Source organism: Lepeophtheirus salmonis, chromosome Z (genome assembly GCF_016086655.4).
Source record: "Lepeophtheirus salmonis chromosome Z, UVic_Lsal_1.4, whole genome shotgun sequence".
Lineage (NCBI taxonomy): Eukaryota > Metazoa > Arthropoda > Copepoda > Siphonostomatoida > Caligidae > Lepeophtheirus > Lepeophtheirus salmonis.
The window spans coordinates 19,800,151-19,944,329 of record NC_092584.1 but is presented as its reverse complement, the minus strand read 5'-3'; the positions used below and the strand labels follow the sequence as shown (position 1 = coordinate 19,944,329).

The following is a 144,179-nucleotide window of genomic DNA, read 5'->3' as shown; positions in this document are numbered from 1 at the left end:
AGATGAGTGGTGAGACATCCATGACTAGTGATGGATGGGAGACGGATATGAATGATTTTCTTATGTTTATACCTTGGGAAATAGAAAAGGAAAAAGAAAAGTATTGCCGGGATTTACTTCTACTTCCCATGACATAAATATTATCCACCGATCGGGACTCCATTTGTACTCATTATTAAGATTTATGAGTATCCATAAGTACAATATATCATTTATATCCGTCTCCCGTCTATCACTAGTTAACACTCATATCTAGTGCCAACTGCCCAGACCGCCCTCCACAGATCTACACGAAAATTACTAAGTACATATTTTAGAAACCTCTTCATAGTAGGAATATAATGTCCCAGTAGGAATTTGGCAGGAATGAAATTACTCTGAATGAAAAGAATGAGATTGAAATTGCCAATCACATTGTAATTTATGGATACATAGGATTGTATATTTTAATTAAATTTCCAATTATATTATGATAAATAGGTATATGTCATATAGGTAAAATAATGAGCATTCATTTACCGAGAAATATTTTATATTAATTATATTCATTAATGAATATTAGCAAAACAGAGTAGTATGTGGTTCGAATCCTTACCGTTGTAGTAATTTAAATAAATTAAATAACAAACAAATACAACAACGATTCTAATGGAATAAGTGCACTTATAGAACTCGAATCTTTGGAGTTGTATATCTAGAACTGTGAATAATTAATACCTCCATTAAATATCAAGGTCATTCATAAAAAACATAAAGAGTGACTTTTAAGTTACTACAACTTTTTGCACTTATATTTCTAATATGAATATGAATATGTAACTTCGTTTATAATAATGATATTAAGTGGTATTTATCAAAGAATATAAATATTAGAGCTCTATATCTTAATTTGATAGAATTTGTTATTAGGAAAGAGAATTTGACTATAAATTCATTAATTTTGTGGGACTAATATTCAGTTAAACTCCTTTCTAATTGGTTAATTCCATTAGTTGATTAATTTATTGAATAAATGTATATACATACATATTTAATAAGTCAAGAACCAGCTTCCAAAAAATGTAATTCAAACTTCATTTATGTAATAATAATCATCTAACTTGATTAATTAGGATAAGTATATTTGTGGGTAACTTTTTTTTGGCCAATTGTCTCAAATAGCAATTTACTGAAATATACATTCCGTAAATTTTACTTTGGAAAAAATGTCTTCGGTTAATTGTCCTAGAATCGGAAAAATCACTTCCCTCTTTCCATTACGAGGAAAGTTCATCCGTAGGAAAATCAATCGCCAACAATATATATATTTCGACTATTTCCGAATGGAAAAAATCAACTAGGATCTAGTATCTAATTCTACTTTTTAATGCAAAGATTTAATCATTCAATAACTTACTCATTATCCTACTTAATAAGGTCCTAATTTATATAAGAATTTATGATTAACGAAGCATTCTATTTAATCCTTAACCCCTGATTGCAAAAATAAATGCTATATAGCTTTAAAATATTTTGATTTTCAGTAAATGGAATATATATGTATTGCTTATTTATTTATCACGTGACGATTACTTTGTGACGATTGTCTCAAATTATCTAATCTTTTCTTTGATATTTTTTAAATATTTTTTGAACTTGTACAAGGAAATTATACAACACACTCTTTGACCTTATCTAATAATTATATTATATTAGATAAAATATGTTTTGTCCATGGGATGAACTTGCTTCAGGATAACCTTTCCTGGCGATGAACTTCTCTTCCCAGTAACTCTTATTTATTCGGTTCAAGCCTAGTCTTAGGATTGGTCGCTAAGACCGTCTGTTTTAATGATTATCAGTACATTTTTTTATATTTGTTAGGCCTGATTTGTACCCATTACCTTCTTTAATTTTTTTTATAAAAATAAAGCATGAATTGCATTACATTTAAGACACATAATTAAATAAATCTCGATTTGTGCATTTCACATATTTATAAAATTGTAGAAGGTTACGACGACTGGAGTGTAGTCATAATTTCCCAATTTATATTGAAGCCCTGTTAGTGTGATCGGGTCTCAATATCAATTGAGCGAGTAAGTTTGCTTGATCTTCATTAAAAATACTTATATTCATTTTTTGATTCATAGATATGTATTTAGTTAGTATTTTCAACGAAATTGCTTTTGGAAAAATTGGTGATAGAGGTAGATTTTCCATACCCGAAAAAACCCGCGTGATATATCGAGTTGACCTTAATCTATAGATACTATTGCTCCGTAATGTGTAAATACACAATATTGATATTGATTAAGCATATCAGTAAGGGTATAGAAAATATGAACTTAACAAGAACGATATCTTTTTCTATTTGGTAATTGGAGGACAGTTTATTCTTTCATTCTTTAGGACAGTGTTTCTCAAATGGGGGTACGGGTATCCCTTGGGGTACTTGAGGAACTCCAAGGGGTAGTTGAGATTTTAAAAGAGCATTTTGCAAGTAGTGCATAACTAAGGGGTTTCCGCAGGGGATGAACTGGAGGGGCTGTAGCCCCACACCAAATTGAGGAATTTTATGTTTTTTCAGTAGATGATGTAATATTTGTGAGTTTTTTTTTTTTCACAAAATTTAATATTTTAAATAAATAATAAGTATTTTTTAAATTGATAGCATCTTAATTTTTATTTTATTTTATTTTAAGGAAAAAAACAGAATCATAACTCTGATTTGGTTTTGTATTTTGAAATGTTATTACAAAATTTGTCCAAACACCAACAATAACATAAAGTTAAGACTTAGGGTCTAATGACTCCTGTTCAACGTTCACACGAAACCTTTTTCGACCGATGTGGAGAAAGGTTTCTTGTATTTAATTTTTTTGTGAATAGCTTTGGATTGTTAAGCTTTGTTTCCGAAAAAAAATTTTTTTGTGAACAGTTATGTATTTTGATTTTTTTCCAAAATAACATAAATTTTTGACTAAAAACATGGCATTTGAATTTTTTTTTGTTGGAATAGCTAAGAATTTTCTAATTTTTTTGACCTGTGGATTTTGATTTATTTTTTTCCAAAACATTTAATTTTTTCAAAAAAATTTCTGAAAATTTTAATTTTTGGATTTATTTTTTTCTTAAAATCTTAATACTACTACTCTCTCCAAAATATAATCTTGCAGCTCCCCTTGGCATAGAATCTAAAAATGCTTTGTGCTGGGCAGGGGGTATTTGGGCTAAATTAATATTTTAAAAGTAGTACAAAATTATGTTGGAGTTTGGTCTGGAACGGCTTGAGACCATGGATTTTTTTGTTGTATCGAATTAGTTTGGCCCAACAAAAAACTCGGTCTGGACTGGTTTCATATAAAAATTTGGTCTAGATCAGTTCAAAGGAAAAAATCGGTCTTATCCGGTAGCTAAAAAAAGGAGGGTAAAAAACCCTATAATTAATGCGAATGCCCTCAAGGACGACCTTGATATTATTCCCGGCGAGTACAGGATCCCTGCAGCCATAAATATAGACCTTTTCAAGGACAACCTGCTTCTTTGTTGAAGGGTAATTTCCCCACCCTCAACGTCGTTGTTCAGCTAGAGTAGGGCACTCGTTCGCTTCCTCATTCAGATCTTTTTGACAAAAACATCAGTTTATGGGACAAGAGAATATGGCCACCAGGCAGACCGAGTACCACTCCCATATACTTTACTTTCTGGCTGCAAAATTAGATTTCAATGTTCTTTAAAATACTGATTAATTTAACACTTGGGCATATACATATTAATTAAGCAAAGTTTGTCTATACAGGCTTCATTTTTGATTGTGTGCTTAATATTTTAGAACTATATCACTAATTAATCTAAGAAAGAACTTAATCGTACCGTACTAAACGAATAAATAAATAATATAACCGAGTCGGTTCAGTACGTTGACCAAATACAGCTGCTCAAAAGAAAGAATCGTTTGTATCCATGAACAGCACTAACATAAAGACGACATTTTAGTTTTCTTGAACTATTTGTTCTGCATTTCATTACAAATTTTAATAATCACTCTACAAATTAAGCAAATATCAATCCAGTCTCACTTTTTACTAAACAAAATCAACGTAGCTCATGGACAACGCACTCGGGTGAAATTATTCTCTTGAACTCAGTGTGTGTAGGTTCGTGCCCAAGTGATTCCTAGAGAAAGAAATATACTTTATTTATATTGGCTCCACAAAAGTTTTCTAGTTTAGTTGGAGTAATTGAAATACTCTAATTGTAAAAGTGGTGTACTCATACTTAATCAGTGCAACTTTCTAACCACTTCAAGGAACATTACAAAAAATACTGTTGTTTATTTGAAAAATCAATAGTAAGTACAACCCTCTGAAAATGTTTAATTCAAGATAGTGGAAGGGGCACTTGTTAGATCAAGTGTTTTTTTAAAATATACTAAAAAAAGAGCCAAATGTATTTGAATATCTAAATCTTATAAAAACAAATACTTTTCCAAAAAAATACATAAACCATTAAATATGCTATAAAATATTATCGATATTGTGTATTAATATTATTTTTTTTAATGCCTTTTAATTAAAAAACTTTTAATTAACAGTTTTGCAAAAAAAAAAAAAGTAACAATAATTCTTTATTACTTGAATAGAAAACAGGATAAATTCCATATTATGAATTTGGTGCATTAAAATAAACACAATCTAGAATAAAAATTAACAAAAGGAGAAAATCTCAATTTATTACAGGGAATTATGATCAAATTGACGATTTTTCAAAAATTTCTAAATTGTCACTCCGGTCCCATTGATTTATTCAAAAATTGGCTTGAATTGTAAATATGAATGTTCAGAAAGAGCTCATTTGACGTGCCCTTCTACAGAATCAGCCACTTCAACACAATTTGTCTGAGACGTGTCAAGGACACAAGTTTTGTGTCCAGCACGGTCACTTTGCTCGTCCCCAACTTCTCAGACATGGAGATAAAGTCTTTATCGATCATGATCTGAACTTTGTAGATGAATTTGCTTGTCTGGACTTTCCTGGTCTACTTTTTTTTTGTGAGGGATGATGGATTTGGGATCATCAGTCTCAAGAAGAACCTTACAAATATATTGCACTGTCCGGATTGCGACAACTGCCATATTTGAGATCCCCTTACTTGAAAGCTCTATGTTGTAGACATACATCCTCCTCACGGTGCAACACCGTTTCTCCTCTGTAAATAAAATCTTCTTCAAATCTAGAGCAGCTTTCACAATGATGGTAGCTGTCGCCAACTTCATTAAAGTTTGTCGATACAACAATGCTAATATTTAATAGACATTTTGAAGTATATTATGGCCATTCTATTCAAATTTGTGCAATAATTGTGGATACTCCAGATTTTTATCTAGGGTTTAAAGCCTTTATCTGACTTAAGGGACCTACATATATTGGACAAAACATGGCCTTTTAAATAAAATCTATCAATTTATCTTTCTTTTATTGTAGGAATACATTTTGGCAACTTTAATTGCAATTTTCGACACACCCAAAGAGTTTATAAGAGTTACTTGTCTATAGAAATAGATGATAATTCGTCAAAGAAAACACACTTAGTTCTCTTCCAATGTTTCCAAAAATCATTCTAACTTTTTTTTTTTGTTGTTGTTGACGTTCATATATATGAAAGAGGGTTTTAACACAAAAAAAAGTTGTGAAACATAATACATCAATAGAGACAAATCCGGATAAAAGAAACTGCTTGTTTCTTTTCCGGATTTTTTCTTACCTAAGGAGAATCCCTTTTATTGGGGTTGTTTTATTGTGAGTCGTTGTACCTTTTTACAATTAAGTAAATAAGTATAAAAGAAGCTAATAATAATTAGTATTCAAGTCATTAAATACTTTCTTGCATGTGAAATGTAATTACAAATCCATTTTACCTTTACTTAAAGAAGGAATAAAAATACAATTGTAATCTAATGTTATGTAAAAGAAAGGGGATTGTAAGTTTGTATTCTTTTATATTAATTCCAATTCCAACTCCTGAATTAAAAAAAAAAAAATAGTATTAAATTTAAAAATGATAAAAACAAAAAACTTCACTCATAGTATGTTTTTAAGCTGAATGTTATAAGTAGTCTTTATTGTTTTGGTAAAGCCCAGCCTTAGATAGGACCCTATAAACTACCAAATAAAAGATAGAAAAACTCCTTTGTAAGGACCTCAAATACATAGGAACCTACACAGTAAAATATGAGACTAATATTTTTGAAAAGGTATGTTAAAATCAATCACCGTTAAAGTAGTTTTTGCATGATTTTTTTTGCTTCAAATAAAATAAAAAATAAGTAATTTAAGGCATTTAATAGTAAAAACTTGTTGATTGGCTTTACAGGAAACCAATTTATAAACATTCAAAAGGTAAAATTATACATACATTTGTACAGAAACATAAATGCAACTATTATATAAGAACATAAATATGATCCCCGTCAACACAAAAACAAGCTAAAAGAATATTTTCAGCTTAAAATTGAGTGGATTACATTTGTACTCTTAGATAAGTTGTAATTTAATTCTATCAATAAATTATTTTATGTAACCCTCTGAAGAACCCACAAATTTCCCTCCAAGTAGACAAAATTCCTTGACACAGTAAAAAAAAGGAGAAAGTGATAGATTTCTTTTGAATGAAGCCATATTAAGGCCAATATACGTCAATCAAATAAAATAAATAATAGCTTAAAAACTTGGGTATCATCATTTATCCATCGAATTTGAGTTTTTAATTGAATCAAAAATGGAGGTAAAAATGTATTTCAATCAACAAATTATTCTGAGTAATCTCTAGTGCAGTGGTTTTTAAATGAGGGTACGCTTACCCCTTGGATATTTAGAGGTATTTCAAGGGGTATTTGAGATTTTGAAAGAAAATATTTAACGAGTTGTACATCACTGAAACTAAAAATCATTTCCACTGGTTGGGGACTACTTAGCTGAATAAACTTTTGAAAAGTGGTACATCACTTTCTCTAGAGGACGCACAAATGCCTCCCAAAGTAGCAAAAATTGACCGTTTCAATTAAATAACGAGAAATGGATAGGTTTGATTTGAACTTGGCCAATATAAATCTCTTAAATCAAGTGGAGGTTCTAAATTATAGCTAAAAGTCTTAGGTATCATAAATCATGCCACAAATTTGAATAATAAGTCTATAATTGACTCAAATATGGCGATGATATTTTGATTTCTATGGTTATATTAAAAATAAAAAAAATTACTTTGGGATTTTCTCTTTTTGTTGATTTTTGTTCAAAAATACCCTACATTGACTCGTACTAACTTTCTTTTATCAATATTATTGGTACTATTTTTCTTATTTTAAGAAATTTATTCAGTATATTTCTCTTTCAATAAGAGTATTAGTGTTGAGACTCGGTTCAAGACCGAAATTTTTTTCCGTCTCGGTCTTAAGTGATTTTTTTACATACCTATTATGACCGTGATCTTAAACCATAGACCCAAAATTTGTCATTTTAAATAGCGGATTGATTTTTTCGGTCTCAATCTATAGAGGGAATTTCATCCCAATCTTGATTCTTGTGTTGTACAAATATGATTTATACAACACTTACAGTGTTGGCTGGCCACCTAAACAATACTCGTAATAAGAGTTAATTTTCTCTTGAATATAGGAAGGTTTAGAGATTATTTTTTCCACTCCGGTTTAGCCATTATTTGTGTATTATAAAACTTAAAAAAACATTTTGTTATCTCAGATCTTGTAGATGTTGAAGTTGAGGTGGCGAGGATTATGAACATTGTGAAGTTCTCAAGGAGCCTAGTTTTAAAGGTGGCCAAGGTGAAGAATGACGTAGAATACCTACCCGGGAAAGAGAAAGTTGAGGTCCCAATCCAGAGTTCCTGTACAGCTGGCGGGACCCTCACCTCCTAATCGATGAACTACCACGCTTCCGACTTATTCGTGTCGGCTAGGACAATCAGAATTTCCGTGAATGGTAACTTGTGATTTTCTTCATACATGATGACACCACGCTACCTTCTGATAGAGATTATGAAGGCCAGGAGGCTTGAAAGTCCAGGTTTTGCTCCCCAACCCTGCAGAACTTCATTTGACGTAACAGTAGGTCAAGGTTTCAATTTTGAAAGATGAATGACGTCATGCAGAGTTCATCAATAGAGGCGGTTTAATCTGAATTTGAAATGAGTTTTTTGTAAGACAGAGCTTTTTAAAAGGACCAAATTAGTTTGGACATCTAAATACCATACTGGTTAGACACCGGTGTAGGATTTTCAGACTGACACTAACCCTAGTATGTCTCTTATGTAGCTATACTGATAGGTAAATATAAAAAATAACCTTTCCTCATTCTTTCCCGTGTTTTTATGTTTTTGTATAAACCAGGTACAAATTGACTGTCTTACTATAATATATGTATTCTAGTTATAAATTAACAAAATTAGGCTGTTCCGGGTTTGTGACAATACTATTTCCCCCCATACATAAATACCTTATCTGTTGAGGATAATCAATCAACTAATTTTGAAAAGTTTAAGGGTTCTTATGACATTTTCGGCGTAGTACATGCCACTTAAATTTGAAGAAAAGAGATCAATATTACTGTTGAACTAAGCCTTTTTAAATCAAATAAGCTTTTCTTAATGACAATTTAATTATTCATAGTGTTTAAAATAAGTTTCTTTGTCGTAAATGTTATTGATAAATTCAGGGAAGTTTCCTTTACAAACAAAACACTTACAATATGGTGGAATTTTAAACTTTTAAATTACGTTTTCTCTAGATTGGAGAATCGCTGAACAAATATCAGCATATATTTAAAATCAAAATACAATTTTTATGTGTATAATATACTGTTTTGAAGTGCATTAATATAATATGACAAACATTATTATAACCTATAAAAAACATTCATAAAGTTTTTATCTATAGATACCCTGTGGAGCAAAGATACAGAATATCATTAAAGAATTTTGATCTTTCATTTCTGAAAAGGATAAAAAAACAACAACATCATATTACTTTTTTTTTCCCATAGAACAATTTTAGAAGAAAAAAACAACTGTTGAAGCACTTTTTATATGTTAAACAAAATGACTATCAATGTCATATAATGCAAAGTAACATAAAAAGTATTTTTAGTATCTATATTTACTAAATAAAGAGTGTTTTTTAACTTTTTCCATTATTTAATATAACATTGTAGGACAATGTAATTTTGCAAACAAGTGGTAATCGTCATTCGAAAAAAGTTAAAGATCAAACAAGTCTATGGAACATATACAAATATTAAAATTACTCAAAAAATTCAAATCGAAATCTCTAGAAAAGCAGAATTTTAATATATAATCAAAAAGATTTTTTGTAAAAGTATACATTTTGTTGACTTATGCATTGTTTATTTTACTTTGATATTAAAATAAAGGTGGTTTACTATATTTATAAAGTGTGTACACCCCATGTTTTATACACGGTTGTTCCTAGAGATGGAAATATACATTTGGACTTTAAAGAAGATTCCTAGGTAAGATGATGTAAATCTAATGCTATAATGTTTACTTATACTGACTCAGTGTAACTCTATCTGACCAATGAAGGGAGCAGTGGAAAAATAATTCTAAGATCTTTGCATATTATAATCTACAAATCTTTCTGTCAAAATATAGAGGTTCCGTAATTTAAAGTATTCCTTGCTTCAATTCAATTTATCATGTCATTTTCACTCCTACAAACATGAGAGATTAGAAACCACACAACCTCTTCACTTTGATCGGGGAATTGTTGAAGTTTGAAATTATAATTTTTTTTATTTTTTGAAATAAATTGTATATAGAATTTTACACGTTTTTATGGTAGATGTAGTAACCGTTTTTATTCTTCTGGAGTTCATGTATAAAATAATCAATTGTACTTAAAATTTGGGAGTAACACTGATGATTTATTGTTGAGGTTTTAGTATAAGTCCTGGTTGAATTGAGGATCCACATCGAAGTAAATCGGAATTGGGTTTACAAATTATGTTTCATTATGAGTGTCCTTCAAGTGTTTTTTCTTGAGTATCAAGTGACTATTAGTGCGTGCGCTCATACAAGACATACAATAACCCTTTGGATGTGTTGATGAGTTACTTTGTGGAAGTCCTTGTTTGACTCGGAGTACAATTGAACATCAACATAAGGGTACATACTGGCCTTTATGCCTGCTTAATATAGAGTGGGATGTACGTTTATTTCAATCATTTCATAGGTACTACCAGCTAATCCTCTGAAACGTCATGATAGCTAAGCTGTTGCTCTGGTCTCAAATATTCTTCAAATAGTCAAGATTGCCTCGCTCATTTTTGATATATGTAACCCAGCTTAAGTTGAACACCTAACAAGAAAAATATATTTTTTAATAGAATTTAGTATAAATTGATTTTTTTTTTTTGGTAGACCATTATAATACGTGAACTCTTTTCATGAACAGTACTGCATTAAATATGTATGTCCGGCTTTTAAAAATAAAAGACACCCAAAAGGAACGTGGTACCCCTTAGAATTGAATTTTTTTGTGGATTCGCTCCAAAATGATTGTGGTAAAAAGGTTGCAGACAAAGCCTTTGGGATAATATATGTGAGACAAAATTCCTGTGGTTAATATTATAGTGAAGAAACATCAATATATGTGCAAATTATACTGAGTAATTTCATTGCAAGAATGTTCTTTCGTGTTCAATTTCATTACCATTATATTACATTTCTAGGAGTCAAACTATTGAATCATATAAATAAAAAAAATCTACTGCAGCCGCTTCCAAAAATATCGGGGGTCCCTTCTAATATCCAAATATACACCTCCGTCTCAGGTTGTTCATGTAAAGTATTGTTTCCCAATGCAGTTTAAGCTTTTCGTCTCCACTTTTCAAAGCTTAAAAGATCCCTTACAATATGCTATAACACATCCAGGCCAACGCGTTGTTCATGCAAACTGCTGGGCTCTATTTCACCAAACACTGAATTTTTGGAAGGAGAACAGCTTATTTGTCATGTAATTTTATAAAATCATCTGGTAGTAGCTGCTATTCATGAAAATTTGGCCATTAAATTTTAGCCCAACCTTTTAAGCACTCTGGGTAAAAAAGAAATCCGGCCAACCTCCTATTATTTTTCACCCATGAATGCCTAATTTTTTAAATTTTTTTTCAAAGTAATAATAAGAAAATCCCAAATGTTGTGCTCATTAAAGTATTTTTCTCCTTAAAGAAAAAGTTATATAATATTTTAACTTTATAAAGTACAGTTTTAAGGTCATATTCAAGGTGAAAGGTCACAAAAAGGGTCCACTTCTTCTGAATTTTTATTATAGCGTGTGTACTAGGGTGCCCAAGTTTTAGAGTGACCTATTCATTTGATCTTCTGTTGTATTTTAATAAAAAAATTATGTTCGTAAAGTGTCAGTTTTTTACCTCTATATCTATTTGAAAATGACTTTTTTGACGACATTCCCTATTAGTCAAGGGATTCAGAAGCTTCAATTTCAAAGTTATGTTGCTGAGAGTCAGAAATTTGAATTTTAGAGTTATATTGTTGAATTTCAAAAGTTTCATTCAGAATATAATCCTTATTTTTTATTTTGAAGAAAAATCAATTCTAGTACAACGATCAAAACAACAATTGAATGAAAATATGTGTCAGAGACCACTCCTAAATTTTATTATAAGTGGCTAAAGTAATAGAAATTATTGTTAAGTGGAGTGCCAAAAACAATTTTACACATAGTTGGACAATGGATAATCAGGGAAGCTTTAAACAAAGTAAGAGAAGAAATAAAAAATTAATGTCGTAGAAAAATAAATCAATATTGCTGAAGTGTATCAAATACTATAGCGAGTATTGATGTAGCTATACTTATATAAATTCATTGGCCGCCGGAGTTTTTTTCTCTTCCCCAGAGTGCTTAAAAAATCCTGGGCTAAAAATTGAATTGGAATTTAATACACTCTTCCCCCCTACTCCAAGCAGACGTGAGCCAAAATAAATAAACATCATCCCATTCTGTATAAGTATAAAAAGGACTGAAATTACTCCATTGTCCATCCCCATCGAAGAGTCTTACAAAATATATTAGATTATATATTTAGATTTTGTCTCATCAAGAATTAAATAATAATCATAACATCATTAAAAATATTAATCTATTCAAATCAATGACCTTTAAAGTGTTTATACCAGATTTATTCCCCACGAGTTTCATACAATCAATGTGTTTTGTGTTGCTTTTAGTTCATACATGTGAAGTCCTTATACTTATTTTAAATTTGTAAGTTTCATGAACAACCCGGGTTTTATTATTATTAAAGACTTTTTTTTTTTAAATAAGGATGAAATAAAGAAACTGAGAATGTGTAGAAAGGAAAGGCAATTAAATGCATCTAATATATTGTAAGGAAGTAAGATTGTTGTTATAACTAGAACTGTGCAAAATATGTCATCCCTATATAATCAAATGCATAAAACCCGAAAATAAACGTGGTAATCCTGACAATTTGAATACGGTTTTGAAGGAGAGCTTCCATGACGCATCACTAAATCAGCTGCAAGCAGATGCAAGACGAAGGAAACAAACACAAATCCTGCTCTATACATTGAGTGGACATTAGGGGTGTCCGCAGGATTATATATTTTTTTCGGATTTTATTGTAAAAAAATTTAACTCTGCTACTATTCATTGTATAGACGCCAATTTTCCGAACAAATACATATATTAATACACAAACAGGACACTCTAATTTATGTATTTAGATCACTACAAAGAGTATATTGTACAAAAACCTCTAATGACTGAAAGCAACTCATTAGGAAAAAAGGTATACATTAATGCACTTAAATATATAATCCTATGTAATTTTGTATTAGATACTTTAACATATTTACATAACAATTATATGTAATAGGTCTCCCCCCTAAACAACAACAATCAAATACTTGTTTACTAGGAAATATCCCGATTTATTTGCATATAATGTAATTTCTGTTTTTATCCACTTTACTCCTCTATGCTTTCAAACAAAGTAGGGAAACGAAGGCCAAGTAATCAATATATTATGTATATTGAAGTGGTAGTATTTTTTTAGCGGATAAAAAATTAACAACTATCAGCATAAATGAATTCACCTTTTAACCAATTTAACAAGTTAAATTCTACAAACGAAGAAAAAATAGTTTGGCGAAAAGAAAATGCCAGAAAAAGATTGTTTTACCGTAAAAAGCGACATCTTACGTCGGGAAAATATAACTCTACGACCATATATATCCTCAAAATAAAAGTTACACTGATTTATTTCAAGCATTAACCTTCTCTTTGTATTTAATATGTTTATTGATGATTGTATTGCCCTCGTATTGCACAACATATTGTTTTATGATCACAAACGATACTTGGAAAGACAACAGCTTAGCTATTATGACGGAAAGGAAGGAATAAACACGAATCCCAATCCATATCTAGTAAAGTCACAGAGATGGATTACTCTGATGTTGATGCTCTATTTACTCTGAGTCTAAGAAGGATTTATGAGGTGTGGTGAAAAAATGATCCTCATACTTTGTTTTTGCTACCTAAATCAAGGTTTTTGTGAATGCCTTAAAATTGTTGCGGTCCAATACTAAAAAAATCCATAAAAATGAAATTAAAAAAAACAACAACAACTAGATCTTCCTAAGTGTCTTAGAATCTGAGAAAATGCGCATCTGAACGTAACCAATGAATATCAGTCCGCGCACTTTTGGAAGCTGGTAAGAAACCAACGGAGGAAAAGTTGTTCCCTTGTCTCCATACCAACAGCCCTCACATGAACGTGGTGTTCCTGCACGCACGACCTAAAAGGCCCTGAATTGGCTGGAGGAAAACTTGCCATTCTGGCCAAAGAACTCACCAGATACACCCATTAGACTTCTTCTTTTTTTTTTTTTTTTTTTTTTGGTGCACGTTGAGTCTAAGGCCTGTCAAGGACACTATCAACCAGCATTGGGATGCCATGTCTGAGGACTACATCTGCAATAGGTACTAGGTGGCTACCTAGAAACCATCATTGCTGCCAAGGGGTCTATATCGATGATTAGGGTAGTTATGACATCCTATTAGTTATTTACCTTTATTGACATAGTGGTTGCATCTTGATAAAGTTCTGGATTGAAAGTGTGAATATTTGGTCGCTGCACCCGGTACACTTACAACTAAGCTGATTAGTGTAAAAAAGAAACCGAAAGTTAATATGGCCACCTTAACAGTTTAAAAAATGCTGGTTATAGAAGCAGCTTAGCTGTTATGACGTTTTATGAAATTAGATGGATGCACTTTTGAGAAAAACTCAGTCCCACTTTGTATCAAAGTAAGTATACCTATAGGCAGGAATTACTCGTATATCGATCCTCAATTCCACCCTGAGTCCCCCAAGGATACCTACACTTATAACTTGGGTGGTAAATTATAAGCATTTTCGTTATGTGTAAAGAACAACAAACTGAAAATGGACAGACATGGTAGGGTTGTACTTTATACATAGATGTACTCTCTTTAAGAATAAAATAATAAAGATAACTCATTTATAAAATTAAAAAAACTGTTCGGGTTGCCAATAAAAAACCTCGAACTTTAAAATTGCTAAGGATTTACAGTCCAGCCCTACTTATAACTTCAAAACTAATCCTTACTCTTACTTTTTTTGTTTTTCATGAGCACACGCTAAGGATTTCTTGAAAAGTTTAGTACCCACTTCAAACTCCAATTTTTCTTAAATATATTTTTGCAATCAGATGATTATTCCCCGAAATGATTTCATTTATTTTTTCAATTTTAAATGAAAAACTTTGGTAATTTCTAAATTTATAAAAGTCCTATCTTCTGATCAGGATGTTCAATTTAAAAAAAACTAGTACTGTTAAAGTAAAAATATGTGAATATTTTTTTTGATTCCCAATGGGTTTTCAGGGGCGTCCACAGGATTATATTTATTTTTTGAGGGAGTTGTGGAATTTTATGTAAATAATTTGAAAAATGAAATTTTGTGGAAAAAATTTAAAAAAATACATTGCAAATATTACATTTTTTTCACAAAAAAAAGTATCAAATATTATATTTTTGTAAATAAATTTCAATTTTTTTTTTTTGAAAAACCTTTAACATATTAAATTCGCTACAATTTTTTTATGAATTTTCCATTAAAAAATCATTTTCCTTAATTGGTGAGGGGGCTAAATCCCCTCCATCCCAAACCCCCTTGGACGTCCCTGGTTTTTATATTAGCTCGTTGTGCGATCATAATCTTTTATTATGACCTTGAGTTTATATTCCTGCTTAGATTATATCTTATAATGGAACCCAAGGAATACAAATACTAATTACGGATTCATGATCAGCGTTTCAAAAACTTTTAAAAAGGAATATGGAGTTGAAAAAAAATTGATATAAAATTTAAAAAATGTTGGCATGTCTCATCTTCTGTATCTTGTTTAAAAATTAACTACATTATTTTATAATAAAGATGCATTTAAAAAAAATATATTTCGAACTATTGTTTTAAAATAATAAATATTATTTTAATTTATGAAATTCTAGAATTGTTCAAATAGCAAATAAATTGTATTTCTAAATAAAATAAAAAAATAAAAAAATATTAATGTTTATATTTAATGTATGAATTAATAATGCTTTTATTCGAAGATCCATGTAACATCATCCAAGGATCAAATTTAATACAACAAGCAAAATATATACTCCCATTAATGTTTGTTTTTGATGATGGATAAAAAAACCTTACCATTAATCAGACGTGCTTAAAATTAGTCATGGAAGAAGGGAGGAGCTTATCTCAGTTTATTTTGAGAAAAAAAAATTATAAGACTAACAAAATTATTTTTTATAAAAAATTAAGCATGCTTAGTTTCTAAATTGTGTGAAGCAAAAAAAATTTTTTGTACAAATTTGACAACAAGCTTTAAGTCAAGGCTATATGATGACAGCTGCGCTCATAAGGGATGTAGAAAAAAATTATTTGTCAATGAAAAGCTATGGATTTTTGAAATTTGTCTCCAAAATATAAAGAAGCTTTAGGGTCGTTCTACTACCTCTAAATATTTCTCGATTGTGCTCATTGTATTTTCTTTTTTCTATTAATAATTTAAAACATTGGGAAGACTCCTTTTTTAGAAAGAGCTTTAAGAAACCACTCTGATATTAGATAGACGCACTAACAGCAATATATTTCCCTCCTTACTTTCAGGTCAAAATCCATCCGAGGATGAAATAGAAGAAATGATTGATGACGCAGATGAGGATGGAAGTGGAAGTATTAACTTTCCTGAGTTTATTGCACTCATGCTAAAAAAGGCCCATGGTGGAGCTACAAAAGACGAAATAAAGCAAGCCTTCCGTGTATTTGATAAAGATGGAGACGGTTACTGTTCCACTTCGGATATCAAATTTGTTATGAGTCGTCTGGATGTGCATTTGACGGATGACGAACTCAATGAAATGGTTTTGGAAGCGGATATTGATGGGGATGGCCAAGTTTGCTTTGATGAGTTTTATAATATGATGACGGCTCAGTGAAACGGACTACTCAATTCTATATTTTTGCGAAACATATATTAAAATTTTACCAATATACCTTACATAGATAGCTTAATAAATATTTTATCTTTCGAATGCTCAAATTTTGATTATTAAGAGTTACTTTCCTTAATTTTCATCTATAATCTACAAGGATGTGGAGTAAAACGTGGATTGTTAGTTAATGCTTATTTTTTCATTAATATAGCAAGGGTTAGTGTTTATTATTTGACATTCTGGTTCAGCCATCTTTTGTGAGGGTAATCAACAAAACTCCACACTCAAATGTGGACTCACTGATAGTCATTATAGAGGCAATGGGGTACAAATTGTCTTCACCTTCAGGTGACATGTAAAGACTGTGATTTATACTGAAGGCGGTTATATTGAGGGATCAAATTTGCAAAGTACTTTTATAAAGGTTTTGTAGAAATGTTTTTTTTTCTTTTGTTATTGTTGAAAATATATAATTATAGAAGTATTCCTAATGGAAAATCTGGAGTCACCGTTTCACTGCCCAACAGTGTATATAGTTATTTCTATTCAAAATATGACTCTGAATCATAACTTTAGTTTCCGTCAATCTAAAATGGATGTGCCATTAAGGAAGTTAGAGGATTTCATTAAGTGATCATCACTTTGAGTATTCAGTGAATGATTTAATTTGATTGAGTTGAGTGAAACATTTGTTCCTTTGCAATAAATCTTACTATTAATCGTGAAAGAGTTTTTAAAAAGTTTCAACTTAAAATATATCTAGGAGTAAAAAAATGATATGCATGTAATTTGTACAGTCATTTTTGCGTAATAAAAAGAAGAAAAAGATGTAAGTACATTTTATATCAATAAAGCAAAGTTTATATGTCTGTTTGTGTGCCGGATGGGGACTCATTTTGAGTAACGAGCTCATTAAATAAGATACATAATGACTCATAATTGAGATGGGGATTAGAAAGGAGGGTGTGGTGTATAAAACACAACCAGTTAAAAATATGTATCTCCAAGGTTTTTTGTTCTATTTTATAAATATTAAAATTATATACTCATCGTGAAGGGGTCGTTTTATTGTTTCGATCCTGGTATCTCATTCCCTTATGAAGTATTGTAGTTTTCCTTTGACGAATCCTCCTCCCGAATTATCACATCTGTTGAGATGGATGATCAAGTTAAATGAATCAACCTTCAATTTCCTCCATTTTCCATTAACGAGGCATGATTTCATGAAATGGGAGAAAAATATGATGATAATGTTCACTATTTGCTTGTACACCCCATAAAAAGGGAATCCCTACAAAATAGAACAAAAATCCTTGCATATGCATATTTTTTAAATAAATCTTTTGTTATATTATACATTAAATATTTTTCTACATATAATATCAACCATCATATTTTTCATCACCATTTACTATGAATAAGTTATATGTGTCTAAAGAAAAGTGTCATTTTTCTGCCTAAAAATGAAAATATATGGAGTGCAAAACAAAATAGAGATTCAATAAAAACAATTTTACAAAAGTTGTATGGATCGTACTTTTTGATTTGTAATTTGATGATTTTTTTGCGGGTAAAAATGAATCTAAACGATAATAGTATAATCCAAGATATTTTTAGAATTCAGATGTCTAAGAGAAAAACTCAGATCAGTTTTGAAGTTTGTGCTCATCGATAAATTCGATTATTGTCTTCAACTCATTTTTACAAAATTTCGCCCCCTCCCCTCTAATTGTTCACCTATGTAATTGAATAGTAATAATAATAAATGTTTGTATTATAATATATTTTTTTCCAGATATGTGCAATGCTCTTAATATAGATAGGATATATCTAATTTGCCTTATTAAACATCGGACTATTTATTAAATACTCCAAGGACAGACAGTTACGGACCGGTTCCAAGGACAGGTGCCCCGAACCAACAGTCATAAGAACCATTAGGACCGGTCGTAAGACTGGACTTGACCGAATTAATATTTCATTCTTTAGGAGAAAACATCTAAGTATTGAATAGCTACTTGTGCTTATGCTTTTGAAAAAGGAGAGTAAGATTTGTTGGGGACTTATCTTTTATATTGTTAAAACAAAGTATATCTGTTAGTTGACACTTAATTACTATTGATAATGGGGGTTAGCACAATTAATATTTATTATACCTATGCACGCTCAAATTCAAAATTGTAATTGGGGCACAAGATAATTAATTAAAAGGGATTACCCTTCTTTAATTTAAACACACCAGCTTCAGGCAATATATATTTTTTACTTTGCACATATACAGTTATATTCAAATATTATTTCAAGGGCATACATTGCATTATGTAATGAGTAAAGAAAGGATCTATAAAATAAACTATGCAAATATATTTATTGTTCATTTACTATTTTTTAGTAAGAGTACATACTTATAAATTCATTTATAATAATGCTTACGTATATTATGATCGTAATTTAATATTAATTAAGGAGAACTCCCGAAAGAAAAACTCGATTTGTATGAAATTACAAAAAAAAAATGGCAAAAAACCTTTGTTTGTGACCATAATAACCTTGTTACTTGGAACTTGTCAATTACCCCAGTCTAGACCTTTTCTCCACGCTCCCCTTTTTTGTACATAAGTACAGCCCTATAAAAAGAAAATATTAAATTAAAATATATATTGTTCTTAAACAGTCTATCCGGACGGCAAATAAATAGGTAGCTCAGTGTGCCTTAGAGTACAATACAGTAATTTGTGTCTCAGACACAAACCCTCCCTAATAAGCTGACTAGCTATATTAATAGAGTAAAGTGTATCTGTATGAAAGAATATATAAAATTTGATTTAAGACATACCAATGTTGTCAATGAGGATCTTGCAGTTTTTTAGCATGTAGCATCGTGCGTGTAAAAAGGGTACACTGATATAGTACTTCTTGATGTATATTGTATAGAATATACATATTTTGACTTAAGAAATAGTAATGTAGACCTATTAACTAATGTATTGTGAGTGATTGTTCTTATAGCATCAAACGTGTATACAGGTTCGAATATATAGTATTATTTATTTTTTTGTATGATGTATTTTACCTGCATGCAGGTCACTCTAAAAACAATTTGAAAGAAAAAATAAAACCACAACACAATACATTTTCAAACTCAACAAAAATAAAGGCCGTACTCGACAAATTAAACATAAACATTAACTAATCCTTGAACTAATCGTCGTTTGTTTTTGTATTTTGTTGGTATGAAAATTGTTTTTATATGTTGAATAAAACTATATGGTATTGGAGTTTGAGTACTTCCTTAGTGTGTATAAAGTTATGAAAACTTTCGTAATAAAAACCATAATTTTATCTTAATGGAGACTCATGCAAATAACGAAAAGTGTCTTTGATAAATAATAACTCCATACACAAGGAAAATCATGAGAAATATTTTGATCCGTAAATCTCTTGTGCCTTCACATTCTGACAAAAAATGAACCAGTCTCTCTAAACAGGCCTTGCAGTAAAAATAATGTATTTCTTCTGTTCTCTTTCCATAAATACTTCCCGCCGTAAGCGTATTATTGACAACTCTATACTTAAACCAATAAACGCAATTATTAAATTTTCCATTCGATAGACTTTTAAGTGAGTTGGTGCTTCTTCCTTTTTCACCGAGCCTCTCTTGCAATTAATCTGTTGAATGTATTGCGTTGCAATATGTTTGTCAACTTGAAAGACGCGAACCGTACGATTTTTAATTACTTTTATATAGTCTAAAAAGATGTCTTTGGTACCTAATTTACGCTTCTATCATCGAGTATGCATAGAAGAAGCTCTTTTTATGTTAGTGAACGCTTTAGAGACTAAAGTACTCACTGCCTTATTAGTTATCACATCATATTAAAGAAAAATGCTCTAATTTTTAACATTATTATTCTTTAATTCTTGAGGAGAGAACACATATAAATTGATATAAGTATTGAGTAGATACATTTGAGTGTGCATATGAAAAAAAAGGGGATGAACACTAAGGCTCTGTTATGGAGTTATCTTCCATATTGTTTTTTAGCCGATTCCTTAATACTCCGGGCAATTCAATTCCAGGTATTCAATAAAATAGAATGGTGCTTTCATTTCAGTCTATTTTTACAAAAAAAAAAAAAAAAACTTCCACAATCGAAAGCAAACAGCAATTACTGTATTGAGTCGAGCCGAGTTCATAATTTTTCAAGTAAACACAACACTACTTTACTACGTGCGATTCTGTAAAATTTTGTATATAATTTACTCCTACTTTTTTTAATGACTAATGTTTCGGAAGGATAATAAATAATTACTAATCTATGCATAATATTCATCCATACAAAACTCTGTAGAACCCTACCACATTTGTATTAATATTTATTTTTACAATAATAATCTCTATATTTGTAGAAAGAAAACCAATAAAGTAATGATTTATATAAAACATAAGTGCCTCTACAAATATAGCCACAATTCAATTAAGTTAATCTTTCATTCATTTTTTCCTGCGGAACATCAATTCCAAAAACTATTTTTAAACGACAAGTTTTCAATAATTCTATTAAAATGTTACTATGCTTTACGAGTTTCTTTGAGAGCAAAAAGTGATGGGGCGAGTAATAAGGATTGGTCATTTAATCTTTTAATAATGTTTTTATTGGCTTAAAAACAGCTATAAAACACATTAGACACATAATAAGTGATGCAAATCCTGTGCATTTTGGCATGTTAAAAAAAAGCCTACCAATTTGAATATTTTTTTAAAAACAAACAATGACAAGAATTAATCTTATGTCGATCTTCAACTCGACTCTGGATTTACAATTATAATTCTACAACAAATCCTCAAGGTTACTTTTGGTCTTTTATGTGCACATACGAAGAATCTTCAATTAGGTTTTGAGTATAATATGAAAGGAAGTTCACTACTCCGGAATTATAAAATAATGACCACTAGGAAGGAAAATAAAACTTTTACTTTAGATTACCCATTCTAAAAAAATGGACTAACAAAAAAATAAATAATGATACGCACGATTTATACCACCAGACATTACTTACATATTTTAATAAATATCTATAATTAGTATTGTAATGATAAGCATTTTTTTACTTGCTAGAGATTTTTGAGGAGAGAACAATTAAGTTTAAAGTGTAGCAGTATGTGTGTGTTTTTATAAATGACGGATAATAACACTAATGAGGATATGTTAGGGAATTTTAAATCCAAGACTTTTTGGACTTAGATTATATTTCAATATAAAAAATTGATCCTAAAATATTGTGTTTCGTGTGTACATATATATCAAGTGGTCAATTACAATTTGAACGCTTACTTATTCACTCATTAATTAAGGTTGAGTTTTATAAATTAACCCCCTTAGAAAAACAAACAAACCATAACTTGAGTCCAATTAAAGAAAACGACACTTGAGCGTGACCAACGAATTTCCGCTCGCGCACTCCAACCAGTTGGGTGTCTCCAATGAGCAGCTTTGAAGATGTTAGCAAGTTCGAAACGTTATAGAGAAGGAAAGGCTAAGTAAAATAGGCAAAAAGGACCCGGAGGAGTAAAAGAAGAGAGTCAAGGCCAAGCCCTTCAAGAGAATGAGAGCCCTTGCAAGACTGTTCAGAGAGCTAAAGGATGGAGAGGCCACATTTGATACCAGCAATGAAAGAATCCCATCTTCTCCCTTGCAAGACTCTTTTGAACTCTTTCTTTTTACATTTTTGGCCCCTAAAGCCCTCATTCCAACAGCCACGACTACACTGTTTGCGTGCATGTTGAGAGGAAGGCCTGCATTGTCCGTCATTCAAACACCGATGCCCACAAAGCCATTGTTAGCCAGCACTGGAGAGCATAACAGAGGACTATTACCGCAGGGGGTGCCAGGCATTCCACCGCCTGGTGGAAGCCATCATTTCCACTAAGGGATTTACATTACTGATTAATAGGTCTACATAACCACTCTATTTATTTATACTATTGATTTTGTTGAAATTCTATTGTTAAACAATCAATGTTGAAGCTTAAAATCTAAAGATGCTTAGATTTTAATGGACCACTCGGTATGAATAAAAAAATATAAATTGGAAAATTTTCCATTTCTTGATTTTTGTTTAAGATAGTTTGTAACAAAATATAGAATAAAAGAAAAAATACAAATAACAATCTCACAAGATGTCAACATTCGAAAAGTCGACTGTCTTGTTAGATGCATGAACAAGACAAGATTTGTAATAAGGAAAAACGATTTTTATTTTTTCAATTTTTTTTTCCATTCTTTCTATAGATTAATTGTCTCATCTTCCTTATTCTAAGAAATGAGTGTCAAACATCCTTCCTTTATACATTTTTACAGTATATTAAAATTATAAAATGTATTTGGTGCGTCAACATAAAAAAATATTGAAAACAAATAAAAAATCAAGGAAATCCATCTTATTGTGGAGCGAGTCCACAGATGTCATACCTGCGAACTTCTTGCATATTAAAAGAATAAGAAAATGATGAAGCCGTAAGTTACAACGTTTTATAGACTCCGGATCCCGTTTTACATGGCGTTAGACGCCATGGAGCTATTCCAAGTGATTGCAAGAAAGTCATCGTAAGCCAAATTATGGGTTCTCCGGCTGATTTGGTTTGATAACGCTTCCTTCAATTAAGTTGTAAACCGTCAGAAGAGGTTCTGAAAAAATCAATAAAATTATTTTGCAGCCCTAACATGGACTCAAAATAAAAGGGGTCAACACTGGCCATCTTTTAATAATAAGGAAATAAATTGGATACGTAAAGCGTATGTACGCGAAGTGAAGGGAAGAATGTAATTGGCTGAGGAAGAGAAGACGCGAAGCGAAGCGGAAGGATCTCGACTTTTCCTAGTTGTTCGGTTAATTAGCAATTCGAATGGTGATGGGAAGGTCTCATTGCGTGGAAGAAGTTATTAATTTGGCTTTTATGAAGTATTCGGGGGGGGGGTTGAGTTCTCTCGGAGTCCATACGTTGACTGAGAGAGGAGGCGCCGGAGTAGATCATATCTAATTATGTAAGGCATTATTACTTTTTCTTATATCTAGCATGATCATGATAGTATAATCAATTTCAGAAATACTTTGCATGGGAGTCGTAATGTGCAAATTGTACTGCCGTTTTTCTTATAGGACATCGATGAACTCGGATAGAAGTTAATTCAATACATGATTGAATTTTTTTGATAGAAATTCAGGATAATTTGTTGAAGATTACAAATGTAATTCATATTCAATTTTGAGTACAGAATTTCACAAAAAAGTCATCTAGAAAAAATTAATTTTTTTAGAATTTTTTTTCAAAAATCCACAGTTGTTCACAAAAAATTAAATTTTTTGTTAAAAACTTTCAAAAATCGATTGTTTTTATCAAAAAATTACATATTTTGGAAGAAAAAAAATTAAAATCCACAGCTGATTACAAAAAAAAAAAAAAAATTGAAATAAATCTCAAAAATTAAATTTTTTTTTGTAAAGATCTTCAAAAATCTATACTTATTCACAGTTCAATTTTGTGGGGGAAAAAATGAAAAATTCAATTAAATTTCAAATGTTATATTAAAAACAAAAAAAATAGAATTTGAACAAGAATTATAATCTTAAATAATCAGCAAAACTACGACCACATGTGAACCTAGGGTTAATTTATATTTCAGTCCAACAATGAATCTGAGAATCACTGTCTTGAAGGAAACTACCACTTTTAAATTTGCCCGTCCGTAGTTGGTCATAGGGTAAAATTATATATTAACCGCACCTTTTTAGTAGGTTTAAAAAATGGAAATGGTAACTCTATCAATTTGAAGAATCTTTGGCAGGAGAATAACTTATATCTTATATTATTTTATTATATTAGCCAAAAGTAGCTGATTCTTTTTGATGTTCAACGAAGGCTTTTCAATAGTACTAAAGTTGTAAAAATATAACAATAAACGAGTGTTATACATTTTTGTAGTTGCAACCTAAACAGTGTCTCAAGATCGGCCCCATTTAAAAATCGATCTAGATAAGAGTTCGTGGTTCGATGGCTCCATACGCAATTTGGAGACTCCCCCCACCCCTTGGCTAAATTTCTTTCTCCCTAATAGTAGATATGGTACGCCTATTTTCTTTTTTGGAAATTTGTCCAGCATCACCGATTGGGCCCCACATAAAACTCTTCACGATTTAATCCGAACGCTATTCATTTCTCTCATTGGCATCCACTATTTTAATTTTTACCTACACCTTCTAGTATCTGCCTCTTACACAGAAATCCTACATGTGGGACACTCTTTCTCAAAGATAATAAAAGGAGATGCAACTATTATTTTAAATTAAGCATTTCCAAGTCTCCACGGATATTGGAAGTGAGAAAACGCCTCATTCCAACCGTTTTTGGATGCCGAACGAAATAAATTCCCTTCTTGAACTTGAACTCTTGATGAAGTTATGTGTAGTTCAAAATTTTGAAGATCTACCAACAATAACCACTAATGAAGTTAAATGGGTTTTATAAATTATATTTGGTCAACTCATGAATCAGAAATTGAGAATGAACTGCTCTATAGATTTAGACGGAAAAAATCTATTTATATATTGAGATAAAAAAAATTGTCCACAATTTGAAAAGGATCAAATTTTTGTATACAGTCTAAAATAGTCCTTTGTACCAAAATATGGGTCCAAATTGGTTTAAAAATCACTGAAATTTTCAACCGAGTTTTAACAATAATATCTATTTACCTTAAGTACTAACAATATTTTATATTGAGTAGGATTAGTTCACATAATCAAAATATATAAGACTATAAAATACAATCTTTAAAATAATTATCGAATACTTTTATAGGTTAGAAATTCCATAATTATTAATAAAATAAAATAGAAATATCAAAGCACACGAAGTACAAATAGATTGCTTCAACAAAATTATTTCATTTTGTATCAATTTTTTAACTGTTCTATTCAATTTGTAATCGTAAAAATCAATTAAAATGATAATAAAAGTACTTATATGAAAATAGGATATTGAGAAAAACAAATCCGCTTTCAATGATCCAGTCAAATGGGAAGTAAATAACACACTTTCAAAATGGTTCCAACAACAACAACAACATTGAATTACACAACAATGATAACAGCTTTAGACAATTAAGAAGGAAAAAAACACTATTCATATAGTACACTACAAAAGACATTTTGGATCATATTTTTTACAACTCTATCTATATTCATTATTTCGTTTGTTCTTTTGTGTGAGTAATTACGGATTTATACGGTTGTAACACATAAACATAGTTTTTTTAATGCAGAAAAATAAAGGGTTGTTATCTGATATCCCTGACAAATATTATCAAATATATAGTAATATTATTTATTGATAATAGCAATTAAAGTTTTATATTCCATCTTAGGATTGCTTTTCTTTTCGGGTTGTTTATTTATTTATGAGCAAAAAGGTAAGTTGGGTTGAAAAAAAAAAATAGTTTAACATTTAGAGTTTAGATTTTTACTTTATTTTCTATTTATTTATTTCGACCAGCTACGATAGTCAATGTCTAGAAAGGTCGATATAGGGTTATTATTTCTAAATATAAAAATCATCATTGTTAATACAAGTAATACCGGTTGGTCCATTTGTTTTTGAACCTTCATTAATCATTGAATTAATGAAGGTTGAGTGACGGAAATTAATTAATAAATGGATATGTTAAAGTACATACAACAAATTACACAATAAAACACACCTGAGCTCTCTAGTTACCTTACAAGTTGAGAAAGTGACACTTGAATGTGATCCACAATTTCCATTCAGGCACTCCGAGATGTTGGGTGTCTCTAGGACCACTATCTAGGCCGTTGACAAGTCGGAAACAAGGGATATGTGAAAAAGACCAAACTGGATCCAGGGGGGTTAAAGAAAACATTCCAGGCCATTCTTCACAGGGTTATGAGGGCCTATGCAAGATATTTTGGGGTTTCACACAAGACTGTCCAAAGAGCTATGAAAAAAGTGGGCGAAAAGAGCCTTATAAGGCTGTAGAGGCCACTTTTGACACAAAAAATAAAAGAATCAAAAGCTCTGATGACAACCCTCTCGAACTTTTGGGTACATCGAGATAAAGGCCTGCAGTGTCTGTTATCCAAACTACGACTCCCTCAATTAACTGTCAGCCAACACTGGGACGTCATGACGGTGGAATACATCAGCAGCAGGTACTTATACCGCCGCCGGAAGGCGATCATTCCATCGCCGTACATAAATATTAGGAGGACATAAAGTTTTTAGGATTTTACTACGAACGAAGGGTTAGGTTTTTTTAATCATCTTTCTATGATTCCTAATTTTATATTAGTTTCCTTATAATATTTAATACAAAATATATCAAAGAAAGATAAAAACGGTAACTACATTATTATTGGAGAGACGACTGGAAAATATCCTCGATATTTAACAAAAGATAAGTCCTCAAACCATTTACGCCAACCCCTACAAACCTAGCACTGAAAGTGGTTCCGTTATAGGCTTTCAATCTCCTCTCTATATATGAACAAATTTAAGAAGAAGAAAAAAAAGACTCTCTACTTCTTTTGTATGATGTTAGTTGAAACCTCTTTTGATCTACTCTCTATTATTGTCAAAAAGTGAACCCAATAATAAAAATGATGAATAATCTCGCCCACTTACTGACACCTCAGTCCCCTGATTTAAGGAAAAGTTGAAAACAATGTGGAAGCAAAACTTGTTCAATGTCTATGGCAAACCTACACATGTAGATCTACAGAAATCATCATTCTAGTTGCACTAAAGGAAATGATTGTGTGTTCAATGAACTCAATAGACGAAATATTTTTATTTTTATACCATTTTCCTTTCCTTTTCAAAAAAGATAGAAAAATCAATATTTTACAGGGCTTTGAAGGTAAATTGGGAATTTTTTATATTGTAATATCTTGGAGTTATGACTCACGCACTTCATACCCATGTAGATTATTTTATTCTACATTAACTAATCTACGCTACACTCAATTATGAAGGGAAAAAAAGGAAAATAATCTACTTGACAGAACTCCATGGGTATTTCATTCTTTAATTCCAGCTTTTTTCTAACTCGACGTTAATATATTATGATTATATAATCCTTCAAGTGGTATAAAAATAGTTAGAAGTGAACGTGTGAGTCATAAATCTAATAAATACGAAAATTCGTACGACAGTTCATAAGTTAATCTGTTTTCATAAATAATTTTTACAGTGTTTATGTAGTAAAATCAGATATTCTGAACCAGCTTAAAAAAAATCAAAAATACTAGGGCTTTTTTTTGTGGAAAAATTCTGTTAAGATTAGTCTCATTAAACCATCCGTTAGTGAACGTCCTTTTTTTGACTTGGTTAATGAACTTAGCTTAAATGTCACTACTAATGAATAATAAATTTTGATTTCTTGATACACTCAAAATTATTATAATAGTGACAGGATAATTAATGTGGAATCAGAGAGTCAGATGTTTCTTCTGAAATCGGGATCGGGAATATAATGCTTAATTTCAGTTACAATTATTATTTATTACTATTCTGTTACAAAAAAATAAGAAAAAAAAAGTACACCCTCACCAAAATAAATAATTTTGGCTTTTTACTGGAAAGTTTATTATATGAAATTTTATTTAATTTTTTTTTAATAACTATGTACTTTTTGAAATTTTTCTTCAGAAAATTTAATATTTGAATTTTTCTAAAATTTTATATTATGTTTCTAATTTCTTATATTTAAAAAAAAATTCAATTTGTAAACAATTGCGGATTTTGGAAATTTTTCTACTAAAAATTTAATTTATTGTATAAAGTTGTAAATTTTTGATTTTTTTTTAAAAGATGTTATATTAAAATTTTTTTTACCAAAAAAATAATAGTTGAAATTTTTTCTCTAAATAACTGCGGATTTTATAATTTTTTCTCCAAAAAATATAAGTTTTTGTTAAAAGCTATTGATTTTCAAAAAAAAAAAATATAATATCGAAAGTTTTTGCTAAAAATTTTTTATAAAATTTAATTTTTGAAATTATTTTGAGAGAAGCCGGGGATTTTTAGAATTGTTTTTGAATACTTGTAGAGTTTTGAAAAGAAAAAGAAAATCAAATTGTATATTTGAAATTTTGTCCAAAAAATTTTATACATCAAATTTTTTAAAAATTATAATTTTTGGATTTTTTATTTTCAATAAGGTTTAAAAGTTGATATTATATTTCTAGCAATACAATCACCTTAAATTGAAAAAAAGATAAATAAGGACTACTTGAATTGTCTTTATAGACGAGGACCCACCCCTCCTTCTACCATAGGGCATGATAGGCACAGAAGCAAAGAGATGATGCCCCTTCCTCGTCAGATTTGAACTCTCTTGACTTTTCTGTGTGGGGCACTTTGGAAAGAGAAACCAAGAAAACTTAACAAGTAATTGTGGGCTCACTGAAATCCGTCATAGTAGTTGTCTGGGAGGTTGGTAATCAACTCCTGCAAGCCCTTTCGGTGACATGGTCATATTGAGTGAAGAAGTTTGCCATGCCTTGTTTAACAAGTATTATAAAACTTTATATTTATTATGATTAAGAATATATATACAATAAAGTATTTCGAAAGCAAAAGTCTAAACACTTAATAATTCAATAATGAATGAAGGTTGAGTGATTGAAATTTCGATATTAAAGCAAAAACAATTAGTTACAAAACCTATAAAACACACATTTTTTATTTAGTTACTCAAAAGTTATTGTTCATTGCAGTTGTCAGGCTTGGGACTTTTAATAATGTCATTAATTGCATGTTTGTGGCTAGTAAAAATTAAGGAAGTATGTTTTTGAACAGCAACAAGTCTTCAAGAGTCCTTTTTTCTTCCTCGAATATCGAAGTGGATAAGTATCTTCTCCTTTTTTTTGTCATGTGAGATTCAAGATGTCAGATATTTCCCCAAAATAATAAATGTATTAGCTGATTTTTTTTTTTTTTTTTTTTTTTTTGCATATTTTAACTTCGAAAAAGCCAAAAAAAATTAAGACTGAAGCACATGAACTCATTACAAGAATGCGAATAATATCTTTCATAAAACCCTCAAATTTGATATACAAATTAAATTGTCAATTAACTGATATGATCAAACTATTTCAATCAATGGATATCCTGTAGAATTTTTTTAACAGTTTATAATAAGCTAGATACTATTGAAAACGATAGTTTAACGTTATTCAAATTTATAGAATTCATAAATGAGGTTGATAGCTTTTGATTCTTTCTTATATTTTCACTTTGATAATACAATTTTTAAAAGCTAAAATGTATATTTGAAAGTTTTTGTTGGCTGTGTTCTATAGTTATTGCATAAAAAATATTTGTTACTATTTGATTTTTACATTTTTTTTTATAAAATAAGATATAAGTTTGACTTTCTATATGTTATTTCGAATGTATTATACCTACATTGTCTTTAGTTATGAACAAAAATTTAACTTTTTGTTAAAGCCAAATAGCTTTTTGAAGCACAGTTCAAATCCAGTTTTTCTTCAAGTTCATATATAAAACACAAATTTTAATCTTCTTCCGGTGTTGAGCTTAATTATAGAAGTATTATGAAGATTGAAGAACGGAAATAAATCATTTTTTAATAAAATGTGTTTTGTAGATTTGTCCGAATATATTTTTTCAGTCCCAAAATCATTGTCATTGAAAAGAAGGGAACATATTCTTTTGAAAATAAACAAATTTTCCATTTGAAAATTATTGAAAAAATAGATGTATAAGGTTTAAAAAAATACATTTAAAAAATATTTGTATAATTTTTTAAATCCAATTAGTTGATTAAATATAATTTTTAATTATATTCATACAGGAAGTTATAGGGAGACCTCAGGTTTAGGGGGGGGGGGATTTATTCTATGTGCCCCTACGATCATTGCAACTGGTTTGGTTATATTTATATTCATGTATTAGTATTTACATTATTTTTTTTTAAATCGGAAAATATTCACATGTAAGACTTGAGCTCACTTCCTGTTTAAAAATTCAGATACAAGTATTTATTTAAATCACTTATCAATGTTTTTTATGAAGGACTACTAAAGATTGAACCTTCCTTAGTATTAATAGAAGAAGGTGTGCTTCTAAGGGCATCGTTCACTTTTAAAATTTATATTCATCCATATATATATAGTAATTAATGTCCAAGTCATCGAGAAAATGAGCCTTGAATGTGATCAAAAAAATTTCATTCGGGCACTCCAAACAGTTGGGCATTTCCAGGGCCAATGTTTCCAAAACATTACAGAGGAAGAAGGGGGATCTATCAAAAAGGGTAAATTGGACCAGGGGAGTTAAACAAAACATTCCAGAGAACTTTCCTCAAGTCCATTAGGGCCCAAACAAGAGATCTCGGGATTTCACATCATAATGTCCAGAGAGCTATAAAAAAAGTGGGTGGACAGAACCTTATAAGGAGGCTGAAGAGGCCATCTTTGACATCAACAATGAAATAAACCCATCTTCACCTTTCTAAGACTCTTTTGAACAAGTCTTTTATGTAGTTAGTAACTCTCTTTCGCCCCCCTACCCCCCATAGCCCTGAATCTAGCAGCACCTCGACTACACCTCCAGTGTCCGTAATCAAAACACCAAAGTCCTGCAAAGGAATGTATTCGCAGCGGGTGTCAGCCCTTCCGCCGCCACTTGTAAGCCATGATTGACATTAATGGGCGGATACAATAATGATAAAACGACACATATCTATTTATTGTATTAACTTTGTTCTAATTATATTTCTAATTAAGAAATAATATCTTGTTAAAGTTTAAAATTGAAAGTGATCAAATTTGTGACGACCATACGCACACACAATGTTGAAAATCGGGCATTTTGCAAAATGATCGTGGACAATGTGACACATGAATTTTAATACAGCTCTTTACATGGCAACTTGTATAAATACTGTTGGCGGACGGTAAGATTTTCATAGCCTAATTCTTAATCTTTTATTCTTCTCTAAAATTTCGAAATGTAACTTTACTCCGCACCACCATTATGGAAAGTGGAATAGAAAGGTTGTAACATTCTTGTTCATCTTTACAAATTTTGAATAATAATTGAATTAAACTATTCATCATTTTTATCTAAGAAATGATATGAAATTACTTAAGTATGTATATATATTAAATCAGTCAACCATTAAATTGATATCAGAACGTTTTGTATGTATCAGAATTTGTTTGTTTTGTTTTTTGTCTATTTTCATAAATAAGAGTGAACCAGGGATTTTGGAAGAGTGCCCTCTGAAATGTTGTTGTCGGAAAATGGCCTATAGAAAAAATTGCCATATGGGAAAAAACTGCCTGCAATTATACTATGCCGATCCTCAAATCTACTCTGACTGGAACAAGGAATTACACAATATAACTCCTCAAAACCCCTTATTTAAAAAGGTTGTATTTGATTAGATACAAGGAGTAAGGAAATTGAGACTATAGGCAAAAATTGCTTCAATCTCGATTTTCAAATCACCCTTCACCAAATCAACTTATAAATACCGAACAAACTCTGACTGTTAATCTTTCATGAGCACACTCACGACTAGTAATTCTTAGATGTTCCTTTAGATATTTCGAAAATGAAATTATAATGGCAACAGGTTTGAAAAAGAATAAACCTTTTTCAGATAGCCAAATAGCGCTTTACAAGACATATTTTATACACCCCTAGTAATATCCTACCTCCATTTGTAGTCTGTGTGTATCAAAAGTGATACCTCAAAAGTTTCAAAACTAATGATGTTTGCGTCTTTATACCAAAGGTCATTCAAAGTTAGATCTTAGGCCCAAAAATAATCAACATTGTAATATAACTACTAATATAAATAGATTTATTTTTTAAAATATTTGTATACTATATAAGATATATATATGCAGATGGGGGACTAACAACACCATTAACTCTGAGTATGTAATATATGTTATTTACCAAACAAGTATTCAGCTGATATTAAATATCAAATGAATGAATCCCAATAGGTTCATGCTTGATGACTACAAAAATGATTCCACCCTCTGCTGAGTTGGATAAACTGTTTTAGGCATAATTGATAAGACTTTTATGGTATATGATGAATATAACACTTCTTTGTTGTTGTTGTTGACAGACTTTGGTCTAAACATAGTTGTATAAAATATGTCCTGGAAAGTGGGATCATTTTTTTAGTTGGGAAAAAGGGCTTTAATTTTCTAAAGCTTCTATCATTATTATATAATTCTTGAGAAGGGAATATCTAAAAATGAACTAATAACGTCTCCTTGTGCTCACGACGGAGAAAGACGATGTAACAACTTGGATTTGCTCTGTGGTAGATATAAGTAGAAGTCAGGATTGTCAGGATGACCCCGATCCTTTTCGATTTCTTTTATTTTTACATACCAGCAAGGTATGTCTTATGCAATACTGTAGGTATATGATACTAACAGTCAAAGTGAAAAAATTGAATACGTTATTACCAATCTATTTATTCTAAGCCTCTAACCCCATAATTTAAAATAACAATTGAAGGAAATAATATTTTATTTTGGAGTATATTACTTCTCAATTCCAGTCTAATTGCCCTTACTAAATACGGAGTGGGATTCGTGTTTATTTTCTTTTTTTTACGGATACTTTCTGCAGCTCATTGAATACGATGTCATGACAGCTAACATTCTCGCATCTCAAACATTATTCAAATTGTTGATATCATTTCGGTTTCTTTTATTTTTACATACTGGCAGGACATGTTTTATGAATCACTCTGTATTACCATTTTCCTAGTACCCATTCTTGAGGAAAGAACACCTATAAGTAACCACTTGTGCGTGTGTTTTTGCTACATAAAGAGTTGGTTTTGTGTTGATATTTTTCTAGCTGCTCGAGACTAATATAGTGTCACGTCATGACAGCAAAGTTGATCTCCTCCCAAACACTACTCAGGTGTTTTAGGTGCCCTTTTCTACAACAATATTTATGAATATGGATAAACCCTTGCCCAAACGCCATATGTGAAATTTTAGTTATAATGTTTAATTAATATATTTTGTTCAACTATTATCTACATAAAAACAATTTTGGGGGTTAATACACAATATTATTAACTTGTATCTAACAATAAAATAGTATGAGTAATTACATAATTTGGTTGATTAAACTTAACAACAACAATATGGTGTACAAACGTTTGATCATCTCTGTTCTGAACCCATCCCATCCCTTCATACAAAGGAGTTTTAATAAACATTTTTTAAATCTGTACATATAAACATAACATTTGAATAACATCTTTGTGTGTGTGTGTTTTGTGGGAGATGATGAATTTGTAGAATACAAAAAAAATTAAAGAAAATAATTATTTGGAGTAGCACACTCATAAACAACAACACCTAAATTTCCATTTGATTTACTTAAAGCTACATACATAAATAGGTGTAGATGAGAGTAGAGAACTGTTTGTGCCCATGACTATTTTTTATAAGGTTAGCTAACATTAGAAATGGAGAGAAAACATTGAGCCTGACTAAAAGTTGAATTAAATCTTTTCTCGATTAAATGAATTTGATATACGATGTTTTTTTTATATATCTATAATTATGCATTTGAACACGTTGGCTACCAATACCGAATATATATTCATTATAACAATTCTTCAAGAAATGCCAAGTATAAGTTTTGACGTTTTATAGCAAATATTTTCATTTTTAGTATTGAGTTGTCATTAAATATACGTTTTCAAAAATGGATAAAGCAGCTAATTACATCCATCTATTGACAGTCAATCACCAAAGTTTCAGCCATTTTGGATAAAAAATATTGAATGACAGATCGTTATTCAATTTTCTCCATTTTCACAAAAACACTTGCATCAACTGACTCAAAGGACTGCGAGTCCAAAAGTGCTGAAATTTAAACTTTCACCAGAGGCTAAATAGAAGTAATTAGCGTTTATTTACAAGTGCTGTTATCTTCACGTAGAGGTCTAGGCTTTTTAGAGAACCCTCGTAAAGGATGAATGGAGTACTCGGCAAAAACATTTTTGTAGAATGGACATTTCACCGAAAAATGATATTCAATATATTGATTCTATATTTTCAATAAATTTTAAGTGACGACATCATAGAAGGGTATTGCTCATATTTGTCGTCTAAGTACACTAATTAATGTTCTTTTGTAGAAAAAAAATACTTTTTTTATTAATTATATTCATTAATGATCATTATATAAACACAACAAAGTGTTATGTATCCATGGATTGACGAACAAACATATTATCTGGCAAGAACAGCGACACTCCCTCAGAGTTGCCTGCTATTATGCCGGTCTGCCAATCCATGGTCTTTCTCCATATGAATAATATATAATGTCGAATGACAATTAATTTCTTAGAAATTCTTTCATTCGAATAGATGTTGTGTTTGTTTAATAATAGATTTATTTATAGTACTAAAAAAGTAAAAATTGAAACAATATTCGAACAACATGCCACTGTTAACAAATAATAATATTTAAGAAATATTAAAGTGTTTTTATGCAAAATAATATTCGTTAATTTACTTATAAGACATATATAAAGGATTTGAACAATATATATTATCATACTTTAATTTCAAATTGGATTAAAATATAGAATGGCTTTTATCAATATATTAAATGTCTTTTTTTGGTTAAATGTTCTAAATTGTCTTTTGGCAAAAGCAATTTTGGCAATTCTACTAAGAACCCTTAGAAGAATATCCACTAATTTGTTTTGACTCTAATAAAAAAATAATTTAATTAAATGTAAGTGGTCAAATTGACTCATTTGATGACATTTTTTTATTTTGTTTTTAAAAACTCGAAAGTAATAAAAAGCTTTGTGAATATTCCTTTTTAATACGATTATGTAGAATTATCTAGAAAGGCAGTCAATTATCAATCTTCTGTAGCCAACGTGTTTTTGATGAAAGCAATGAAGAGAAAAATAAATAAATTTATTCTTTTTTTTTTAATGGCATACATTGGCATTCAACAAAAAGTATTGATAATTTTTTTTTTTTTTTTTTGTAAAAAAGTTAAATAAGTTGATAAATAAATTAAATATCCAGGCTCCTGCAGAGTTATGGGTAAAAATATACAAATAAAAGAATAATAAAACCCAAAGTACAGCTCATGAGTTTGGAAGAAATCTATTAATTTTTGCTTTCATCGACGGCCGAAAAGTTGGTACTGAAATAAAAAATATGAATCAGCAATGTTTTAAACATAATAAAATGTTTTGTAAAAGTGTTTGAGACAAGAAAATTCGTCAAAATAAAATGATAAACATTTTTTTTCTTCTTATATCTACTTTGTACATATTGTAGTCCCGCCACATGCAAGAAAAGAACGACATTTTTTACTACGATAATTCCTTAAGAAATGAACAAATGGATAAAAATGTTTTTTTTTCAGAATAACTTATTTTTTTAATAAAGAACTGTCATAAATTTACTTTTTAATTCGTTTTTTTTTATAAAAAAACATTTTGTAACTTAGTTGATGAACTTGAATTCACAATTTTAGGGTTGAATGCTAAATTATTCCAATTTTTTATTCACTACATATAGAGTGTTTTGATGTGACGTCACCCTTTTTGAAGGGCTCAACATTCATGATTTAAAACAACAAAAACGCTTTTTTAATTAATATTAAGTAAGGTGCTAAACTATTAGACGTCAAAATGGGATCAAAAATAAAAGAACATCATCTTTAGCCTAGTTTTATTATATATCTTACACTAAATGCATAAAAAAATATGCTATTACATCGTAATACAATCTTATTTGTATATATATTAGGTAAAAATTAGCTTTACCAATTGAATGAATTGTCTCTAACTAACCTACTTTTTTCGTCCATAATCTATGGAAAAATAATAATAACTATAAAAATTTATAGTTTTAATACGTATTTTCAGAGCAAATTACTTTGATTGAATTAAATGCAGGTATAAAGTTTTTTATTGGAAATTGCCTATTTTATATGGTAAAAAAATTAACTTAGTGCCATTAAGTTGGTCTCTCCTTTAATATGACGTCAGTGATAACACACCTATATTTGACATCTTTATTACATAAAAAGAACAATTTTTAAATGAATAATTGATGGCACTTCATGATCAACAGTGATATTTGAATGAAATGCACTTTATATTACTGAATATCCATAAAATACATTTAGATTTGTACGTCAAGTTTTTTCATCTTCATCGATTATGGACAAAAAAAAAGCTGATTAATTAGAGAAAATTATTTTATTCCTTCATTGTATTAATTAATTTATTGTCTACCATATAGTAATAAGGTTGCATAACACTGTAAAATTACATATTTGTAATACATATTATGGTCTAATATGAAATCAAACCGGGCATTGGAGACATCATTTTTTGTTAGAAAATATGATTTAAGACCTTGTATGTGTTGATTTTATTGTACTAAATTATATTTATATTAAAACTGGGTTTTTGTGGCTCAAAAATCTTGACTGGTATATATATTTAACGTACATTTAAAATTCCTTCCCGGACATTCCTTTTCCACTTTAAAAAAGGGATATTTAATGACGCTCTACGGTTTATGTTAATTGAGGAGGGCGAGACCCGAGGGACTGTAAGGGATCATTTATAGATCTACTACGAGTCCCACACTGTTCCTATCAATGTAGTAAATCATTTTGTCCATTGTTGTGAAATTCAACTTAAAGTTGGCCAAGAAGAAACTGAGAGTTAATCATTCTAAATAAAGGAATGAAGGAGCCGATGCTTATTAGTTATTTCTGTAGATTTTAATTGGTAGAAGAGGAAATGAAGAGCAAAATTGATGATTAATAAGATTGAGTAGCCAGAGTAGTAGTGATAGATTGTGTTCAGTCTGGGTTCGGTCCAATTCAGTCTTGCATATCAGTCCTAAAATGATCAATTTAAGACGTCACTCAACTTTATTTCTTCGTTTTTAATTAGTTCTATTGCTGACAGTCCGAAGGACTGTCAGTCTTAAGGATCCGTTCTATGACTTTACTGGACCAAATAAATAACGACTGACACAACGCTAGTTATACACGATAGTATATAGCAGGAGAAGAACAATGACGGGATTTGACGGAATTTTCTCGTAGTTATGTATGTCTCCCAAAGTTCCAATAAATCAACGGATTTTCAACATTTCTACTTACTATTAATTATTTATAATGAAGGCATTTCTAATCCATAACCACCATAAATCACGTCCTTTTCTCATCCATCATCGCCAGTACCCACAACCCTGCCCTCCCTGTACAACGCTACACAAAAACTACAAACTAGCTTATAAATCTAAACCGTATGACACCACTAAATATCCTTTTTTAAAAGTGGGTATGAATTTACTGGAAATATTTCACCTAGCAACCCCCCTCTAAAATGGCCGACAACAACAAAGCTGACGTCACATTCAAACACTGTATAACCTATTATTACATCACCATCTTCTTAATGTCTTATGTAGGGATTAATCGACATACCCTTGCTAATTAGAATGAATCAATAACCCAAAAACTCAAATCGTAAAGTTAGTTTACTCATCCGTGGTGTGAACTATTGTCAAAGTATAGCAGAGAATAAAAGTAAGTTCCATTAGTTTTATGTGTCGCGTTGTTATTTTCTTGACATATTTCTAATATAGGCAAAATAAAAAATAATTTTTGACAAATCTTTTAATTTTTAGGGGAGATCAAAGTATTAGTAAGCTTATTCATAATTAAATTGAAAAGTGTACAATATAGGCTCGGCCAATACAGGTGGTTCAATGAATAATTTATAGTCGATAATGGACTATATGACCTTATTTACACTTTGAATATATGTAACTTCTTTTTCTTAGATCAATTATACTCACACTAAATGAGTTCTGCATCGTATCGGAGAATTTTTTTTGAATGTTTGATACTTTCACCTCCGATATTTCATATGATGCAATCAGAAAAAAGTAAAGAATTTATTGTTGCTCAATTTTTGTAGCCAGGTTGCTTAGTAACCAGAGCATTTTCAGTTGTATAAATATATAAATGAATGTTCTGTTATCACTTATTTACTTCTTAAATACAGTGCGAACAAAATTTGCCTCAATTTGCCGGGATCAAAGTGATTATTCCGTACTTTATAACTCTCACGAGTCAACCTTTTCGATCAAGTAAAGCGTTATTCAACAAGATGCAAATGGAAAGAAATAACCAATTTTGTCAAAGTTTGGGATCGGAAAATTACTATTTAACGATATCGGATCGGATTCAATATATAATTCTTTCGTTTAACAAAAAAGTACTTAGTAAAAGCACAAGTTGATTCGTTATAGAAAATAATTGCAACATGAATTACTTTCAAAATTTATTTTTAATAATATATACAGTTACCTCTTGTTCTGATTAAATTGTCTATTTTTAGAAAAGTTTAAAATATAGGAAGCCCTTAATATCATTAACCCTTGAAATATTTAAAAAAAAAAAAAACATACCAACGTGACACTCAAAATCAATGAAAAAGCAAATCATTAATCCTCATAATTCGGCGCTCAACCCATGACATTTGAGCTTTTCAACATTGCAAAAAAGAGACTATCATAAAAAAATCATGCACATTAACAAAATTATTTTTAGTTAATTAATCAACTTCTAGTTCTAATTAAATCAATCAATATTCTATAATCATGCACACAAACGCTCTGAAATTTAAATACAGCAATACTCCAAACAATCCAGGTAATATGTTCGGGCATATACTTAACTATATATTTGAGACTCTCAGGTACGGCCTGAACCATTACAAGTTCGTGTTAAAAAACGAACTAATTGGAGTCCTAATTCTAATTTGGGGTTAGATGGGTATAAATATAATTTTGAGTCTATTTCTTGAATATTTTTTTTTTGATCCTTACTTCTTCATTAACACTTGATAAACTAGTAATAATAATTATTTTTGAACAGTAGGATCATTATTATAAAGAGTTTCAGTCTCTGATTGGATACAGGACTTTAGTTTTTAGATAATAAAAACCAGTAATGATCAAAGAATCTTAAAGTTAAATTGATGTCTCTTCTGTTAAATTAGGTTTATGATTAAGGGCAAAGTGTTTAATTAATTGATCTACGGATTTCAAGATATATGTCATTTAAAGAATGATTTTTTTATCAAACAAAATATTCTTTAATTTGGTCCTTATTAAAAATAACATTGAATATTTTATATATACATATATATAAATATTGGTAATAATGTGGTACTTTAGGGTATGGGTAACCTTTGTTGAAGGCACACTAAATTTGAGTGTCCTCAAAGAATCAATAACTCAAGAATTGACCAATCTTGAGTATGCTATTAAGTTTGCAGTTTGTAACGATGCATTCAAACTGCCTATAATTACCCAGCATCCTTAAATGTGTCAATGAAAATGCTGGTTTAGATTAATAACAATCTACAAATATCCGTACTGATTGGTGTATTGCTATTAACTATATTTTTGAACGTTAAATGACCCTCAATTTAAAAAAAAATATATATCAATCTATATTTATGATCGTGCTCCCAATTAATATCAATAATAATTAATTATAAATATAATAATAATTATACAATGGACTAATTACACACTGTCTATTATTAATTTAATTATCTACAGTTAAGAAACTAATTTATAGTATAACTTTTAATAAATAGTTATCAATTCTAATCTAATTTTTATAAAATAAAAAGTTGTGAACTGTTCCATACTTATAATTGGAGAATACTTTTAGGTCACTACTATTTTGAAATGGAAATTTTATTACTCTAGTGATCTTTTGGTTTAAAAAAAAAAATTACATTTTTATTGTCATTACCGAGTAATAAAAGATCTTTTAAAAAAGATATCTAACTATGTTATAAAATGTATTATTTCGACAACAAGAAAAAAATATTAGACAAATATTTTTGTGTGGATTTTGTTACCCATATATTTTGAAATATTTTGTTTCTGTTGAAAACATAAGGGAATAAGAGAGATAGAAAAAAAAAGAAAGAGAAACAGAGTAATCATTTTTTATAGTGATTAGTTAAGTCAAATAAGAAAAGCGTTTAAAGAAATTGAGAAAAGAAAAAATAAAGTTATGCGGAAACGCAAGCAAATGATTTAAAAAAAAGGAAAAAAAAAATAAAGGCTAAAGCCCTGAACGAACAATATAAATTACTTAATGTTTTATTCTATGATATTATATATATTTTTGTGTGTGTGTGTGTTTAACAAAAAATCTAAAAGAGTGTTTCTTTAAATTGTAATATTATATGACTATATTTGAGGTCTTAAACGCGTTTTTCTGTATCTAGAGGGAGTTACGGAAGTAGTATTATAGAAAGAAGAGGCTGCACCCACCACTCCAGATCCTATGGATTGTAGAATAGATCCTGCAGTTTGCGATTGTCCTTGTGGGGAGTCGTAGGAAGAGCCTGGGCCCATGTTTGCGGGGTTTAGAATAGAATTAAAAGACTCTCTTCGAGAGCCGGGAAGGCCTCCACCAGAGGATCGTCGACTACTTGCACCCGAATGATAGCCTCCACCACCACCCATCATGATGTAGGAGGCTGAAACTGCGGAGCCTCGTGAGCTTCTACGTGATGAACAGGCCGAATTTGCAGAGCAATTCGGCATTGAACCCCCTAGTTGACGATTTAGCTGAAAAGAGAGGTAAAAATATAAAAATGGTGTTATTCAAAAAAGTGATCTCTATTTATTTATAAGGAAGATTGAGAGGGGAGGGGGGGATTTTGGGTTCTCTTTATGGTATATTGGATTTGAGAACAAAGCATCTTTTGTAGGAGTTGAGGAAAGCAAGTCTGAATAGCTTTATATATATTTGATGATAATCATTTTTTTTTTGACAATGAACAAGATTAATATTATATTATATGTTTATGAGTTGGTTGTTCATTCTCCTTTCCCGAAAGTACATATATATGGCAAGTCAACATGAAAACATTCGTGAACAAAAAAATGTAGCATATCCCAATTTATTGTTTTATAAATAAGGCAAAAATTTCATAAATATATTTAAGACAATTAGAGGCTTTGCAATCAAACGTATGGGATAACGTATGAGACCCGAGATTTTAAGTCATAGTTCTGAATCCTTATTAGAAAATAGACTCCGATGTGACTATTTTCAAATAAATTACTCAATATTTTATGTTGACAATTTGGTAAGACTGGTATACCAGTTTGTTTCGGACCGTTTTTATCCTCGGTGTGTTGATTTATAAATACTTATTGCACCTTTAATATTGCTATGATATCCCCCATAAAAAGAAGATAATGATTTTCAAAATGATAAAATGTATCCCAGTTGACAAAAACCCAGTGGAGGGATAATTTAGATACATTCTCCATTGTTTCCAAGTTAGTTTCACACTACTTCGAAACTATAGGTACATCTGTATCAAGTGAATAAATATTGTGACTGCTAATCAGTCATGTTGATTACCAGAAAATCTAGAGAAACACTTATTTTTACCAAACAAATCCTAAATTCATGAATAATAGTATTTTATCAACCTGTGTTAATTTTAGAAAAGTTAAATATATTTACTAATAATAATATTTGTACAGAAAAGAAATGAATAAAGAATACAATATCGAAAAAACTTGAAAAACTACATACATTAGTTCTATTTATAAAAAAACCATTTAAATATTATAGCGAACCGTGGGTGTATCGTACTATCCCAGTTCTACTACTTGGAGTTTATTTTGCAGAAACTCCAAAGGGTAAATAAGAATATGTTTTCTACAGAAATGGACGAATATTCCTGGAAAAATACAAATGTAATCAATAAGAAGAAAAAATATTCTAGCTTGATTTTGTGTTGACAGTACGCATATGTATTATATGTATATATATTTTTTGTATAGATTGCTCCTCAAAAGAATGAACGAATCAAAATTTACCAAGGTAGGTCAATTACTAACAAGCACAAATGTTTGACCCTCAAAGTATTTGTTCTATCTTCGGTTATAAATTTAATTATGACATACTTTATTTATTGATATTTTCATTAGTATTTTGAATCGTTGTCTAAATAGTATGCCAAGTTATATTTAATCAGCTGTTATTGTTCTTGTTCTACGACAATTGTGTCATTTTTGATATTATTTTGACTATTTATTTTGCTAAGTAACTGTGAACAAATTTTAGGAGCCATAGATATGTTAATGATCCCTAAAACCGTTTACTCTAACTCAAGGAACAGTGGAATCATTTTTACACCACCGATTTTTACTTGTTCATATCATAATTCATTCTTTTGAGATTCAAACATCATTATTTTTTTGTTGGTCAGAATATTTTTGAAACTTTGGTGGGATCATTTTAGATATCCACAATACGAGATGGAGGGTGCTGCGGTTCAAACTTTGCTCGCCACAAAGCGGGAGTCTAAAACCTGTAATAGCATTTAATTACAATTTTATTCCCGTTAGTTTTATTTCTAAGGTTTCATTAAGCCACCCAAGGACAGTTGAAACAAAAATAAACTAGCTTTCTACGTGTGTGATCTCCAATGGTCAGTTGTCCGTTGCCAAGACTGCAGAGATCGTTGGCATCTCCATTTGGACTGCTTACAACATTAAAAGTCCATTACAGCCCCTTACACCCAAGAAAAACAAACATTTCTGCAGGTAAAAAATGGCTTACTTCTGGCTTGCCTACCTGTGGACCTCCTTCAGTCCTGACCTGATCCCCTGTACTTTTCAGCTTAGAGCGTCTTGGAGAAGAATATATGCTACGCCTCTCATCCAGATTAGGATTCGCTCTGAGCTGCCATTAAGACAGTGTGGAACGCCATGGATACGGTCTTCATCGTCAATAGCTTCCAATCTGTTTGTCAACCTCTTGAGGCGCTTTTTGCTTGTGAAGGAGGACATACCGAATGAAAAATAATACTAAATATAATATCTAGATAATACACAAATTAGTTTTGAGTTGTATTTCCTTGATTCCAAAAAGTCACGTTTTCTTAAATTTAGTAATACTCCTGGAAGTTTTGGGTAGCCCCTCTGTGTATTTATTCTAGAAGCGGAGGACATACTGACTGAATTTCTTTAAGAAATGATCCTCACCTGACCTCAACTCCATTGATTACAACAGATGGGAGATTATTAAAGCTAAATGTGCTCTAAATTTAAGCATTCTCAAGGAAACAATAACTAAGCGATTAGTTAAACATTGAATAAAAGGAGGTCTTACGGAATGAGAGGACCTTACCCCTGGCCATACTGACTGAATCTCTTTAAACCATCATCCTTGCCTCACCTCAACCTCCTTGATAAATACATATTGGCGATTATTAAGGCTAAATGTGCACTAAATTAGAGTGTCCTCAAGGAACTGAGTAGTATAGGAAACTTAAGCAACCAAGCTATATTATTAAGCTCTAATCTTCAATTTGTGGCGGCTGAAGGATGTTGTTGAGTGTCTATAGGGCTTCATGTTAAGGACAATCTGATTTTCATACAGTATGTATTTCAAAATATCAAGTGTGTCTCATAATAAATATTTTAGAAATAAGTACAAAAATATTTCATTAATATAAAGGGTGTCATAGTTATATTTACACACGGTAAATGTTCTTCCAGCTATTTTTTCAAAGCCTCAATTTAGAGATAAACTTAAAGCAAAGTTACTCACCCAGTGGTACCTATGGATAATCAACGTGTAAGGATAAAGATATATATATTTGTACAGAGTTTTTAGAAATAATCCTTTAGACATGTTTTTAAAAAAAAAATTACAAAAAAAAATCAGGAATAATTTAATTTCTTATAAATAAGTATCTTTATACAATATTTGGTAAATTGACTGCGTGTCCACAAAATGACAGGAACTTCTTTGATATTATTGTTATGATCAATTTGACAGAGTATATTTAAAAATCAATCAGTAGGGATTTTAAAAAAATATCCAGATTTAAATTTATAAATAATTTATATAGAATGTGCAAATATGGATATTGTTGCCAACTTTGTTCGAATGTTAAATTTTCTCTTTTTTTTTTTTTTGGAAATTGTAGACAGCGTATGCAGAATGTTGAAATTCAACAATCGCAACCGCTTTCATTATTATGTGGATGGAATCTTCCTAAGTGAAGCGAAGTGACGGAACACAAATTATAAGTATATTATTGGAGTAGGTGGAAAGGGATTCGCACAATTGCCAATTTTAAGGATGTAGAGAGCATAAAAAACGTCTTAAATATGTCATCCCTCAGTTAACCACGGAATGACTTCGACATCAGTAAAAGTTTTAAATATCATATTTTTACAATTAAAACTAATTCAAATTTAAAAACGAGTTTTGTATCTTTTCTAACAAATAAGTTCTGTATCGAATTTAGAATTTTTTATTAAAATAATAATTTTGTCAAAATTGTCAAAAAATCAATAACCCCTGGGCTTAAACCCAGAAACAGGAATTATTGATTTGAGAGTCTCTTTCAAATTTTTCCCCCAAATTTTTTGGATTTTTGAAATTATTTCCAAAAAATGTAATATTGGAAATTTGTTTTTTTAAATTAAAATTTTAATTTTTGAGAATCACTTTAGATTTTTGAAATTTTTTTCAAAAAATATAATACAAATATATGTTTTTTTTCTCAAAAAAATTAAATTTGACATATCTTTCAAAGAAATTCCATAAGAAGCTATACTCCTAAATATAATTCTACGGACGCCCTTGAGGACACTATGCCTTTTTCACAATTGTGGACTATATATTTTGTTGCCATTAGTGGATAGCTACAAAACAACAAACAACGGCCTATCTGTGCATGTGCTCAAGTTCCTTGTGAAACAGCTGCACACTGTATAATTTGCGTCCCGTTGCTAAGCAAAGTTTGTTCATGGTTATTTAAAGGTTCAGATATTTGAAAGAGAAAATATGAAGAGAAAGTAAGATTTTAAACAATACCCAGAAATACACCAACATACAACTTAATAGCCTAGAACAATACCAATATATTACAATAATAAAGATTATGTAAGCGTTTATTTAAATCGACTTTAGAATGGACTTGATTTAATTTTGTGAATACGTAAAAAAATCGAATTACTCCACGATTTTGTAGAAAATTCAATCATGTAATTATTTTTTTTGCAATCTCTTAATTATATGCACACATAAATATTTGATACAAGCCTCATTTTACCTGCAAAACTTTGTACAAATGTCACAATTTAGAGTTTTTATTTATTTAAAAAGTAGGTTTAATTAAGTAAATGATTATTAGCAAAGTACATCTATATACAGTCAGTCTGTCGACTTAAAAACAATCGTACACAAAAATCAAGCAATTTATTCATTTAATTTATGTATAACATATAGCAAAAATCTAGTTAAGTTTGCCTATTGAGAATTTGTAGTGGGATTATTCGCCGCATGGAAAGTTTTCTCGAGAAAAACTTAAAAAAAAACTTATTATGAAATATTTAAAAAAAAAACATTTGTTGTTTTAGACGCCGAATTTCTTTGGTCAATGACAGGTGCTAAATTAATCATTTATTTGATTTTATAAGAAGCTTCAGGAAAGTATCTCAGAACTATTATGATCATATGTCATGGTTATGGGACACATTTTTAAAATTTATTTAGAATTATTTTCCCCATAGGCAGTACGTAGATAATCCTCTCAGATCAGTATTAGCATATAAAAATATATATAGCGATATTAAATTACATTGGAATACTTTCCTGGATGAGTTATTATACACCAAAGTTTATGCAATAGATTAAAACTTCTATTTCCTTTATCATAATAATATGGTCTTTCAAATAAAACCAATTAATTGATCAAACTACCATTATTGGGACAATCAATTTTGGCTTGTTTTTTTAGAATAATTTGTTGATAGAAATGAAGAATAATTTGTCAAAGAATGAAAATGTAATAAACACTCAATTTTAGGAAATATATTCAAACTTTGCTTTGGGTTAACGGCAAAATACATTAAGACGAATATATTTATATATTAAAAACTAAAAAAAATTTCCTCACGTAGAAATCAAAATTTTAATGTAAAGCACAGTTAACTAAAATAATTAGACCAATTATACAAGTAATTATCTAATTATTTTGTATTTGGTTTAATGATGAATTCAGAATTGATGATAAAGAGAGACTCCCGGCCTGTTATATAATAATGTGATCAAAAAAGTATTGATTTTTTTATTATGTACATAAATGATTGAATTATAAATTGTAATGGAAAGGGCTAGACTTTTGCAATTAATTTGTCTAGGATGGATTAGAGAAAAGTAAAAAAAGATTATGGGAAAAAATGTGTGATTCTTCTAAAGGTTGATTTATTTATTACTATTCAAATTAGAATGTAGGAGCATTTTTACATCAGCGAACGAAGTTAAAGGGGGTTATGTTTTTGTCTTTCGTAGGATTTAAGATTACAAATCCATTTTGCTATAACTTTCTAGTGAGTTTGTATACTTTAACAGTAAGAGATCAATAAATTTTGAGGGGCAAGGTCAAAGGTTACGCTCACAGAAAGAGTTATCTACCCAAAATTGACCATAACTTTTGATCAAATTCAGATATGTATATAACTTAAATTAGTTTCATATATTGTTGACGCTTAGAAAAAATGATTTGAGGCAGATTTTCGTGCTCAATAATGCTCTCAGATGCGTTTAAGATAAAAAATGATTTTGCTTTATCTTCTTGGTTATACCATTTGAAAATAAGTTTTAATTTCTGAAGGAATGACTTTCACTTTGGAATAGTCCCAGTACGGTGACAAAGATTAAAAACCTTGAAGTATGAAGGTATATATTTACTTTAATGATTTTTTTTAATATGTGGAATGTTAACATAAAAACAATCTTGAACAAAAGTAAAGAAAATGAGAAAGTCCATACTCGTTTATGGACTTAATATACTTCATAGCCATATTTGAGTAAGTTATAGAATTTGTATTCAAAATTGTGGGACAAGTTAAGATATCCAAGTGTTTTAGCTATTTTTTAAAAGGGTTATTTAATTAAAGATACTTATTAGTGTTGGGGTTCGGTCTGAAAATCCTAGACCGGTCTGGACATGTCTCCAAAGAAAAATTCGGTCTAGTTCGGTTCTACAAAAAATTGTTCTAGACCAGTTTTACAGATAAATTGCTTATAACATGACATCATATATTTTTTTCAATTAGAATGACGTTATATGAAGTTTAAAATAAGATTGCTCGGATTTTTCTTTTGACCCAACCGTCTTTTATACGTATTCAGTATTTGTTCTAGAACATATTGTTACTTTAGAGATCTTTTGAAAAAAAATGACTGACAGTTGATCTGGAAAAAAAAAAGATATCTCATTTTACATGAGACCAAAATTTTTTTGTTATAAATATAATGCAGAGTCAATTTTTAGGAAAATCATTCGAATTTGCTTCTATGTTGACAGTCCACAATTAGAAGTATACCTAGAACTTATATTAGATATGTATGGAGAAGCAACATGGCAATATGTACATGGGTAACACGTGTTTGACTATTTTAATAAAGCAATAATTTTGTCCTTAACACTATTTTTTGTAGCATAAAAATTAGACAATAATACATACATTGACAATTTAGTTATTACAAAATGAGAATATATATATATAAGACTCGTCAACACAAAAGCAAGCTAGGATTCGGAGGTTTTTTTTTGTTTGTTTTTAATTGAGACTTGAATACAATATTGTATTCGTTAACTTTTTGATTTTGCTTTTCCATAAATAACTTTATTAAATTTTTTTATTATTTATTAAATATTTATGGTTTGTCCAAAACCAAAGAATGATAATCATTATAATATTTTATTTGTATCACATTCTGGCTCCATTATTAATTTGTCATATAATTTTTGGGGGATTCCTGAATTATTTTTAAAAGTGAAAGAATGATTTATATTTTATTTTTGGGGTGGCTTAACATCCCAAAGAAGTATTTGTCTTAAGATATGAATGGACGATTTAAAAAAGAAAAAAACAATAGATGATCTTGCTTTCGTTGTCAAAACCTAAAAGGAAAGCAGATACCTGAATTAAAATGTTTCTTTTAAAAAATTAATAATTTTTTCTTTTCTTCAATGTTCCTTTATTTGGGAGATGGAGTTGCACTTATTAAAAGTATGAATAAGCAGTATGATATCGTCAATGAAGTATCTTTTCTTCTTTAAAAACGACTGTAAATAGACCACACGAGCATTGGACTCGAGATAATAGTGATCCCAAGCTAGTTGTCTAGAGAGATACGTCACCATTTATACCGTGTGGTCCATTAAAATATAAACACTTTTGAATTTTAAACTTAAACAAAATTCATACTATAAATAAATGTGTTTCTGAGCTCTCTTAATCCTAAATGTAGCACCCTTATTGGCAATAACAGCTTCCAGGGAGTAGCAGAAGTCCTGCCTTCCATTGTGGATGTATTTCTTTGTCATGGTCCCCATAAAAAGTCTAGCTGACACTAGCTTTGAAGGCCATTGCAGGCACCATTAAGGTGTATTCGAGGGATTTTGCATCAGGACTATAGGGGGAAAAGTTTTAAAAAAAAAAAAGTTCAAAAGAATTTAAAGAATCATCCAAAAGAGTCATGCATAGGGCAAATGGGTGTTCTTTTATTGGTTGTGCCCAAAGTGGCCTCTACACTCTCACAAAGCTCTGGCAACCCCTTTTTTGATAGCGCTCTAGACAGTCCGATGTGAAAATCTGAGATCTCTTGCAGCATGGGACCTCATGTCCTTTTTGACAGAGCCTTCCTCTTCTACAACATTTCGGACTGGCTGATGGTGTAGATGGTAGTCCTGGAGACGCCCAGGGGCAAGTAGTGGGCGATTAGAATTCTTCGATTACATTAAAGTGTAATTTTCTCGAATTGTATCTAAGCTAGAGAGCTCAGATTTGTTTTGTTTTGTAACCAATTATTTTAATATTTCGGACTATGAATTAATGGAATCACTTAATCTCCATTAATTATTGAATCAATAACTCTTCAGATTTCAAGGGACCACATAGTATTTTGTATTTTCTCTGAGTCTCTCGTCCAGAATGGTTTTTTGTTTTTTTCACGAGTACAGTGTTTTGATCAAAACACAATACACTAACTATTTGAAAGACTATTTGAAAGACTTTGTCAGAGTTAAATAATATATCATCAATAAAATGAATAGTCTCTAGACCATGGCCAACATAATTTGGTAGTTAAGCCCATGCAGTAAGCTTGAATAAGTTGAATGAGTAAGTTGAGCACCTATGACATATTTTAGAAGAAAAAAGTATATACTTTGTCATTTTTTATATTAATTTTGGTCCAGATTGCTTTTGTGTTAACGCACGACATATATATATATATTAATCTTAGATTTTTAAAGTGGAGCCTTTTGATATCTCACAACCAGGTATCCTATTCCAGTCATTGTTTGTTGTAGTTTAATGACTGCAAAAACTGTTCAAACTTATTTGAATGCAAGGATTGTTGACATTGCACACTGACTATGTTTATATTTTTATGAAATAAATTTAAATTCATTTAGGATATAGGCTCCACTTTAATATATATTATTACAAGAAATTATACATCAATTCTACTTAAATATTAGTGATCTTTTTGTCTAGATGCAGTTTGTACATTTTCTAATAACTCACCGTATTGTTTGAAATAAGTAGAAAAATCTACTCTCTTTTCTCGTTTCTAACTGGCACCTGTGTATAATTGTATCAAGTGTTAAAACAAATAAAGGTAACAATAAAAATCTACTTATTTTGGTATCCCTAAAATAATTATAAATATTGAATGGCTAAGACAAAAAAAATCAAACAACATTTATTAAGATTAAATCTTTAAATTAAAGTAGCAAAACGGGCCTGTTAGCTAGAGAAGATACATGGTCGTAGTGATATCCTTTTTCCAAACGCAAAATGTCATTTTTATGATACGTCACTCTGTCATTTTCACTTATTTCGTACAAGGCTAAAAAGTGTCTTACTTCAACGTAAAGATGGCATTACCTGTAAATAAAAGCAAGTCACATCTATCCAACATCTGTTGATAGTTACTCACAAAAGGTTGAGTCATTTTGTCCAATAAATTTGCAGCCGTTTCAGTGAGATATTGTGAGTATTTTTGTGAAAGAAAACTAAATCAAGTATCGATTTGTCAGTATTTATTTATTGTTCAAATGGTTGAAACAGCCCGTCACATCTATGTAGCATCTTTTCCCAGCTACTCACCAAATTTTCAGCCATTTTGAACAAAAAATATTTTATGCCTGCTCGATACTCGATTTCGTATCAAAAAACGAGAGTTACATAATAACTGCGCGTGGTAAATAGCTGAAACTTTAATGAGTAACTGTCAATAGATACTAAACACAATTGATTAGCTTTTATTTACGAGTGTTGTCATCTTCACGTTGAGATTTGAAACTTTTCAGAGCATCTTCTTATGTGGCTTTCATTCTCCTTCAAAGAGGTTATTTATGGAGACTGTGTAGTTAGTTATAGGGAGAATATTTAACGCTCCCAACGGACAAAAAAAAAGTGTTGCTACGGCCAGTACCTTGTAGCAATATTGATGACGTGGTCGTTGTTCCGCTACTTTGTTTTAAAGAATGAAATTTAAATTGATTGTATATTTTGAAAAAGGAGTGAAGAACTCGGAAAAAACAACGTGGTATTAAAAGGGTCGCAAAACTAAAATAAAAAAATTTAAGATTGATCTTACTTGAGCCGCAGTTGAAGGAGAAAGAAGAGCATTAGAGGAATAGCGTCGATTTGCTGCAAAAGCAGCTGAAGAATGTCTACGAATGGGAAATCCTATGGGTGTTCCCGGAGCAGATCCAGGCGAGCTTGCTGAAGAACCAAGGAGACCAGACATACGACGATGCCCAGGAGCTGTCAAAACATTATCGGACAGCCTCCGCTGGCCGAAAGCCGCTGAAACACGTAAGTAATTCGTGTTTTCCGGAGAGGAGCCACCTGAGCCGGATGAAGCCAAACTTCCTGCTATAAAAATATATGTTATGATTTGGATGAAGGTATTTGAGTTCATTGAATTTGTTTACTTTGTGAATTTTTTCTATAATAGAGATCTGAAGGGCCTTGAACAACGGATGGCCTTCGAATGATAAGGTTTGGAACTGACACATCAGATACACTATGTTGATAGCGAAGGCGTTGCCATTCTGGTAGTTTTGGAACATCGTCCAATTTGAGTTTATTCCTTTGGTGTCGATCAATAACATCAAACATTTCTTGAAGAACTTCATGTACAACCATGAAATGATCATATTGTAGCTGTGGATTGACCATTTGAGGTATAAGAATAGGTAAGACCTTTGTTGCTATTAGGTTCACTGAGAGTCCATACCTCTTCTCTGTTAACATCATTCGATAAATTTCTATTATTGAGTATAAAATATAATCATTAAGTTTTTTATAATTTGATAATTTTATCATATTAATAGATACAGCCAGTGGTCACTGGTCAGTGGGGAGAGTTTCTTTTTCTTGACAAAGTGTAACTCGGAAAAATATTCAAAATCAGAGAAAAGTTTTTGAAGTTTCCAGGATGTGAAAAAGAGCCATTCCTAATTTCATATACACTACGCCTCTAATTGCCTTATTAAAAAAATAATAACATAATATCCCCTGATATATGGAGTTTTTAACAAGAGAACGGGTTTTTTTTTGTGACCAACAATTTTGCTGTGAACATTTTCCCTGCTAGTAATTTCGTATTTAGGTATTTCTGATGTAACAGAAGGGCCACTGGGGCTCCCTCTATCCAATCAATTTGCAAAACTTACAAGATCTTTTGACCCTTCAATGCAAGGTGTAGCATTTATGCGACATACCCGAATGTTGGCTAATTATGTCGTAAGTTCTTGGTTTTTTCTTCATAAAATAATAACTACATATCAGTTTATCAAAAATGAAAGAGCCTCCTAATTTTCAGTCCTATTGAATAAATTGTTCCTCATTAATATCGTTGATCAATTATGAAGTCATTCAAAATTTAAAAAACTTAAATTTGTTTACCAAAAAGTCAAAATTCATGCATTGAAGGAATTGTAAGACCTCATTTGAAGAAATCAGGATTTTTGTCAAAAAATTCAATTTATGAAGTTGGACTCTTGCTGGCAACAAGTATTGAACAGAACAGACTTAACTTAACTTACTTGACTTAAATTGAGTGATTGTAACACTTTTTATAAATTATCGAAATAAAGCAAGCAATACGAAATTACTTTTTCCCCAACCTAGGTATATTAATTTCCAGTACTTTTTAGGGGGGGACCTAACTTGACAAGGTAGGGTCTGAGATCTAGTACAAAAAGGAAAGATTCACCGGTCTGGGACTAATGGGTTGGGACCATTTCTCTAAAGCAAACATTTGTATAATGCAGCAATTCAATGTATATGATTTTGGAGAGATTTACGGTCCCATTTATTCCAAATTTAAGTAATTTTTCCCACTGATTCGTAACACTGGCTAACAAACTACTGACTAGAAAATATGTACAGACCTAAAACACGAACAAGAACGTTCACATCGTGGAGTTTAACTTCCCATAAGAGAGGCAAAACCTCATCTATAATAGCAGAGCGCTCTAATTTGTCCAGTATTTTTGAGATACATGCCAAAACTGCCAACACGATTTTGACATCTCCACCATTCTGTTCATAGACAATCCGCGTTTTCGGTAATATATCATTTCGAATAATCTCGTCATCAAAATAATCCAACACAGAAGGCACAATACTTACGGCCGCCATTTGGATTTGTGACATTTTACTTTCAAGAGCATTAAATAATAAAGGTAAAATTAGCTCTTTCATGTCTTCATCAGACGTTTTCTCTAAGATTATAGGTAACTTTTCCAACATAGTGACAGATGCTTGAATACTTTTTGGGTTACAAAAGACAGGCCTAAATGTAAATGTTAAAGAATTCGATTAAAACAAATTCTCGTTTTGACGTCATGAGTGTGAATAAAAAAAAATATATATATTGTATAACATTTTATAAAAGATACTATTCATAAGGTGGTAAACGATTTTTATATAACTACTTGACTTCATTAAATAACGAGATGATGTAACGCTCTAAAGAAAGCGTTTTGCTTGAATATATTTTAAATATTACTATATTTGAGAATGATATTGCATAACTTTCTAAAAAATATCTCGATTCGTTTATGAATTGTTAAATAAATATTTACAAAGGACAGTGTGAGGTTATTTGGAAAAACATTTTGTAATATGTTTACAATGTCTTACAAAAACCACACAAGATAAGTTTTATGGATTTGATTGAAACCAAAAAAATTATCGTAGATTTGAGTGAGGATGTAAAAAGCGTTTTGCTTGAATATATTTTAAATATTACTATATTTGAGAATGATATTGCATAACTTTCTAAAAAATATCTCGATTCGTTTATGAATTGTTAAATAAATATTTACAAAGGACAGTGTGAGGTTATTTGGAAAAACATTTTGTAATATGTTTACAATGTCTTACAAAAACCACACCAGATAAGTTTTTATGGATTTGATTGAAACCAAAAAAATTATCGTAGATTTGAGTGAGGATGTAAAAATTATCACTTCATGATTTTTTTTTTTTTTGATTGAAGCATTTTAAAAATAAACCTGCCATCAAAAATTATTTGGTTTGTTATTATTATTGTTTTAACTTGCATCAAAAAAATTATTTTGGTTTTGCTCCAAAAATTATATACAGCAGCAAAGTTGGTCTATTCGTCTGTTTGCGCCTCATCTTTGAGTGTGCACTTAATTTATTAGAACTTTTGACTACCTTCAGCTACATAAGCTGATATTGTAACGAGCGTGTGTAGCTAAAGCTTCGTGCTTCATAATGGAAAAAGAAAAGAACATGAAAGTACGAGGGTTGTTTGAAAAGTACGTGCAAAGTCCAAGAGATTTACACTACCAGCGCGTATTGAGGTTTTGTTTAGTTTGTAGCATTTCTTGGAAGAACACACATCAACTTTCAGCCAGATTAGTATATTTCTTTTCGTTTGGCATTCGTTTGGATCAAGGAAATGGAGAGATATTCAAAAAATGGATGAAAAATAATTTTGTGTGTTGATTAAACATTACTTTAGGAAAGGTAAAAACCTCATTGTACTGATAAGAAGCTGGGTATAAGAACTCTGCACCTTTGATAAGATTAGTTTATAAGTGGTTTCAAAATATTAAGAGAGGTCATATGGTCAGCAGTGACGCTGAACGTTCTCGACGCCTTGTTGAGGGTACTACTCCAAAGATCATAGATAAAATCCATGATATTGTGATGGATGACAGAAAAGTGAAGGTACTTAAGGTTGCAAGTGCTGTGGGCATCTCCATATGGCCCACTATTTCCATTAACTTTTGGACCACAACTGCTGAGGTGTGAGCTAGTGCATTTTAATGATGGAAAATGACTTTATTTGAGGGTCAATCTTGGACGTTTTTCTTGCAGCTAGGCTTTATAACCGTCAAATAACGATAAATATTATGCAATTGCAGTAATTTTACCCTTTTCCGGATGAGGGTTATTCCTTGCAAATCTAAAAGACAGCCCCCATAATCTTCCCGGCCGATTCCTCGATTCAAACGAATGCCAAACAGAAAGAAATCGACCGATTTGGCTTGAAGCTAGTGTTTTTTCGTCCAAGAGATATTTCTAACGAAATATAACCTCGATGCTTGTCCGTTTTGCCATTTCTTTGACTTTGCACGTAGTTTTCAAACGACCCTCGATCATAATGAGGGTGACTTTTACTGAGGTATTTTTTGCACACTTAACACCTACATAAATTAGTTTTAATGAGTGATATTTATTTGAGAATGACTTTAATAATTTAACTTACTCTTTACTCATTATTAACTTAGTTTTGCTCTCAGTCACTCAGTAGAGTTTTTGGATAATGGTCGGATTTCCATTATTGATGATATTCCATTAAGTTATGCAATTATTTAATTCATATAAATCATGGATAGGATTTCAAATCTAATATTTTTTTACTACAAATCACTCGATTAGCAAACATTATTACCTCCACCGATAAAGTTTCACGAAAGTTATGTTTCCGCTTGGGGTTATTTGTTTGTATGTTTATAAGAAGAATTACGGAAGTAGTTTCAAATAAAGCGTTAAAGTAAAGTAGCGCAACAAAGCAAATGTAAACAAAAAAGTTGTTGGAGATAAAATAGTTCATTTATTAAACGATTACAAATACATAATAAGTGTACTGAGCTGTTAAATCAAAAACTTTAAACAGGAAGATTATAATAGATGACAATAACATATGTTATAGGTAAGAATACATTAAATTACGCCAGTTTTTGGTGACACAAAATGTTAAAAACGCAGAATTGACCAAAAACTTTAAACAGATTAAGATACATCACTCAAATCAATGTTAGTTTTTAAAGAGAAAATATTTTAAGCAGTACTCCACTGAGTGCTCATTCAAGTTAATATAAATGACCATCATTTCTTTTATTAAGTTAAAAAGTAATCAAAAAATGTATTGAAATGAAATTCACAATCTAAGACTAAAAATAATATTAATATCCAAATAAATTTATAAAATAAACATTTATATCTCACCTTAACGAGGGTAGAATTATTTTTGTATATTCTTCAGGGCTACACTCTTTTACTAAAAACAAAACAGGCTCTAAAACAGCAGCTAGAACTTCTTGACTACGAATTTCTTGCTCTAATAATGGCCAGCAATGTTGAAACCAGAGTTTCTGTGGTATGAAAATACACATTTGTTAAATCATTTGGAGTCTATCATAGTTTATACTAAAGAGACTCTGAGGAAAGAGTGTGACAAGATCGTTGAAGTAATAATCAAACAAAAACACATGTATCTAAATTATGTTCACACACACACGGGCTGAAAAGTCCCAAAGTATTAATAATAAAATTTATTAAAAACCAATTTTGAACAAAAAAACAACAGCAACGTGTTTTTGTTATGAAACCACGGACTTTGTTACCAAATAGAAAGGTCTGACAGTGAATGGAAAAGGATAAGGAGTAACATTTAATATGTTCAATCTTTCCTTTTTGTGAGTGAAGACTCTGAAGTAAGTTTCCATCGGTCATTTGGTGGAGGAATGAAATATGCTGATTCATGGTGAATTATTTCCTAATCTTCTTAGGTACTATCCAAATGTCGATCCTTAGAAATCTGAGAAATATAATTAATTCGAATTCTTTCTTTTGTCTGGGTTTATCTCCCAATTTCTCAACACATAATAATTAATAATGATAGCAACTTGCTTCTCCACGTGCTTAATCAGACATTATAATCAACATAGAAACAAAATAAACATATTCAATAACTTACTTCAGTTTGTAGAAATGAGCATCTAAGGATTTTAATTTCTTTTTACTAGAAAATTTAATATTTGAATTTTGTTTTTCAAAAGATGTAATATTTAAAATGTTATATTTAAAAATGTAATATAATTTATAAATAATAAATTAGTAAATAAATGTGGATTTTTGAAATTTATCTTGAAAAAGTTTAAATTTTGAAATTTAATTAAAATCTTTGATATTGGAATTATTTTGAAAAAAAAGAAATCAAAAAACCAAACCCTCAAAATATATAATGATTCGGACGCCCAGAATAGTGTGAGTTGAAGGAGAAACATAACAGGCACATCTTAGACCTCAAGATATTTTACTGACACTCCCTTGATCAAAAAAATGATCTTGTAAGGCGTACGTAGAATAACATTATCATGTTTTTCTATCAAAACACCATCCCTACATTTGACGTTAGACAAAAGATGAACTTAGCGCAGTCGGCAATTTTAAACCTATCAGAATACAAGGGGATAATTCTTTCCACATGGATATGCTTGTCGTTTCTTTCCCACGAGTCTATTTAGTTGGTACTATAACTAAAAAAAAATCTTACTCTTGGTACAAAAGGAAAAACATCAGTTAAAGTTGTGCGAAAAAATTGCGATTTTTGACTGGGATCTTTCATGCCAATTACGTCAAGAAATTGTAATGCTTGGACGGCAGGATCACTATAAAGGAAACTTAAGCTGTATAATTTTTATTAATAAAATAAATCAAACCTAAAATATTGAGTCAGACTAAGTATCTGAGCTGTGGGTCTTTGTCTCGTGTCCACATTCACCAAGCGAGACACGACCTCTTGAAGTCCAACCGGTATTTTACGTAGAATATTCTTGACTTGATCATTGAGCTAATTGTTGGGAAGGAAAAACAAAGTAAGACAGAAACAGAGAGATAAGGGATAAAGCAAGTTAACAGGTTGTGTTTTTTTAAACTTAAATATTCCATTCTAATTGTACATAACGAAATGATTTTAAAAAATCATCAATTTGGCTTAAAAACAATTAAATAATCGAGATGTTATTCATTTGTAAATAGAATCCGTAGAATACAGTGGTTTTTTTTGACCTTTTAATTACATTTTCTCAAGATTGGATGATCTCATATAAAAAATAAGGACAGGCAATGGAGAAAATAAGTATTTGCCCCTTTCAGATTTTCTAAGTTTACCCACTGACAAAAAAAAAATGTCTTATCATTTTACAAGTAAGTTTATTTTAACAGTTGGAGACATAATATGACCAAAGATGTGGTTTAAAGAAGATAAATGCTGAGTATGATACCGAGATAACAATCCCCTTTGTCAAACATGGGACGGAAACATTACGTGTGTTTCTTTGCTAGGGGGAAATAACAACCTCATCATATCGAAAGAAAGATGGAAAGGCCATGTAGGAGGAAATTTTGGCATCATCCTCCTTCCTTTAGGGCAGGGAACTGATACTGGAGTCTGGAGGCTTCGCATAAAAATAAAATATAAAAATAAATAAAAATAAAATTCGCATATTAAATATTTTGCTCTGCTGCATAATTTGTCAGAGTTCCTTTTTTTTTAATTTTTTATCTCTATTTCTCTTTAAGACTTTTGAATCCTGATAAAAAAACAAAAAAAACTAGTAAAAGCTAAATTTCCACAATGGAGGAGGAGACATACATACCAGCCCACCTTCTGCTGATGACCCTATGTATTGAATTAGCCATTCTTTGGACCTTAATCTCATTGAAAGTCTCTGTGTATTTGGGAAACTAACAAAATCTGCAACGGGTCAAATACTTATTTTCTCTACTGTGTTATAAACTTGCATAAAATTTCGTAGAGAATAAAAATAATTTTAATGTGGACTACTGATATTTCTATCTCAAACCTATAAAAAGTTTAAAAATACTCAAAAAATTTAAATAGAAAATTCGTAAAAATCAGATTTGATGCGTTGAAACTAATGATTGATTCCTAATGAACTCATTAAGTCCAATGAGAGTTGATTAAGGAATATAAAAGAACTTTGAAGAAGTAAAATTTTGTTTACTTGCGTAGTTATTTAATGAAAGAAGTTGTATCACTTACAACACCAGCTTGTTTAAAATATGAGTTTGTGCTATGATTTGCTTGTATTAGACTATTTCCTTGATGGAACACAGCCACCATTGTCATACCAAGCGAAAACATATCCGACGCAATACTACATTGAGATTTGTGCTGAATTTCCGGAGCTACAAAGTTTAAGTCAGGTTGAGCTATTTTCGGCATTCTAGGAGTCCATTGCTGGCATGTTACTTCCTTTGAATCTATATCACTCATTCTCTCTGGACAAAAAAAAAAAAGAAGTGGTTTTTCATTTTATGTTTCAAATATGATACAAAAGAAAATGTCATTCATTTTTTCTTTCCAATTTAGAATCAATAGTAGAACATTGTGGATGCCCACCAAAATACGTCTCACTTTTTAATCTGTCAAAAACAAACTAAGAATCCAAAATGGATGATATTATTAACATACGTTGTATACAACTCTTGGACAATTTGTCAAAAAAAAAAAAAAAAAAAAATCCAAATGCTACTTTGCCCAACAGAGACTTTGAAGAAAAATATAATAGGTATATTTGATGATAATTCATACTAAATAATATGTAATAATGATTCTCGTGCATGTTACTCTAATTTCTAAAAAAATAAATGTTTAAATATTTCCCATGAACTGCAATGATTAAGTGTTAATTAACTCAATTAATTATCGTCTCTGACTATATAATTAGCCATATGAGTTTGTCATTGGAGAAAAAAACTTACACTACACAAAGAAAACAAGTTCAAGTCCATACATCCATAGCATAAATCAAAATAGACTCCATATTTTTATGTTTGCAAGGTAACACAGTGATCAATTGAGAGATTGTTTTAATTTTTGTTACAACTGCTCAAACCAACTGTTGAACCGTCCTCATAGTCATAACAAAATGAATCAATGGATTAAACAGGGGAACAATCATTTTGTACAAATAAATTCATATAACTTATATTTAAGTGCTGAATCCAAAACAGATCTCAGTTTTTTTCTCAGACATCTGAGTTCTAAAATATCTGGAATTATAGTAATTCAGGATTATTAATATTTATAAATATTTTGTAATCTTACAACAATCCTTAAATTAAAAGTAGGATTTAAAAAACTTTTTTAAGATTAAAACGTGTTTTTATTGCTTCTGTATCTTTTTCTGAACTCGATATATTTCAAATTTGTAGGCTGAAAAATGAAGAATAACTGAATACATAGAGATGACTAAGAGAAAAACTGAGATTAGTTTTGGATTCTGCGCTCATAGATAAATTCGATTATTGTCTTCAATTCATTTGTACAAAATCTTCCGATCATGAACCTGCTAAAAAGGAAAATCCTGCTTCGAAAAAGAAAATTTATGTTTCTTAAAAGACCCCAGTTACCTCTACCCAGAAAAAAAGTACTCTAAGTGTTCCACTGTGTTATTCAGTCATCAACACTTCTTTGTTGGAATTCGTGGCAAATAATTAATTAGACAATTTAATCCTTTAAAATTGGAGTAACATAAATAAAAACCATAATTACATATATTAGTATAACAGCGTACATCATCATAAAATATATTTATTCGGTAATTTGTTCCTTCGGCAAAATTGCTTTCAGCAAAGTGTTCACGCACGGTTAGGAACAAGTGAACCAATATAATAGAAAAATTAATTTACGAATTGAATTTGGTTTTTAGAAAATAACAGTTTCTTTTGAACTAGAGTTCTACATACCTATAAAATCTAGTCCTCCCAGTTTCCAAGTTCCTGATTTTGTTATATAAATAGAATTTGGACAGACATTGCGATGAATATAACGACACGTGTAATGTAAAAACGAGAGAGCATCAGTGATCTATAATTAAAATTAGATATAAAATGATTAGCTTGAATTTTCTATTCGTGAGATAAAAGAATTGCATCTATTAGATATAAGTAGATTTTTTATGACTACAATTTATCAAGCTGACCTAGGAAATTGAAGTCAACCTAGATGACTTTAGAATTATCGACACATGGAATAATCACGCATCCAGCTAAGTTTGTTCTTCATTATTACCCTCTTGATGGAATGAAGTAAAAAATAACGTTGACTTTTTTTTTCCTTTTTTTTTTTTTTAGCCAACCACTCCTTTTAGATTTCCCTCATGTGGGAATATCAATTCTGCATGAGTAGTCTGGGTCTCTAGAGCTCCATGATATACTATTTGCATGGAAATGTGAACAGTGATTAAAATAATATATCCTGTCCGAAACTGAAAATCATGGTAGTCACTAAAGATGGATCAGGCTGGAAAATATCGAACTTTGGGCTAAGTCGGGCTACAAGATGTTGGGTTTCGGACCGGAATATAAAAATGTATACAATAAAAGTATTCCAATGTAAGCTAATGAGAGCTAAAATATATTTAACACATCAAAATGTAAGAATTGTAGTTAGGAAGAAATATTTTAGTACTAAACAAAATTTCCTTCATATGTGTCGTGAAATAGAAAATGAGACGTCATCAATTAGTTGTAAGGGAGTTATTTTACTTTAGAAATAAATATTTGTAGGAAGGTTCGGGCTATGGGCTTTTCAGGCTTGGAGAAATCCGGTTTGGACTAGGCTGGAAAGCTAAGATCCTCAATTCTACTCCAAATGAAGCCAGGACTTTCACTTATAACTAGTTAATTTGTATTTAGATGGTTTCTTCTCAAAAGTTAAAAAAAAAAATTTAACGCTTTAGAAAGTAAAAAATCATATTCCGGTTGCAACTACAAAACGGCGCTCCTGCTTTATTAAACATATTTTATACATCTTTAGATATAAATATTGGTTAAATTGTTTGGTGGAAAAAAACAAACATTGTTATGGTAAATTTAAAAGTTATATATTGTAAATCCGTTAAATATTTAGTGATGTATTAGTATGTGAAGTCTAATAGTTAATTGGCGCTGAGTTAATGTCCACTTTTTTTTTCTTTTTCTTTTTCAAACATTAAAATGTAGGGTTGTAAGTTCTAAGCATTTTTTCAGGGTGCGATATTTATTGTTGTTAGTAACTTGAAGGAGTTTTTTTTTTTTTTTTTTTCTAAAGCTGTCATCATTATTATTTCGTTCTTGAGAAATGAGCATCTAAGTCTAGGTGTATAGGAGTTCAAGGTTAGACCATCATGTAATCGTATCGTACTGACTGCTGGGCAAGACATGCTGATTTTGTCAAAACATGGAAGCAATCATAATCTTTGACACGGAGTATGTCATTGCTTGATGTATTTCCTTCATCTCCCAACTACTTGTATCTAATTTAATGAAACGTCATGACAGTTAAGACACTTTCCTCCTAACATCCTTCAGATTGTCACCATGTCAATTTTCGTTTTTTTTTTTTTTTTGTACATACCAAAAAATGTTTACAATCCTAGTGATTGTTAAATAACAATATTATGTGAGATATACTTGTTGTTTGCAGTCTAAAGATTGATCTTTTTTTAAATTTCTAAAGCTTTTAGAATTATTTTTCATTCTTGAGGAGAGAATATATGATCATAAATTGAAGCCACGAGTTTGTGTCCTCATATATGACGAAAAGTAACTCTGAGAATCTGTTGGGATATATACAGGGAGCTGGGATCAAATTTTCGCCTACTAGAAGCTATAGGACACCTGGGATGTTGATGCCACCATAAAGAGGGCAACCAAGGAGGAGGGCGCCGACAGGAAGGTCAGGGACATCGACTTTGTCGACAAGGTGAAGAAGATGGTTGAGGGATCTGGGCTGCCCTGAGAAAACAATAAGGTACGGTGTATCTGAGGATTTAAGGTACAGGAGCTACAAGATACAGGTGGCCCAGATATTGACCCAGAAGGCAAAGGACAAAAGGCTGATGAAGTCAACAAAATTGCTCAACAAGCTCAAGCACCCAAAGTAGCCCGGGATGCTGTGGTTTTCTCTGATGAAAAGAATTTCTGTCAAGATCAGAAGGTCAACAAGCAGAAAAACAGGGGTGGTCAGCAGTGAAGGTCATGTTATGCCTCCCCACATGTTTGAAACGGGTCTAAAGGTCAATACAGATGTCTACCTGGATGTTATGGAGAAGGTGGTTCTGCTTTGGATCCAAGGTGAGGCCGGAGACAGGCCCTGGGTGTGGCAACAGGACTTAGCACCCTGCCATGTGTCCAAAATATCCATGCAGTGATTAACCAAGAACTGTTATGGCCTCCTAACTCTCCCGACCTTAATCCTTTGGACTATTTTGTCTATGTCGAGAGACATACAAACAGACATCCCCATAGCACCAAGGCCAGCCTGATGGACTCCATCAAGGAGGTATTCGGCAACATGGACAATGAGATGGTCAGAAGAGCCTATGGCCGGTTCAGAGGCTGTATTGAGGCCGTTATTGATGCAAACGGTGATTTTATCGAATGAATGGCTACTCTATAACTATATACTCGTCATAGTTTTGATTTTCAATAAAAAAGTTAAAAAATGTATATTTTGTGTTATTTTTTGTGGAAAAATATTTTGGCGACAATTGGATCACTGCTCCCTGTTAATGTAAGTCCTTGTTAGAATCCCAGTAAATTGAGGATTGATAAAGGAGTAATTACTGGCATGGCGTTGCTAGATACAAAGTGGTACTTTAGCTTATTTCCATCCTATCACAGCTGTTTTCAGTTAATTTAATGAAGGTCATCCTTTGCTGCTCGCTTCAAGAACATTAATCAAATTGTTTCAGGATGACCCCTCAGTTTTTTGTTACTTATTATCCTACATAACAAAAATGATTACAATCTACAGCCATACTAATATATCAAGCTGCTCAATTGTACCAACAAGCTCCACGCTACCCACACACTCTAAATAAATTATATTAATGAAAGGAGTTAATAATTTGATACTCAACCAAGGTTAACTTTAAATGAGTTATTTTATTTAACCACATTTCCAAAATATAATTATTACTTTAATATCATATTCATACATATGGTGCAAATATTATAAAAGTAGAGTTGTATAATTTATGATCTACAGCTACATATTTAAAAATAAATGAAAACAAAAAATGACATTGAGCCCCAGACATTTTGAAGAGTCTGTTTATGTGAGAGTAATTTAACTGTCATAAAAATTCAATCAATTAGATGCAAGCATCTATAAGTGGACGAAATTAAATACAAATTCAACTAAAGACATAGGCAAGGAATATTTATTAGATTTACACGAAAATACAAACCAAGGGATCCTGCGGACACCCCTACACATGTATTCTACATAGTATCTTGTAAGGCACCTTTTAAATATAATCTATCAATTTATCTTTATTATTTGTCACGATCAATTTTGCCTACGTTAAGTGCAATTTGTGACAAAATAATATTGTTAATAAGAACAATTTTTTAATGGAAATTGAGGATTATCGTTCAAGAATATATGTGAAATTCAGACTCAATTTTGAGAAAAAATATTACAGCTTGCTCCTAGGTGTGTGGGTCTCATCTTCTCTCATCAGCAATTAAAAGTTTAGGATAAAAGCTTTTGAAAATAAATAACACTCTTTCAATTACGAAATATTTAGAAAAAAATCTTAATGACGTTTAGGTCATATTTTATACAATTCTACATACAATCCAAAATATGTTCTTAAATTATTATTTATTATACGCTATTTTTTCAAAAAAAACACGTTAGTATGGCTTATGTACATTAAAGTGTTAAAGGCTTATTGTGATGCCTGTATTTGCCGTAAGATTACATTCTAATAATTCAATAATGAAAATGTCATTAATTATCCCTTCCTCTGTATTATTTGATTTGTAAGTATTATGACGTAAATATTAGCTATTAATTTTGGGCCTGAGACTAACTTTATTCTCTAAAAAAAAATCCGATCTAGATCGGTTTCAAAGGAAAATTTGGTCTAGATTGGTTTCAAGGACAAATTTGGTCTGGATCGGTCATCCAAACCCACCAGTCTCATTTAAAATGTAAGAATTTTTTGCAACTTTAATTTAGAAACTATTTTTGGAATTACTTCAATGTCTATTCTCAATTCTACACAAAGTCTAATAAGAACAGTCATTTGCAAAAAATTAAGACCATCGTTGATATTTCATCTAATTCTATAATAATCGTATATAATACGTGTATGAACACATATTAAATATATTTTGTATTATTTCTAAAATACATTATATTTCTGATAAAAATATGAAAATGTTGTTATTTTTGTAGAAAATTTTAAAAGTGGTACATAACTCAGGGGCATCCAGAGGAGATTGGCTAATAAGGCAGTAGCCCTCCACCCTCAAATTATAATTTTTTAGTTCTTTACTAGAAAATTTAATATTTCAATTTTTTTTTCAAGGAATTTAATATTTGAAATTTAACTTAATTTTTTGAAGCAGCTATGGAAAAAATATAATATTTGTAATTTTTTTTCTAAGAAATTTAAAATCGGAATTTTTTCCCCAAAAATTTAACGTTATGTGAATATTGTATAATTTTTTTTTAAAAAGTCCGAAAAGTTTAATTTTGTGATAATAGCTGTGGATTTTTGAAATTTTTATTGAAAAAAAGTTAATATTTTGAATTTTTTTTTCAAAAATTTAATTTTTGGATTTCTTTAGCAAAAACTTTTAGAAACCAAACTTTATATTTATTATTTATATTATATTTTAGAGGGGGGATATAATTTTGCTGACGCCCTTCCACTAAAGCAAACAAAAATTGTGTCGGTAAGGTTCAATAAATATTTTACAAGTGGTAGGTATATTACTAGAAAAAAGTTGAGAATCCCTGTTCTAATCAGTCTTATTTTCCCACCCTGTCAGCTACGTTCCTAGCTATTTATATAACTATTCTTCATTCTTAGATAGGATTGAATTATATAAATACGAAAAGAAATTTAAATGATAGCTAGAACGTAAAATAATAAGTTCTAGCCGCACGCCTTCAACTTTAAACTTTAGTTAATTTATCTTTTGAAAGAGGTTATGTTGTACATTTCAAAGAACGTAGTTAGTAACTACATCATTTCAGCAGTTATAGTTACCATAAAAGACCGGTCCAAAGGACTTATAAATTCTTATAGTACCGTACTGATCGTTTTAGTTTGTTTAGGCCGATCCTACAATAATATAATATAAACAATAAACGGATCCCTATGTTTGAAATTAATTAATTTACCATTTTAAATATAAACATTTTTCAAATTTCCCTCAATTGCCGTACACCCTGTACCAGCAGCCCAATATTTCATAGGCATATGTGAGTCAGTTATAGGCTTTGTATTCAAATTTATTGCAAAAGTTAAAATACCTAAGTATTTAATCTATAGTTTAGAATCTATATTTGATTTAAGATACTTAATTTTCCACCAAAATGGCCCCTTTCCCAAAATAAATCAATAAATATATGTGCTTATTTTTTTTTTAATCTGTGACAATCCAATTTGGCTACTTCAAGTGGGATTTTCAGAGATCTAAAGGTTTTTATAAAAATAATTTACTAATAGAAATTGACAATTATTCGTTAAAGAATATAAATTTAATCCATATTCAATTTTGAGAAAAATCATTTCTGTATGCTTTTGTGTTGTACATCACATACAGAAAAAAAACTTTTACAAAAAATGTTCTTTCGAGATGAAGAAAAAACTTTAAAGGATGAAATAAAATAAAAACTTTTCCATACCTGTGAAAGTCCATATCGATACTCAACATCTATAAAACTATAGTCAACTTTGATTGTACTAACAGATGAGGAGGAGGATGAATTCGAGGAAGTACCAACTGCATTGGTTCCTGTCGTCGTATGGGAACTATTATTATTTGAAGTAGACGAACCCATGCTATTGTTATTATTTGTAGAAGACCCCAAACTCCCAATGCTGGGTCGGTGCTCTCCGCTATACAAAGCTCCTTTGGAGTCGATATCAAATGAAGAATTGGCATTTGAGCTAAGGATATTGGTAAGTGAGCCGATAATTGGCTCAGATGCAAATGCTAGAGTATCTGAATTTTCTTCCGGGCCGTGTAAGAGATGAAGTAGCTTTGGGTGGCGAAAACATTGGAGTTGGTTAAGACCCTGACGAAGGAGTTCTGTTACAGCTTCCTTTCGTTTTGGTTTGTGGAGCTTCTCCACGCTTTTTTTATCAAATACAAAAACAGAAGCCTCCTACAAAAAGAAATAAAATAGTCATTAATACAGATTTGTGGCATATCAAACTATACCCAGGATGCATTTATGGGCCATATAGCTAGGAATTTAAAAACAAAAAGAAATCCACAATTAACATTGTAAACCTGACAATTTGAAGAATTTTTGAGAGGAGTTGAGTATATTATCAGAATCAGCATAGCCTAATTTTGGTACTGCATCTAGGTAAGTAAAACACAATTACAAATTTTAACAAATTTGGTAAACATTACCCTCTAGCACAATTTTAATTTCTAAGCGTGTATGAACAACAACTTTTTTTATTATGGATTTTGTAAAAAAACATTATCAACAGTAACATATTTATATGATCAATTAAGGATTATCTTGTTTTATAATTAGTTATTTTTTTTTTTGTCACTTCACTTTCCTTGATTCTATCAAGCTATAAGTGATTGCACCTAGATAAAGAAGACATTTTTAACTTCAGTTGAGAAACGAAGAAGAAAAATTAAATTAGTATTTCTTTTGTACTTCTTGAAGGAAATGGAGCTGTAACCCACCAAGACAGGACACCAAAAATTAAAAAAAGCTTACAAAGCGATTTAGTTTCTGTTGATGTCCAGTCACAAAAACAGTTACCTTAGGTAACTCTTGAACAGTATTTTTGCTGAGCAGATCAATTTTTCTAGCGTAAAGAAGCTTAGACATCCACCTTACTTTGTGTAAGGCAACAGATCAGAGGAACGCCCTTATCATTTCTCTCACTTATGTAGATAATTACCCGTAGTACCAGTTCCTCACAATCCCCTCTAACTAAAGTCTCAGTGGACAATGTTTTGCAAAGCTGAAGGATATCTTCTTTGTCTCTTCTAGTCTATCGTCCAGAGATAAATAATTTATGTCCTTTATATTACTACGGAATAATGACATAATCTAAAGAATAGTTTAACCCAAACACTCAAATATTGACTGATGCTACACATGAATAAAGCGTGCCTTTTGAATACAAATTCGTGAATCAGTCATGTCTAATAGAAACAAAAAAAAATGAATACATACGCGATAGGCAGTAAAATTATGTTAATGCAGATTTATAATTTGGGGAATGGGGTGGGAGAACTACAGCACTCTAAAAGGGGTTATTTTTCTTGTTAAAATTTATAAATCAATTTGTATTTACATTCTTTTATAATTTTCTACGCTGAAGTTGAATAATATATATTATATTTAATAAACAGTCTCGGCGGTAAACATGGGACATGTCCCCGTTATTGTCTGTCATTTATGGGCACATAGACTCATTTTTAGTATTACATCGGTCCTTATTTTGGACCGGGTTCTAATTAAATCGGGTCTAGTCCCCACTTTGTATTCCTTAAAAATAGGAAAACTCGATTGCTTTTGACGTCATTACGGTATTTATTCCTAATGAATTAATGTTTTCAGTTGTATTTAAGGAACAGTACTTAAACCGATAACATAATGTTAGTTGTGATTAAACTTTATACTGAGATGTTTTTTCCTCAAGAACAATGATAATATTTTGAGAAAATAAAAAAATACTGTTCCTTTTGACAAAAAGAACAAAAGAACTTGCACATCACTTGATATTTACTCATCAAAATTTCAGTCTTTTCAGACAACAAATTTGTTATTTAACAGTCGTCTGAGTGAGTTGATATGAGAGATTTTGTGAAAATAGACTAAATCAAGTATCGAGCTTTCATTAAATATTTCTTGTCTAAAATAGCTGAAACAGTTAGTCACACCAATCTTGCATCTGTTGACAGCTATTGACCAAAGCTTCAGTCATTTTGGACAACAAATATTTAATGACAGCAGCTTCATGCTCAATTTGGTTCAACTCAATCAAACAACTGTTACAGTACAAATTTGGAGTTCAAAAAGGGTTGAAGCTCAAAAAATAAACTATATGTCAAATGCTTGGTATACTTTTGCTTAAAATATGCTAGCGTTGCGCATTGAAATCCTTGAAGGGTTGAATAAATTTGATGAAATCATTTGTATTCTTTAACTAATTATAATAAAGATCATTATTTAACATTCATATTTGTAAGTTACTTGTCCTTCAAAGGGACCACAAATGGTACTTTCACTTTAAATTTTTAAGTATACATAAGCCGCAAATGAGATTGTAAATTATTGAAACTTTATTACTTACATCTTTTAATGTTCAACATTATATGGTTAAGTTTTGTAATCCCTATGGGCGTTAATTAATTATATATGAACAGTTCTATCAAGAAAGACGGAGAAGTTCAAAAATTTATAAGTCGAATGTCGATTTATAAATTAACATATCGCAGGAATCTTAAAGTTTATTAGAAAAAAAATATCTAAATCTGTATAAACTCTTAGTATTATGCATTGAAACTTACCAATTGACAATTTGTTTAGTAGAAATTATCCGACACATTAATATATTAGTATAAAAACAAATCTGGAGTAAATAATATATATAATAATATGTATAAAGTCTGTGGCAAAACCTTCCATTCGACAGTTCATGTGTTTGTGGAATGCCAAGTGGTCAGCATTTTAAAACGTTTTATAACATATAATCTGAAAGACCTCTCAAAATACATGTTGAATGCTTGGAAGGGTATTATCCTTTTCGGACTCAGAGGACGGAGGACTACTTCAGATGTTAAAACAATAAAGTTCGCCATTCTGAATGCAAAGGCTCTTATTGGACAGAAGATGGCATTGTACGAACCGCTACAGTCCTACGAATGGAGGAGTATTTTACTGCAGCAAGATATCCCTGAAAATAAATCGTCTGAGAAACGACAATTCTGGGACGATGGATGGGAGAAAGATAAAATAATTCCCATCTCTCTTCTTGCAGTACATTTATAAAATGTATTGTTATAAAGATTTTACTTTTAAATCTATTTAAATGTACAAAACCCCAAAGTTCAACTTTGAAGCTAAATATTTAAACTATAATGTTTATTAATGTATATATGCATTAGCTTTGATTTTATTTATTAAGTTGTTAATGAAGGGTAAATAAATGAAAAACCTAATATGTGGGTGTCATTATCACGCAACTCCACCAATACTTGTTTCCTTTTTTTCTACTATTTTACTCTAAATATACACGTTGCTTTAAATAGCATAACTTGCTTTCATTTATTCTACTCTAAATATACACGTTGCATTAAATATGGAACCTGGGGTATAAAGAGAAAAGCAATGGTTGTAAGTATATGTATATATGGTATAGCTTTGATATTAATAATAACATTGTTATTTGTTTTAATAGTTGACTTTCTAAAAAAGGAAAGAACAAATGAGAAAGAGGAAGAGAGTTTTGCTTTTTCTTTTTTTTTTTTTTTTTTTTACATACTCAGAATTCCACTTCTCCCATATTCATCCAACTCATATATTATAGGGGAGACAAGATACATTTACAAAACTTTTGACTCAACTTCCCAAAGTTGGTCTGACTTACACTCGCCAAATTTTAACTTTTCAGCAAAAAATATAATTTCTGAAAGTTTTTGAGAATTTTTTTTTTGTATTTTTGAAAAAAATTTAATATTTTGAACTTTTTTTGAACAAATTTATATTTTTGATATTCCTTTCCAACAAAAATCCAAAAAAGCTCCCCCAACACCTAAAAATATATATATATATATATAATCCGGCAGATGCTATTATACAAATCTATTAACAGAATATACTACTTAAATAGTTTTTTTTTACAAACTTCATCTGAATATGACTCATACACTGATGCACCTTCCCCCAAAGTTAGTAGTGAGCATTGCATCAAATTAAAAATAATAAATTTGAGTGAGAAGTTTAAAAATAAATTTAACAAAGAAAACATGTTGTTTTTTCTTTGAAAATCGGCTTTATTTAAACTATTATTATTGATTTTTTTTATTTGCTTTATGGAGCAGAGTCCTCATAGCACTTTTCAAGCCACTACTTAGCTTGAACGATATTATTTCCCATCAAGAAGCACTCTACAATCAAAAAAATAGTTGTTTTTTTTGATATATTATTTTGGTACTAACGGAAAATGAGGTAACTAAAAAAGAAATGGCGCCATCTATGTGTGAAACCTGGGACTTTTCATCCTATATCCTATGTGTTAGATGTGTTTATAAAAGGCAGTGTAACCCTGAGGATTTTTTAAAAATTAATTCATAACTTGTCCTGCAGGACAAGTTATGAAAAAGGTCATATAAAGCCCTCTACTATTATCGTCAAACCTCTGCATATTTCCCTATCAAAAGAAAAGGTTTTGGGATTTCAAATGTGTCTTATTTGTAGGAGTGAAAACGTAGTGGAAAATTAAAATTAAATTTTGGTAAAGATACAAAATTACTAATGTGGCATATTCTCTTCACCAATAAAACCCCTCTTAAATCACTGAATCTCTTTATTTTTAAGGAGAGAGTTGTAGAGGTTTGAAAATTATAATATGCTAAGTTCTTAGAAATAAACTGCGTGTACATGCGTTATAGATGTGATAACCTGCTTATATTTCATGTGTAAAGTATAATAAAGATTAAAGAGGGCGGAACATTACTTCCTGAAAATTTAAGGATAATGTATACCACAATTTACATTCCCAAACTTAATTCTGCAATTCCCAAATCTTTTGCACTTACAATACAGGGTCCATAGTGAGGTCAATCACTAAAACAAACCACATCTAGATTCAACCACAGTCTCTTACCTGATCCTGGCACAGGCATTGATGAGGAACTTTTATTTCCATTATTTTTGGAATTATTTGGATCCTTGGTCATACGCCTAGTACAGAAGCACATAATAATCTCTGTAGTCGGAGGACATCTCAAAGATTTTGTATTTTTATTATGCAGTTTGGTCAGCCAAATCTAACGAGCACATTTAAAAATAGATAGATCTCAGTGTTGCCAAGGTATAAAGGTATAAGCTTATCAAATTAAGCTCATTAGAATAATTGTCTATGAAGTTATTCGCGTCTTTGGGAGTGAAACCGGCACAAAGGCACACAATAAATGCCAAACGGCGTTTGTATTTGGAGAACATATACACGATTTTGTATTTTTTCTATTATAATATTGTCAATTGAATTGGATGAGTAGAATTTCATAAATATAAATCTCACAGTTACCTGGATATTAAGGTCTAAACTCCTTCAAGATTTAAAATCCCTACCCTGTACAATTCAACAAAATTTAAAATTTCAAAAAATTCTTTTAAATTCCATACTCAATTCTATTAGTACTGGATAAGCTGATTCTGAATCTGCAATTAGTTTATTTGCTTATCAAACCTGGTTTTTAAGAATTTTCGGTTGGAAATTGCTCACTTTTTTGACGCTTTTTTATACGTTTGAGTCAACTTTTGAGCAGGGAAAACATCAATAATTCTCATAAAAGCTACATTTTTTATTGTTAAATTTTATGTTAATTTTAAAAATGTGCTAATTTTTGAGATGCAATCATCCAATCCTGAGAAAATATAATCTAAGAATAAAAAGTGACCATATTTGTTTGAAAACGAATAAAGTCTCAGTTTTCAAATTGTTTTTTTTTACCGCCAAAAGAACAAAGGGAAAAAATGAACACAAAATTCAAATTGATCATTATTTAAAAGCAAATTTGATTTGAAAAAAATCTAATTATAGATTTGTTTATCCCACTGTTGTCGAGTTTGACTCTACTCTCTTAATGTGGCATACGATTTTTGGCGTAGAATAGGAAGGATATGTTTGCATCGCAAGTAAAATACTATTACTTTCTTTTATTTGGTCTTGAAATACTTTTGCGATTAGGTTCCAAGGATTAAAAAGGTAACAGAGATGGCCCAGAAGGTTTCGAGTATAAACTTGACTATAGCCGCCTTTGGTGCAGATCTTGGTGGTAGTAGCAAATACTCCAGAGAAGCCCTGGAGGACTATGTTGAGAAATTTATCGAGTGAAGAGCCATTGAACACAAGTCAGTCTACTTAAGGCTTTGTGGGGGCTTAATATTATGTTTGGTGTTTGCTCATTTGTTTCTAATAACATTTCAAAATACGAGACTTATTTATATTCAAATATGATGAAGTTGAGGCGGGAAACATTGTGAACATTGTGCAGTACTCCAGGAGCCTGTTTCTTAAGGTGAGCAAGATGAATAATGATGGGAAATACCTCTCCAGGAAATCAAGACGTGGAGGGAACCATTTAAAGACCATTTAGTTCCTATCCGGCATGGAGAAGAAGATCAAGGAGGACCCCACCAAATCGATAATTCGCCTCGCAAATGACTTCTCCTTGGCTGCTACGATTATTAAGAAGGCCGTAAAGGGTGACTTTACGTGAAGGGTGAGGATTAACCTTATACACAAGGACCCCAAACCACCTTCTGATAGAAGTCATGAAGGACAAGAGGCTTGAGAGTCCCCGTTTTACTGCACAACGCTGTTAGAGTCCTAAATGCTTTTAAGGATGGTTAAATCATCATCGAAGAAGATTTTTAATTATATAGGAAATGAGTTTCTTACACTTAAAAATATGAAAGTGATGTAAAAATTTTCCACATAAAGATTTGATATGTGATTATTTTACCTCGTACTTAGCAAGTTGATTAAGAATCAACTGAGTAATTCAATATCAACTCAGCAACAACGAAAAAAGGTGACCATCCAAAATTCCTCACATAATTTAATTTTTTTAGTACAAGTCAACAAAAAAGATTGACATCCCATAATGTCCCCCATTAAATAATACGTGACGAGCTGATCATGAATCTATCATTAGATTTATTTTATAAAATATTATATCTGAGAATTTTATATTCCAAATTTTTGAGTATTTTTACCTTTACTAGAGATCTAGTTTGAGTATAAGTTAAATCAATAACTTATAAAATAGTTAGTTTTCATTTTTCACAATGTAATAATGTTGATTACAAATACGATCATCAAATTCTGAGAAATTGCAAAACATAACCTTTAACATAAAAGGAATAACGCCTTTGTTTTTTCCATGGTTTTTATGCCAACCAAATGTTTTTGAAGCATAAATAATTAAAACTTTATTTACTAACGATTTTTTTAGAAGGTATCATTATGCTAGAATATGTATTTAATTTTTTTTTTTCTAAAGTTAAAATTATTGAGGCTAATTAGATTAATTTGTTAAATTCTATGATAATGAACTTCATTGTATAAAAAGAAGAGAAAATAAGTTATGAACCAAAAGGTTAACAATGAAATAATATGTAAATATGTTTATAAATTATTTAATATACCCTCAATAAAGACCTTTTTAGAGGAAACTACTTTTTTGTATGTAAAACTTTTATTATTTACGCTCAAATAAGTTCCTTTCTAAATATTTACTTATAGTTTATGTTTACTAATCTGACTAATTAAGGGTATAATATTTTTTTAAATCATCATCCTTTTTCTAAATAAGTAAATCTTGATATATTTATATTTTAAGGCACATTATTATTAATGCGCTTATTTACATAATATTACTACATATTATCAAAGAATATTTCAAGTGCCCTAAATAAAATTATTTCATATTTTCGCATTACCATATTTTTTGTGTATGCTTTCCTTGGTATACAAATTTAATTAAATTGTTCATAAACGACCATAATGGGAGCAATATTTACAACTAAATCGGTTCCTAATATACCCAGCACATAGCTCCATGGCCACTATCACTAACCAACTTATCACAATTAGGTGTGAAGTTGGTTGTGCTGATTCTTACAACATAAATAAGATGTAGTTTGTGATCAGTTCCCTGTTCTTTGATTTGTTAATTTAGAGTATTAAAAAGGTCAACTCGTAAATGACTGTTGATGCAAACATCACAATATTTTTTCCTGTAAAGTTTTTAAGGTTTTTAACTATATCTGAGTGAAGAAATGTATAACATTCAATCAGTGATTTGTTTTCATTTATTGAAATCAAATAGTCATCAGTATACAAATTAATTAGTTCTAACTAAAGTTCTTTATGATTTGTTTCATGTCATGTGAAAAAGGTGGTCTAAGTAAATTGAAATATGTAATCTTCCATTGCTATAAATTGAAGAAATCGCCTGATAAATTTTTCATTCAACGCAAACAGTCAAGACCTGTAATTTTCTGACAGTTCTTGTCTTGTGACAGTCTGTGTTTTCAAAAATGATAAAGGAACAAAGTTTTGCTCGTTCAACTGCTTAGCAAGAAGTTTAAGCTTCATTTGAAAGGCTTTCATTTCCTGGTACATTTCATGAGCAAACAACCTCTTACCTAGTATTTTTTTTTTTTAAATTCATGCATCTTTTGCAATCTATCAACAGAAAATTCAAGTTCACATACTCATATCTTACTTTTCATCTCTTTTGAAAAAAACAAAAGAATTATTAGCCATGACGGATTACAATATTTTTTTTGATATCCCACACTTTTTAGCTCTCTTTTCATCCTTAATCAGAGTACAAATTTGTATTATAGAGTGATTAATTTCCCTTATTAATTGGGTATTAGTATAAAAAGCAAAATCCTGGTAAGCGAAAAAACCAAGACTGATATGATGTGATAAAAATATAGTTCGTCAGAGAAAAAACATATGAGCTTACAGAAATAAATGCAATGCTCTTTTTGTTAATATTAGTGTTGTGTCAATCCATGTTTTTTAGTCTACTCCAGCCTTAAAACTGGTCATATCGGACCTTGATCTTTCTTAAAAATGTGTTTGGTTTATTAAGCAAAATAAGATACATTACGCTAATTAAGAGCATTACACTTTATACGGTATGCTTTTAAACTTTTTCCGATGATTATAATGTAGCAATTATCATTATTTTGTATCAATATACTGTGATAGACATTATTCTAGCCTGTTAAATATATAAAATAAAGTTTTTCTCTAAAGCTACTCTTTGGAGCAAAAAGTATAGGAAAAATTTAACCTTTTCTTCCTGGAAATGTAAATAAAAAGGATTGCAGCTATACGCGGATCATCAAATTTTGTAACTAGTATCTTTTTTTTTGTTCCATATGACAATTTCAGAAAAAAACTTTTAATGTACTTCTTATAGGTTAAAAAAGTTGATCAAAATTATTTAATGCAAATAACGAACCTTTTTTTCTTAGTATCTATATTTACTAAGTAAAGAGTTTGTGTCTTTTTTCACAATTTGAAATTGTTTACCTTTTATCATTGTTTTAATTACAATAAAATATGATATGAACATATTATATTTGATTTAGTTATACAAAATTACGATTAGTCCCCACAAAGTGTTCATTTTATGTTTTTTAAAGATTTACATGTAAGATTGTGATCCTCGTTCCTATATAAGAGCCAACACAGCACTAGTTTGTACGTTTGAATCTTACAATTAGGAAGAAATAATAAATAAAAGCATTAATATTTTGCAAATATTTCAGCAAAAAGTTATGCGAGCAATAAGGATATTTTTCCCATCTACAATCACTTTTTGAACCTGGAGTCAAATGTGGTGAATATAATTGGTGTACCTCAAAAAATGTATAAAACACTTTATTCTAATAAAGCGTTCTGATGGGATGTCAGTATTGTTGATGTCGGCCATTTTGATGACTTACAAGAAAAATAAACCCTTTACACTCACCAGGATTTCTCCTTTCTTCACTTCTCTAACTATGGCCAGATACATCAAAAGTAATAATTTGAATTGTACTTACACGCCCGTCCACTTTACTAACTGCTTCATGGATCTTCCATATGAGTTCTGGACCCCCGGAGGCAACAATGCGTCCAACATCGTAGAATTGAAGAATGGGGTTGTTCTCCAATTGTCGTGCTCCACTTCGGCTCTTGCCGAACATGGTATTCAATATTTTTTGTTGAAAAATGTTTATTGTTTCTTAAACATTGACAGCATCATGCCTAGTATGTTTTATTAATAAGTCATTTTGAAACATGTGATTCGAAGTGTGTCCTTGGCTTTCTTTTTGGTTGTTGCTCGTACTTTTTAGGGTTTTTTTTTGTCAATAAATGTTCTTTAACAAAAGAAAAATGGAATTGTATGCTCAAAGTCAACTGGAAATCATTCTGTAAAGAGAAAAAGAAGGAAAATCATCAAGTAAGTTGTTGATTCAGAGTAAATGATTTTTATAGAAGGATTATTATTCATGATAAATTACGGTCGATAAGTGAAATCTTTTAATTGACAAAACTCCTTGCGATTATTTAACTTAACTACTAAGTGTACAAAATAAATTAACACGTTCTTAATTTATCAAGAACACAAACAGTGGGAAATAAAAATCGTTAATTAAACAGGGGAACACCAAATTTCTAACTATAAGATAAAGCCAAAAATATAATTCATCTTTGTGTAGAAATCTTTTAATGAATAGAAATGGATGTTTGGTTGTTTTTTTTTCGAAAAAATATTTGAATTTTTATATTTATATATATTTTTTGACACTTTTCGTGAATAGATATGATTTTTTTAAATTATTTTACCAAAAGTTTTATTTTTTATTTAAACTACCAAAACTAAGCTTCCCCCCTCCCTGAAAAAAAATTTATATATATATATATATAATCCTACGGACGCCCTTGCTTAAACATTTTTGTTAAGTAAAAAAATAAAACAACAATAGTTTTATTAAAAATTGTTTTACCGAATTTTAGATGAGACTGATTCAGACGAAATTTTACGTTAAAAGACATTGTTCTCTAAAAATTAGAACAGTCTTTTACCCGCCTAGGATTTTGAGACATAAACCCACCACTAAAAATAAAACCAATCAACGTCTGAAGCAATACACATAGTCTACAAACGACGACTAGTTCCTATGACATCCCTTTTCGTATATTAATAAAGTGTACCTAATCTACCTATAGCTCATCAAATATATACACTATATAATGTATCTTCATTCATTTAAGAACCCTTGAAATAATGAATAGACTATTAATTAATTATTTTAATTAGAGTCAGTTGCTAATCAAGAATTGGTGATGCAGGGAAAAAATGAGAAATGTAATCATTAGAATCATTTCAAATATGAGCTGACTGAATGTAAAAATTAAAGAAACGGAAATATATTTGGAAATCCAGAGGGTTTGAATATTATTTATGAGGAGAGTAGACTGGATGGTTTGATAGATAAAATAAACATAAATCTACAAAATAGAAAGACAAGAATTAGACTCATATTCATCAGCAATTATATGTAGAATATTGACACTCAACACTCGCCAACGTATACTCAACGTCCTACTCTTCACCATACATGAGCACTCATACACCTGGTTACAATTTATAGTAATTCATTCCCTACTACAAAGAACAATGATAACAAGCCAAAAGGGAGTCCGGAGGACTATATTTTAAGGTAGGGAGCCCTTGATTTTTGGGATTGTTTGCCAAAAATTTTGATAGCTCTTACCAAAAAATTAAATTTCTTGGGAAAATTTTTAAATCCATAGCCGTTCACAAAAAAATTAATTTAAAAAAAAAAATTCAAAAAACAACAGCTGTTTATAAAATAGGTCATTTTTGGAAAAAAATTCAAATACTCACCGCTAAAATTACCAAAAATCTACATTAATAATAAAAAATTCATATATTTTTAAAATTTCGCTTAAAAAAATTTAATTTTGATGAGATTACCTTTTGATATTTGAAATTTTTTGTGAATATTTGAAAAAAATTTTATATCTGAAATTTTTTTTTCACAAATTAATATTTTGAAATTTAATTTTACAAATTATTTTTCCAGAAAAATTAAAAAAACTACCCCACCCCCCCTTAAAAAATATAGGTATATACTATCCTGCAGAGGTAAATGTTACTATATAGTTATGGTTTCTCTCTTCATGAATGATGATAACTGCATTGAAAAATAAAAATAAAACAATGTTTAGGTAGCAACAACAAAATGATACTCCTTCTTCCCTTATCCCATTTTTCTTCATTTATAACACTATGGAAATAAATAAAAACTATTCAGATTGCCTACCATAAAAAAAAATAGCAAGCCTTAAGATCATATTTGTTACAACTCTAGTTAATTGATACGTATTAAAGTTTGAACGATTAACAATTGTTCCAGACTTTTTATATTTTTTTTTTGTTTTTACTTCTAAAAGCTAGACTACAACTGAAAAAATTCCAATAAAAACATATTATGAATACTCAAAACCCCTCAGAATGCAAGTACATCAACGTGGACACGTTCAAGGCAAAAATGTTCTAGGTGAATGCTCGTAACACGTTTACTATATCCTAAAGTGAAAATCCACTGTAAAATGGGCCTGTTAAAAAAACAACAACATAAAATCAACATGGTAACCCTTGCAATTTGAAGAATCTTTAGAAGGAGAGAAAGAATAACCCTCACGACGTTTCATTGCATCAGCTGTAACAAGAGAAGAAGGAAAAAAAGGACAAAAACAAGCACATTTGCTAGAATTACTCTGATATAGATCCCCAATTCCACCCTGAGTCCAATAAGGACTTACAGTTATTACTCTGCAACAAATCCTCAGGGTTACGCTGCGTCTTTTATGAGAAGAAACGAACGTTCAAACAGGTTTTGAATATAATTTAATCTATTTAAGAAAGGATGTTCACTACTCAGGAATTAAGCAATAATAATGACAACTGCTAAAGAAAATAAAAATAATTCTTTATACTACCAATTACAAATTAACAGGGCAGCTCAAAAGCACACCAGATTTACATCATTGTCTATGTCCTGATATGTTATTTTGTCACGAATAAATATGTTATCTTTGAAAAATGATAAAAGCCATCATAGGTAGCTACAACAATTTTTTTTTCATCTATAATGATACCAGCTTCACGAAATAAAAATACTATTCAGCTAGAAAAACAATTTGCACGTCTTAAAGTCATAATTTGCACAACTCTAGATAATACCTTTCTTGATGTACCGCCTAATGTGTATACATAAATATTCGTATATACTCGTTTCCTATCTGAAGTTTGTGGTTTTTTTTTTTTATAGAATGAATGAGTTATTATGTATATATATATACGTAAAAATATATAACAAATGAATGCAAAGTTTATCTGTTGATTATTGCTTTTCTTAGAAACTTTCTTCATTCATGGCATTATTTAATCTGAGGATCCTACTGCTTTACTCTAGTTGTTTGTCTATTTCTGTCAATTTTAACTCTTTGTTTTCTTTTCGTTGAGAGAAGGCTCAAGATTTGTATTTTTAGGTTAGAACATCTGTATAAGGGTAGATAATATGTGCATTATACACATAATATAAACCTTATTTTTGGATTAGATAAATACTATTTTTGTATAGCAAAAAGTCCCTTATCTGATGAAGATGTCCGGAATAGTATTTGCACAAAAATAGGTAACTTTGTTTATTTTGAAAGGGTATTATAAACTTAAAGTTATTTGTAAAATATATGACCTAAAACGATTGTGAGGCTTTGTATAGTTTCTAGAGCTCCTATGATTATTCCAAATTTCTGAAAGAGGAAACATCGAAGTAAAAGAGTATTTTGCACTTAAATAAGGGAGAGTACATTCGAGTATTCGTAGTGGAGTTACCGGGGGGTCATTGAAATCTGAACACTTACTAATTCAATAATTAATTAAGGTTGAGTGATTGAAATAAATTCATATTTCGATGTATTAAAGCATAGGCAATTGCTACAAAAAAAAACATGAGCTGTTTAGCTTACGTACAAGTATGGAAAATGATACTTCAACGGGATTGACCAATTTCCATTGGCGTACTCCAAGCAGTTGGTCGACACCAGGAACACCGTCTACGCCGTTAACAAGTCCGAAACTTAGAAAAAGAAGAAGGGTTCTGTCAAAAAGCCCTAACTGGACCCAAAAGACTTAAAGAAAAAAGCTCAGGCCAATTCCCTCAAGTCCATCAGGTGCCATGCACGAGATCTTGGGATTTTACACCAGACTGTTCAGAGACCTATCAAAAAAGTGGGTGGAAAGAGTTTTATGAAGATTGAGCGCCACTTTTGAGACCAGCAATGAAATAATTCCATCTCCCCCATTAAAAGACTCTTTTAAATGAGTCTTTTGAACGTTTTTTTTTACACTTTTAGCCCCCTACAGCCGTCATGCCAAATCCCTCCCTACACCTTTTAGGAGCATGTTGAGCTGAAGGCATGATGTGTCCGTCATTAAAATTCGGAGGATATCAGAGCCACTGTCAGCCAGCACTGGGACTACATCTGCAGAGAGTTCCAGACCTTCCGCCGACCCCTGGTAGACATCATTGCAGGTAAGAGCGGCCATATTAATGATTAAGAGAGCTCAGACAAACATCTATTTATAGTATTAATTTTCTTTAGAACTTCTTTAGTTAATTAATAAATTATATCTTGTTGAATTTTTAAATTGAAAGTGTCCATATTTTAATAGACAACTCCGTATAGAGGTAAGTCCTTGTTGAACACGGTGTAAATTTGAAAATCGAAAACGGATCCTCTCATAGCTGCTTACAGCTGATCTAATTCAAATAATTGAGTCTCAATCAATGGAGCAATTTTCTCATCTTTTCTAATTTAGGAGTTGAACAAATATGTACATAAGATTTGATGAATTATATTCATTTTCTTCACTTTTAAGTCGTTCTTTTGCTTCTTTTATTTTTTTTTATTTTTTTCAATTTAAGGCATACACGTTGCTACAAAATATACTATAATCTCTTATCCTATCTATCAATCTCAATCTCATCAAAGTTCATATGTACATTTTTAGTACCAAAAGTTTGTTGGAAGTGATTAATATTTCTTAGAAGTTTTTATCGAAAATGAAATCAAAATATATCAACTATAATCATCACAAATTATGTCTTGTTGTTTAGGCTCTACAAGTCTATATGAAATATATATAATGGCTATGTCCTTTATGTTGCAAGAAATATTATTCGTTTAATATTTGGTTAACTTTTAACCCAAGTTCATTTACTACGTTAAAAAAAGGATTTTCACCAATAGATTGAATAACAATAGGTTTAATGTAAAAATTACTTTCTTCTAAAGTCGATTCATCATAATATGTTAATGAAGAGGTCAGAATCATTAATAGAGGAATATGAAGGAAAAAAAACGTCCAACGTTATTAGGTATAAAAAGAAAATTATATACGTAATTAATAAAATATTATTAATTACGAAAATTTAACACCTTCTCACGAAAGAAGGGGAGAATAATGTTTAGGAGACGTATGATTCATCATCATTAAATAGGTTGTGAAAAACTTTTTGAAAGAAAAATGAAAGTGTATAATTGATTATATCTATATAAATATATGTACAAGGTGTGACCTCTATTTAACAACCAACACGATTGGTTCTTTTTATCTGAATTGTCTCGTAAAGTAAAATCCATTTGTATTAAAAACTAATGCTTAGTCAAAAAAAATAATTCTAATCCAATGTAATCACCTTAAGCGTCAATAATGGCATTGGCTCGACCTCAGAAACGGGAGCACGTCTTGATGACTGTCTCCTCTGTTAGATTCCGGAATTCCAACAAGATGTAGGGCATAATTTCAGAGGTCAATCACTAGGTAAAACAAAGTCGAGAAAAATCCTCACAACCAGGTCAATTTTTTCTTTACAGTATGACATTGATCAGAGTCTTGCAGTTAACTCCAGACTATTGTAGGTTATTCCTGACTCTCCAGACAAAGGACATGTACAGTTTTAAGAACTTTGCAATCATAATATTGTCTTTGCCGGTGTGGATCACAAAATGGACACTCTGCAATTTTGAACAGTTGTAGAATAAATAATTCGTTAATCAAAGGCATTTTTTTAACTGACGCCAAAAAAATTACGCATGTGCAGCTGTTGCAGGCCATAAATTTATTTTTTAAACAACATCCTCACGCTGTATAATGGGGTATAGTATAATGTCCTTGCTCCGATCCACGCCAGACAAGACAATGTTGAGATTGCAAACTTCTTCAAGCTGGATAGGTCCTATGTCTGGAGAGTTTTTTGAAGCTAGGAGGGCATTCGTCTGGCCACAATTCCCACCTCCATGCCTCACTTAAAGAACTTGGTTGCCAGATTTTTTTTTACGCTGTTGGACCCAGTCTCCAAGCTCAACGGACCTCAACCCAAGGCCTTCTTCGTGTGAAGACCAGCTTCCGTTTCCAATGTCCGTTATTGACGCCTAACGCCATTATATTGTCATCTTTCATTTGGTATTAATTTTTATTAAAATCGGATGATTAGTTTAGGAGAAAATCCTTTTTTTTTTTTTTTTTAATCGTGTTGGCTCTTAAAAATAAATTGCACCCTATATATAGAGATACAACAACAAGAAAGAAACATTTTAAAAACTACTTAACCATCCAATAGATATAAAAATGTATAATCAAGTAACTATTTGGGAAACAATAGATTAAATTATAATCACATAATCAAGGAAGAAAAGAGATTAAATTAGAAATAAAATATAATTATATAGAGTTTTCTCTCTTTCCTTTCCAAATGCTCCGTCAGCATAAAAATATTCTTGAACAAAAATTAATGATAGGAGAACTTCCCATTGTATTATTTTACTTCATATGTGATTTGTCGCCACAAAAACAATCTTGTAGAAACATTAAGAAAACGAGAAATATCCAATTGATTGTTTTTTACTTTATTAATATAAATGACCCATTATTTACTTGTCTTGATTCCCCCATTATGGGCGTTATATTACAATTAGTGGGCTGAGTTCAGATACCGTAAAATATTAGCCATAGTCTAGAGTCTTCATTTGATATAGGAGACTTTGTTTAGTTCTCTTATGGCTTTTTAATATAAAATCTATTTTATATAATTGATTGAGAATTTTGACAAATTTTTTATGTAATTTGCAGTCCCTTCTATTATTTTATTTTGATGGAAAAGTTAGATTATTAAATTCAAATTACAAATGTAATCCATACTTACTTTTGAGAAAAAACATCAAAACTTGTTTTTATGTTGACAAGCCACATGTTAACATACTGCCCAATATTTCATACTCATATTTGAGTCCATTATAGGCTTTGTATTCAAATTTGTTTGTTAAGTTAAGATACTAAAAGAATTTAATTATGTTTTGAAGCTTTGATATGGGCCTTTCGAATAAAATGATCAACTTTTTATTCTGTAAGTGTGACAATCATTTTTGATTACTTTAAGTAGCGCAATTTGTATTGTCAAATGGACGATAATATGTCGAAAAACATAAATTTTATCCATGTGTACTTTTTAGAAAGGTCATTTTTACTTCTTTTTTGTTTGAATGGTCACATATCCTGGCTGTGAATTTTAAATCCAGAATATGTTGGGACTCAATATCTTGGCTAACCTGATATCTATGCTTCTGAAAATGTGTTCACCCAATTCAGCTAACAAAATTGTACATGTAAAAAATAAAAAAATCTTTTAAATGTCCTCCGAATTCGAACGCAGTGCGACTCCTTTACGGGAGTACGACCAAGGAGATCATTGAGGATACGAAACTACCTACACCAACCATATACGAAAGTTGTCGGATGGGTCAGAAACACATACAAGGAAAATCATGATTGTTCTGTGAGGAAAAGAATAACTCACTCTAGACTTCCTGAAGTTCTTGCAATAAAGGAAATGTGGCCACCTAGCTACCAGAGGATCTGAACATTTAGGACTAATATGTGTGGGCATCTGGGAGAGTAAGTCCAATTAACGTGCACATAAAACTATTGACTCCTTGTAGGCCTCCATTTTTGAGGCAGTTGTCAACATGGACAAATCCTGTGTCAGGTTCAGAGACATGTTGGAGGATTTGTTTGAAGCTGGAGGTGAGGGGTTTGATTGATTTACTTACTCTATCTAGACGCATCTGGAGGAGAGTGTGTGCACAATACTTCTCACAGGAGTGTTTAGTATCCTCAATCAAAAGGAGTGGACCCAGCTCGATTATGACTACATAGTCCAGACCTGAAAGGGATGTAGGCCTCGTATTGAAGACCTATGTACATGTAAGAGCAAAAACTTTGTTAATTACTCTTTTTTTTTTCTTTTTTTTTTTTAAATAAATTGTAATATAGATTATCCTACAAATTTTCAACATCAAAACCCCACCTTGTATACATACAGTCCAAGATTTGATATACAGTTATTGTAGGTTGATTATTCAAATTGGTGGGATGAGATAAGAAGCTCAAGAAACTTACCTATAGTATATAATCTCTATTGTATTTAAGATACTTTATTGTCAACGATATACTCTCTTTCAATCAAAATCTAGTTCCTTTATTGAGTTAATCAACTTGCAGCACTTTGAGTTCAATTTGCAGCACAACCAAAGGGTTGTTTAGAATAACGTGTCGATAGAAATCGACGATAATTCGTCGAAGAATAAAAATGTAATTGGCACTCAATTTTGAAAAAACAACCACATCCTAGCTAGAGTTTGTGTTGACGGGTCTCATATATAACATGTATAAATTATATTATAAATAGACGCTCACTACATAAGAAAAAGTATATGTAGAATAAAATAATTGAAAGCTGTAAGGCTTATAAAGAACAAACTAAAAACGAAAGACGAAATGGATAAGGATTTGTAAATATTTTAAGTAAACATTGCTTAATGGACTTAGAAGAGAGAGAGAAATAAAGTTTTTGTTTTTTTAAAAGATTACGGAACTAAAAAAAAATATTTTTAGACATTGTTTTTTGTATGGACAATGTTCATAACGCATATTCAATAAGTAAAGCAACACTTATGTACATAAAATAAAGCGTGTGTATTCTGTATAGTAATTGTTGAGTGTACATATATTTCGACTATACCTCTAAAAATAACAATGCATTCGATTGAACGAATTATGTAAAAAAAACCAGGAAGGTTTTATAAATGATGAGTTGAGAACTCATTTTCAAAACTAACGTTTGGAGCTAAAACTCATACTAAAAAGAAAAAAAAAGAGATGTACATTATATAAACTAAAGAATGAGACTTTAAATGAGGTGTAGGAAAAATCCTCTGTACGCTCAGCGCCTCATATTAAGAAAGAAAAGAAAATGGGAGGAAATCTACAGGGTTGAATAAAATTTAAACGAGAGCTTTGTTGAGGACGTTTATTTATCAAAAGCATCTAAAAATAATGTTATGTACAACTTTTATTCTATTTGTGAGTCCTCATCTCTAATAATTGTCTCAAAACTAGGGTTACATCACCTGTAGGTCTTGACTATGTAGTCAGAATCGAGCTTGGTCCACTACTTTTGATGGAGGATACTAGAGACTAGACACTCTATTGAGGAGTAGTGCACACCCTCTCCTCCAGATGAGCCTGGATAGGATAGAGTATTGTAGGGGGATCCTGTCTAGTGAGGAGGGTGGCCACATTGGTAGGTTCCAAAAGTCCAGAAAGTTGTCTTTTAAGAATGCCTGTCTTTTAGCGGTGCAATGATCCGGAGATCCGTCTTAAGTGAAAACAAATTTATTTTTCCCTGAACTTTTATCTGGCGCAAAGTAGAGCTTTCTTTTGCAGTAGTTTAGTGTATGTAAGTATCTGTATTCCACCGTTTCTTCCCCTCCACAAAAATGGGAGGGCAGGCTTTGCATATGCTGTCCACAACGCCCAAGACTCTTTAGGTGGTGGTAAATAAGTCCCTAGCTGGATCAGTGGTAGAGCTGCACCTGAGCTCCTTGGAAGCTGAGTTTGAAGACAATCAACGCATACATTTTTGATTAACTAAAATTTAAATCAAGTCTACCCCTAGATAAGATTAACCCTGTATATATGGCAAATGTATTCCTTTCCTCACTCTTGGGGAATTCACAAAACTACATGGCCACTAAGAGGGATTTTTTTCGTACCTGGGAAAGTAATAAATAGTTTTTATTTACCAGTAATAAATAAAAGTTAATCATTATTAACTCGATGGTGATCCCAAACTCCTATTCGATAAAAAGATTATGATTATCCGGTTCTGATTAATTGTCCCATCACGTCTAATTGTAATTCCCAATTAGGATACTCTAATAAAATTAAGATAAAATATTTAGTTATTGCAATAATTAAGTGTTCATTAGTTATTAATTAATTGATTCTTTTCAAACTTACTCTGTTCAGCAAACAATGTGTCTCTTTCTAATTGAATTAATTATTGAATTTTTGTTATGATTTTGTTATAGTGGCTGTAATAACGGTTCAAGACAACTGTTGAAGGTTCTTTATAAAAAAATGATTCAATTATTAATTAATGGACACTTTCCATTTGGACACTTGTGAAAATTATTTATTATTATTTTTTTTTAATTTTGTCTTCCATAAATGAAAATTATAATAACTTTCGTCAATGTGGCCTACAACCGACCTGAATAATATGAGCAATATTACATAAATGACGTAATAGCAAACAAGAGACAAAAAATAGATAAAGAATCGACCTTTTAAAAAAACTGTCACTTTGTACATTTAGACAATCATTTTCTAATAAAACCAACACAAAATGACACTTTTTCGACTTTTGTATCTCATTTTTTTGATGTGGCCTTGACATCTCATAATCTGAGTTTTGTATCTCTATTTGTCAAAAATTATGAACGGTATTGCGTCTTTCACATTTTTTAGGACCTTCAATCTTGACTTTGACCTCTCAAAATTTAATGGGTTATTTGAGTTAACCCTCGATTATAACTAGAGTTGTCACTGGGAACTTGGTAGAGCTCAAAATTTAACTTGAGTGATGTATCTTTATTTTATAAAAAAGGTAAGATCCATTTCGTATTTTTAGCCTTTTTTGTGAACTTTGCCTTTGAACTTGACTTCTAAACAATTAACATACTTTTATAATTAGAGTGTGGACTGGGACCTCTGTAGAGCTTAAACATACACCTAAAATCATTTCCCCTAAACATCCATTAAAAAAAAATACTTACTTTATTTATATATCTGAATTTGTTTTTGCAAATTTGACCTTTGACATTTCATAATTACCTCTGCAACAAGTTGAACGGAGGATTATATTTTTCCTCGGTATGTTTGTCTGTTTGATAGTCACCAGGATTAGGGCCAGAGTTAAAAATCAATTTTGGTTAAACATGGTACGGTTATTATGCATGGTCCCTGTAAGGAGGCTATAAAATTTGGGATGTCAAAGGTAAATGTCAATATAACGCAAAAAAAAAAAAATGTATCATCCACCATAACTTTTGAATAAATTGAGTCACTTAAGTCAATTTGATTTAGGGGAAAGTTTTGCACTCTTTCGAGTCCCCGTTTTAGTTTGAATTATGTACCTTTACTAATTTAAAAACGAAGGGTGATATTGCGTGTTTCAATATGTTCTGTGACCTTTATTTTGGTGCATGAACAAAACGTCGACCATCAAAACGTAGACAGACAAAACGTCGATTGAAAAAACGTCGAATAGACTAGACCTCGACCAGACGAAACGTCGACTTACAGAATGTCGACCTTAGAATATAAAAAAAAGGGCTACTCCAAATGGTGTTGTGATATATCCCATTCAGGCATTTCCCGCCTGAAACATAACCCAATAGTATCATTTCTATATAAACAACCAGTAAGGGCCCCTCCCAATCCCCTTATACATGTTGGGGTGTTTTCAGTCACCATTGTGTCCCAAAATGAAATGAAACCCGCTGCCACTATTTAAGCGACCTCTAAGAGCCCCTCACAAACCCATATGTACCACCTAAAGGTTTGAACTGTTTTCGGAACAGCCTGGCCCCAAAATGGAATGAAACCCACCGACGCTATTTAAATTTACCACAATTACATTAACATCCCCAATAGGTCCCCAAAAATTCGAGACTGTTTTGGGGCTCATCTCATTTTGAGACACGGTGGTACACAAAATAGAACCAAATTTCGATATATAAATGGAGGTTTGTGTGGTTTCCTTACTGTTAGTTTATGTTGGGGCCGTGGGGTAAATGTCTCGGGCTGGATATGTCTGGAGTAAAATGTCGTAGAAACAGTTTTTCATATTTTAAAATGTATGATTTTCAGGGGGAAGTTCTATCGTTCAACGTTTTGTCCATTCGCCGTGTTGTCCATTTGGCATTTTGTCGGTCCACGTTTTATCTATTGACGTTTTGACCTACTGCCTTTATTTATGACTTTTCATAATAATACTTACTGCAAACAAACATAGCCTCGCAATTAGATTATTATGAAACAGGCTATTTTTTGGAAGTAACTCTGTAAAACTCTCCTTATATATATTATTATATACTACTAAATCATATTAATAAATAAAAAAGACTCAATATTTTACCAATTAATTAAATTGAATTTGATGAAATATATCAGTGAAAGCATTCTCTGTAAAATATTTATAATAATAAATCTCTCGAAAGATAAATAAATCAGGTTTTTCTTACTACATACTTTTTTCTCTTTCTTTCCATACATTCCTATACATAGGAAAATACTTTTACTACTATTCAAGCAATTTGCAATAGCTTAAATATACTCTTGTGTATAAATACATATAAATATCGTAGAAGAATTTGTATATAATATTATTGAATTGGCAAAATATGTATATATTGCATATATTTTGAATATTAAACTATAAATGTACATGTACATTCCAAATTACAATTACACTTATGGGGGTTATATATGTTGACTGTCAACATAAAAACAATCCGTACCCTTGGTAGTGAACTTTTTTTAACGCTGTTAGTGAACCGGCTAAAAAACAAACCCCCCAAAATAAACCGTAGTAAAATTAAATGATAAACAGTTAAACGATTAAAATAAAAATGTCATTTAAATTTGTATTTCTTAACGGGTCAATCGTTATTATTTAGCATAATAGGTATTGAAGTATATGGGAGGATTTCGTGTGAACTACGAAATAAGTTTATAAACTATTGATTAGTTATTAATTAAAACCCAAAGAACATGTTTCAGTCAATGTATCCGCCCTCAGAATTGAGGGTGAGCTCCAGGGGTGGCAGAAGCGGATGCAGATCCTCTGTATGTACTCGGCGCTCATGTAGGATCATACCTTGTTGACAGAGGTCTTCAGGGCGCGGGTGATGTTGCATAGTCTCCTGCAGGCCTTGTATTCTAAGTGTCCCTAGATGGAATAGTCTAAAGGATTGAGGTGGGGGCTCTGTGACGGCCAGAAGTCCTTTGCACAGAAGTACATCTTAACCTAGGACCACTCTTGGGTTTTCTATGCGGTGTGGGCAGGTACTCCAACTTGTTGGAGCACACAGGGAGAATTGTCAAGGTTTGTGGATTTGATATATCGGAGAACTTTGATATCCAAAATTTTGACGTAATCATCAACCTTTATCCTAAAGCACACCACAAGGGGCTCATGGCCTTCCCGTAAGATACAGCCAGGCCTAATATCCACAATAAAGCTGGGTGTTTGGTGGTGGCTGTTCCTCTAATACACCCCTAATGGCATTACTCAATAATGCTACCTGTCGAAGACAGGGTCAACAGTAAAGGTATTAAGATCAGAAAAGATCAGAATTCCCTTGCAGTGGTTCAGGATCTTTTTTGCACGCTCCACAAGGACATTTCTCTGCTGCTGTTGTTGTTTTTTTTGTCAACAAAGGCCGCAGAATACGCCACAGAGACTTTCACGATACGTGCACATGATAATATGGCCTCAATTCTGGATATGATTCATCTACATGATGATACAAAACCTCTCAATCAGCAAAAATTGACCCTCTTCACAGTAGTTATCTTACATAGATACATACACTCATTTATAATATACAATTATAGACATTCATTACCGTATCACTGAAATTAACTGGACAATATATATATATATTTAATTATAAGATTAATACAAGAAAGATATAAACAGCAATATTGTATCGATGATCCTGATCACGACGATCCTGAATGACACTCCACTATGTAGAATTCCAAGATATAATTGAGACGAGTATTCCTAGTGCCCATATATTCAGCTCTATTACTTGGAAATGCACATTCAGCCTCATTTAAACTCATCAAATTAATGGAACTCTAATTTATATGGCATCTTTTATACGAAAATATATACTAAGTAGATCAATTATATTATTATGTTGGTTTTGTTATATTTAAATAAGTCACTTTAATCTTCATTGTATATTTTTCTTTTAAAATATATTTTGGGGAACTACTGGGTGGTTTTTTATTTATTGTTCAAGGTCTTTGATAAATAAGCAAATGAATGAGTCAAAAGTCTCTCAATGACATTTTTTTTAATGCACTAAGGAATTTGGTACTCGGACTTGAAATTCCCGTTGGACTTGGCACTTGATCTTGAATTTTAATTTGGACTCACTTTGAAATGTCAGCAAGTTGATAGCCTTGCTAATAACTACGAACAGTGTGCCGAGTAATCCCGCACGTAAAAAATAATTCCGGGAAATTGTTTAGTTAATTATGAAACATTTTAATGATACATTTTTTCATATGCACTCTGTGGCAGTCCTCAAAACTTTCACTCCCTGTAAAAGCTCATTTATTTGTTTCTTGAGTGCATCTATCTCTCTCTTTTATTCTAAGTAAAAGTTTTTCAATAGTAAACATGCACAAAAGTCCTCTCTTCTTCAAAGTATGATTATTATTTTTTTTTTCAGTACATACATAATGCAAAACTCTCTTTTGCGAAATTCATAATATTAATTTATCTTATAGATCAAGTGAATACCTATGTGTATATATTAGGGTGGCTCTAATTCTGTACTTCAAAAATCAATATTTGTATATTTATTCTTTCACACTTTCAATAGCTTCTAATATTAAAAATATAGTCCTCTCGCAAAAATTGTAACATTTGAGCAACGTTAAGAATGTTCTGTCCTTTTCACTAAGGTTTACAAAATCAAAAAATGGAGATAATCATAGATTCTGTTCAAATACTGTTATATAATGCAGCTAAATAATATTTTACACTCACCACACTATTCTAATACGGAACGTTTTGGTTATTTCCCTGGTAGTGCATCTAGGCAGAGCCCGTGAAAGGTAAACTCCAGTAAATAAAAATAGTTGTATTTCTAAGGATTGTCTCTTTACACCTTCATTGGATTGGGGCGTTGGCTAAAAAAATCCCTAGAGGAAACCTGGAAAACGTTAAACATAAGTCTAAGCACAGAGGCTGAGACTAAGTAACGACTTCTATGCATAAAAATTAAAGAATATTTTTGCAAAGTTAAATGGACAGACATTTAAGGAAGGACTATTTATCGACCACAAGAACTGTATAGGACCACAATGGTCAAATACATAAAGGTTCCGTGAAAAACGTTTCTACAAGTTCACAAAAATATTAAGATAAAGAATCTTTACTGTTGTAGTACTTTAAGTGCATTAAATAACAAGCAAACATGACAGCAATTCAAGTGGGAGAAGAATTAATCATTTCTTTGTTATGAATTAATTATCATTCGACATTTATCATTTTAATTACTTAAAGTACTACAAAAGTAAAAATTCGATCTAAATTCGAAAGAAATCCTACTGTGATAAAACAAGAGTTTGATTAACAATTGTTAATTATGGTGGATTATATATATGGGGGAAAGGCTTTTTTTAAAGGAAAAACCAATCCTAATATTAAAATTTATATAAAAAAAAAATTTTAAAAATTATTTTTCAAATATTAAATTTTTGGAATATTTTTTAATATGTCCATATATATTCAAATCAAATATAATTTTTTGAAAGAAAATTTCAAAAATCCATAGGTATAAACAGAAAATTAAAAAATTTTTGAAAAAATTTAAAAATTTAACTTGTAGGAAAAAATGTAAAAACTCACAGCTTTTCTCAAAAAACAATTTTAATATTAAATATAGAAATTAAATTTTTTGAAAAAAAATTTTAAAAATCTATAGATATTCACAGAAAATTAAATTTTTTAGAAAAAAAAAAATTATTCAAATATCAAATTTTGTAGTAAAATACAACAATTCCTTGATATTGGGGGAAGGGCTTCAGCCCTCCACCCCAAACCTCTGGGGTTGCCACTGCATTCTGCAAATTCTTCTTCTGCAACAATGTTTTAGGAAATTTGTCCTTCAACCCAACCACAAGTATTATCAATTATTTAATCAGACTTGCGTTTTTTTTTTTTGATAAACCTTATTTTGTATTTTAGGTGAAAGTCTTTCATACATCTTAGGTATTTTTCTTTAAAAATTTAATTAATTATATTATTTTGTCTCCTTCTATGTTATACAGAGAAAGGATTTATTTTCTATATTAATAGTTATAAATAACCAAATAAGAGTAGATAATTTTTTTTTATCTGTGATATATATCTATAAAAATACAGTGGTGAATCATATGACTTTTTTTAAATAGATAATTGTTAAGCTCTGAGGGTTGCAATTTTTTTGTTACAGGCTAAAGACATTGTTAATATATTATGAACGGTTTAAAAAGATGTTTAAAATAGTATCTGAACGACTCCAAAGTTTTGAAATTTTACGATAATTTTCAAAAAATAGTATCTTGACCTGAATATCGTCTCGGACCTTTGTGTTACTCTAAGCTTTATAACACACAACATTTAGTTGAATGTACTTCCGATCAAAAATAATTTATATTGTTTTTTTACTAAAGATTTGTGCTAATTGGTCAAAAAGAGCAAAGTCTACCATCATTTCCATCATTTTTTATATGTCCGTCTGTCTGCTCGTAAATGAAATGATATCCATATTTACAATTTATGTATCCTAAATCATTAGCAATGGTCAATTTAAATTTTTTAAGCGTACAATTTTTCACAGTTTCTCTCACGCAAACGTGTTAGTAAGCCCAAAAAGTACTCTTTATTGACCATTTATCCCTTTCGAACAAATTTATGATGCAGTAGATCCCAGATATCAAAGAAAATAATGAGTATCACTTGACTTTTGAGTGACGATCCCACGGTCCTCCTTGAACGCTTTGTACCACTCATATACACGGAGTTTTGATCAAACTGATTCACCAAAAGCGTTTTCTTACATTTTCAACGCGCCAGCAAATGAAATTTTGTTGTTCCCAATACATAATTTAAGGGGACCTCTTTGTACAATAATTTCGTTCATTGTAAAAATCCCTGAGGTACTAGTGAGGAAGACTGAATTATCAAGCTATTGCAAGAAAACTGGTATACAAATCGTCCCCAAACTTGACATCATAATGAAAAACATTGCTACGGACATATAATTTTTTTTTTTCTAATCCATTTAGCGCAGAGAATTTAAATTAACAATTCCCGGTACTTTTTGACAGGATGTAATAGAAATTACATCCACGCTCTATTTTGAGAAAAAAATATTTTAGTTTGCTATTGTGTCGCTGGGCCATATATGTACTCCTTAATCCACGCCGTTATGACCTTGAGTTCAACATTGAATATAGAATGCTTTCTTTGAGCAAAAATAGTCAACTCCAACTTTAAGTTCTAATAAACCTCCCCTAGACCAGTTTTAATTGCTTAAGAGTACTTTATGTGCCTCCGACTTTAACCATTTATGTAAGTAAATTAATCATCCCTTTGCTTATTTATCAAAGACCTTGAACAATTAATAAAAAACACCTAGTACTTCCCCGAAATATATTTTAAAAGAAAAATATACAATGAATATTAAAGTGATTTATTTAAACATGACAAAACCAACATAATAATATAATTGATCTACTTAGTATATATTTTCGTATAAAAGATGCCATATAAATTAGAGTTCCATTAATTTGATGAGTTTAAATGAGGCTGAATGTGCATTTCCAAGTAATAAAGCTGAATATATGGGCACTCAATTATATCTTGGAATTCTACATAGTGGAGTGTCATTCAGGATCGTCGTGATCAGGATCATCGATACAATATTGATGTTTATATCTTTCTTGTATTAATCTTATAATTAAATATATATATATATTGTCCAGTTAATTTCAGTGATACGGTAATGAATGTCTATAATTGTATATTATAAATGAGTGTATGTATCTATGTAAGATAACTACTGTGAAGAGGGCCGGTTTTCGCTGATTGAGATGTTTTGTATCATCATGTAGATGAATCATATCCAGAATTGAGGCCATATTCTGATGTGTTACATGATGAATATGATCTGGAATGATTTAGAATGTAATCAGTGAGGTAGCACTAAACCCAAACTCTATAAATACTTGAGTTCATGTCCACGTTAAGTTAATCAGCATATTACTTCAAAAGTATTATGATATAGAGTGTATTGCAAAACTACAGGAAACTGTGAATAGAGTATTCCGGTGGAGCGGGGCTCGGAGTCTATCCATGAACTGTAGGATGAGGTAAGAGGAGATGACATCTCCTTTAGTAAGAACTACAACTTTTTCTTTTATCTACCATGAACGATTACAGTTTAGTTAGAGGATGAACGTAATAGGTATTATGGAGAGGAACTTCTTTGTCATCAAATCGTTTAACTTCGGAAAAAGAAAATTACAATAAAGATGTGTAAATGAAAATATACAGAACAAACTCCACTGATTATTCAATCCTAAGTGTTTATACGAGCAATTGTGATCGATTGAATCGATATATATTTCTATGCACTCCAATAATATATTCTTCGTTTTACAAAGCGTTGCTTCGTTGCACTTAGCGAATTGAATCCCTTATTGTCAAAAGGTTGCTATAATTTAATTTCTTTCTACTATCCACTGTCACTGTCTCCGGTTTCAAGATAGAAAGAGTGAGTATAACGAGGAGGCAAGGTTATACAATTTACCCGAAGGAAACGATATAATTGAAGAACCGAATGAGAAACACCAAATAAAAGAAAAAAAGTTAAATTGTATACCATGAATTCCATGACTACAAATACGAGATATGATTACAAAGGAACCGTTGTTCCATAATTCCAAACTCAATATTCATTCCATTCTCAAATTAACTTCTTTATTATGTCAGACATCTTTGGGTATGAGCCTCGATGTTTTTACTATGAAAAAAATCAATTTAAGGGAAATTTCTTTTGAAAACTTTTGAGAGATAATTTACTTTTCAAAGTTTAGCATTTTGTACTAAATAAATTATTTAGAAGAACAAACAATCTAACAAAAGTTTTTCATAGAGTTTCCTGTTAATTTGATTTTTTTCTTTCTATCTTTTTCAATAGTAGAAAATTACGCAGAACTAATATAATACAAAAATAAAATTGAGAATCAAATGAGAATTGAAAAAGAAAGGATCAAATAAATTTTTATAATAAAATTTTTTTTATCAGGATTGTATATGTTGTGATTCATTTACAGATGGGTTTGAGCCATCTAAGAATATTTTGATAGTTTTCCCATCTACAGATGGACGGCAGTCGAACAATTTCCCACATTGTACCCCAAGAAGATGTAATTTGTGTAAGATAACCGTGGGGCCTCGAGACAGGTTAAAAGCTTCCACCGCCTACAAAGAACCCCTTAAATAATTACCTTCACTCTAGTTTAAGGGGTTGGTCAGTATTAACTTTGTACCTCAAGACACATCAAAAGCCACTATCTGTCGTTTAAGAACCATGAAGAACCCTTCTTACTTCCATATACTTTCTTACAATAGCAGCTTTGATGGTCCCTATTAATTTTCAATAAGTTGAGATACAAGGCTCGAAGATGAATCCCTACCCTCGTTTTTTGTTATTTTTAGAAAAAAACAAAGAGCATCAACTCTACAATTTTTACTATTATTATGTCAAATCAAAAACAAAGTCATTGGATCTCGTGTATACTGAGGATTTCTTGAGTAAAATTGCTCTGGGCCACCATCACGACCTCTGAAGCCGGAGCACGCCTTATGGATTAGGTTTGCTCGACATGGATGCGAAGTACTCCTTGATGGTAGCCACCAGATATAGATTAGTTGTGCGGGGACATTTATTAGTGTGTGCCTCAAGGTAGTTCCAGACAAAATAATCCATCAGATTAAGATCGGGGCTACTTTAGGGTTACTTGCCCTTGGTTATGAGCTCAATAGACTTGTTGGAAGCATTGCACGATACAGGAGCCTACACCTTGGCGCCATGTAAATGATGTCAATGTTTCTGATTTTTCCTTGAGGATTTATTAAACAGTAGCTACGGCATTTCTCCTTTCTGAACTGAATCTCCAGCAGCTTTGACTCTAGTTCTTCTATCATGACAAAATTAGAACAAAATGAATGTGCTTTGTCTATGTCATATGCGGGATTTAAAGAAAAAAATGATATGATGAGGATATTTGGTTTCAGAGGATGGCTCAGATTTCATCTTCAAGGTCTGTACACAAGCCTTTTAGCTATAAGTAAGAACATTTATTTGATTTAAGATAATTATAATTGTCCTGATGTTGTTGCTTTCAAATATATCCCATTTCGGGTAATAATAAACATAAATTTGTTGCTAAAAATAGATGATAATTCGTCCGAAAATACAAAAATAATCCAGACTGAATATTGAGGAAACTGAATTATATATTGTTTTTGTGTTGATTGGCCACATATAGGTACAACAAGAAGTACATATAAGCTTCCTGTCATAACTCATAGTAGCTCCCAAATATGTTAATTTTATTCAAATTTCACATTTTCTTTCAAAGAAAATAAATAAGGTGTAAGTAATTGAAGGAAAACGGAAGCATGGGATTTCCAAAAAATTTTATAGATGTAAAGCATAGAAGGTACATATTTACATATTCATAATATTAAATAAATTACTTGTATTAAAAAAATATAGCAATATAGTATATTGTATTTGATGTCAGCTGTTGATATTTATGCTTCTTTTCTCCTAATCAATGTTCTGATCATTATTGATCAACTGAATAAAAATGAGTTGAGGTTCAGCGGTGAACAAACTCAATTATTATTGAATAATAGTTCTACAGTTGGGAAAAAATTGCCTAACATTTAACAGATTTTAAGTCCCTTTTTCCCCGTTTCCTTTCCTAGGGAAGATTGCACGATACAATTAAGGTAACTAAAATTTTAGAAATTGAAATAGAATTAGTTATTTTTAAACGTTGAGCCATTCCCAGCAATTACTCTTTCCAACAGCAAAAATGGTAGAAAACATCCCTTGATTACCATTTATAAAATTATTTCTCTTCTGCTATCCTCGTGGCCTTGAGAAAAAGGCCCTATTTTTGAGGGGTTATTTTTAAAATCCAAAGCAATGGTGCTGAAGAGATGAATAAATTATTGCAATATATTTTAAAGCCGAATGTTAAAAAATTCTAAAACCATTTTTAAAATGTATATGCCTTGCATATATCTTGAGTTGTCTTTGTTTAAAGTTAAAAATAAGTGCTTTTAATTAAGAGACTCATATCTTCAATATAAATATATTTAAAAAGTTTAAAAGTTTCTCATTGGATAGCTGAAAATCTGACCTTTAATTTAAAAAAAAAAGACCCTCCACAAAAACACTCTATATGATTATGACTAACATGATTATATCAAAACTACTCATTCATATTCCTTTTGAATATGGGCAGAGTATATTCCAAGCTAATTTATAGGCGAAAAGAAGTTCTGCAAAGAGATCCAATATCACCTTACTGGTATAATTTAAAAGATGAATAAATACATAGATTCTGATGAGGTTCTTGAAGTAGAATTTGTTGGTTTAAAAATTTACCTTCGAATTCTAAGCTATTGACAATTAGATCTTTAGAGGATGAATTTAAAAAGGACATTTACGTTATACTTCAGACCAGTATTAATATACGACGTATCAACATAAAAAGGGGCAGGTATAAAAAGATAAAGGATTTTTAATATATTTTTTTTTTGCTCTAGACAATTGACTTCAAACGAAAAGATCATATGATTTTTCAGTGTGAACTTCTAATAGGTAAAGCTTTTAGCTTTTTTATGATACTCCTCATGTAAAATTTAATAGCATGAAAGTCACTGTTTTTTTACATCAGAGGCCGTTTATATCCATGTTAAACATTGTAAATTGAATTTTGATCAAAGTAGGTATTCAAGCAGTAAACATTGCAGCTTTCACCAACAATATAATTTAAGAAGATAATGTAATCGATTATTTTAGCTTCCTGACCGATTTTCAGACAAACAATAATTCCAACCTGTTTTTATCCTGAAAAAGCACATATAGAGGGATAAAGGTATAAATGTACATGTTTAAAAAGTTTTACCAAAAGAAATAACTTTATTTTAGTTACTTTTTTCCCCCACTCTATACATAATATATATATATATATATTTGCTTTTTCCCTCAGAAAGACTTTTGAAGTTTCTTAAGTGTTATGTTCAATACTGGATACAAGTTGTGACAATATATCTACTCACCTGATGAGCTATTATTTCTCAGGTATTATGTAAATAAATGATTAGAATAATAACCATTCCACAATTGGTATACCTATAATTACCTCCATCAACGAAGATAGATATTTTCTCTACAGAATAAACCATTGTGCTTGCAGTGTGTCCCAAAGCTTTTCCAAGCTACACTATATCAAAATTATTAAACACTACAAGTAGTTAGACAATGAGGCATTACCAGGTGAGAAATAAGCTCTGAAAAATACCGATTTTTAGTTTATTAATTAGCATAAACTTTTGTGCAAATGAACAAATAGTAATACAAGTTAAATTAAGGGATTTTTTTGGTTCGAAATAGCCAACCTTGCCCCAGATTACATGAAGAAGACAAAGAGGCACTTGACCAGAAGCAAAAAGCACAGACACTCGATTTGTTTGCTCTTCATCTAAGTTGTATTTTGTCTGGTAAAGAAATTTGTTACACAAGAATGGTTCGTTTTTATTGCTTTACCAAGTACTAATTGCGAAAAAAGTCGGAAACTCATTCAGTTTGTCAATGAATACGTTCCAAAGTTTCATTCACGATTCGCAAGGGCATGTTGTAGATTTGTTTGTTTGACGACATCTTATCAACTTCTACCTGGAGTTGGTGAACGGGTATCGCAAGACGGATTTCCTTCTTGTTTTTTGTTGGTAAAGGATTTATTGAATGAATTCAACTATACGTGAAAAAAAATAATACAAAACTAAACCACAAAAACACTTTGTGCCAAGTTCTAATGATAGAAACAATACAGAAAAGAACATTACAAAAATCATCATTTAACAGCAAAAAAAAAAATCCAAGATCAAAATATGTTGAAATTAATAGAATTTGAATCCTGAATTACATATACGACCTAAGTTTTTTCACTCTCTCCTTCAGGCTCTTTAACACACGGGTATAAAATGTTTAGTATTTCAGGGTATTTTTAGAAGTTCGAAGCTTTTTTAAAGGCTTAGTATTGAAGATATGGGATAATGTTAAAAAAATTCAAAGCCTAATACTCAAAAATTATAAAACACTTTCTCAAATATTTTTATTATGTATCATTACTTTAAAAAAATTATCGAGGAGGGGTTTCACAGAATTAAAATTACAAGCATATGTTTCAAGTTTAGAAGGGACTAAATAGTTTATTATTTGTTTGGCAGCCACCAAATCTGAACGTTGTCCATAAATTTGTGAAAATTGGTCATGTTTATATGAAACAATATTTTTATTTTTAATACCTCAGCCCAACCAATAAAAAAGCTAACCTGGATAATACTCTGATAAGTATGCTCCTTTGTTTACAAAGATAAAAATTTGGCTAGCTGAGTTTAAGCAACGGCACGAACAAATGAGCTGACTGCTCTAGAAACTGTAAAGAAAATCCATAAACTGTTGGACTCGTATCTCCAGGGAAAATTAATCAAGGGAACGTAACAGTGCGTTTAAAAAAATATAATATTTTTCAATAGCAGGTAGAGATTTAAATCACATATTAAAGCCCCATACAACCTTACTATACCTCAATATTTCCTACTAAAAAAAAGATGATGGATATATGGCCTGATACCAATTAGTAGTTATACAGTTCTTCCTAAATGAGGAACTATTCATCACTAATATAGCTTTTCAACAAAAACTCATCCGAATTCAAACAATCAACATTTCAGAATATTAATAAGATCTTTGTACATTAAAAAAATCAAAGGTAACATAAAAAATATAGTATCAATTCTTATGTATATGGAATAAGGCATTATGGAAATAGAGTATTACCTCAAACTACAAATTATTGCGCCATAATATATACTCTTCATATAAAAATAAGCTTTAGAAGGTTAATACCAACTTATGTGGGATTTACAACAAAATTTACATAATCCTTAGAAAACTTGGTGTGTGGATTTACAAGGAGAAAGTATGTTTCTATTATCATAGATAACACAAAATCAGAACATTCCTTGTATTTTTTTATTGATATTTTGAAAATGTGGTCCGTCAACATAAAAACAGTCTTGAAAATAAATGAAACATACCGCCTTGACAGAATGTTCCCAGACTGTTTTAAAATTAATCTAACATTACCCATATTAAATATGCGTATTTATTCAAAAAAAAAAAATTACACAAACTTCTTGACTACCTTATCATCTTTCTCTTTCTCCCTCAAAACTGCCGCCTTAGGAGGAGATTACCTTTTCCAAGCGCCCTCCAAAGGTATGGCAACCCATTCGCACGTAGTCGGCAGTTATCGCCACCACACTTTCTCAATGTCCGTTCTCAGCTCCACCAAAGACATGTACCGATTGTTGAAGGCTCTCCCTCAATTTGTGCCAAATTGGCTAATGGTAAGGATTCAGGTCCTGGCTGGAGATGGGTCACATCTCTTTTGAGCAGAACCCACAGTGCGGAAGATGATATTCCAGCCTTATTTGCGTCGTCTCAGAGTCCTGCTATCCACATTTTTCACAACCTTGGATATAGTACTTCGACATAGACCTTGTTACTCTGAGAGTTCGAGATAGAGTACCTAGGGTTGCGTTTGATGGCGTCCTTGACCATAATAGGGTGATGAGCTGAAGTCGATCTCTTCTATGCTAGTTGTTCAGTTTCTCCCCTTACTAAAGACCCCTTTTTAACAAGGTAGACGGCACTTTTTGCTACACTCGTTTTTCTGGTAACTTCTTTAGGTGTTAGGCCTGTGTGCGAGAGGTATCACAAAAGCTAACGCTTTCGAAATATAGTGCTGAGCTGTGTGTGTCCAAGACCTTTCTGTCAAGCCAGTATTTGAGTCAATTAATTATAAGAATTGTATTCAAATTTGCAAGATGAGCTGTTATTGCTTGTAAAGGGCAATACAGAAAATAAAAAGGTTGGCTATATATATTGTTTAAACACATCCCAAATGGGTTCTGAGTTGACTTTTCTTAATTCTATAAAAATCACTTTTTTCGTAATTTAGTCATTATACTGCAAGTTTTGGGTCCTCCCTCAATAATACCTTATAATGTGTTGTCGGAAAAAGATATGTACTTCCTTCATAGATTTTAATATAACATTTTATGATGAAGGACCTGTAATATTGATCTAAATGCACATAATTGACTACGAAGTTTTAGTTTTAATTTTATTAATCAAATGATCACATCTGTCATTGTTTCATATCAACGCAAATAAAAAATAAATCTTTTGAGATGAAAAACATAACTTAAAGGGTACATTGGAAGCCTTGCCATGAAAGAAAAAAATTCATTAAATTCATTTTAATTAAAAATAATGGTTTTGTAATTTTTTCAAAAAGCCTATTCTTATGCTATGACTAAATAAAACATATTTTTTGACAGAGATTACATGTTTTATCTGCAAGGAACAGTATATCGGTAAAAAATATCGATACTGTAACAACACCAGTAACATACACCACAAAAATAATAGTAGGGATACTTTTGGCAAATTATTTTCATCTGTAACTTGTGATTTTTTTTTAAATGATGAACAAACTATACACAGTTTAAGATAAGCTGTTAAAAGAAACTTTGTTAAAAGAAAAGTGTATTATATTTTTAATTTTTATATTTAAGATAATATTAATAGAGGATGTCCGTTTTGCAGGGTTGAATAGAAGGTAATGGAAACAAAGAATGAAGGTTAACGAAAAGAGATAGAGAGATAGATATAGAAAGTGACAGAGAAAGCGATATATACAATGATGAAAATCCATTGTTAAATGGGCATGTTAATAAAAGAAACCAAAATAAAAATGGTAACCCTGACAATTTGAAGAATGTTTTGTACAAGAAAAATAATAATGCCCATGACGTTTCCTTAGATCAGCTGTGACAAGAGAGGAAAAAGAATAGGATATAAACAAGGACATTAGTTAGAATTAATCCAACTTCGATCCCTGAGTCCAACAAGGACTTACTATTATAATTCTGCAACAAATCCTCAGGGTTAAGCTCCTTATTTTATGAGTACACACGCCTGTTCAAATAGATTTTAAATATAATTTAATCTATTTAGGAAAGGATATTCACTACTCAGGAATTAAATAATAATGAAAACTGCCAAGGAATCTAAATAACGTATCATTGAGTTTATGTATCCTGTATTTGGGGTAAGGTTTTACTTCAGTTCTTTAGATATGTCAAAAGATGCTCACTTATGGAGGGATCATATTAATAAAAAAGAGGGGTTTGTTGCTATAAAGCTTGGTTTCTTAGCCTTCTAAAATGAACAATATTCACAATGTTAACGTCACATGAAAATGCTCTATGATTATCATTTTTGCCATGATATGTTTTATATTTGCAAGAATAATATATTTTCCTTAAAGGAAAAGGCACAAGTGAAAGGCAAATAGGGAAAAATATCATTAAATTATACCAATCCATTAATTAATTTTATATATCCTGCACCAGTCACAAAAAATGTTCAAAATGTATATTACTTTGATCTCTTTTGATGATCTATCTTATTTTTCTAATACAAAAAAAAGTAGTCGCAGACTCATGATTTAAAAAGAAAAATTGCATCATAAGCTAAAAATTTAATGGTGTCAGATGTATCTTACATTCATATATATATATATTGTAATGTTTTAGGAATGGCTTTATCATAAATACAGGGTTGATCTTACCTAGTGGTACACGTTTTATTTTTTTTCAATCCGGAATAACATCTGTACAAATCCATGGAGAAGGACAACAAGGTATTTTTTTTTAACAGAACAAGCTGACAAAGTTGGAAAGAGCAAAAAAGATGCTGAATCTTTTCAAGGCCAACAAAAATTCAGACAAATATTTACTCTTTTGTAATTAAAAAATTTTCACCGTTGGTGACATAGGCAGAACAGTCGCTACATCAAAACCAAACATCCAGACAATTTATCTACTTTAGTGAGACATGTCTTTAGAAGTAAAAATTAAGCTAGAACCATTGTCTTGGGCATTGTGGAGCCCATTTCTCTGTAGAGGATAGATCCCCTCAATACAGAGGTGCTATAAAACTTCTAGTTAAGAAAGTGCTTCCTTGAGCAAGGGAAAAGTTCAACAGAGTTTTGTGTCATTGTGAGGCCGTACTCCTCTCAAGACGCGAACTAGTTGGATTATTCGATGTAGGTGTGCCTATAGGAGAGATTGTAAACCACTCCTCAGAGGATTGTCTAGTCTTTATCAAGAACCAAGAACTAGGGGACTAAACTCAAGTCTGACTATATATTCAAGGGTTGCAAGGGATTTAGGCCTCTTATTGCGGCAATTATTAGAGCTGAGGGCTCACATGTTGAATGAAGTTGTGCTGAGCACTGTTTTCATACAATTTATGAAGCAAGTGTACTCACATAATCTCTCGTTTCAATTTTACTTTAGAAAAATTGGAAAAAATAAAATGTATACCAGTAGATAAGATCAATCCTATATTAAAAGTGCAAATACATAGAATACTTAGAATTTAAGGATTAAATAATATGTAAATGAATTGATATAAATCAGAAAACTTATTTTTATAATATATTCAGGCTTCTTTTTTTTTAATTTTATAGATATATATATATCAAATTTAAACTATGCTCTTATGTATATCTTTGTTTGAATTATAGCATAAATGAATAAACTGATTACAACTTTCCTCCAGAGACTTTTAAAAGTGAGGTGCACTAACATCAGAAAAACAAAAATCAGCATAAAAGAAATTTCCAATATATAGCATGACCCATAAGTCTTACGACAGCTACTTCAAATTAATATATCTTATAGACGGGGGAATATTTTTTTAATTCAGTTTGTCGCATATGATTCACGCAATCTCCATCTTTGTTTGTTGTTGAGCTTCTAACAACTCAGCGTAGCGTATTCAGGATGGAAAGCCGTTATCGGTAATGGTGTGGGCTTGCGTCATTTCCTGTGGTATGAATACATCCTTGATCTTCATTCCCGAGGGTATGAAGATCAATCATTATGTTTATCTGGGCATGTTACAGTCACAAGTACTTCCATTGATCCAGGAACAAAACTGGAAAGGGTCTGACTGCTTCCAGCGGGACAGATCACCTTTACATACTGCAGAGTCTGTCCAAGAGTGGTGCCAAACTAGTTTCGAGCACTTTTGAAGCAAGGACATGTGGTCCCTTCTTCCCAAGATACCATCTTAATGGACTTCTTAATATAATCCATTCTGGAGAGGGAGCTTTGTGTGACTTCCTACCGCAGCGTCGATAACTTGAAGGGCGCCATAGTGGCTGCATGGAACTACTTGTCGGAGGATACCATCTATACAGCGTGTAAAGCAGTTCTGAAGCGTCTGAGAGCTGTAGCTGCCGCAAATCGCGGCCATGTGGAATGAACTAACATTCATTTAGAAGAAAATTTTACGCTGATTGCAATGGTGTAACAATATGTTTCCAGAAATAAGTATTTGTGTACTTTCATGGCTATTAAAGTTGTCCTAAGATCCATTTTTTATTCAGGTGCAAAAAAAAAATTGTATTTCCAATAGAATATTGTATTCGTAGAAAAAATAAAATTTGTAGTAATCTGTTTGGAAATTCGTTTGTAGATAAAATTGAATAATAAAAGTTTCATATCAAACTGATATCGGTCATTTTCTGATTATTTCTGATTTCTGACAACATTAGAAAAGAGTAGTATGAATTTTTGGAACATTTTATAGCATAAATATTTCCAAAATGAACTAGTTATCGAGGCTTATTTTTTCAACAATATTTTCTTTAGATTTTTTTTTTTTTTTTTTTTTGCATGTACGAAAAAAAATCTTGATAGGTTTGTCTTCCTTTTTATAATTCCAATAAATGCTATTTTTTAAGTTTTTTTTCAATTATCTTGTCAATTTTTTGTCAAATTCATCGGATATAAAACTGTGGCTTTTTTTTTTTTTTTGAGTGGGGCGCAATCGAAGGATAAACCAATAGAATCCCCAGTTGGATCAAGAAGGAATTTTGGGCTTTGACAAGGGAACAAGTGATGAAGGCCTGTTATCGCTTTCGGCCTCGTATAGAGACTATAATTGAGATTGGAGATGCTTTTATTGAATAAAATAAATCCAAATCAATTAAGCTTTCATAATTTGCTTTTATTTTTTTTATTTCATAATTTTCTTCTGCCAAAATATAATTTTGGCAGAAGAAATACCTTGCCCTCCCTGTATACACTAGTACAATATACCTTTGATAAATATCTTTCAAATATAAATGAATTAATCCTATTTAATAGAGATTTGTTTTTGCTTTCCATATTAAAAATATTATTTAGGATTAGTGGATATATGTACTTATAAATACTTGTTTACAAATACGTTAAACTAAAATGTATGCATGTATGGAGTACTGAAATAGAGAGAAAGGGAAAGTATGTATCCTTTTTTATCTTTTGTGTTTTTATTCATCGTTTCACGACAAAGCTTAGCTTTTTTCTTTATTTTGTATCCATCTTTTTCGTAAAGGAAAAAAAAAAATCCCTTGGTTCAAATGATAATTCAAAGAAACCCAATTCTATCAACAACAGTTTGAGCCATTCCTTATTGCTAGATCAAATCGTATAGATAATAAATATACTGAGATACTCGAAGATAAAGGTGTTTGTAGCTTGAATTATCAATGGTGGTATTTAGTTGATCCTTTGTTGTGGTTCCGACTCTCCAGAGCTTCTGCTTTAGGTGCATACAAAAGCCAAAGTCCAATGGGGAAGATACAGGGGCAGAGAATGGTAACAGTCTTACTTTTCAAGCTTATGGGGGAGGATTTTGTACCGAGTCATACGCTTTAGTGGATCTAAAAGGAGTTATCGTGTGTTCATTATGGTTTAAACGCTTCACCAAGCGGCGGATGGTGGTCTGGTTGATGTCAAATTCAAGGGCAATCCCAATGACTATTATACCGTCAATGGTACCTTTTAACTCTCTCAACCAATTCAACTGGTATCTTTGCTCTTGATCTAAACGTTGTGGGAGCTTCTGGTGTGCCTCTCTTGTACATCGGGTACATACACTCGGTACATAGTAGAGCCGTTACAGCCTGACACTTTAGATATCTCTCATGGGGATTTTCCATGCGCAGATAGATCCAGAATTTAGAACTTCGGCTCTGTGTTTCACCATGTTTTAGGTTATGACGTTCTTATTTCTCGGGTGAATTTACTTATTTTGTGTTTACAATTTCTTCAGATACTTATATACAATAATTTATTAGTGTTAAATATAATAGAATGTAGAATGATGACGACAGGAGAAAAAGCTGTCTAATTACCAAAATTATTTATCCTTGTATTTGTAGATTAAAATAACTATCATCATCCGTTCAAAAAGGTAATTGCTTATTTAACGTCCAAGTTTGGGATTGTTAGACACAGATATATTGTAAAAAAGGAATAATAATAACAAAATCTTTGTTTAGTCCAGAAGAGTCCATGTCTCTTATTAAAGACTTGATTAGAACCTAAACTTTCAATGACCCTCGGGTATCATACGAAATCATGCAATTAAAAGTAACTATTTTTATAATTTTTTTCGGGTTCAAAGAGCAGTTTTTGTTTGTCGTTTTTTCAACTTTTCTTTTCCAGCAATCTATTTTTGTTAAATTCAAATAAAGAAGTAAAAATTGAGTGAGTCGTGTTTAAAAAAGTATTTTTTAAATACTGTTACTTTTTTCCTTTTTTATGTATCTTTTTTTTTTATTTAGCAATTTAAAAAAGATTCACCAGCAATGGGGAACCCATTTATTTTTCTTCTAAATTTAGAAATTGAGTATATAACATAATTTTCGAATGGCAAAAAAAGAGTTATTGGTTTGCATATCATTATGATGCAATGAATTACATATATCAAGTATACATACACCCTCCATTAGGGTTGTAAATCTTTTGCATTATTTAACGTGCAGTGTTTGTTGCTGCCAACATGAAATGTGTTATTTTATAATTTCTAAAACTTTTTTTTATTCTAGTTGAGAGCACATCTAAATATAGATTAATCTTGGATGATGGTAACGCTGAGGATTTGTTGGGGAGTTATTAGTGTTCTTGTTGAATTGAGGATATACATCGGAATCATTACTCAAGGTTATCATGTTATTTTTTTATTTCATTTATATTTACATACCGGGAGTTCATATTAAACACAATTCTACCCAAAATATATTGATCCCTTTGTTATTTACTTTTTCTTTTCTAAAATAAGCATTTCTAATTATAGAATACTCTCCAATAACGTTAATGAAATGTATTTTCACATAAACAGATACATGCCCTTAAATATTGTTTACATAAAGTAGCTATTTTTACTAAGAGTTGCAAATTTTAAGCATACTTTTGTAGATGATAATCTGAACAGTTCAATCTAATCAGATTAAAAAGCTGATTTCATTATTTGTTATATTTTCAGAGTAAGACTACTATTGGGCACTTATCACTTAGGCTTAGACATTTATTATCTTTACGTTCTTAAGATTTAACTCCAACTGCGTATTTCTTGGAGAGTTTTAAGATTTTTTTTGTTTCTTAAAAGAAAATGTAATATTTGAATTTGTTTTTATAAAAAAATTTATTTTTGTGAACAATTATAGTGAATAGTAAATACGAAATCCAGTTCAGTTTGTCATTTACAGTAAGTATATCAAACTTTCTTAGTCATATTTTATACAGTCATGTAAAGAGATATAATTTTTTTTTTTTTCATTCAATGAATGAGCATATATTTATGTAAGAACATAGATATAATTAATTAATTTCTATGTATGACGTCATGACTGCCCCTTATAAATTTAAAAAGGATTGCAATCTCCATTACAATCCATTATATCAATTATTTTTCTATAAAGTAAACCTTTATAGTTTATAGGATACAAAAAAAAAAAAAGGTTCACATGGGAAAAGATTTGTTGCTTCGCATTCATGAGGGAATAAAAGTGACTCGAATCCTTTTCCATTTACTGGTACCTTCCCCCATCATAGCCATTACTCATTTGTACCTAATATGTATTAGTAATTGAATTTATTTAATGACGTAATAGGATTAAATTTGTGTTTTATGTAAGTCGCTATGAGAGAATATGTACAAATATGTTAATCGAGAAGGGGGCTTTACGTAATTGTAATCTAAATATGTTTTGTTTTATTTAAATTTCCAAATGATGTTGTTGTTCTTGAAGAGAAAACAACAACATGTTAAGCAACCAATGGTGCGTGAAAGCCGGAGGGTAACTAAAAGGCTTTGCTCCGGAGTTTAAAGTGTAAGCGTTTTTTTGAGTTGATTTCTTTCCAATAATGGCGGCTTGCATTTAATCAAATAAAACATCATGACAGCCAAGTGTATATCGTCTCAAACATTCTTCAAATTATCATCGTGACTACGTCAATTTTGAATTTCCTTTTTTTTTCTCAAGCATACTGGCAGATTATATTACTTTATAATAGGCAAAGATGTAAAAATTGGGCCTGGAGGTGCTTTAGTTCTCCCAAAATTAATGAATTTTTGCTTTTTACAAGAAAATTTAATATTCGAAATGAAATTTTTGAAATTTTTCCTGAATTATTCTATATTTTTAAATTTTTTTTTTTTTAAATTTAATTTTTGTGAATAACTGTGGATTTTTCTAACATATTTTTCCAAAAAATTTACAATTTTAATTTCTTATCGAATAAGTTTAATTTTTTATATATAAGTTTAATTTTTTTTTAAATAGCTGTCCATGTTGGAACTTTTTTTTCTAAAAATTAAATATTAGAATTGTTTTTTGAAAAAAAAAAAATACTTTTTGTGAACAACTATGGATTTTTTCCTTAAAATTTTTATTTTTTGTGATCAATTGTAGATTTTGGTATTTTTTTTTTTTTTAATTTTCAAAAACAAATAGTTTTTTAAAAAATCTGTGGAGTTTTGAAATTTTGTTTGAAAAAATTTGATATATGAAATATCATTTTAGAAATTTTTTCCCCAAAAATTTAATTTTTCAAATCTTTTTACAAAAAAACAATACCAAGTCTTCCCCCTCCCCCCTTAAAATTTAATCCTGCAGACGACCTTGATCCTTGTTAGTGTAAATCAAAAAGAAATTTATATGTATTTTGGTAACAATACTAAAGTATAGTGCTCCTTACTCGTTGATACGTTTGAATTTTCAAAATAGGACGACATAATTAATAATAGGACTAATTAAAAATGAAGAAAACAAACCATTTTTTTTTGGTTATAAGGAGTTTGGCAATTTTCACACCCCTAGTTGTGACTAGTGATGAAAATTAGGTGTATTACTTAGCCTGCTTGTTTATTTGTTTGGAATTGGCAAACTAACGAGTTAATTTTCTAATCCTGAGCTAGTCTTATTATCATTTAAATCATGAAGAGTTAACTTCCCTTTCTACTACATTCAATTATATTCAAAACCTGATAGAACATTTGTGTGTGGTCAAAAAAGAGGGAGAGTAACCTACAGGACTTTTTACGGAGTTATAATTATGAGTTATTATTTGAGTCAGAGGATCAGCACGGGAAAAATTCTTGCCTAGGCCTTTTTTTTTTTTTTTTTTTTTTTTATTCCTTCTCCCTCTAATTACAACTGCATGTAGGTGAGTTAATGAAACGTTATAACAGCTGAGCGGCTCTCCTCTTAAACATTCTTCAAATTTCCAGGGTGACATTGTTATTTTTCATGATTTTTTTTTCCTTAACATGACCAAAATACACAGGATTTTCATCACTAGATATGAATATGTATTTTGTATAGAATTAATAATATTTCATGACAATTATCCCAAATAATCCCTTTTTGATAACTACTCATTTGATTCATTATAAATATTTCCCATATTCTTTTAATTATACAATATATATGTACACTATTAGACATTAAGGTGGGGTTTTGTTACTTCAAAGCTATAAAAATAAATGGCAAAACTCATATGTAAGCTTAAGGAGTTTTTCTTGCCTAAGAAAAAACTTTTCCACCAAGATTTTGTTTTGATGTACACATATTGAGGTAGCTACTACTACTGTTAAAACTCGGTGCCAGACCATTTTTTTTTTTTTTTGTTCAGTATGGTCATAAATTATTTTTTCTAGGCCGATTTAGACAGATATTATGGTATAATCCAGGATCTTTGACAGTAGATCGAAACTCAGTTGTATTCAAAATGAAGAGCAAATTTTTTCAGTCTCAATCTATTTTCTCCCTACTCTTCATTTTATGTAGAGTACAAAAATTATTTATACATCTTAAGATAACGGTATTTTAAATGAATGTTCACAATTTTGAAACACAGCGGACGTCATCAACAATTCATCTATGCATTAGGTCTGGAAAAATCGGTTTTGTGAGACGAGTTCAGACCACACTTCTTTTAAGAACCAAATTCCTTCAGTCCAAAAAAAAAGTATAGTGGTCTCAGACTGAAGCCTTGCACTAGTAGTTAATAATACAGATGATGTCATTGAATCAGTATTCCTTTTGATGTATACCATTTTAATTTCCCTACACATAATTCATCCGATTAGATTGTGTAGATAGTTTTAGAGGAATAGTGCTCCTTGTTTCGTCACTTCCACCAATTTCCCTTGCAGGAAAGAACAAATTTCATCGCATAGTATAAAATGGAAGTAGTTATAGAAGTCAACTGTTTTAAAGCTTTGCTCTGTTTTGTCATTGGATAAAATGATTCAGGCTCTTTAAAAAAATAAAAAAAACTCATTTGCAATGTCAAAAATGTTGACCTATAAAAGATGTCTTAAGACTTAAGAAAGTATTATTTCAGTTTTATAGAATCATGAATGTGATTCAACTTGACAATTGCAATCCGATCTGAAGATTTTTTTACTTTTTATTATAAGCCTTAAATGCCTTATAATTTATTTTTATTATGAAAAGAAAAAAACGCAAACAATAAAGATATTTTTTTACTAAAAAGTTTCTTTGATTTAATTAAAATTTTAACCATATTATGGTAGGGCCCTTATAATTGAAAAAAAAAACACAATTGTATGAGTGGAAAATTCATAGAATTAGGAGTAATGGTGGGATTTATAAAAATCATAACTTCATATTGAATATAGAATAGTCTTTTATAAAATAAGGTAATTTTAAAAATTTTAAAAAAATCATAGTCCCATATATTGGTCCAAAAATAGATGTTCAAAATTGATGAATAGGTTTAGTATCCCTTCTCTTGAAAAAAATACTCTTTTTGCAAAAGGAAAGGTCAATTAATTAAATACACAATGCTTTAAAAAAATAGTTTTCCTTGAAATAAATGAAACACGATTAATTTCCAAAGTAAAAGCTTTAAGAAAAAGATTTTCCGGATTTTTCTACAAATTAAATCATTTGGATATTTAAAAAATATATAATTTAGAAAACAAATTTAAATGTTGACTAAAATTTGTTCTTTTATTTGGATTCAAAAATTGGAATTTCAAAAAAAAAGAGAGTCAATAAGTCAAATGAAAAGGGTCTTCGGGAAAGGTAGTTCATCTCAAATTGAATCTTGAATTTGAGATTATCAAGCCTCCAAAGAAGTTTCCATATAATTTAGGATAATTGTGGTTGCATATTTAAAATCATTAGGATATCAGGAATATGGGAGCTTCATCCAATTGCACTATTTTATCATGATCACAGAGTATAACCAAAGTGTCAAATAGACAAGATTCATCTTACGGAATATGAACAATAAGTCTGTATTGTTTAAATTTCCCAAAAAAACTACTAATCATAATTATCAGAGTGTTCAAGGGTGTCTTTAGGGTTCTATTTTGGAAAAGAACTAGTCTTTTGGAATTTTTTTGTAACAAAAAATTTTAAAAAGTAAATTTTTTCGAAAAGAATATAGAAAATCTGATGTTATCCACAAAAAATTTCAAAATTCAAAAATACTCATACAAAATTTCATTAATTATAACTAAAATTCAAAAATCTATAGCTATTCGCAGAAATTATATTTTTTTATAAAAAAATGTGCAAAATTAAATTATATTTCAAATATTAAATTATCTTGTAAAAAACAGAAATTTCCTTTCCGGGGGGTCTAGAGCCCCTCCAGCCCACCATTTGATGACGCCCCTGGGCTTTACTATAATATTATTAATTTATATTAATGTTATTTTATTTGAAGGTAGGATAAGTAATGTTTTTCATGTTTGTTGTTGAGCTATTGAATTGATAGCTAGAGTTTTAGAAAATTAAGTATATATTATGAATAAAAAAAAGTTAGAAAAGAATGCAGGATAGCTGCCATGAAGTTTCATTAACTTACCTGTCCCTCTCCGTATCATTCAAGGACATAGGCAGGAATCCCTTCAGTTACGATCCTCATCGCTCTATACCAGGGGAAGGCAACCTTTGAGACATGGAGTACCAACTTCAACATTTCTAATCAATGACTCTGCGCCACTATCAACAATAATGGTTAAAAAAATACACTAACTACGGGAATATATATTCTAATTTAGACACTTGTCATTCAATATACCCTCGCACCCCAGCAGGTGCATGCGTGCCATAGGTTGCTCTATACCATAGATATTAGGCATGCCCTTACGCTCTCCAGAATTTTAAAACAAGAAAATGTATATTTTAACCCTTCCATGAACCGAGGCTCTCTGATCACAACATTATCTACCTCCCAAAGCCCAAAGAAAACATATTGAAACATATTTATTTACTATAAAACGGCTTGTCTCTAAAATTATATTCCTTTTTGCTACAGCCAGGGAAGTTAAGCTGACCTAAAAGTGTGTTTTTTTTTTCTCTTTTTGCTCCGTAGGGTAGCCTTAGAGAAAAAAAACTTTATAAATGTTCTTTATATGTTAGAATTGTGTCTATTATAATTAATTAATGCAAAATAATGATTAATACTTACAGGCAAAATAAAGAACTTTTGTCTATTTTCAAACTAAATGTATCCCCTAAAGATGACATTTAAGAAAATGAAATTTTGCGTAGGAAATTTTTTTACCATATACCTACCATGTCAACAAAGCCATAATCGAAATTTGAAAAAATTTCTAAATCAAACTCCTCTATTGTTCATGTTGCCGAAACTCACACGCCCAAAAATTCTTAGGATTTACAATTCTACTCATACTCCTTCAGTTTCTTTCTTTTTAATATCACTGAATATTTGTATATAGAATCAATAGATATTATAAGGTCTTGTTTGTCTTTCTCCGAACGTATATCGTATCTTATGTATAATGTATTACCATTGATTGAGATTCTATATGTACATATATTAATAAACATATTAGATACTAAATATTTATGTTAGTAATATTTATAGTGTGCATACTGGGTGGAAACTAAAAAATTAAACATTCATTTAATTTCAAATTTTGAGATTGTAAGTGACTGATTTTAAAAATCATGGTACTAACTTGTAACAATCATCTCACCAAACATGTAATATTCTATAATTGAGGTATAAATAACATCATATCAGGACACAAGATTAAAGGTCACAACTTAAGATTATCAGGTTACTCATACATACCTAGTAGTCCATTAAAATCTGAACACCTTTGTTTTTGAACTTCAACAAGATATAATTAATTAATTAACAATTAAACTTCGACCAAATTGATACTATGAATAAATGTCTGACTGAGCTCTTTAAAGCATTAATTTAGATGCCTTCGCGAGAATGATAGCTTCCAGATGGTGTCAGAGAGCCTGGGACCGAAGACTGTTATCATGGTGTCCCAGTGTTGGCTCACAGTAGCTTTGAGGGCCTAGGTGCTTGGTATATGGACACCTCAGACCTTCTTCTCGACATGCACCCAAAAGAGTAGTCGAGGGAAATGGGATCAGGGCTGTTGAGGGGGGCAAAAAGTCTCAAAAAAAAATAGTTCGAAAGAACTTAAAACAAACTTATTCAAAAGATTTTAGCAATGGATAAGATGGGTTTCTTTCGTCTGGTCTCAAAAGTGGTCTCTTCAGCCTCATTTCCACCAACTTTTTACATAGCTCTCTGGACCGTCAGATATGAAATCCCAAGATCCCTGACATGGTTCCTCATGGACTTGAAAAAATTAGCCAGGGCTGTTTTCTTTAACTCCTCCGGCTCCATTTTAGCCTTTTTCTAGGAATGAAAATATGAACTAATTTCAATCACTCAACGTTCATTCATTAATGAACTACTTAGTGTTCAGATTTCAATGGACCACCTTGTAAAATAATTTCTAATGGTAAAGCTGTGATTGTAGTGTTGAAGAAAATATTTTTGGAGACTGGAATTCCTTTAAAGTTGTGGACGGATCAAAGTTCACAGCTTAAATCTAAAGAATTTAAGGAGTTTTTGAAGAGGTGGAAGATAACATAGAGAGCATCATCTACTCATTAATCTCGGAGTAACGGACACGCTGAGATTATAGTAAAAGCAATAAAGGCACTATTAGAAAAATCAACATAAATTTTAGAAAGTCAAAAGAATTTTTTCTCAGAGTACTTGAGGTTCAAAATACCCTGAGGTATGATAGAAACTCACCAAATGAAATTTTATTTGATTATCGAGTCTGATCTAATCGATCACAACATTAGATAAGTTATAAAATAACGGTCCATACTCAATCGGTGGATGGAGAGAGACGTAGAGAAAAGGAAAGAGATTATTACAATCTAAATACCAGAGACGTGTAGTTGAAATTCAATTATTGCAAGCTTTTAATAATAAGGAAATAACTTTGAAATGCGTTGAATAAATTATTGGAGTCGAAGGAGCAGGGATCTGGACTGAATCGATTACAATACCTCGAAAAAGATTATATAATCATGGCAATTTGTATACTTTAATTTATGTAGGGCGATATTTTTCTTCTGTTAATGGCTATGATTATATAGAAGTTCCTCTCCATGATTACTTTCATCCTTTATGTATACTTTAATGGTTCATGGTAGATACAAGAAAAAGTACTTTATTTAACGAGATATGATCTACTCTAGCTTAAAAGTTGTTATGTTTAAATTTTCACAATACCCTCTCCCTGTCTCTAACAAGGATCACTGTAAATGGTATAGATTTTTCATTAAAACAGTATGTAAAAATGAAATCTCCAAGTTGTTTTATTCAACTCATACTGACGTTGATTAAGTATTTTTTGACGACTTACGTTATTTTGCCCTTGATCTCTGAGCTTGACATCTCAAATCCAAATAGTTTCTTATTTTGACTATTTATAATCTGTGTATCAAGTTTGATCAAATGGATCTCTAAATTTTGCCGTAATCCTGCTAACAAACAAACAGAGATAAAAACATAAGTTACATTCAACTTCCTTGCAGATGTAAATATAAAATGATGATTGTGACTTTAGATGAGGTGGAGCAACGAAGGTATGTAGCTAAATCTCAGCCAGTTGGCCCTCTAGAGACTAAAGTACTCATCACGTTATATTAGAAAAAATGAAATATCAAGCTGTTAATATTATGTATTTATTCTTGAGGAGAGAATACATCTAAGCATGGAGTAATTATGTGTGAGTGTGCTAATAGGTAAACAGAGAATAAGTTTGAGGATTTTAGGGAAGTTATCTTCTATATTGTTCACGCTAACTTTGTCTGTTTGTGGACGCCTAATAATTCAACCGGGTATTACTGCTATTAAATGTATACACTAAAAAGAGAATAAATGTTAAGCGAAGATATAAATTGAAATGAATCAATTATTAAATAAAGACCACTTAATTATTGTAGTCAGTGGTAAATAAATGAACATTATTTTTTATTATGGGATTTTATAATAGACCGTTGCATTTAGGGAGTTTTTTTTTTTTTTTATGCCGTATGCAACTTTTTCCCTTTGTTCAATTTACATTGTTAATTCAATTATAAGGATAAATTCATGGAACTAGCTTAGTTAGTTAAAGTGTAGTATTCAACTCAATTATTAATAAAGAAGAAGAAAATAAGTCTTGCATTAGTTTTGGATTACATTTTTGTCAACCCTAGTAATCTGTAATCATGTTTACATTCAATATATATTGGCCCATATTATATATATTTAGCACAGGACTCAATCAGTCCCAGTCCCACAAATATAAATCGTTGACAGATCCGTGAGATCCGATGCGAGCAAACGCGATAGCCACTTTGGAATCAACGTGTGGATGCACATAGTTTCATATATAACTGTAAAAGCATTATATATATCTTTGAGGTGCAAGCAAATGAGGTCAACCTCATTTGACGGTCTTTTAAAATCATTTTGTGGACATTTTTTATCTTTTCCTAAACAACAGCGGATTAAGAATCATCGGTCTCTTCTCTCGTACCGATTCTGCATAATACTTATAAAGTCATTGTTAAGGTTTAACAGTATTTTTAATTAAAAACAGCTAATTCCAGCAAATCTAATTAAACATTCTGACAACTAAGCTGCTGTAATTGATACAATATTCAAATTATTCTGATTACTAGTGATGACAATTGTGTGTATTTTGTGCATGTTAAAAGAAGAAACCGAAAATCACCGGGTTAACACCGAAGATTCGTGAAGACCTACAGAAGAGCAGCTAAGCTTTCATGGCGTGTTATTAGATCAGCTAAAAGCAGCTGCGCAAAAAGGATGTAGATAAGGAAATAAAGTAGTACATATGTAAAAATTACACAGATGTTGATCCTCAATTCTACTCTGAGAAAAATACTGCTGATTTTCATAACTAATGATTACCATGTCAATATTTGATTTCTTTTTTTAACATACCGAAAGTAATTAGAATTTACCACTCTACATATGCCCATATTATGAAGGGGCAGCAGATTCCAGCACTCTCAAATTAAGGAATTTTTGTTCTTTCCAGGAAAATTTAATTTTTGAAATATTTTTGGCAAAAAAAATTAATTTTTGAAATATTTTTGGCAAAAAAATTAATTTTTGAAATATTTTTGGCAGAAAATTTAATTTTTGAAATATTTTTGGCAAAAAATTTAATTTATTTTGACGGTATTGGATTTTGAAATTTTGTTCCAAAAAATAAATTTTTGAGAAATGCTATGTTTTTTGAATTTTTTTTTCAAAATGTTTAATATTTGAATTTTATCCAAAAATTCTAGAGAAAATTCAATTTAAAGGTTAAAAAACCACCATTTTACGAGGTTTGTTTGAAAAGGAATAACCTCTCGGTTTTCAATTTTGTTTTCGCCAAATGAATTTATTTTAAGTATAAATAATACAAGTTCCAACAGAAAAAAAGTTTTTGATTCTACAATCAATGGTTCCGCTCCAATATTGATTTGTTTTCAATTACATTAAGGAAAAAATCAATAATAAATGGATCAGATAATATATAAAAACTAATTGTTCAACAAATTATAGGTAATTTAAAAGCTATTATAATCGTAAATGTATTTTTATTGGTAGTCCCTAATGTAATTTCTTCCCCGGTCCACTAAAAAGAATGGATATTATTAAAACTCCTTTGTTCATTATTCAATGTTCTTTTGATTCAAAATGTAAACAGTTTATACATTATACTTCGTTATTTTTTAATCATCATAAGAAAAGTTTATAATGTAAATCAATCTTAGTTTTTAAGTCTACATAATATGCAAAAAACCGTAAAAAGTATTCTTGTATAACTTTGTGATATCGGTAGATGAAGTGTTCAAAATAGTATAGATCCTTAATTTTTTTAAAGACTGGTCCATAAAAATCTCAATTTATTACTTTGTCATTCAATTTTGGCTACTTTAATAGATTGACTTAGCTATCTGGACAAATACATAGGTTACATACTCAGTCGCTCCGAGATAAATAAATATACAGTATGGCTAGAAAAATTTAAATAAATAATTTGTATAACTAATTTACAAATAAAAATATTTATTAAATTAAATAATAAAGTTGATTATGCAATTTTGAGACAAGGGCGAAAAATCTGACAACCCGAACAGATTTATTTTGGGTTCATTTCCGCTCATTCCTGATGCTGAAGTCCTTGAGTGCATTGACACTTGAATGGAGGAGATGACAAGCAACGCTCCAACAATAAAAATCAAAAGGATTTAGCTTGGGTGAAGGAAGAGAGGCCACAACTCGTTTTTCCAAAAAATTACTTTGCTCCGAGCTGAATTTAGGTCACTCTGACGATATCCGCTATTTTCTAGTAACATAAGCCTACATCGGCGTAAGTCAAAGAACACAAATTTAATCCGCACTTCATTTTGACAAACTTAATTCTAGCTTGATTTTGTGTTGACAAACTGCATGCATAAACATTTTTCTATAGTGGGCCAATAAGAAATGAATTTTTCTTAAGAGTAGAGTTATGAATCTTTCTACCCCAATTTACATCCAATTTCAGAGTATTAATATTTCTTTTAAATCCCTCCCCATAAATTGGACAAATTCTTTGTTAAACTATACTAGAAAGTTTTTTCATACGCTTTTATTATATGAATGAATAATTAAGCCAACGTTCTCAATGAAGCCTACATATATTTCAAAATTATAATTATTTTGCCGAAAAATGAACAAGTATATGATATTTAATGCTAATAAATTATTTAAAACTGAAAACAAATATAATTGAGGACTTTGTATTGAACAATATTTTTAATACTTCCGTCTTGCATTTAAATATGTGGGGGTCAACATAAAAATAATCTCGAACAAAAATCTGGAAAAGGAGAGATATATACTCATATCTTAATATTTCATCGACATATTTGAGTCAACTAAAGGCACTGACTTCAAAAACCTGGGTTGATTTATAATACCACAGACTTGTAGCTATAGTTTAAGAGGTTTATTTTATTTAAGAGACTTGTATGGACTCCGATATGGCCCCTATAAGCCATTAAATATATCACTTTCTCATTATTTCAATGTAACGATCAATTATGGGTACTTTGAATTGATCTTGCGGTCCTCCAGAGGGTTAATTAGAATATTTTGTTGATAGAAATACATTTTTTCATTCATATATACATATAGCCCAATATTTTATATACATATTTGAGTCAATTAGAGACTCAATTATTCTTTTTATTTTTTTTATTCATATCATACATGTAGTTATTATTTATTACGTTATTTCAATGTATAATAAGAAGTTTTATAATAATTTTATTTAAGTAAAGTATCCCTGTTCTGTTCGAAAACTTGTTTCCAAAAAGAATGAAACTTCTCGTAGAAGCCCTTCTTGACCCCATGGATAAAAAACTTGAACAACCAACTTTTATAGTCCTCTATTGAGGCCAAATTTGTACCCCTGAGTTTTAAATATGGACACGAACAGGTTGTTGTCACTTGGTGTCAGGTCTGGAATGTTGAGTGGATGCATAAATTCCCATCTTAACTCACTGAGCTTCTGTCGAGTCATCAAAGATGGGTTAGACCTGCATTGCATTGTCTGTCTTGATGAAAAACGATTCCTGTCCTATTTGAGTGTTTGATTTTTTTTTTTTTTTTTTTTTTTTTGTCGCTTTCGACGCGTTTTTCCCTTTTCAATAGTAAAAATGTAAAATATATCTAATTTCTTTATTTGAGACCTCCATACTCGACGCACAATAATTTACGAATGGTCCGTCCAAGCGCAATACTGTCCGAAAAGTGTTTGTAGTATACACTCACGCCTTGACAACACGTTATCGTATGATCCAATCTGACCAATAATGAACAAGGGTATACTTAGTTAAATAAAAGAGCGGGAAATAAAAAATTACTTTTTCTCTAACATATTATTTACAAAATAAATATAGTATGAATTCCTAAGAATTGCGTTACATTAATATGAATCAGCATTTTATCCTAAATTAAACTCCCTTGCCAAAACTTACATCTAAATGATTAAAATACTATCCATAAGTTGAGTGCAAAATTATATCAAATAACCATATATCAAGCATTTCAAAATTTGGCAATCAATCTAATGGTCTCCCTAGATGAAAGTCTTCATACCTCTGTACAATTATTTTAAAACTATTAATTTATCTAGCTGACTCAGACAGTTTGCATCCATACACCTTGATATTTTTTTATGAAAAACCTGCATATCAAGTTGCAGAGGACAGAAATATCCCTCCTAAGTTTTCTCGAAGAATTGTTTATCTACGGTCCAATTTATTAGCAATAAGAGATTTGGGGCTCAAAAGAGTATTCCCCGATTTTCAGAGCTTTTTTGTCTTCGCCTTTGTTTTCTCCCTCCACATTAAGAGAAACAAATTCAAGTAAAAAGGAAAACCAAGGAGCACTCGACAAATAAATGCAAAATGTTGTTCAAAAACTTTCCACAGTATTTAAAAGGACCGTTTTATTCCTAGACTTCAGCAAGTTTCAATTGAAGATATCTTGTTCGATACATGAAGATATGAAAGGTTAATTCCTCATCTTTAATTGTCAGGGCCCTGGATGTAACTGGTGTAAGGGGACACTGATATTTTCTATTATTTAATAGGAAGTTTGTGGTGGGGGTGGTAATTATATTGCCATTTATTGCTTCCACTTCTAAATCCCTAGGATTTACTATAGTCTTGAAAAAAAATACATTTTGCATTCATTCTGTGTCACGATATTCTCTGTTGTTGTAGAATCCCTGTAACATATAATTATTTTGTACAGCTGCCAAAGTCTGAGAAATATACTCCAAAAAAACTGTTTTTTTGGTCAGATCGAAAAAAAATGGTTGCCTTTAGAGTATTAACATTTCCCCCCGCCACATAAAGAGAAAAAAATTCAAGTAAAAAGTGAGATAAATTACGATACTCAAGATTTTGAGCAATACTTTAAAACTTGATTTGAGTTACTTATATTCTACCCAATCTGTCTCTTTTACAAAAAAAAAAATCTTCATAGAAATTACAGGATAATTCGTCGAAGAATCCACAAGTAATCCACACTCGATTTTCTGTAAAAAACATTCTAGCTTGTTTTGGTATCAAAGGGCACATATATAACTTTTTTTACCATCAACTCTTTTAGGAACCAACGTATAGCTTACCATTATTCTTTTTCATATGAGGCACGGAGCTTAAGCTACACACACTCACTGCTACGTTTTTATTTCCTAGATCCAGTAGTCACGCACGCCTAAAATATTAAGCACACTTTCAAAAACGAGTCCTCTACAAACAGACTGACTTACTATTAATAACAAAAAGTAAATTCTTACACTCTTAACTTACAAAACAAACTATGTAATTTTTTTCTCAAATAAAGACAAATTTACAAGAGTAAAAAGTATTAGCTTTTTAAACTGAATCTCATAAAATAATTAATTTAATTAAAAAGTGTGATTAATACAAATGATTAATTTAGGAACATGAATATTTTATCATGATTTTTTTTTAAATAAATAATTTTTATTTATGTAAATATATTCAAATAATTATTAATTTGTCGAGTGTCAGTATCAAATAGAGTGGGGGAAAAACTTTTTTCATCTTCAAGCTATTTTAGATAATATGATTTTTGACTGGTCCATATGTATCTTTCAATAAGCCATTTATTATTTAAAGGTAAGGTTTTGATCTTTTTCATGAATTTTAAGGCTTTAAAAGTCGCAGTTATTTAATCAAAGTCAAAAACCAATGAGCTCTATAAATATCTGGAATGCCGCCTTATCAAATGGACAACCTCATCCATGGTTTCAATAAAATTTTAAAGGAGAAATAATATGGCAAATTCTTAGCCAATATGTAGAGAGTAGTCCTGATAAATTGTGGAGAATTTTTAGAGGGCTTATAACGAACAAACTAGAAAGGGAACAGCCATAAGTTTTTATTATTTGAAAGCTACATTTAAGGATATTTAATTTTTCATAATGAAATCCACCTTTCTTAAAAACTCCGACCATACGGCACCAGAAGCTTCGGTAGGCCCGTATAACCTCGTTAGGACCTGGCTTTGCCATTATATGTTAATTGAATCCTTCAGGCCCTCCCCAGAAGAATGATACTTGGCACAGGCTTCATATTCGACCCCTTCCAGAGAAAGTAAAACCATGGAATTAATTGTTTCCGAGACATATGTTAGCCAAGTGGTTGGTGAAATCCTTGAAAAGAAAGGACCTATGGAACAACTGTTCCATAAATAACTCCCTAAATAGAGAGAACTGTTGTCCAGACATGAACTCGATTTTGTACAAACTAATTACATTTTCTTAAATGAATAAACTTATTCCTAACTCGAAAGAAACGTTCCATTTGCTTGAACTATCTTGTGGCATAAGTCCACCTCTAGTAGATGCATTTACAGAAGTGAATCCTTTTCTTCTGATAAATGGTGTAGAAGTTCTTGGAGACATTGAGGGATTACTTCAAGACATTGACTTTTGAAAGGTGTATGTGATTGAAGAGGAAAACAAAATTGAAAATTTCTTGAATAAATGATATCTCATTCAGGAGACAGGTAAAACACATTAGTGTTGGATCGATTCGAAGATTATGGCTGCAGTCGGTATTGAATGCGGTAAAGTCGGTATTAAATCGCAGAAGCTTTGATGTCTCCGCTTCTTATGCCTGTATGAACTGCTCAAATTATTTCCATACGCCATCTTAGAAATGGATTGCGTCTCGAGTAATGACAGGAACACTGGAGGTATTAGGATACCTATCAGGTAACCCAAATTGTTATTTCTTCAATTGAGAAAGAGACACCCCTTCACAACTTCTGTGGGAGGGCTCAGTTTTAAAATCTGTTTATTCCGCTCTTGGAGAGCTGGTAAAGGAACTCGTCGGAGACTCAGTCAGCAGAAAGCACTTTTTCATACAATTTTCGAATGAAAGAATATATCATAATACTGTTATCATGAAAATTATATTATACATCTACGCCATGACGGCATCCAGCTCCAATCTTGAGATGTGTGTGATAAATATTTTAAGAAACTCTATAGGAATTTTAGATATAATTAAGCTTAGATACTAAATATTTTCAAAATCCATTTGTTTTATATATTGTAATACCCGATTGTGGTATTCTGTAATATGTTTCCAGTATTTCAAAATCTTTGAAATAAATTCTGATTATGGACAAGAAAAACTTTTTACAACATATAATAACAGAAATGAAAAGGGTGGAAATCGTACAACGAGCCCCAATATAATTTAAAGAACAGAACTTAATTGATTATTTTATCTAATTGATCCATTTTCAAAAAAAAAAATTACAGCTTGCTTTTTTTTTAACACGTCACATATTAACAAATACATCATGTATCAAAAAACTGAAAAGGGATATGTGAACCCCGTTTTACAAATATATATTTCAAGAGTGAAAGCTCTAGGCTTTTCTCTGAATCATAGTTTGAGAAAACTTTTGTGATACAATAAATATTTATACAAATTTACAAAAAAAAAGCCTTTTTCATAGATATAAATATATGTGGTTCGTCTACAATAAAGCAGGCTAGAATGATTTGTCTCAAAATTGAGCGGGGAGGACATATTTATTCTTCAGCAAATTATTTTCAAATTATACAAACAAATTATTCGAAAATTCCACTCAAAGTAGCCAAAATTGATCATCGTAATTCAAGAATAAGAAGTTGATATATTCTATTTAAGCTCACTATATCGGGTCCAATGCCAGTCTCTTGAATCAAATTCATACTTTATATATATATCAAGTAAAAAACAATTGGTATTTTCTGTTGTTATTTTCAGTATTGTTTTAATGTTGACGCAATACAAATGTAAAACAAATTTGAATGATATAAATAAAAGATTAAAAAATGACTATTAACTTACGTATTCCAAATATTATAATGTAGTTATTTATTTTTTTACTTATTCAATAAAATTCACTTATTCACTTCCATTTGCAAATATTAAACTTCACAAATATTCTCCTCATATATACAAAAAACCAACTTGTTGCAGGTCGAACGAATAATGGTTATTTTCCTCTCTTTTTTGTTGGTTTTTTTTGTTTTTTGTTTTTTTTGTATTACCTTTGCAGCTAGTACACCTGTTGCCTCTTTAGCTTTAACTGAAAGAAGAAAGCTTTGAGTTGTGAGCAAAAAAATATATAGAAAAAAAGAGGGGAAAAAATTCTCTTGTTTTTTTGTTTTTTTTTCTCTTCGTTTTTTGTTTCGCTGCCATAGGCTGTAAATATACAAGGCATAATTGATTGTGTGAGCCTTAAAAGCTGTACTTATGTTAGATACGAGTGTTTAATGCAGCAAACTTTTAGGTGGTGTACACCCATAACTGTATACCTATGTATATGAATAAGAAATATCCTTTCTTTAAATAAGTCTCAAAGAAGGGGATTCTTGACTACTACACGCCTTCACACACACACACACGAACGAGGATGATATCATTTTTAATACCACTTGACGTAGAACATTATTCAATATTCAAACACTACCCTTACAAATAAAATATTCTATTATCCCTCTTTAAGGAAACTGGGAAATTAAACACCCAAAGGTCATAAATGATTTTAATTCCTTTAAATCTACGTTTTACGGCCAGACCTTTTAAGTAGGCTTCTAAAATATAAAATTGGATATCTCGGTTAAAGTGAAAAGTTGTGTACCTGACACTGAGATGGTGCTGCGTGCGGTAAAAAATTACGTTTCATTCTGGGTACAAGTGTCATACATAGTTATTAAAATCGTGTGTATATTTAAATAATAATAACAACAGTTGAAGAAAAGAAAATTCATTCCTCAGATTACAATTCCCAAAAAGAGAGTGAGGTACAAAATACTCCATATTTTAATTATAAGTCGTACCTTTTTTTTTTTGACTAGTTTAAACTGGTTTTGCTCAAGTAGTTTGTTTACGTGAACTGCTTGAGTAAAGATATTTCGGGGTTTTTTGTTTTTTTTTAATGGAAAAAGTTCAATATCATTCTTTATTTTAGAAGGATTCTCTCAAGGAAATTGATACAAAGTTGACAGGGGACTCTGCTCAGTCTATGTCAGCTGTAGAAATGAATTCATGAATTTAAGAGTGGTCGCATATACCTCGAAGATTATCCACGTGAAGAACGCCCAAATTTACTTCACAGTATGCTCCTGAAACATTAAATCAATTTGTATACAATTCTTTATTATTCTTTGGTGTGCCTTGTTTATAATTACTTTATAGATTTAGTCATTTTCAATCGAGGTTTGGTGTGTTTAAACAACTGTTTTCCTTAAAAAATTATTCCTCTAATTTTTCTTTCGATTTCTTGGATTCTTTTTTCTTTTCAATTTGGGGACTGAGGCCAAAGAGATCAAATGCATAGAGTGCTTACCCTGAGATAAAAAAAGGTAATTTTTTGAAGCCGAAAGTTAGTGGACCAAAACAGTTTAAAATATAGTTATTTATACGCCAACGACTCCAGATTTTGTATAAAATCATTCTTTATTTCCATAAAAACTGAAGAACTCCTTACAGAAAATGAAAAATACACTAAGGAACGAACATAAAAATAAAGCCCCCTCTATCTTGTTAATTAGCTATTTATTACAAATAAAATTTGATACCTTGGTCAACTAAGACGGTGTTCACTTCTTCTTCTCATCCTTTCCCCATATTTTGTATCTCTATGGCTGAGGCGTAAGAGGATACCGAAAATTATTTAATTTTCGTAGATAATATTATATACGCAACATCATCAAAAAATAGATGGGCACTCCTATGATTCCCATAATTAGCATAAAGTAATGAATATTTTGTAAAAACTTTTATCATAAATAAAAACTGGAATGCTTTGCTATCAGAATTAGTAATTATATTTGGTAGAAAACCCAACCTCCTTCTGTAGTCTTGATAAAAATAAGGAGTCTTTTCTTCTTTTTTTCGATGTCCTATATTAACACAAATATATTTGAGCATATTAATTGATATTTAATAGTGGAAAATGTTTGGAATAATTAAATAAGTGATAATAAAGTTTACATTACGGGGATTATTCTGATTTTTTAACTGTTTACCATGTAATTAAACACTGGGTGGGGGTATCCTTATTGTAAAAATGACCTCCCCACCTTATTTAATTGAACAAAAAATCCAACTATGAGCTTTTTGAGCCTATCAACTTTAATATACACTTTTGAAGTTAGAATTGCCACGGCTGCTGGCAATAAACTGGCAATAAACTGGCAATAGACATTACCATCTAAGTAAAGCCCTTCCTTTTACTCCATTTTTTTATGGTTAGATACATTTTTTATTAAATGTAATGAAGAACACGTAACAAATAATTTATTTTTAAATGCTAAAATGTGTTTACCAATTTATTATTTACTTTGATTTTCATATATAGCGTTTTTTTTCATGTCGAAATAGGGTACTGAATCTTAGTTATACCCTAAAAACTTTTTTTTTTAAATGCTTTCAAGGACAAAACTTTATGGATTGAAAGTTTTAATGCTCATATTCGTGTTCTGAGACTTAAATAACAATAGTAAAAGTAGGTTTGAGCCTGCAGGGTTTCCAAAACCTTCATTTTGTTGAATAGTGTTATGGGTAAAACATTTTTATGATACTGCCAAGGCAGTAATTTTTACTTTTTTTTTTTTTTGGGGGGGTCTGACGTACACTAGTGGACGACTATGCTACAGTCGACAGTTGATAAGGCAGACCATAGAAGGAATGATCACCGCTGTAGTGTCATGCAACCAGCCAATATCATTATGAGTAACCAATTTCACTGACAGAAGGTTCTCACGACGATGATACCATTTCGACTTTGCAACTCAATAGTAATTAATGTTCTAACACTAGTCCAACAAACAAACAAAAAATGTTGTTAACCATTGAAACACTTTGTCTATTCGACATTTCTGGGTCATAGACTTTTAAATTTTATTTTTATACTTTTGCGACGGTTTTATTATTTTTTTTTTCTAGGCATACTACATTTTAATGATATTTACTACTATAATTATAGCCAGAGAGTCTTCTGTGCGTATCTTAAATGACCTGCTGGATCATTTTTGGATAACAACGGATAGAGAGGAATTTTTAGAACACTATTTTGGGAAGGAAGAAAGCAAGGTTAACGCCATATTTACTAAAAGTCAACAAATAATTTATGCAAATAGGACTAGAGGTGGTTTATCAGATCTATCGTGCGTGTAGACGTATACTTATATATATATATACATCTTGTTATTTGATTATATGAAGTCCCCCTGAGAGCAACTCTCCCCCCAATATCATATATGTGCAATATAGAGAACTCCATTACTTTTCGAATTGATGGCTTAGTAAAGTGTAGCTCGTATTGCATAAGTGCCATTGGTTTACGTTAGAGGGTGTTAGAAAAATAAGACTTTGCACTAAAATAACTTATACGACAGATCTATGATTGTTTGATTCAGGACGCATCAAAAATGGACAAGAACAAAGTGAAAGCATGGCATGTTAAAGCGTTTTTCTTCAATTGAGGCGAAAATGCCCACCAGACGGCGTAAAATGTGAATAGTGTTGATGGTCCTGATAATGTAATAGACAATCATACGCTATTTTTGTTTCGTCAAAAACGTGAGCAAAGGAATGGAAATCGTCGAGTCCAACTTTTATGGTTTTGCTTTCAATGCACAATAGCTTGGGAGCCCCACCCTTTAGAAAGACTCGAACCTTACTAAAATCATCCCCATTATGAAATTATATCAATAACAGAAAAAAAAGGTGTTGAAATATTTGTATAATATTTTTAGAGCATTAGCACGAATGGTTTAAAAAGAGAAATAATTTTATAAAAATAAACATTAGAGTTCTTAAACGACATTATATCAGCCTTAAGTGACTTTTTCCTTATCAAAATGCAAAACAAATCAATATTGCTCCTGAAGTAAATCTTATAAAAGCAAATATTGTTTTTCTAAATGAAATATTAATTATTTACCTGCCAAATAAACTCATTTGGCAGAAAATAAATAAAAAAAGCAGGTGGTATTTTTTTAAAGTTGAAGTTACATAACACTAGAACGACAATGACATCATTTTTTTTTAATACCATTTTGACTTTGTGTTGAATGGGGAAACCTAGATATTCTTATCCATTAAAAAGTTGTATTTAACAAAAAAAAAATGAGATTTCCCAATTCTACATTTACACTTCAAAATGTATTTTTTGTAAAATATTCTATATTTATTATTAAAACAAAATACTTTTCTAATATTAAACAAAACAAAAAAAACTGCTAGCTTTTTATTCAATATTAAAGGCTTTTTACAAATGTATTTCTAGAAATGCATTTTCGGTCATTTAATTATTCGATTTTTTTTTTCTCCTATAGAAATTTCACAACCAAAGGCTTTTTAATTATCCCTAAAAGGGTTTTTTATATGTAAGCGGAGGGTGGAAACTATTTTTGTACCATTGATTTTTAGTTTTGTTCAAATAGTTACCGTAAAGATAATGAATTTTTCCTTTTTTTTATTGTTTAACAGCAAGTTAAAAGTAGTATAGTAACTATGCAGATATGGTCAGACGTATTTACACAAATTGTGTTTGACATGTACGCCAGCTTTATTCTACTGACAATTGTGTTTTCTTGTCAGCCAAAGTATTGATATAAAACATTTACTAAATATTGTTTTGTCTCTGTCTTCCAAATGAAAATTCAGAAGCATTTAGTTGCATTTTTAACCATAATTTTGAGATGCTTTCTTTAGGGAATATGCATTGTATTGTAGTCAACTAACATTTTCTATAGTTGAACTTTGGATTTTAAAATGGCTCCAGTTATAAATAGGCCCTTCCAGAAAGAGTTATATCCATCGACACCTTATATTTTTTATAAATTCATCCTTTCAAGTCTTGTTGATCTCAATAATACTGGTTTTTTTTCTGAACTTCCTCTTCATATTTCTAATCCATGGATATAAACAGAAAAAGTGACTATTTTTCCAATTCCTCAACTTTATTTCCTTTTCATTTTAAAATTTTTAAGTTAAACATAAGAAGATTATCTTTTGTTACACAAAAAAAACAACCGTGCTGTGGCTTTAAAACTCAACCATGTATTTTTTTTTAATCTTGTGTAATAGTAAAAAGTTGGAAATTCTTAATACCAAACTTTTTTTATTATAAAAAATAAAATAAAATCGATATGATAAGTAATACGTGTAGTATTAAATAAAGGATAATAATTTAACAATAACTTCTAAAGAGGGATAATGTTGAATTACGGTCTGGAAATCTTTGAGAGCTCTAAGATCGTTATGATTTTAGTGGAAAGTAAACTAAGAAGCTTTGTCTGGACCTGTCTCAAAGATAAATTTTGTGAAGATCTATCTTGAAAAAAAAAAAAAAAAAATTACACCATCTCAAGTCAAACACAAGAGAGAGTTGACTAGTATTTTTAATCAGTGTATCAGATCAATAAGTGATACTTATTTTATTATTAGTTACTGACAACCATTGATGAAATTATTTTGAGGTGGGAAAAGACCACAAAGTTATTTCTTAATTTCAACGAATGAAACTATACACAACAAAAAAAACTTGATTTTACCAACAAAAAGTTTTCTTTCAACATTGTTTTTTATAGAGACAAACTTTCCATTGTATATATATATACCAAAAAAATTAGAGAGAGAGAAAAAAAAAGAATTTGCCTTAGTGTAAAAGTTTTGACACTATAATTGAGCGCTGGGCTTTCACAAAATATAGATATATTTATATCAAAATATATATTCAAAGAAAAAAATATGCCTCTTTAAAAATCCGTATTTTGATGGAATCATAATAATAGACAGTTTACTACACATATAATATTGCTTCCACCAGCTCTTGGGTGTTCCATTGAAATCTAAACACTTACTAATTCAATAATTAATATAGGTTGAGTGATTGAAATTAATTCATGTTTCGATAAATTAAAAAATAAACAATTGGTTAGAAAATTTTAAAAAACTTGAGCTTTCTAGTACGTTTCGAGAAAATGACACTTGAACGTGATCAACAAATTTCCATTCGTACAATGGCGTCTTCAGGACATCCGTTTACGCATCAGCATATTACGAAACATATGAGATGCCGAAAGGAAATGTTAAATAGGCCAACTTAGAACCGGTGGAGTCAAGAAAACAGCCTAGTCAATTCCCTCCAAGTCCATGAGGGGCCAAGCAATGGACCTCGGGATTTTATCCCATACCGTCTAAAGAGCTATTAAAAAAGGGAGTGGATAGAGCCTTGTGAAGGTTGATAGGCCACTTTTGACACCAACAATTAAAGAAATCCATCTTCTCCGTTGCAAAACTCTTTTGAACTCTTTTTGAGATTTTGGGCCTCCCTAAAGCTCTGATGCCCACCCTTCGACCACACCTTTCCGGTGCATGTCGAAGGGAAAGCCACCAGTGGTCTTCATTGAAACACCGAGGCCCTTAAAGCCACTGTCAGTCAGCACTAGGACACGATTGTAGATGACCACATCCACAGCGGGTACCATACCTTCTGCCGCCGCCTGGAAGTCATCATTTCCGCTTAGGGTGGCTACATTAATGATTAAGAAGGCTAAGAGATGCGTCTATTTATAGTATTAATTTTGTGGAAATTAAATTCTGAAGTAGTAAATCATATCTTGTTGAAGTTTAAAGTTCAATGTCTTCCGATTTCAATGGACCACTCGGTTTGTTATTATATTGGTCCTCGATTCTACTCCGAAAGGGTGAATTCATGGAGGCTGCGCAGTTAGTTATGGAGTAGTAAATAGGTTCATTCAACCATAAACAGGAGAACGAGGAACTAATCCAGATAGAACACAATAAATTAAATTTGAAACATTATTAAATACCTCATATTTATAGACTAATTTGTATTTATCCTAATAAACTTGCTCAAAAGTTACAACAATTAAGAATATACTTTGGTATGATAATATAGTTTGAAATACAACTTAGAACAAAAACTCAGAATACCCTTCACATTTCGGAATAGAACTGCACCCACAAATAAATAAAAAGCTCTGACCCATATTGGATTAAGAGAAGCTGTTCCCTCCTCCAAGAATTACAGAATCATGTTGACAGTACTTTAAATAAAATAATCATAATATTGAGGTTGCAACTACAAAAATCATTGAATTCCTTTTAGTTCATATTTTTACCAACTCTCATTAAATATTAAATATATCCTACCAATTTTAATATCTGGTGCATCAACATAAAAAAAGGATCTCTACGAACCTACCTTGTTCTAACATTGATCATGTGGTCTTCAATTCACAACTTGGAATATAGTTTTATGTAAGTTTCAGTTGTTAATTTCTAAGCTCTTTCGGAATGAAGAAAAATAAACCGCATGTTGACATGGTAACTATGTCAATTTGAAGACTGCTGAGTGTAGGAGTACATCATTAAATTAGCTGTGAAAGGAAGGAACTTAATGTAAATCCCACTCCGTATATCGGAAAGGGATATAGGCTGGAATTACCCTGATGCCCATCTTTAATTATAGTCTGAGACTAACAAGGACTTACATTTCTAGTCATGGACGAATATACTACCCTTCAATGCTTTGTAAAAAAAAAAATTGATAACTAATGTGGTCACCCTGTCGTCAACTTGGAGAATGTTTTGGAGGAAAGCAGCTGAGCTGTTATCATGACATTTCATTAAATTAACTCCAAGCAGCTATGAGATCAAATAAATAAATATAAGCCCAACTCCGTATCTAGTGATGATATAGCCTCGAATTAGTCAAATCTCGATCCTCAGTTCTACTCCGAGTCCAATAAGGACATACACTTTAAATACTTCAGCGTAATCTCTCTTGATTTGCTTAGCTAATACATTAGTGGCTATACTTTATAGTCTATAGTATGTTATATTCTTTCCTAAGATTTAAAGCTCTAGACCAAGTAACAAAACACGATCGTTAGCCTGAGGATGTTCAATGGTGCAGCCTTTGAACACTTTTTTGCAAGGTGTCACTTTTCTATGACGTATCTCTGTTATTCGTCTGAGTGACGCAGTCAGTGATGTAATAAAAGAGGATTATGAAGCACGCCTCAGCTCTTACTTTAAAATTGATGTGGGGCAATGATGTAAATCCGCTGTGGTTTTTTTAGCTGACCTGTTAATTTGGGATTGGTTGTATGGATTTTATTTCCCTTAGTAGCTGTCATTATTGTTATTTAATTCCTGAGTAGTGAGCATCCTTTCGTAATATAATTCAATTATATTCCAAAACTGTTTGAACGTTCGTGTGTACTCAGAACCCTGAGGATTTTTTGCAGAGTTATGATGTTAAGTCCTTGTTGGACTCAGAGTTGAATTGGGGATTGAGATCGGAGTAATTCCAGAAAATGGCGTAGTTTATACCCTTTTCTCCTTCCTCTCTTGCAACAGATGATCTAATTAAACGTCATGAACATTATTCTTTCTCTCCTCCAAAACATTTTTCAAATTGTTAGAGTTAACATGTTAATTTTCGATTTATTTCTTTGCAGGCCCACTCCACACTGGATTTTCACCTAAGCTGTGGGGAAGGAACAAATTATTTTATTCTTTGATTTAAATTAATAGTATAATAATAAATGTATAATTTAAGATACATACAGTGTTCAATTATTGTCAGGGATGGGAACTTGGACTTGAAACTTGACTTGGACTCCATAGCTTAATTTTAAACAATATGTTTGATATATTAATGGTATATGAATAAATAACACGGAATAAACATTATCATCTTTGAAATGGAATAAAGGAATGAGTGGATTTACAAAACTATGTATCATCAAAATCTTCTCTAGCTAAGTTAAATCCGTCTTCCATATCTCGAATGTGCATCTTCTAAAAAGTAAAATATATTAGAAAACATCATATCTCCAAATAGTGATTAACCTCTACCTCTTGCGGGGAAAAAAAAATATGTGCACCAATGCATTTTTCTGCTATTGAGCTCAATGGTCCTCGTTTCCCTACTTGGTTTAAAGCTTACCTAATAATGAAAAAAGAGTTAGAACAGCGTTAGAAAATAAAATAAAATATTCAAATAGTAACTACGGAAAGCCCGGCCCTCTTTAACTACACTATAATTAAATGCAAATCCAAAAGCAGTACTCCCCAACTAATCTTCTTTGTTATCAATACCAACTACCAAAAAAAAAAAAAACACTATTCAGATTACCAAATATAAATTTTAAAAAATGTCACGCTAGGAAATGCTCATAGTCTAGATGTAACTAAAAACTGAATGTGAACAATATTCAATATGCCTTTTATCTGCTTATACAAAAATGCATTTCATTAACTTTATTCTAGATCATTCTAGAATTTTGAATGCCGAATGAAAAGAAACAATTTAAAATAGAGATATCAAATATATATTCGTTTTATTTGATCCATTTATTGCATCAGTCTGATGAATAAACAAAGAACCTTCTGATACCAATTTACAAATGTACTAAAATGGCAATATCATTTGTCATCAACATAGGCAAAAAATATTAGTATGAATGATTTTTTTTCCTTCCTTTTTTTTTTTGCAATAAAACTTGAGTAAGTATCCCCCCCCCTAAAAAAAATGTTCGTGTATTCAGTCAAAAGGATTTGGACTGATTAAATATAAGTAAAAATTAAAGTATTGAAATTACATCGTATGATTTAGAGATCGTCTTTCATATTCATATACATAATTCATATTTCCTTCTCTAGGAGCGCCTGATAATCGAACCTAGGCCCATGGAAGGCAATGGAAAATATGTGTGTGTTGGGGATGTTAAAAAAACAACTGAAAATCAATATAGTAACCCTTGAACGTTTTGCAGGAGAGCCGCTTAGCTGTATGACTTTCATTAAATCACCTACAAGTATCTGCGAGCAAAAGGCCATGAACAAAGACATTGTAAAAAGTTAGACCAAGGTTTATCCTCAATTCTAAACTGTTGCCCAACCAGCCCAACACTTATAATTTCGTATGAAATCTTCAAGGTTACTCTTCCTATTTTAGGAGCTCAAACGAAGGACGTGGATATAATTGAACGTCGTCGGAAAGGAAGTTTTATAAATTGAATTTTGTATGAAAATGGACAGTTCATTTGAATATTATTATTCTAAATTTTCCGCGTAATTATTATTATTTTGTAGACTAATAAAGGTTTCAGGTTATATCTGAAGCAATGTTGCAATACATGTATTGTTTTTCTTATTCATTTTCAGACGAAAAATGTGTTAAAGGATTCAAAAAGGCAAGGCGTAACTCTGAGGACAGACCAGAACATCAGGGTGGCCAAGGAGACTTGGAAAGGATTTAAAAAGATGGCAGGAAATGGAGGAAAATTTTTGAATCAAGATGAAATATTTCTCAAGTCCATGGAGGCCAAGATTAAGGAAGATCAAACAGCATCAATTCGTCGCTTGGATAACGAATTAAACGTGGACGAAATCACCATCAGTAGGGCATTTCATGATGAACTCGGCTTTAAAAGCTTTGACAGGACTCTGCAACATCTCCTCAACACTCAGGATGAAGGCCTTAAGGCTTGAGGCATGCAAAAAAGTCCTTATAATTACTTGAAGATTTATCGATCGACTCTGAAAATAACGCATGCTTTTGCATTATTATATTTTTCTTTTTAAACTTTTGAGTATGAAAAAAATCAATACTCGCATAACAGTTAGTTTATTCTTTGCAAAAATTTTATGCAAACTATTTATTTTTTTAGAGAAAGGAGGATTTTTTTTGTTTAATGGTTCCTTAAAGGAGGATTGACGTGATAATCTGCCTTTAGAGTAATGCGTCAAAATTAATTTAGATGTGTTTTCATATATAAGATTAATTAACTATATGGAGTAATGTAGCTCAATGGACAAAGCTCTGCTGAAAAATTATTCTCTTGAACTCAATTTGCATAAGTTTGTTCCCCGGTCGTTCCTTGGGAAGGTTTTACACTTTATGTATATGGCCTCCAGAGACGATTCCTAGGTATAATGGATTAATTTTAATATTATAATGTTACTTAATCAGTACAACAGCATTTCACCAATTAAATATATATATATATTTAATTTGGATAAAAATATTGCGTAATAAAGATCTAACTTTATGTTACAAAGCTGTCACAGTGGTGTTAAGGGTTAATGCAAACCATAAATAATATATGAGATTTGCAATGTGCATTTTATAAAATATTACTTTTTTTTTTGTCAAAGAGAATAATACCTAATGTTTTTGTATGATAAAAGAATAGTAAAAATGAGAGACCTCATTGGAATCTTAAAATGAAGGAAGGAAAAGATACACACGTCATCTTATTTTCTTGGCTTACAAGATGTACATTCATTTAGGGATAGTTTTTTTGTACATATCTTTGTTTTATTCCTTGAATAAGACGAGGAGATATTGCCTCAAAAGTATGTTTGCTGAAGAAGAAAAAAAGGAATAATTGAGAAAGTGTTGGATCAGCGAAAAAAAAATCAAGAGATAGCAATTCTATCAGTCCGGTCCTAATACAATTTGTCAGTCCTAGAACCGATCCTTTATGGTAACTACCACAGCTAAAATGACATAGTTACAATGTTTTTTATCTGACTTTTTACCTCTTTGAAAGAAAACAATAAATCCGATGTTTAAAGTAGGAAGTGTGTGGCTAGAACTAATTATTATAGATTCTAAACAATCACACAACTCCAACACACCATTTTACAAAAGTATATTTTATAGCCTAAATAAGTACTATTGAGTCATTTGAGTGTAGAGGCTATAATATAGATTTAATTTATAGTTATAGATAGTGATTAGTTCTATGTAGTAAATAATTGTGGTGTGTAAAAAAAAATTGGAATATAAAATATTTTACAAGATGAACAACAAATGAAATGGATCAAAAAATATCTATTGCTCATACATTCATAAGTTTCTGAACATCATTTATGCACTCGTAACCGGGGAACGACAATATACTTTACTCTGAGTTCTAGAATTGTGAAGGTAATAGACCTTAGAGAACGTTTGAAATTTGTGATATGAACTTTAAATAAGTTAATTTTCAAGTTTTATAAATTAATCGTACTTAATACTTATAATTTATAACAATGTAGAAAAAAATTTAGGAACACTCAATGTAAGCCCGTAAATTATGAATAAATTATAATAATTTTTGTTCCTATAGTCAAAGCAGGTACATATTTTCTTACTCCAGCTCTGCAGCCCTTTGATTAAAGTTGTTAACTCATCACTACTCTAACGAACTCTATGATTAAGAATGTTACATTTGTAAGCTAGTCCTCAAATAAACAATTTGCTTCATCTTATTCGAATAAATAGTTATATGATTAGAGAAATAAAGTGTTTAAAATATTTATTAGTTCAATGTTGGGTGCTATAATCTACTAACTGGAATTTATCCAAAAGTCCTGGTTGTATTTGAAGTTTTTTAGTACAAATCTGACTCTCTAGTTCATTTAGTTTTAGAGGAAATTAAAAATTTTCACGAGGAAGATACAAACAGTGTTGGAGTGCTGATAAGTTGTTCTTTCTAGTTGGAGTAAATCAAATATTTAGATAGTAATCAAGACTTAAGAACCACAAGACCCCATATAAAAGAAACAAAGGCTCTAATATCTTTTATCCCACACTACTATTTACACAACTAAAAATAATGTCGAATCTGTAAATTAATTACAATAATAGATTAGTTAAAGCATTCACAGGCTGTGTATACTATAAACATTATTAAATAATTGTGATAAAAAATTACCTTTCAAAAAACATTTTATCTAATATATATCCCTCTCTAAAATGATTAAATGTTATCAGTAACTCATACTGATATAAACGGTTAAACATTTTGAATATTCAATAATAAATTAAACAAAGTCCATTTTTGAAACATGGTTATTTATGACCATTCCAATACAAATTTGTTTATGGCGAAAGACTCATCCTACACTATTTGTATGAAAATCTAAGTAATAGGAAATTATGGGATATTCACAATATCAGAACAATGTTGTCAAATAGTTTTTGTAAAAAATAACAAAAGCTAATATAGCATCCAATTATTTTTCGTAAAGGGTAATTTGGACTGAGGTTAATGTCAAGGGGATATTGTAATCGATGCAACGAAGGTAGTTTCTGAAGTTCATGCCATTGCACAACAGATTAGTGTTCAATTTTTTTCTCAAAAAATAACATGACGAAGATTTCTATAAGTTGTAAGAAAGGAATCTTTTGAAAGATGTTGACGCTGCGTAGGTAATGTATAATAATTAGTATCAAATAGGAGTGAAAAAGTATACTGAAGAATATTCATAATTCTTCAATAAAAATAGTAAATGATTTTAACTTTCCATGGAGCTCTGTTTGTCACTTTCTTCACAGATTGGAGCTGTTCTCAATCATTAGACTGTCATGCCAGGACCTTGTGTCCGTTTTGTCCATTCCATATGGGCTAAAACAGTCTAAAAATAGAAATACACAAATAGAAAAGTAATTCAGGGCCTATCATCGGTCTTGGAGAGGCAGACAAATCTGGATATACTATTTCAAAACATGGAGTTGTTGCCTTCACAAAATCTTTTGCTGAAAAAAATCTATTTTAAAGAAACTACCAGTAACAAAAAACAATAATTTATCTGATTTTTATGGCATAAATGTTGTGTGTCATTTCCTTATTTTTCATTAAGACGTATATGTTGAAGTCTTTGGACCTGCATTACAAGCTAGAAAATAGGGGAATTACATGATATTGGACGAGTTGAAAATTAAAAAGTATGTCCAGAATGTAAATGGTTTTTTTAAATCAATTAAATGTCGCAAAAATTATACAATGGACCTTTGTTAAGCGTGTAACCATATAGAATGATGCGTAGTAGCTAGAATGAACGGGTCGTTGATCTTAAGGACTCGTCCCATTTGGCTCCTTAGTTAGCTGTTATAATAAAACAAATATATTTAAAAAATAAGATAAGGAAAACAAAGTATTAACTAGTTAATAAACAATGAGTGACGTCAGAAAAGAAATTTGGTTTCAGAACTCAACTGCACTAAGTTTTTTCTTTATTTTATATATTTTTCCCCCTTATCAGAGTACTTAAAAATCTTCGAAAAAATTGAATTTTTTTATGTGATTAGATGTGTCTTTCAGAAATTTATTTTCGAAAAAATTTAATATTTTAACAGACGCCAAACACTTTTGGCTAACCACCAAAACAAGAAACTCAGTCCTACATGTATATACACAACTATTGAAGTGCGTCAGAGCTCTGTGTTAATCACACACTGTATTAATTATTTTATAAATAATGTGTTCATTCTTCAAGTTTTCTTTGTATGTAAAAGATGTTACAACTAACCCTTCCAAAGGGTCTGATTCTGTACCTTAATGCTGACCATCAGGGTTTGATTGAATAAAAAAGACTAGTTTTCACATTTAATATGAGCAATTGTTGTCTAAAAAAGACTATAAATCCATAAATAATACAAAAAGACTGTGCCCGTCATTTCATCAATATTAATGTGTATTGTCAATAATTTTGTTACAAATTGATTTATTTAACAGAATGTCATAATAAGTATGTAGACTACGAACATGTTTGGAAATGATTAATTCTAAAAATAAGGATATACCTATATTAAGACGGTGACTGGCCAACTTTTTTCGAGTTTTGATTCGGCTAGTGCCAAATATTTGGCCTGTGGTTAGAAAATATCATAGAGGGCATTCAAAAGCCTTGTGGTCACTTGGGGGAGAGGAAATCCAGCCTAAAAGACCGACACGTAGACTTACTTAAATGAAAATATTGCACAACTTTTTAGGAGGGACGGTGTGTGGAAGAGAAGAATATTCATACTACATACTTGCAAGCGAAGGCTCAATCGCACCGCTAGAAAAGGGTTAGAAGAATTGATAAATTACTAAAATGACATTAGATAAATTTAAAAAGTCAAATGTCCACCATTTGTCATATCACAGTTTTTATAAATTTATTTAATTCCTATATCAAGCCCATCACAGGTCTCTTTTTTAGTGATAGGTATACATTAGACTATTTTAATCTAAGACATTTGTGTTTTTTTCTTAAAAATATGACAAATGGCCTTTTCAACTTATAATGTGTAATTTTAGTAATTTCCCAGTTCTTCTACCTCATTTGTAGCAGGTTTGCTTGAGCATTCACTCATAGGTGTCTAGTATTCCATGGGAGGGGAAGGAAAAAATAAATAGTCACATGAATAAACGCAGCTTAGACTATGTGAGATATTTCTATACATATTATGTATAGATGATGAATCTATTTTAATCATTTCATTTTTCATATTTTAAATTAAAATAAAAAATTATTTTATTCGATAAATATGTAAAACGTATATGTTTTGTACATTATATCACAGATCTTATGAAATAAATATATATTAAAGAAGACGTAAGGTGGGTTATCACATATATCATGCTAGTACATTGTACACGTCTTACTGTCTATAATTTGTTCGAGGAAAGCTGCCCTGTCGAAAATTGCCATGGGGAGATTACCCTGGAGAAACTTCCACGGTGGAAAGTTGCCCGTATTTTGTTCAAACTTCAAAATATTTCCGTCACCTTGGGTTGCGATAGGTGCTTAGATGTACCCATGGATCCTTAATAATCTCCGCCAAAGAATAATCATCCTCTACGTAGAACTATTTTTTCGCATTGGAGGGTTTCTTGGATGATTTGGCTGTGGTTTTTAGCAATCCCAATATTCCCCATAACCAATCTGTGGCAGAGGAATATTCAACCATATTTTAAGAGGCCCTAAGCTCTTTGTTCCTTCCCCTCCTTACCAATCCTCTCGATCCATTTCTTAAAATATTAGATTGAATTTAAAAAATTGCAAGGAAATTGTATTTCAATAATATTACTCACATTATAAGGAACTTTCTTGGCAGATGGTACAAATTTACAATATGTTTATTCATAATGAAGTTTGAACGAAATACTTGCAATTTTACTAACTGGTAATTTAATCTAAGGCAATATTCCACTAGTAATTTTCCGCAGAACCGTTTTCCTAGTAATAGATCTAAATATTTATATGTATATGAATGATATTTTTGTAAGAGCAATTTTTCTACCGAACTCATTTATATATTTATACCTATATATCTATATGCATTTACAAACACTATAGATGTGGTAATAACGACATAACAAGAGTTAGTATATATATGTGTATACGTGTACACGCAGGATAGGTGTGATAATCTGATTTAACCTAATCTAAAAAGTGTTCAGAATATTAAAAATAAAGTATATAAAAAATTTTATTGAAAAAAAAAATTGCTAGTAAATGAATTATGTGAAAAATTAATATTTTTAGAGAGTGGTAACAAAAAAAACCTGTGGTTCTTGGGCGGGTCTGAAGTTAAGAACACAATGAGTTCAAATGGGTGAAGGGGTAAGAATTATGTGAAAAAAGAACTTCTTGACTTATGACTGACCCTCTATATCAAATTTTATCTTAAGATCGCATATCTTAGAACAAGTTATTTATGGTAGTCAATAAAAACTTTTTTTTTCACTTTAAAAAAAATTATTATGATAAACATTTCAATAGTCTATAAAAAATATTCAGACAGTTTTTGTTTTCAAATAAAGTCACCCTATGGACAAAAAGAGAGAATAATTGACGGAAATTACGGAGTTAGTTTATTTCGTTGTAGTACAATTTGTGTGTTTCATTGAGTGGTACCCGGAACGAATAAAGTTTTTCCTTGATAAACTATATGAGTCATGTCTTTCTTTTCTTTTTTGACATCTTCGTCTTTTCATTAATTAATGAACATTTTGAATGTGAAAATTAATTATATAATTTTGAGCATTAAAAAGTAAATTAAGAAAGTTTCAATAGTTTTAAATGAAATTGGTGGTCTTTATTTAAAAATCAAAAGTGAAAATGGATCGAGTTGACATCTCTGCCTTTTTAGAATTAAATCTTTATTAATAAATAAATAAAAATTGCCTTTTTTTCAAACTTTAAGAGAGATGACGTTATTTTATTCCCCCATCACAACTTCCAAAAAGGTTGGACATCAAACGGCCTTAACTTACATATTATAAAATAATAATGGACATAATTAATTTTCAAATACTGTTTATTATCATACAAAGAGTGTACAATCACCCCATACAAAATGACACATAGGGAAAGACAAGATGTAGGTGTCAGGTTTCTTCTTGTTCTACGTCAATTGCTGCTTCAATAAGGGATGTAGCAAAGGTTTCCACCAAAGATTGTGAATTAAGAAAGCTTCTTGCATCTAGTAGTAACAATATGCTCTTCAAAAATATGCTGACTAAGTATAACCATGAGAAATAAAAAGACATCAAAAACAAATATGAGATTACTATATTAGACACTTCTGCTCAGCCAGACAAATATGTAACGCAAGATTATAAATAGTTATAATTAATGAATACTATTATTTATGAATAATTATTGTTAAACTGGGTTGCCCATTAGCTACACAATAACTGTGATGGGAGTGGACCCTGCACATTAGAGTGTTCACTATTTTTCAAAGTCTCAAAAAATCCACTGATGGATTTTTTGAATGTATAATCTTAAAAGAGTAGAAAGAGTAATAATCCATCTGCATCTTGTGTTCCAGGATGTTTTTCAAAAAAAAAAAAAAAAAAAATCAGGAGCCCTTTTGTACAATCTGACAAATCTTGACAAAAATACTGTTGATCTCTGCTCAAACATTAATATGAATATTCATCTATGTTTGGTACACTTCCTTTGAAAGCCACAAATGTTAAAGTGTAAATTCTATATGAACAGTTTGAAATTTGAGAGCTGCATAAGGTTTTGGCCCTTTTTTTTCGTTTCATAGAATTTTTTTTTTTTTTTTTTTTTTTTTTTTAAGGTAGTTCATTCATGTGAAGTAAACAAATAAACAACATCAAAAACAAACGAATTCCAGAAAACATATGATCAAGAGAAAAGACGGAAAATTGTTACAAATCACTCAAGATCAAAGTCGGATTTCCTTAATTAACTTACTTAATTTTTCAAAGATTTAAAAACTATATATGTAATTTGACATTTGGATCGTGTTCATGAAAAAATTTAATTTTATAAATAGCTGAATAAATAAAAAATCCATAATTATTTAATTATATTTGTATGCCGTCAATAGTTACTTTATGGAAATTACTTACAAGACCGACTATATAATAAAGTCAAAAAAATTATAAAATAAGTGTTTCTTTTCTATTACCTTAATTACAATAAGATTTTTTTCTTTTTTTAATTTGACCTCATTTTGAAGTACTTCTGGAACGCTGTAACTTTGAATAGATGGAGGGTAACGGATTTTGATGGCACAGAAAAAAAATTAGGAGGTCATGACCAAAAACTACAAACATCTTATGATAATTTTGAATTTGGGCAACTTTAAAAAATATCTAACACTCTACTGCACATGTATAGGTTGAGGGGAGGGAGGAATATAAACGCCTCATTTAAACAAAATATGGACATAATTTATTCAAAAGGATTGTCCATAAAAATAGTCATACTACTAATAAAATAAAACATTTATTCAAAAAAAATGACAAATACAATCAAATATTTTATTAAAAACGGCGTAAAATAAAGGAGCCCGTATTATTTCATAAAAATGTGAAAATATATATACTTTTTAAATGAAATTTTCAAAAAGAAAGGAAAGACAAGAGTTAAACCAGAGTTAATGATAAAATT

The 144,179-nt window shown here is 30.7% G+C and overlaps 2 protein-coding genes across 4 annotated transcripts in view; one reads left to right on the top strand and one right to left on the bottom strand.

Annotated features, from left to right (window-relative positions):
* Window positions 1–16,696, top strand: part of LOC121130562 (neo-calmodulin) — a 19,888-nt gene extending 3,192 nt beyond the window's left edge. The window contains exon 2 of the mRNA XM_040726308.2: window positions 16,264–16,696. Coding sequence (XP_040582242.1) covers window positions 16,264–16,592 — 329 coding nt within the window. The 3' untranslated portion in view covers window positions 16,593–16,696. The remainder of the gene's footprint in view (window positions 1–16,263) is intronic.
* A 16,981-nt stretch (window positions 16,697–33,677) lies between these two features.
* bma (SCY1-like protein bma) lies at window positions 33,678–125,548 on the bottom strand. Of its 3 annotated transcripts, XM_071893718.1 has the most exons (14): window positions 125,283–125,548; window positions 76,996–77,365; window positions 66,841–67,323; window positions 60,894–61,014; window positions 59,185–59,423; window positions 57,839–57,969; window positions 57,673–57,787; window positions 56,343–56,488; window positions 53,246–53,649; window positions 51,782–52,117; window positions 51,442–51,722; window positions 41,052–41,351; window positions 40,631–40,655; window positions 33,678–35,859 (listed from the first exon to the last, which is right to left on the bottom strand). In XM_071893718.1, exons 2-14 carry the CDS (start codon window positions 77,137–77,139, stop codon window positions 35,801–35,803), a joined length of 2,784 nt encoding a protein of 927 aa, XP_071749819.1. In that variant the 5' UTR covers window positions 77,140–77,365; window positions 125,283–125,548; the 3' UTR covers window positions 33,678–35,800. The 3 variants fall into 3 exon arrangements, with proteins under 3 accessions (XP_071749819.1, XP_040582110.2, XP_071749820.1); XM_040726176.2 differs by lacking the exon at window positions 40,631–40,655; XM_071893719.1 differs by lacking the exons at window positions 33,678–35,859; window positions 40,631–40,655 and having other exon boundaries at window positions 40,871–41,351; window positions 51,442–51,719.
* Window positions 125,549–144,179: the final 18,631 nt, after the last annotated feature.

Coding starts and splice junctions, on each gene's coding strand:
- bma (XM_071893718.1), bottom strand. CDS start 77,139: ATGTTCGGCAAGAGCCGAAGTGGAGCACGACAATTGGAGAACAACCCC. Junction 41,352..51,441: donor CTCCTTCAACTGCGGCTCAA/GTAAGATCAATC, acceptor CTCTCTTTTCAG/CTAAATCGTCAACTAGGGGG. Junction 40,656..41,051: donor AATCCATAGGATCTGGAGTG/GTGGGTGCAGCC, acceptor TGTTTTCAACAG/AAACAAAATATTTCAAAATA.